The sequence below is a fragment of the Limanda limanda genome, chromosome 9 (assembly GCF_963576545.1).
Source record: "Limanda limanda chromosome 9, fLimLim1.1, whole genome shotgun sequence".
Classification (NCBI taxonomy): Eukaryota; Metazoa; Chordata; class Actinopteri; order Pleuronectiformes; family Pleuronectidae; genus Limanda; species Limanda limanda.
In genome coordinates, this window is record NC_083644.1 from 24,460,296 (window position 1) to 24,569,458 (window position 109,163).

The window sequence follows — 109,163 nt, forward strand, 5'->3', positions numbered from 1 at the left end:
ATATCCAGTATATCACAACTCTCACAGACTGAATGGCACCCAACACTGAATCTGAAATAATCCCCTGATTTCAGGTGACAGTTTTGTTTGGGTGGAAAAACCTGGCAAATGCCATTTAAATGTTTTTGTGTTTACCTCAGTTTCTAATGATGTAGTTTCAGCTGCAACAACATGCAAATAAAAGAATATATTCTTTCAAATACTTCACCATTGGTTTCAAAAGTAAAGTGTACATAAATGTAGGATGACGTCACAGCTCACACCTCAGTCGGGCGGCACAAAGCGCTGCACTGAGGTCACACTCAGTCGAACCCCTGCATGTCATTGCATAAGAAACAGTGGGAGAAGCTGTGGTGAGCCGGGGATGCTGTAGTTGCAGGGGGATCTGCAAACTAATTAAACGAAACGACCAAAACCAATGCCCTCATTAGCCTTGAATGGACAAGGAATGCTCTACACAATTTTTACATAACGGGACCCGGCATCAAAGTGTGCACGCACCAAGTGCATCAGAGGATTCCTGCCCTGACTGGGCTCAATATCAACAGAGACAATGCTCCATTTTTTACCAAAGATTGATGTCATTGAAGACTGAGCTGTGGTATCTGGGCTACACAAAACTGTAGAGGGACTTTACACTCATGAGAGTTCATCCCACCTCACGTACGAGCAGTGTTGGGAAGGATACTTTCAAAACGTATTCCATTACAGAATACAGAATACATGCCCAAAAATGTAATCTGTAACGTATTCCATTACATTAACTAATCTGAGTAACGTATTCTGAATACTTGGAATACTTCCGGTTTGTATTGCATTTTTTAAGTGTATGATTGCGGCGTTGTTATAGTCAGTGGAGCAGCAGCAGTTTAAACTCTCTCTCCACCGATGATGCGGGCCAGCTGGATGTACGGCTCCCATCCACTCCCACCTCTGTGCCGGTCCCACCGGACGCTGAAGGATCCCCTGCGCCAAGGCTGCCTCGCAGCGATCGTTTCGGCGTCGGGTCTATTTTTTGCGCTTGACGCGAGCATATCGCTCCAGGAAACACACTGAAAAATGATTTTAAACGATATTGATGACATATTTTATATGATATAAATGATAAAGCATGCATCCCATAGTTTGTATTCCCCTTCTGTTGTCCTGGAGTTTTAAATTTACCAATTTGACCGATCACATTATTAAATGCCCCCCTCTGACCATCCATACAGACACACAAGCAGTCATAAAGATAAAAAGAGAGGGGGGGGGGGCTCCCCATTGGCTTGAGTGGAGAATACGTAATTTACCCTTGACACCCGACATTGAACGGAGCAAACAGCGGAGAAGTTCTTGAAGATGGATGACATTAAATTGGGACGCTGTTGCAGTAAATGTTGGAGCAACAAGTGACTATATGCTTTTATACTACTGGGTCAACGGGTGATATTATTTTAGCGTCGCTTCAGCGTCCGGTGTGAACCCGGCGTGCCTCGCTGGCCTCCTGCAGAGCCATGACAGCGGAGCTCTGGAAGCGCAGGTCGGTCTTCTCTCACCAGGTGCTGGAAGGGCAGCTTGCGGATCAGCAGCTCCGTAGATTTCTGGTAGCGACGGAACTCTCTCAGAGCCTCGGTCCCGGGCCTGTAACGGTCCCGAGCCGGTAGCGGTGAGGCTTCTTCACGCCACCGGGGCGCTCTTACGGCAGCCCTGGTCTCCAGCTGCTTCCTGGGGGCTTTGCCTCCGGTGGATTTACGAGACATTAAACTCGTGAAACAGAGAAGTACCGTCATGTAATCCACTGATTTCAACAATGTAACTGTATTCTGAATACCATCTATTTAATTTGTAACTGTAACGGAATACAGTTACTCATAATTTGTATTCTAAATACGTAACACCGTTACATGTATTCCGTTACTCCCCAACACTGCGTACGAGTACGATTGATTTCTGAGTTAATTTTGTTACAGCCTCTAATCGCGGCCACAACAAGTATGCAAAGCCATCAGCATTGAACCTACAACTAAACAGTCAGCTGGTACCTACACATAGCTCTCCTCCATCTGCATCCCAAATGTCAATCAATCAATCAAATTTTATTTGTATAGCCCTTATTCACAAATCACAATTTGTCTCATAGGGCTTTAACATTGTGGAAATCCTCTGTCCTTTAAAAGTAAACAAAAAGTAGTTCAAAAATAAAATGCCACATTTCATGTTCTACTATTACATATACAGTATATATATATATATATATATATAAATACATACATACATAAATATCTTACATGTACAAACAATTTTCAGGCCCCAGTAAGAATAAGTGGACCGAAAGTGAGACTGGGATGTTGAAAGAAGGAGTCAAAAAATTGGGAGAGGGGAACTGGAGTAAGATAAAGTCAAAGTACTCCTTCAATGGTTGAACAAACGTCAACCTCAAGGACAGATGGAGAACACCGAAGAAGTTAAATAAGGTCTAAAGTTCAAGAGGACTTGGTGCCACTAAATGGATTGTTATTGTTCAACTAAGTCAAGTATTTGCATCCACAACCTTGTCCAACTGCTCTTCAAAGTTCAAGTCTCAGCCATCGTTTACAGGCTCTGACCTCCATCTGCTGCCTCCCTCCTTCACCAACCAGTGCTCAATACTACAACTCAAAGACCAGTCAGTTAAAACGTCAGCCTCTGCTCAAGCTTCTTCATCCACAAGCTGCAGTTTTCACATACAACCACTCTTCTAAAACCTTGAGCAGCCAGCATCAGCTTCTACCTGTAATTACAGCCTGTAAGCTGACATTCGTCTTTAAAACACAGTCCGAATTTGAAATAACTTATTATTTATTTGTCCTTCTTTAACAGCATGGTCATGTTTTCTGTGTGCAATCATACTCTTCTCAGACCTTCAGCTGTCATCATTCAGCTGCAGCACTTAAAGCAGCTAAAGCCTCATCAACCAGCATCTTAATCACCTCAATGCATTTCAAGCCTTTTGGATTATGAAGAAAGATCTAGGAGGCCAACACACCTGGCAGCAGAGGGCACTGAACACAGACAGCTCTACAGAGGGATCCAGAATTAGCCTTAGTCTTTTCTACATTTGACTCAAATACTAATGACACGAGAAACCAGAGTTTGAAGTTTGACTTACAGTAGTGCAGGGAGCAGCAGGATCAGGAGAAACAAAAGCTGAAACTCAGGTAGAGAACAGAACAGGAGACATCGAATGCACCTAGTTCACAGCAGCCATTTTGACACGAAAAAGGTAAACACAGCTGTTACAAATCACATGGAGTCAGGCTCTATCTTAAATAATGTGATTAGTAGCAGCAGTGTTTACCGACTGTTTCATGTCAAAATGGCTGCCATGAAAAAAGGTCTAAAGCAGGGGTTCCCAAACTTTTCAGCCTGCGACCCCCAAAATAACGGTGCCAGAGACTGGGGACCCCCAACGACACTGGAGGTGGTTTATAATGTTGCGCACAGCCACGCACATGCACTATGCGTGGGTGCGTTCGTGAGTGCGTGCTTGTGCATGTCTGCTCGGGTAGCCTCTCCTTCTCCGCTAGCCTGTCCTGTTCCTGTGGCCTCCTCGATTTGGTTGGTATTAACAAACGTTTTATTGTGACTGTCAATAATTTTCAGCTGCTTTCCAAAAGAGTTTTGGCCAGCTAACGTGTGACTGGTGCTGCTGTAAATTGAACTGTCGCTAACCTGTGTCGTAAGATAAAAAAAGTAAATGTTTTTTTTGTGGAGGAAAAAAGGGGAAAAAAAGAAAAAAACTGATGGGAAATGTGTAAGCTATTTTATTTAGTGACTCTTATTTTAAGGAGGGGTTTTACCGGAAGGATGTGCTGTACTAAACGGCTGCTATGTCTCCTGTGTCTTCCTTAGGCTGAGGCCTTATTCAATACAACAACTAAACGCTCGGCTACAATTGCATCGTTTTATTCAAATATCAACTCATATTTATATATTATACAAAAATTATAAAAAAAATAAATAATTGTATTTTCTTTTTGGAATGCATTTCGCGACCCCGCCTCTGAGTCTCGCGACCCCCACTTTGGGAACCCTTGGTCTAAAGAACCAAACAGAAAAGCTGATTAAAAATATATCGGGTGAATTTGTTATCTGGGATATCGTTTGCAATTTTCCGATATCTGTTTTACATTTATTTACATAATTTATATTGTACCTTGTAACTCTTAAAATGAATTCGAACCACATCAGAAGAAAGAAGGGAGATAGCATGCCGAAAAGACATGCCAAAGCATTTAGTGTAGTTTTTGCATAAATAAGATCATCTGGGACGGTCACATTTGTATCTTGGACACTTGTGTTATAGGCTTTAAAAAAACCTAAATTACTTTGCCTCATGCGGGCCAAGCTCAGTATTACCAATTTTTAAAAAGCATTATGAAAAAAAACAAGGAAATGCATTAATTCACATTAACATCACATCGCAAGTTGTATTTTTTTCATAAAGAACCCATTACCAAATAAAGAAACCTTCAATAAAAGGTGTATCACATTAAAAAAAAAAACAATCAACAGCATGCAACAATAACAGATTATTCATTCTTTAATCCGAACAAACAGTCCTTGAGGGGGAGAGACCATCATCATCATGGATCAGCCCATTGTCTTCTCCACATCTTTACTTAAACCGAAGGGTGCAGACCACAGGACAGACTCATCGGTGCTTTGTGGATCGTCTCTGTCCTACAGAGCAAACTGATAATGTGCTGGTTATCAGGTTAAACAGACAGGGACAGACTGTATTTAACATCAATGCTACATCTCTTTAGCTGTTGTTTATCATTGTCTTACTTCAGTCACTAAATGCATATCTCCCCCATTTAAAGAACTTAAATGACTGTCCCAGATTACCCAAAGCATGTTGTCCCACATTATCAATCAAATTTGATAAAGTGGGACAACTAAGAAAATGTTAGATAAAAAAAAAACTAAAATCCAACTCAATGCATATTTAGTTGCTTGAATACATCCCAAACATAATTTGTTAACAATTAGCAATGTTCTTTTTAATGACAGATTTATAGCCTTAAGTTTCATTTTGTTGGAATCCTTTGTCACTGACCTTGTCCTGCAATCCCAAGGGGGAGCTTCTGAATTACACCTGCCCCCCGCCCCCCTTATTGTGACATCAACACAATGAAGTCATGTGACAGAACAGGAGATACACAGACTGAAACTGAGGTGTCCCACATTACCCAAAGTCCCAGATTATTCACCAGACACAACTGAGCAGGTATACACAGGGAACCACACTAGGACAGTAACAGATAATCACAAGGGGCAAGAAACAGGACAAAGATGGAGCAGGAGATGCACAAGGAAAGAAGTTTCAAAACAGAACAGAAACTCAGGAAAACACAAAGACGAATCTAAATAAACAAAACAGTGTCCAATCACAAGGAGAGTCTGACACATAAAAATCCCCAGTTCAAAAAGTACAAATCAGTCTCCCAAAACAAAAAAAGGAGGCAGAATCATGGCCACTTGAATCATTTTAGACCAGTGTGTATATATAGATCATGTGACAACAACTACATCATCATCATGACAGGTAAGCAAACTCCATGTAGGACGTCTATAGCTGTTGAACTCCTAGAGGCTCTTATATACTACTACGTGTCCGTTTCTCGGAGAGGTCTCAGCGGAGGGCAAAGAGTCTTTTTGATTTTTACTTCTCCGACACTCTACGTCGGAAAAAATTCATCGCCAAACCCATAGGTGGCGCAACGGAAGACGAGCTCAGAGAAGCCTACCCCATTTGGGAAGAAGAAGTCCACGTGTCTCTGTTTACATCTGTTAGCTTGTCTCCCACACACTGAACCATGGCAACTAACAGAACTAAATAAAGTGACACCCAGCGGGTCAAGATGCTGATGTTATCGTTTCTTAGCGCAGCGGTTCTCCGGTCTTGTTTCCGAACTGTGTTGCTGATTCCACAGCTTGAATCTGCTTGAGGCTACATGTAGCTAGCTAGCTCCCCTCCCAGCTAGCTTCAAGCCCAGCTTCCACACACAGTCAGCAGGGACTCCCGACACTAACTACTACCCAGTGTTTGCTTCTAACCTGGCGGTATTATAGAAACAGTGTCATGATAGAAGTGGAATTAAAGTCGTGACGGCGGGGTTATGCACTGTTATCACCGCAGTTAGCATGGTGGCTAGCCTAGCCCGCTAGCCTAGCCTGCTAGCGCCGTTTTGAAAGCTCGTTCTAACCGTCTGTGACCGTGCACACATGTCGTCAGTGCTCGAACGAGCCACCGTCAGCCGGACAACTCCCCTGGCTTAACACACACCTCACATTAATCGTAGAATCGTAGTTGTGTATGTATTTATTGTGAATCAGGAAGTTACAGGTCCGGAAATGACGTTGAACAGAAATTACGTCGTACGGAAATGATGTCGTTCGCGGACCAATCACAGCCAAGAGCTGTCCGCGGGCTCTCCGACACAACACGGTGAAGTTAGAAAAATCAGACCTGTACGAAAAGCTGTCCGAAGCACTCGGAGAGGGCGTTTCACGACGGATAGGGCGGTCTTATCTATCCGTTTTACAAAATACGCTCAAGCATAAATTGGCCTTAAATTGAGTATGAACTGCAGAGGATGTCCACCCAATTGGGTCTGGACTTCATCCTGAGTTTTTCTTTCACACATGAACAAAGCAGCAAGACATTACAACAACACAGAAATCTCCTGTGTTCAGGTGAGGGGCGGAGCAGCAGGCAGGAGGCAGGCGTCACATATTCATTCTGCAGAGAAGATCAAGTGTTGTTAACGTTTGATCTTTAAGATATTTGGGATGTTAGAAGTGTCATCAATACACCCACTCACTGTCGGGGAAGCCTGTGGAGGATCTCCTTCTGTGTTCTCACATCAACTCATTTGGAACTTCTCTGGAGTTTTGACCAGGGGGCTGCCCTGAAGAAATTCCGGAGAAAATCCGGAGCCTCCCATTCGGACATTTGCTTCCTCACATACGACCCCTCTTGAGAATGTTTGTAGATTATCCAGAGATCAGTGCATATCTGAAAGCAGCTTATTATATGTGTCTGAAAGCTTCTGGAACAACTGAAAGGGAAAACTGGCATCGGGACTTGAGACTAATTGTGTCAAGTCGGAGTAAAAGATCTCCACTTTTCTTCCAGCACTAGTTCCATGCTCCAGTACACAAACAGACACACTGGCGTGCATGTAAACAGCTCATTGTGCTGTAGAGGAATGAGTCTCTTCCTCTTGGCCTCGATGGCCCTGCTCCCTTGGCACCGAGCGGGACGGTAAGATTGCGCCCCTCTGCCTCCGCAGCATTCCAAGTATCCTGCAGCGAATGTCCGGAGTTGGACTTCACGGCCGCATCCTGCACCCACTCCCCTCAACCCCACCCGCCCGCAGAACAATGAAACATTCCCAATGAATAATAAGGGACAGGGACGGCGCTGGAAGTGGGACATGGACACATGCGAAGCACGTCAGGCATGTTCTCTGAGGCCCCACGGTGGAATGTGCAAGCAAGAATGTACGCAGGCTGCAACACCTCCGGGAAAAAAATTTCTTATCTTCTTAAGGAAGTTCAGCAAATCTTCATGTCATGTTCATCATGTTGGTCAAGGTGCAACAGCCTATGACGGGAGAAGTTCATCACTGAGGAGCAACGGGAATCTGGAGACACAACTCGCATTCCTTGGAGCACTACGACAACATAGTTCACACACACAAAAACAAATTGTGGGTCTTGAACCACTTTTGTAACACTGGTAAATCATTTTAATCAGTTATCACAGACACTCCGCCCCCATCCCCCAAGTTGACCCGCCTGCTTGAAGAAATCCCTCCCAACCTGCACTTCGTTTGAGCAGTTCAGAGATAAGTTTCTACACAAACAATCCATCTTCATTCTTTATTCCCGTGACGAGTTATGATCTGAGAGATAAGTGGGAACAAATACCTCAGACATCCCTCCCCCCTCCAGATGATAATCTGAACCAACTTTCCCACTGAGATGATGAGAGTTTGCAAGATGCACTCACATATTTGTTCAGTCGGGGTCAGAGCTTGATGAATACTTGGCTTCATGGGCGAATTAAAATGTCTGCGTTGTGACATAAGGTGTTCACTCTGCATTCCTGTTTGATGATAGGAGCAGGGAAGCCATCTCTCAGACCTAGTGCTGAATTACTGACTAACAGAGACGCATCTGATTTGACAGATTAAATGTTTCATTTGACCTTAGTGTGACAGCATGGAGAGCATCAAACAGCTCCCCCTGCTGCTACTATGTGTTAAAAACAAGAGAAGCAATGAAAGACTCAAGTGTCTCAACACATCGGAACTAAAACACACACAACTACTTAGTGTCAACATGATGTTGGCCGATAAAAGTGTTCACGCTTGGATGAGAATGTTATTTAAGGGAAATGCACCACAAAACAAGCACCTAGCTACTTTTTATATGGACTCTTTCATTCCACTAAAGATCTAGAATGGCACTCAGTTGACGACATGACTCCACCAAAGCACAACAATCTCCTTGAATCCAATCAAGCTGCACCAAACTTCTCAAACTCATGGGTATCAGTTTCCTAAAGCTGACAGATTTTTGGGGATTATCTAAATCAACGACATATTCTCTAAAAAAAATGGAGAAAAATTACCCGTCTTCTATTGTTAAAGAAAGTAAAGACAATCTACTTGATCTGCCCCCTGATCCGAAAACACAAACATTATTATGGGTTCATTTTTCGCTGAAATCTATTTGATTATTTTCGTGTAATTATGTTTAAAGCAAACAAACAAACAAACAAACGGGTGAAAACTGGACTGTGGACGTGCTTGGGGTCATTTTTGGTTATTTGCTCTTTCACTGACCTAAAAGCTTCGGTTTCAGTTAAAGGGACTCTTACCTTTGTTGCATTTTTACACTTTTTGTGGATAAGGTTAAATTGGTATTAATAAGGTAATGACACTCTAAAATGCAAGACAGACCCACCAGGAGTTAAAGCAAACAATTATTTCACTCTCGTAATATTTAGTGAAAACTTCAACCAATAAAATTCTTCGGACCGAAGGACCTTATTGGCCGACAGACCTGTCTGTTTGCTGCATGGAAACAGACAGGAAGCCCGTCTGCTTCTTGTGGCGCATTCGGGCCCGCGTCATCAAGGCGCGTCCTCAACTATAGGGTTTGTTTTGATTCCACGGCAGACAGTAGCGAGTAGCGACCGTATCGACCGTAGCGACTGACGATGGCAGACCAAAGTGGTCCAAGGCGTACTGAAACAGCCGCTCCCAGGGGGAAAAACAAAAGAAAAAACACCGCGGATGGGAACGAGGGGGTGGGGCATTGGAGGAAGGCGGGATGATTCGAATGTGCTGTAATTCTCAAATGCAACAAAGGTAAGAGTCCCTTTAACTAAGAAAAAAAAATATTGACTACTCACTTACTTTTGGAGTTTCTTTCCACAATTCTCTTATTGATAAGTTCACCAATCTCAACCTCCATTAATACATTGTCTTTGCCAGTTTTGAAACAACCTGTGAATTCAACACTGACACGTTATCACCTCCAAAAGTTGATTTTGAAAACTTGTTAGCAAACACCTGCATATTTACACACCCAACAGTCAAAGAGCTAAATCAACAAAGTCAAACTGTCCTTTTAGTTCCGTTTATGCTCTCCACATGCAACCTCCATTTCTGCAGAATGCTCCTCTCTGTGTCCACCAGCAAGCTGCTGTTAGTCTCTATGCTGTTTGGTGCCAGGCATGTAGAGTGCAGTGAGCTTTGTTCTGAACACAGTGTACTGTTGCAGCAGGATTCCGCTCTGATCAGAAAGATGCAGGCGCTGAAGCCAAAACAAAGAGCTGAAAGAACATATCATGCTTGGCAGAGGTTGAGGGAAATGACTTGTTAAGTGGAATTTGAGTTACAGATGACACCTTCATATAACACACAGGGATTCAAACTTTGTTTACCTTTATAATGTTGAATGAAACCACCTTACCTGAATGAGAAAATTTAACCTGTGGAGGAAGGCCATTGATAACTCACATGCCCTCTATAAGAAGGGCCAGAGCCGCCTCCACCTGCTGAGGAGGCTGAGGTCCTTCGGAGTGTGCAGGGCTCTCCTCAGGACTTTTTATGACTCTGTGGTGGCTTCAGCAATCTTCTACGCTGTGGTCTGCTGGAGGGGGGGTAGCACGGACAGAGACAGGAGCAGGCTCAACAGACTGATAAGAAGAGCGAGCTCTGTCCTGGACTGTCCTCTGGACTCCATTGAGGAAGTGGGGGACAGAAGGATGTTAGCCAAGCTGGCGTCCATCATGGGCAACACCTCTCACCCCCTACATGACAATGTGGGGTCCCTGAGCAGCTCCTTCAGCAGCAGACTGTTACACCCACGGTGTAAGAAGGAGAGGTTCCGCAGGTCCTTCATCCCGGCTGCAGTCAGGCTCTACAACACCAGCACCACCTGATAATGTTGTAGTCCCTGTCTATTATTTATCTCCACTCAACCTCTCACCATAGCTGTATTTGTATTTTTATTTTTCTTATTTATTTTTTATTTTTTTACTCAGATCACTACTATGCACAATAATATTCAACACTTTACATCTATATTTATATCATGGTCACTTATAATGGTTACATTGCAATATTTATATTTTCCTTTATACTATCTTGTAGTATTATTTATATTATGGTCACTTACTTTTTAATTATTTTTTCTGTATCATGGTCACTACTGTTGCAATATTACTTATAATACTTTTGTTTTCATTACAATAACACTTACATCACTCCACTTTCTCCCCAGTACCTGCTTTTGCACAGTGTCTGTTTTGCAGGTTGTTTTTTGTTTTTGTTTTCTGTATATTTTTACTCTCATTATGTGTAGTTTAGTAGTGTATATATTTTGATCTTTCTTTTTTATTGTTGCTTCGGCACTGTTATTTAAATTCTGTTTTTCTCTTTTTTGCTGTAACAAGTGAATTTCCCCGTTGTGTGGATAAATAAAGAAATCTAATCTAATCTAATGTAGATAATCTTTGTCAAACTGTTATTTTCACGTAAAATCTTTAAGAATTGTAAAGACTTTTAAAGATTTTGTGTATTTTAACATGTTCTTGTGTTTCTTAAAATACGGCGTGAGCTTAGAGAGACAACCGGACACTGACACGACTCCAAAAGAATGATGGATTCTGCTCTGGGAATGGTTCTTAGCAGCGAGTCTGCCTGCATTACAAACTTTGGTGTAGCCTTAGAAATAAATTAATATGGATGGGCTAATGAAAGACACTGATGAGTTGCATTATGGGAAATATAGGATGCAGTGATTTGGAGGCCTTAACCAATACTAGAGGCTTTATCAGAATATCTTGGCCTTTGCTGCATCAATATTGACCCTTTTAAAGAATATTTATACTTATTATATTAAGGTCAGTAAATATTATGGAACTGTGATAGTAAAATTATGAAATGTTCCTTTAAAAAGTCAAAGCCCAAAAATGCATTAGCACTTAATGTCATGCGAGTAAAGAGGCTAATGCTGGCAATTAAATTCATTACACTAATCAATACAGCAATAACTCAATCGTCCGTTAGATTCAAGCCAATTTTACCGGTGAAGCAATATGTAAACACGGGAGTCCGAACTCTCCCAGGGTTTGAATCAGCCTCACTCCTCCTCCCTTTTACAAGGCCCCTTCAAGGAATCTCCACATAAAAAAAACGTTTTCACCTCCAGAGCCACAGGAATGCCTGCTTCGCCAAATTCCTCCGCACTGTTTGTTGGGGCTCACAGTGCACGTAGCGCAGGCTACCAAATACCTGAGTGAGAAGTCACTGGACACGGAGGCAGCAGGACCTTATTGCTGCTCTGTTATTGTAATAGTATAAGGGCAAAAATGAAAAACACATCATTTTTTTAGAACTGTTTTTCCACTTTATTTCCATTCTATCAGTGTGTCCTTCGTTAAAAAAGCAATAAAATATAATGATTCCCCCCCGAGGCCTTTCAGTGTCTCTGGTTCAGCGCCCCACATGGTTGATATTAACATTCCATACAGTGTCTAGTGATGAGGACAAAGCAGGCCGCAGGGGAAGGTTCATGACAGCATTGGCATGGTGCACACATTCCTGCATTAGACTTGCTGCAGGGCCTCTGGCTGCTGGTGCGGGTGGAGGGGGGTGGGGGGGTGGGGAGATGAGTAAACAAGAAAATCAGGAGAGCTACAGTATGAGCTGCCTGCTCTCCCTCCCTGCAGTCTGGACAGACATGTGCATATGTGGTATTTTCCCAGTTATGACAGACGTGCAGGGAGGACAGACACTCCTCGGCTTCACAGCTATATTCTTGCAAAACATATACCAACGCTGCATTTTAGGCAAAGTGAAAAATTGGAATACGCAGTCTCCTACGGGGAGAAAGTGCAAAGGAACGCAGCTTAATGTCAGAAGTCCGACAAGTGGCTCAGATGGAATTCAGCAGCCAAATGTCAGCTATGTGAAGTCTCACAAATATGGCAGAAGACGTCAGGAATGGTCAGACACTTCTTTAGGCCAGTCTAATCTATTAAAAACAGTCCAGAAGAATGTGAAGCATGTATTAATCCCCCAGACAGATATCAGGCATATTCTCGTTTTTTTCCCCCTAACCGCAAAATTCAATCATCAGTGCTCATACAAGCTGGAATGAAATGCAACATAACATGACACATCTTGAGATCAGCCTCATCTGGCATATAACGTGTGTTTACAGATAAATGAGATAAATCAGTGCAGATGTGTGTTTCCTGAATCAACTGGCAAACAATTTGGATCAATTCATAGAAACATCTGAACGAGAGCCATCAGGACCCACAGTTTGTGTCAGTGACCACAAAAGCGTGAAAAAGAGACCCTGAGTCTAAATCTGATTTAGTGCAGTTTTTCCTTTCTTATTTTACTTTTCAACATTTCTTTGTCCTTTTACACAGGATTACAAACTGAGCAAAACTAAGCTATTTGATAAATTGAGTAGAATAGTATTTTGATGAAAGTTATTATTTAATTGTTACTCATAGAAACAAATGCTCATATTTACATGGTCCCAGCACTCAAAACTTTAAAGTTTTGAAGGTTTCCTTTTCCTGTCAAGACTGTTTCAACAGATTGTATAAAGTGGTGTGATTGGTTAAAGTATAAATAAATTACAATTAGATAATCTGAGCTGATCAGCAACACAATACAAACACATTGCAGTAAATGTGACATTTGGAATGCTGGCCTCGTTCAGAACTGGTATTTACAACTGTCCGGAGTGATCGGATCACAAAAGGACAACGTTAAATTTGTGTGTTCACACCTGGTATTACGTCCTGAATGCGTCTCCTGGGACCATTTGTGATCAAATCTCACTTCCTCGCTCTATATGTATATACTCATGTGCATAATTGTTGTTCTTGAAAAAAAAGGGTTGTTTTTACCTAATCTGAGTTTACAGATGTCTCTAATAAAAATATGTGTGTTTGTCTGTGTATGTGTCTGTGTCGGCACAAGCGAGAGAGAGATAAAGAGAGAGCGTGAATGGAGTCAGGAGGAGCTGAGTGAATGAATCTCGTGTGGTTATGAAGAAAAATGTTAACAATCAAAGTTAAGAATCAGTCATTACGTGTTGGTCAGTGTTAATGGACAGTGAGAAGAGTAAAAAAAAGGGTGAAACAGTAGTGGGTCTAGGGACGTCAGCTGAGTTGTTGGTCCATCATATGTGATCCAGGACGCCTTGATGTTTTCAAAGCGTCCCAGAGCACCTCCAAATGGTGATTGGATCTCAGGACTCTGCGTTGGGTGTGTTTAGACCTCAACTTAGGTCTGCCCATGATTGGATGACTCAGGGTGGATGTTAATAAGGTCTGATCAGGGTCTATGTGATCCAGGTCTCACCACCATCTTAAAAAAACACTTGAGTGTGGTCACTGCTTCAAGCTGCCATGCTGAATTTATATGTACAAATACATGTAAAAAAAAATACACATCTTTCTAGAGTTTAATTCTGTGCGACATATTTATAAAAACGCCCAACAATAGTGATTCACGACTGTTCATCTAGGCCCGTTTTGTCACTCACTGATCACTCTGTACAGATGTGTGGGGGGAGTCAGGCTCTGAGCCAGTGGGCAGGTACTTGGAGGCTGTTCTAATGTTGTTCTCTCTCATCCCCTGGATGTGGGTGTCCAGTCTCTGGAACAGCTCGTTGGTCAATAACATTTCCTCTTCCAGGAAATGATTGACCATGCTGTCCGCAGGTGAAGCTGAAGAAGGTTCCTGGGAAGCAGCAAAAACAGAGAGACTATAGAATTGTTTGCTAAGAAGCACAGTAAATGTTGATTAAGAGATTGACTTGTAATGAGTCTCACCAGAGGAGAGGTAGCAGGAGGGACTTTCTGCCTGGACACAAGGTTCAGCGAGTCTTCGGAGCTGGAGCTCTGTTGCTCAGTAGATTCATTTGAACTTGACATTGGCACAGCGTTTATCCTGATCAATCTGCTGTTGCTGGAGGAGGAAGAAGAAGAAGCTGATGACTGAGGCCTATCGTCTTGGGCCTGGCTGCAGGGCTGGTCTGTGTGTGGCTTCGAAAGCGTGTGCAGCTCTCCAAAGAGCCTCTGGATCTTTCCTTCATGGCGAGTGGGGTTCTCCTGCGGCTTAGCCTCCTCCTGGTGTTTGTGATGTCTGGTATCTTCATTCCTACAGATAACACAAGCAGGTACATCAGTTTGTTGACCTGTGGTGCCTGTGTGTCTGTGTCTGTGGCCTTTTGGGAATGGATACAAAAAAACATTCACTCCTGGTTCAAAAGGCTCTGCAGTAGATGTGGGTTTTAATCGGCTGGGGCTCCGAAGGGCAGATTGACACCCAGGTGAATGCGCTAATTTGGCAAGACAGAGCAGCGAGAGAGTCTCCAGCTGTCAATTAATTTGTGATGTTGAACATGATGCACCAGGTAAAAACAGAGAGGCGAGATTCTGTACTGGCAATGGGAAAGGAGATAATTGCCCTTTTTAGCGGGTTTACCTACATTTAAAAAAAACAATTCGTACCCTAAACTAATATTGATTTAGAAGAGGTATCAGACACCTACTTGTCCTGAGCGGGCCATGTTCTGCCGGTTACAACATGGCTGAGCAGGGGACTTTCAGAATTGTCCTTGATGGACATCCCCCCGACTTGGGCTCCCATCTCACTGAGTGCCTGCCTGAGCTTCTGATTCTCTTGCTCCAGGCTGCTCAGCGAGGAACGGTAACTCTCCTTCAGTGATGCAAGCATGGAGTCCCCCCTCTGAGGGGAGAGAGAGAGACAGAGAGAGAGAGAGGTGAGTCACATTTTTTAGACACAAGCACTGAAGCCAAATTAAGAGAACCATTCTGTCTGATGCTGTCTGTAAAAGCCATGCAATGACTGTGTTAACAACTATTTCAAAGCAGAAAAACCTTTGGTGACTGAGAATCCAGTCTGTGCAGCAGATCCTTTAGATGATGGTTCTCAGTTTGTAAAGTCTCCAGCTGTGTCTGAGTCATCTGGGAAAATCAGAAACAAGAAATACACAATACATGTTTTAGTGACACCATGAGCAGATGATACAGATTTACTCAACACATTTAAGACGAACAAAAATACAAAGCTATTCACAGGAATTCAATTTTTGTAAGTACAATTCAGCAAAACACCCACATTCACATAGGGCCCTGGTTAAAAAGTACCGGAACTCTTTTTAAAGCCTCCAGGTCACGTACACAAACGGTAGAATTTATCTTGTGTCATCCACCATCTCAACATATTGAATTAATTAAATAATCAAACCATGTTAAGTAATTTTTAATTTTGTGGAAAGCTAAAGAACACACTATTATTTAAGTCAAATAAATGTAAAGTATTTGTATACATCTATAATACAGGGTCCATGTTTATGATAATGATAAAAGTACATTATTTGCCTTCAGAAGCAGATATAAATAAAAATCATGTTTGCTCCTACTGTCAAACTTAGAAATTAAAACTATTATATAATTCAAGATATGTACAGGATGGAACACTTGACTGCTCTACTACAACTGAAAACAGAGGAATTCATAAACAACTGGTCCCCCATTGCTCTACTCTTCCATTTGATGTGATAAGCAGAATATATAGATATATTTCTTTTCTTTTCTCTTTGTTTTTCCTTTTAAGCAATGGACATTTGCAGGCCATCCTCTTTCTCTTTCGGAATACTGTCTTAATGTAATGTCATGTGTGATGTACTGTGTTTGTGGACAATGTTAATGTGTGATTCAATGCTGATATGCCTGGATCCTGATGGCTTGGGCCCAAGACATCCATGGACATTTAACCCCACTAGCCTAAGACTTGTACCCGTGGCACCTAATTTCATGTTAAAAATGATTGGATGTGATGTACTGTATGACTGCACTTGATAAAAGGAAATAAAAAGAAGTTAAAAAAAGTGCATGTACAATACGTAGGGTCAGTGTATGTCTGTGGTTTGCTGAGAACATGTGATTAAACGGACTTTGGTACTGAGGATACTCTCTTTTATTAATATCATTACTTTTCAACTAACGTCTCACTTCCCTCTCGTTGCACCAAGTGGCAAATATTGCATGAGCATTGTGGCTCTTTTTCTTTAATAACATAACAGCGAAATGTATAATACAAAATAAATCTGTACGTACAAAAATGGCTAATAAACATAAAGGTCACAGCCATTCCTGTGTGTGATAGAACGTGATTCTATAATTCATCATTAAACCATTACAAATATCTCTATATAATAATCTGTTTATACTAACTCACTCTGAGCTCAGCTGCCTTCTGCTGTGCTCGCTTCACCTCGCCACACAGCTGCTGCTGGATGTCGGCCGCGGAGCCGCTCAGTGAGGTGATGGTGAGGTGGCGCTGGTGCAGCTCGCCGGTCAGCTTCGACACCTCCTTCCTCATCCCGTCCAACTCACCACTGTGAGTCTGCTTGGTCGTCTGAAGCTCCTCTCTCAGCTGCAGAATGAAATGATAAGTAAAGGGGGGTGGGGGGGTAAAGGTAAGATGCAGAGAACACAGTGTGTGAGTGAGTGAGAGAAGTTTTCTCACCTTTTTCAGCTCAGTAACAGAAGAGTCATGTTCTGCTTTTATGCTTCTCAGGTCTTGTTCTCTCAGTCGATTTGCTTTATCCAGTCTGAGGAGGTCATGCAGGGGAAAACACAGAATGTTTATATAATATCATTTTCTATCTCAGTAATAATACTACTAAAAATATGATAGATGTATAAAGACTCCAGTGTCCACCTCTCTTTGAGACAGGCCAGTTCAGTCTTGAGATGAACCTCACAGGCCTGAGCACAGTGCAGTTTGGTTGCAGTCCTCTCCAGATCTCGTCTGAGGGTTTCCACACTGGCACAGCCCTGAGCTGTTAAGCAGTCCTCCAGAGAGCTGTTCACACAACAACATCCACGGCACAATTAACAGCTAGCACCCTCTATCATTTATTCTACAGCTAGACAACCACCCCCCCCATGTTGCTTGGTCCTTTAGCCTCCTCTAACCTTTGACTCCTTTTGCCTCCACCACTAACCAAGGCGACTACAAGAGAAAAGTGCATAGGTTCTGTGCCATCCTTCCAGATTCATGATTGTCCAGTTCAGTTCAGACCAAGAACATCCAGGAAACACTCACAACTTGATTCCACCTGTTTGTAACTTTCTCGTAGACTACTCTAAAACGAATGCAGCTACTCCACAGTGCATCATCCACACAGCAACGGTACAGAACGCCCTCTTGTGTAACTTCTGTCGTACTGCATCGTGACAGAGTGAACACACATTATCGACAGACAGAGATTCACCCACCAAATTACTTGATCTTTAGCTTGCAGCTGTTGGTTGAGTCTGGCAGCTTCATTACGAAGCCTTTGCTGTTCAAAACTGGCTCTTTGCACAGATGCATCCTGGGAGTCCAGCTGGGCATGAAGCTGCTCCCGTTCCCCTGAAAACCCCTGCAGAACATCGGAGAACCATTAGCTGATACAATGATATTACAGCACCTTCTGTTGATTGTTCAATTATCAATAGACCAGAGCTGCAATTGTTAGCTAATTATATGACTAACATTTAATAGGCAACTATAAGGACAATTTACATGTCCATGCATAAAAGACATCTCTGGCTCCAACTTTTCAAATAGGAAGATTTGCTGTTTTTCTTTTTCTCATGGGAAAGTAAAATTAATATTTATTAATATTAGACTGCTGGTTAGAAAAATATGTATTTTGAAGATGTAAGTTTGGGTTTAAGGAAACTAAGATTGTGAAAGAAATTATTTTTTCCACATTTCCTATAAATATACTGTGATATAATACACAGCTACATTTTGTGACCCAAATAATTAATTGTAGCTAATAATCATAAGTTGCAGCCAGTTAATAATCATCGGCTCAAACTGTGATAAAGGTTAGGAGGTTTCAGCTGTAGTCTGGGCTGTGCAATATTCACATGAACAGCTGAAGATTTAATTACATCAAACATTATTTCTGTTTATGTTATGTTTTGAAGCAGCATCCTGAAATGTTCTTTTAGGACCAAGATGAACTGATGCATCCAATGTTCTACAAAGTGAAAAGTTCACAGAAAAGCCTGACCCTGTTTACCAGGGAATTGCTTTAAATAGCTCACTGAATTCCTTGTTTAATTCTTTTTTTCTTTATATGACATGGAAAGAGCCGGGTCATCACCCCCCCTAACCTGCCGCTGCTTGTACATGTTCCTATCATTGTGCTGACCTGCTGCTCTCTCTGGTTCTGTCCCAGCCACAGCTCGAGTGGCCGGAGTCTCTCCAGTTCAAGCTCCTGTGAGTGCAGGCTGCTCTGAGTCTTCTCCAGCTGAGTCCTCAGATTCTTCACCTCCACACACTCCCTGTGCTCTTTCTCTGTCTGCCATGATGCCCACTGAGTCTGGAAATGAACGTGGTAAAATAACCTGACTCCATTTTGCCTCGGCATCAAATCGTCTGACTTGACATCACATGTTGAAGTTAATGTTCTGCTTTTACCTTCACATGCGTGAGCTCATCAGTCAGGCTCCGATTCTGGGCCTCCAGTGCCGTCAGCTGTTTCTGGGATTGGACGTGTTGCTGTTCCCACTCTGCAGCCCGCTGACGATATTCCTGCAGGGAGAGGCAGGGATAATTAAGCACAACCAGTAGATGGCAGTAAAAGGCAATTTGTAGATGAGATTATGTCAAGAAAAGCTGTAAAGGGAACAGTTGTACCTCAATCTTGTTATGCAGTTGGTTCACCTCTGAAAGGTTCTTCTCCTTCACTCCTCCACTGGTTTCCTTTACATGTTTGCGCTGGAGCTTGTGGTAACTTCGCTTTAATTTATCCAACTGCAGGTAAAGAAAGTTCATAATGCAAACTAAGGAGGGAGGATTATTACCAGACTATTTGACATCATGAAAGCTTAGATTAATTGTTCATTGTGTATCTTATAAATTAAGTTGTCTCACCTCTTCCCGAACATTCTGTAGTTGTTGTTCGTACTTGGCATCTAACTCTTGTCGATCAGTCTGGACATCTTCTAGCTGCTTGTGGAGCAGTCCGATCTGTGATCAGAGTGCAGAAGGAGATGATATCATAGAAATATGGATAAAACATTAACAAACACAGAGGAAAATTATGCTGCCGGAGAAATAAATCTTCTCGTTTGAAGATTACTGAATTGTGATCTGTTTCTCCTGAACCCCGGTTAAGAGAAATAAGCCCTACAAGTTCAAATATATGATCCGGACCAGGAGTTCTTCTACTGTGCCCACTGGATTCTCAAGAGTTTTCTTTAGACTTGAATTTGGTCACTGAGACAAATTTCAGATTTCAGTTTTTGGGGCATTTTAATCGTATTCCAAGAATATCTTTATTTAACACAAATAACGATGAGTGGAGAAAGAAAGAAATAGGTGCGTTTTAAGATCTTAAATAAGAGGACGACTGGTTCTCAGGGGCTGAATTTAAGAACAATAAGAAAATACTCTCAATGTCATATTGATCATAAATTTACCTTTTGTGTGTAGGAGAAAAGGCAAAACAAAAAATAATTTAGAAATGTCCCTTTCCTATAATAACTTTATTTAGAAACAAACATGTCACGTAACAGTTCAAGTGACTCCTTCTACATATTTGCACAACTAATGAAACTGTTAACCCCCAGTTCAGAATAAGAGTGCATCAGTGATCTACACTCATCAGCATTGGTGTGAAAATCCACATTAACTGACAGACCAAACTGAGTAGCATCAGTTAAGTGACTGTAGTAAGGATCTTGTACTTCACCTCCAAATCCCTCCGTTTTATAAGGTTCCTGGAAGTCAGCAGCTCGTCCTCTCCTCCCTTCAGCCGGAGCCTCATGGTCTGGATCTCAGCCTCCCAGCCCTTCCTCTGCTGGTTGATCATGATGTCAATCTGTCGCATCAGCTCCTGCAGCTCTGGCTCACACGACGACAGGACAGAGCTGCAATACAAAAACAAAACATCAGAAATATGTTGTGTTTGTTGGATCAACTGGAAAGTTAAGAGAGTTGAATCAAGTGAATGAGGCTCTACACAGTTCACGTTACCTTAGATGTGGATTTTGCAGGGATCCCAAGTTAGCCTCCATCTTGTTAGTAACTCCCTCACAGTGGTGTAGGGACTCTGAAGCTAGCTAACAGCTAAACTGACTAACCTAGCAACCTGTGAGGCAGCTCCGACACTGCTGACTGTCCACAGACCCACTGCTCGGTTCAGTCACGTGTAGCAGACACATGGATTATGTGTCATTAACATAGCTAGCCAATACTAAAAGCTCAAACGAACCAGTTTCAGCATGTACGCTACTTTTGTTTACATCGTCAACTGACCCACTTGAATGGATTTCCCGGTGTAAGGCGGTAACTCCACCTCCAGTATGCGACGTCAGCACGTCGTGCGACACGCCGGCCTGCTGCAGATGTTCTCTGTGCTGCAGTTCCAGATGTTCTCTCTGTAAAATGTTAACATCGAGTATTCAAGTCAAAGTGCACAATTAACCCCTGTCCACGTCCTAAAGTCACACAATGGGTCGAAGGTTACGTATTTGTTTCTGAAGCGTGTCTCCATAACAGCTGTTTCCCTCGCGTTCCTTATGGATCCATACTTTGCTAATAGTGCATTTTGTATAACATCCTGACAGTATTAGGCCGTTATACTTGCTATTAATAGGTAGTTGTCTTGGCTGAATTGCACACGTGGCTCGTTGGTCTAGGGGTATGATTCTCGCTTCGGGTGCGAGAGGTCCCGGGTTCAAATCCCGGACGAGCCCATTATTTTTGAATTTTCAGTGAATGAACAGCGCCAGTATCCGGTCCGAGCTGGATCTGTGATGTCATACTGCCTCTTCTGCTGCTTATTTTCGTAGTATGTGTGCAGTATTACAATGAATGCGCGTATATTATCATTATACGTCTTACTCTTCTCAGTTCTTCTGCCATAAATGTCGTCTCACTGCACACATTAAAGGTGTAGGGATGATTTTTCTAGGGAAACTCCAGCTCGGTACAAACCAGCTGCAGCTTCTTCTGCCCATGAAGCAGCTGATCTCTGAGCAGATGTGACCAGAGAAACTCTGTGTTTTCACTGTTTCCACTGTTTTACAAAGTCACTCAGCGGCTGCTTCACGGTGACGAGCTCAAGTCAGTGCTTCTGTCTCTCAGCGAGTGTGTTGCGCTGTGAGGGGCGGAGCCCCGGGGCCTGTGTGTGAGTGTGTGTGTATAGCTCAGTTGACCAATCCTGCTCAAGACTGAGTTTTGGACCGCCTACCTCATTTACATATGGACAATTAAATGTTGAAATATATAAATGTTGAAATAAATAAAAGTTGGAATAAATGTGGGAATAAGTTTAACACACTGATTAATTTACTTATCTATTTATGTCCATATGTATTTATTTATCTATTTCCACATTTATTTATTTCAACATTTATACATTTCAACATTTAATTGTCCATATGCAGTGTTGGGAAGGATACTTTTCAAAACGTATTTCGTTACAGAATACAGAATACATGCCCAAAAATGTAATCTGTAACGTATTCCATTACATTAACTAATCTGATTAACGTATTCTGAATACTTGGAATACTTCCACATTGTATTGCATTTTTTAAGTGTAGGATTGCGGCGTTGTTATAGTCAGTGGAGCAGCAGCAGTTTAAACTCTCTCTCCGCAAGATGCGGCGGGCCAGCTGGATGTCCGGCTCGCATCCACTGCCACCTCTGTGCCGGTCCCACCGGAGGCTGAAGCGCCGCGCTGCGCCAAGGCTGCCTTGCGTCGTGCTGTGATCGTTTTGGCGTTGAGTCTATTTTTTTTTGCGCTTGACGCGAGCGTATCGCTCCAGGAAACACACTGAAAATGATTTTAAATGATATTGATGACATATTTTATATGATATAAATGATAAAGTATGCATCCCATAGTTTGTATTCCCCTTCTGTTGTCCTGGAGTTTTAATTTACCAATCACATTATTAAATGCCCCCCTCTGCCCATCCACTACAGACACACCGGCAAACAGCGGAGAAGTTCTTGAAGATGGATGACATTAAATTAAAAATAAGTGGAGAAGTATAGTGAGCTGTATGATCCTCGGCACATGATGTATAAAGACATCTAAAAGGACACATGTTGGGACGCTGTTGCAGTTAATGTTGGAGCAACAAGTGACTATATGCTTTGATACTACTGGGTCAATGGGTGATATTATTAGCGCTGTCCGGTGTGAACACGGCGCAGGTCGGTCTTATCTCACCAGGCGCTGGAAGGACATTTATTTAGACATTTCTGTTGTTATTAACGTATTTATGTATTTATTTCTGCATTAATTAATTAATTTCCTTTTTTATTTATTTCTGTATTTATTTCTACATTTATTTATACTTAAGCATGTATGTTTTATGTATGTATGTATGTATGTATGTATGTATGTATGTATGTATGTATGTATGTATGTATGTATGTATGTATGTATGTATGTATGTATGTATGTATGTATGTATGTATGTATGTATGTATGTATGTATGTATGTATGTATGTATGTATGTATGTATGTATGTATGTATGTATGTATGTATGTATGTATGTATGTATGTATGTATGTATGTATGTATGTATGTATGTATGTATGTATGTATGTATGTATGTATGTATGTATGTAGTATGGTCCTCCATACCCGGCGATGTGTTGACGTGTTACACATTAAACGGAATAAAATGCGTCACTATGATTCTGTCGGTTAGCATCAGCTAACAGCAGCTGCAGTCTTAAACAGGTACTAGTTAACTGTCTCTGGAATCTAGAAGATACTCGGTGTGGAGTCTTCCACCAAACAAAGTAACCAGGAATAGAAACCAGGAGGAAGTAATTTAAACTTGAGTAAGTATATTTTACTAATAGAACATGGTACCAGCATGGCTCGTTGGTCTAGGGGTATGATTCTCGCTTTGGGTGCGAGAGGTCCCGGGTTCAAATCCCGGACGAGCCCTCTCTTTTTCTTGTTGAACTTAATCGTCCATTATTTATACCTATTGCTACGTATAAGACACGTTTTAGTATACATTATAAAATGATAATAATAATGCTCTTCCTTTGGTTTACATTTTGAATAAGAAGAGTTCACTGGCTGCATCATCACTGTTTGTCTTCATCCTCCCTTCGTCCCCCCACCTGCCAGTGAACACACTGAACAAAGAGAGAGAGGCTGCCTCCACAGCTGTTGTGTCATGGGGGTTTGGGGCATCACACACACAATCACACACACACACACACACACACACACACATACACACACACACACACACACACACAAACACGCTCTGTTCCGCCCCCAAACACAGTCAGACCCTCCCAGCAGGCGACAGATGAGCCGGTTCCTCTGCCTTCACCACAGTGAACAGCTCAGCGGGAAGGAGAGGTCTCTAACACTGTCTGAGGACCAAGTCTAAACTGTAAGTACACTTCTATTCATAAAAACTATCCAAGCTTCTATCATCATGTGTATTAATGAGAGTTTCTGGTTTGTCTTGTATTTCACTGTATTCAAATGATTAAACCTTGTGTGGTAATAATGGATGATGGTTAACTCTGGGGACTCGTTTATTCATTTTTAGGTTTTTGAACTTTCCAGTTCAGTTTTGTCTCTACTCAAAATTTCACCTCATTTTTTATTCTAAATAAATATGTTTATACATGTTTTCTGCAATCAACCTCGTTGCAATACGTCAATAAACTCAGTGTCCTCGTGTGCAATAGATTAACAGTGTTGTGTGAGCAATTGTTCTATTTTCTACCTATTAATGTTACGTTTTAGTATTTATCTCCACCCGCTGCACTGTGGGAAATGCAACAACATTTGTTTTCTGGTGTAGAGTTTGTGAATGACAGTAAACGACTTTTGAAGTTGTATTCTTCTATTGTTAGTTCCAATTAAAAAAAAGAAAAAATTAACTACATTAAAAAGAAAAGTCTGTTTCAAATGTTACTAGTGTGAAAGTACTTGATCCAACGGCACATGTGAATCTAATTTCAACCACATTGTAATTTAACAGTGGGAAGAAACCTGTGAATCCTCCTCCTCATCATCATCATCATCATCATCATCATCATCATCATCATCATCATCATCATCATCATCATCATCATCATCATCATCATCATCATCATCATCATCATCATCATCACCATCACCATCATCATCATCATCATCATCATCATCATCATCATCATCATCATCACAGTGTGTTTCCAAACACTGGAGGTCTCATCAGGATTTTTTTTTCTTCAGCCTCTTCCCCCTCTGGTCCACCCGTGCAGCTCGACCATGGTTCTGTGTGAGGACGGCGAGTGCAGCGTGTGCCTCTCGGCGTACTCGCGGGCAGACCGGGTCCCCCGGGTGCTCCACTGCAGGCACACCTTCTGCGAGCTGTGCCTGGAGACCATGTCGCAGACCAGGAGCGGCCTGCTCACCGTGGCCTGCCCTCTGTGTCGCCGGGTGACCTGCATCGGCCGCGGCCTCAGCCTGCAGGAAGCTCTGTGGGTCAACAGCAGGCTGTGGGAGCAGATAGAGGAGGTGGAGGAGGAAGTGGAGGAGGAAGAGGACGGCCTGAGGCAGGAAGCTGAGGGGGAGCGGATAGAGGCCAAACAAGAACCCTCGTTACAAGCAGAATGGTGGGTATGACTGTAAACACACACACACACACACACACACACACACACAGGTTTTGATATCATTGGTTCTGTTTCCCTCGTTATTTTGTTACTATTCTCCTGTTACTATTTCGCACATGAGCAGAGACAACAAACAGAGAATGTGTGACCTTTGACCTCCCGCTTGTTTCCTATTACTTTCTTATTATTAGCTTCACTGTAGAGAGAAGAGTAATGCGACCGTGTTGTGACCATATATCTTTAAAATCAGTGTTGAATTTGAAGAATCTTTAGCCCGATTTCAAAAAGAAAACAATTCCACTCATACCGAGTCATTCACACATCCACGTGAATCAGTGCATTTGTCCACAAAGCTTCTCATTAGCACCTCAGCTCGGCAGTGCCACATTCATCCTGACACACAAACTCTTACTTTCCAGCGTTTCCTCAAGCAGCACGAGAGCAAAGCTGAAATTACCGGCATTCTTCAAAAAGTTCAGTTTGATGAAGCAGCACAGAGAGAGGATCGTGCCCAGCAGCAACGTGTAAGTAACAACTTGGTGCGAAATGGCTGCGATGGCAAAGGCATCGTCTCCAACTGTGGGCTGATGTATTTCTGTTTCTCTTTTTTCTTAAAAGGGAAATTAAATCCTGGCGCAGACTGTCCACTGAAGAGACACTTTAAAGAAGAAGAGCTGGATCGAGAGTGACCCTACACATTCTCACGATATCAAATGCAACTTGAAGACCTGACTCAGCCTCGTCAGTGGAAGGAAAGTTGTGGCCATGAGGAACAGGATCCATTTGTGTTCCTGTCAACACGTTGTTTTGTCCTCAGCCAAAGGCGCCCCTGTCTCCGCATTATTTATTCTAGGCTTGATTCTCCCAGCTGGAGCTGTGGGATTTGGTTCAGCTGTCCCCGAGGGGCTGACACCCCGAGACCCCTGAGACCCCTCGTCACAGCAGATGGTCTCCTGAGGACGTTCCCTTTTACATCGGAGCATAACTCATCATTTTCTTTTATTTATGATAGCAAGTAGCAAAAGTATTTAATAAAACTATTTTTTGAAAGAACACTTTTTATCAGCATTCTTATTTACTAATTAATGCAGATGGTCCCACGTGTCTCTGGGAGATGATTTAAAAGAATCATGAGCTCAAAGCAGAGACACAACACTTTACCACTTTAGACTGTACATCATTTATGACACATTACCAATTTAAATGAGTCAAAATAAGGGACGCCAGTTGTAGATTTGCGAATAGATTAATGTGACGATTAATTTTTGCAGGGCCGATACACAACAGAAAAACGTGTCACAAAAGAATCAGTGAAGCATGAAAGTGGATTATAATCTGCATTCATCGAGCATCTGGCAGGTTTTCCACGTTCGTAGATGTTTGAAAACTGGATCACTTTCATGCCTTTAATTGCATGTGGCACCGTATGTGAAAAAGAGGGTTAGTCGCCATGTGTGAGGAGCAGATTAAAATCTCAGTGTAAGGTCAGTATTAAGTCTCATTGTGTCGAGCGTCTCAGTCATATTCAGGTCATTGTTATTTGCCTGTGGCAGGAGAGAGAAGTCCGTTAGCTGTCAGGCTGGTTTGGTGGAGAACTAGTCTCAACAGGCGGTTTTAACTGTCAGATTCACAGAGTCTTACTTTGCCTTTCAGTGCTCTCTGTGTACTCCCCTGTTTTATCCCAGTGACTGAGCATGGAGCTGAGTCCAGCCTCTAAATGATCTGGCACCATTAGCAGCAGCGGCAGCGTTTGGCAGCAGCTGCCGTCTGAACGCCAGCAGGGAGCATACAAACAGAAACAGGGCTGGGGACTCAGGATGTCACAGGACCAGTTTCAGTTTCGCAATGTTTTTACTGACTCCTCATGTTGTCGTGGTGGTGTTGATCTCTGGGATCTGGGCGGAACAGAACAGGAAACAACTCCCGGTTGCAGTTGCCGTTGGTAGAGGACATGTTTAGATCATTAAAGCAAGTACAATTAGAAAATCTAAAATACTCAACAACAAATACGATGACACTCAAAAAGGAAAATGTTACTGAGCAGACTGACGTGCTCTTTTGTGTTGATGGAGACTTCAGAAAATCCTGCTGCCATTAAATAAAATTTGTGGTCAATATGTTTGTGATCAGTCTATTAACTGCCTAGTTAGTCACCAGAGCAGCCTGCAGTGGTGACATATAACTAAGTACATTTACTCAAGTAATACACTTTAAGTACAGCTTTGAGATACATGTACTTGATTGAGTATTCCTATATAATGCTACTTGATTCTAGAGTTGAAAAAATAGAGTTTCCCTTAGGAATGAAGTGAGGGAGAAGAATCAAGTAGCATCAAATAGGAATACTCACACTCAAGTACAATTATTCCAGGATTGTATATCAAGTATTTTTCTTGAATAACTGTCCTTAGTTACATTCCCCCACTGCAGACTGCCCATGGTGACTAATGAGGCAGTTATTAGACTGAGACACAAACTTATTTAATGTCAGCATCAAAACATTGGTGCAACTGTTTACTCAGCACTGCCCATTACAACAAGCTGTACATTCCTTTTAGAGTTGGTGTAATACTCTGACTGAGTGTCTGGAGGAAAATATAAATACTTGAAGTACTTGTGGGTTCTTACAAAACAGGCAGTCTGAAGACTAAAAGTGCAACATAGTGAAAACAAACTCTAACTGAGAAGTCCCAGCGTTCACCTCCTGATGGTTCATTTTAAGGAAAATATATTTTTAAATTGTGAACTAAAGAAACAGTTGAACAGATTTGAAAATGTAATTGTTTTTATTCCTAGCAAAATGCTGGATGACAGAGATTAGATCCACTCTGACGTCTGTTACTCAGACGAAAACATGGAGGTTTTGACCACAACCAGTTTCCAGGTTACAATTAGAGACTCCAGTTCCCTTATGTCCAAATCTTGCATCTGTCACAGGACGGAGAGAAGTGCAAGAGATGTCACTCCTCCATATGTGGGTTAACCCAGGATTGGTCAATACAGCCGGTAACCGTCATCAACAGAAACTTGGTGAGTCAAACTAGAAGCCATGCATGCTACAACATGTATAAATACATGTTCAATACCTGTTGGACACAGTTGGTGTGTCATTGTTATTAACCAACATAAACATCAGACTGCAAATTACTTTAATTCATGACAATTAATTACTCGTAGTTGTACTTGAGGGGTAGAAGACAGTTAGAAGAAAGAAAAGCCTGATGCAGGACTTTGGTAATCAGACATCTTTATTAATCGTTTGGAAGAGTCATGCTAGTTCTCTGTACAGTGAGTGGAGCGTCGTCTCTGGACTGTGACAGAACATACACACCCTCAGGGAATGGCCATGGCCTCCATTCCCCCCCAACCCCTCCCACACATCACTTGGTCCATTTTGAAAGGGAATGTTAAAATGGGCCTTCAGGAAACAAGCTGTACTCTGGCGGTGAAGCATACATACAAACGTCTACAGCTACGGATCAATCAATTTGTCCACATTGAAAATAAATACCCATGGAGTGGTTTCTGAGAGAGTGCTCTCCTCACAAGGCTGTGTGGTCACTCATGAGAGCCGTACATTCCTGGTGCAATAAAATAAATAGGCAGCAACACAAAGGGTTCACACATTATTAGACTTTTCTCATGTTGAGGGATTTAAACTGGAAGTGAACCTCAGTGAAGAAGACTTTCTCTGAGTCTCATTCGTTCACAGTTCTCGTTCACTCTCCCTGCCTCTTCTCATTGGCTGACCGGTGTTACAGTCATCCAATCAGATATAGCCATGACCTCAATCAGCCAAATCAGTTTGTTGATGTCAACCTTTTAATCTGTTCTCTGTCATTCTAGTGATTCTGAATCACCTCTTGTCTCCATATCGTCATCACCACTCATCTCATTAACCGCCACCAGTGTCTACAACCTGGGGGGTGGGTTCCCTATAGTATGCAACCACGACCCCTTTTAACCTTGATGACATCACAAGGGGCCAAATAGACTCATTTATATCACATCACTTTCATTTCTTAATGTGCACGGCAATACGTTTTGTTCATTCTTCAAATGAAGTCTCTCCTGATTGAAATGCAACCTTTGATCATTCCATGCCTCCCCCAGCAGTGTGTTCCAGTCATGGTCTGCCTTGAAATCCCAGCCTCTTATTATTATTATCATTAATATTTGGCTCATTATGAGGGTTAGAGAAAAAAACAGTGCTCCCCTTTAATGAACATGTGTGAACAATTCACAACTGATTTACTCTACTCTAACACACAGCACCTCAAATGTTCTGGAGATAAAGATTTTTTTTTCACTCTAGTTCTAAAACATGTTGTGAAAAAGTGCAGTAAGATCTCACTTCAAAGACGGGTCAAAGTAGTGTTCTCAACGCCGGCTGACGTCACCACCAGTACGTTACGATACCAGGCTCTGGTAATAATCAAAAAAGAAAACAACAACATTGCATAATGCCAACAAGGGATCAGTAGTCAGTTACAACTCAAGCAGCAAAGAAATCGTCATCAGTCTGACTGATTGTCATACAGTTTCTATGACAATCAGTCAGGTCTTTTAAATTAAGTGACTGTACATTTACAAACTTCAAATGAACCTGAATGAGCTACATGTGCAAATTAGTCTTTTTTTGTTGTTGACAGGACTATAACTGGTTTACAATGTTAAAGGTCTGATCACAGAACCTGATTTAAGTCTACAGATCAGCACGCAGAGGACTTCCTGTTCCTCTGTGACACAAGGCGACGCCTCGGCTTCTCTGCCGCTCAGCGACACGTGCACACGATCATCATCACTACCACCAAGATATCACACAACTGCTGTGAGTGGGGGAATCTATGACGTCCTGCAAACAAACGGTGACCTATGTACACGGTGCCGCAATGTGACGACTTGGCAGTGGCCCTCTATATATATCTGCATTCTAACGTTGCCTATACAGAATGCACGTTTAAACACACACACACACACACACACGACAAAAACTATTTTCAGAAGTCAAGTATACAAATCCAAACAAAAAGACTTGGACTATCAGAGTGCGTTAAGTCACTGGTGTAATGTTACATATTCAAACCTGTTTACATTGGTAGACAGTACCTATGCTCAAAAACTAGGCATGCATTAGATACTCAAGATGTCCGTGTTCATTTTGACCAAGTAACACATCGCTACCTATGGATCACACTGAGGTTACGGGTGCTGTGATTGGTCCACCAAACTGCAAGGCTGGCCTGAGCCGCAAGATTCAAAATGGTTACGTTTAGGTAAAGCGCCTTCACAAGGTCAAGTGTAGGCTTTCAATCACAAGGGTTATGGGGAACGGTTTGGTGTTTGTGAAGAGGACCTCCATCTTTGCCTATAACAACAGTGACATCCATAAGAATACATCTACAACCACCTGATCTTTCCGGCTCCTAAATTCAGAGCTGTGTTTGTTTGCATCTTTAAAAAAAAAAAAAAAAACTTTTCCAGAGAGATTTCCCTGAATATACAAAAATAGAAAAAAAGAAAGTGGGGAAACTTGCATTTCTACCTTAAAAAAATTGTATACACACAAAATGCAACTTCTTCTTTTCCACAAGTCTCTTTTTTTCCACTATTTTTTGTTTGCAAGTTGAAGACTGTTTTGGCAGTTTCATAAACAAAGTAGGTGACGCTACTTTAGAATCTAATTCACGTATTGCTAGTTCAAACTCATGACAAATTGTCGGGTGAGGACGCCAGATTCTCAACATGCAAAGTCAACTGCAGGTTAACCAATAGGAAGCAACATAACAAGCATGTGGTGTAGATGATGTTCTCGTTTTCCAGGGGAGATGCGGAGTATTAACAGGAGCAGCCTCCTTCAGTCGTCTGCGGCTCCTGCGGTTTGTCCAGTTTGATGTCGATCACTGGAAAACATTAAGGAAGCTTTGGAAACATTTGGAATTGATCAGTCACATTCACCTGAATTCATCAGTTTGTATATAATTCATTTAAAAAACAACAGTGGTGGGTTCATGTCTGATCACCTCCACTGAAGAGGTTAATGTTTCATCGATGTCCATTTGTTTGTTGGCTGATTTATGTTCGGTTGTAAGAAGAATCACATAAACTACTGCACAGATTTTCACGGAACTTGGTTAAAAGGATGTGGTATCCGTCAGGAAACAACAAATTCAATTTTGATTCAGATCAAGATCAGGTACCAAATCCAGGATTTCTTTTCACTTTCAAAATCAGGCACATTTAGACCAGCAGCCCAACACTGCCGATGTCAGATCATTTAGAGGTTGGACTCTGACTCTTGAACCACATACTAAAAAACTCCCAAAAAAAAACACAAACAAGATTGGCCCGAAACTTGGCGGAGAACTGTGACGGCCGAGCTGAAAGAGATGGGCAGGAGCCCAACACGTAGCCCTGAACAGGCCTAGATGGAGGAAGATCGTTGATGCCATATGCACCTAATGGGAAAGAAATCATATTTAGAGGTCTGATATCTGTGATTGTGTACAATTTAGTGTAGATGCTTGAATTTCAGGGGACTGTTGGGCCTTGGTGAAGGTATGAGCTCTAGTGAGGGATTTTTTGTTCTCAAAGACAAAATATTTGAATGCAGGGATCGTAATATAACTTTACTAACACTAGATGGTGCTACATCCTACCTCAATAAATTTTGCAGCTCAGACATCAGCAATTCTAACATCCAAAAGATTTCAAATGGGAGTCGACAAGGAAATACTGTATAAATCACCAGAGAGATGCAATTAAAAGCGTTACTCCTAATATATTAATTTCTAACCAGTGTATTCCAGCGGATTGTGGACATGGTGGCCGATTTGTTTCTGGAACTAAATATCCTAAAATCCTCCTCTGACAACATGTACAAATTATTCAGCTCAACAGGGAATCCACTCTATTGTTGGTGTTGTAATAAACTGAGAATGGATGCTGCCTGCAGTCTCTGGCACTGCTGTGCATGTCTAAGGAGAGGGCAAAGAAGAACTGTGGCCTACATATTGTATGCTAAGTTAGTCTGCAAACAGCCCCACTGTGGCTTTCAAACGCTCGTCCTACAATGGGACGCTGGCTGGTGCTAACAGCAGCAGTTAATGTGTGTGTGTGTGTGTATGTAAGCGAATGTGTTTTCCCATTTTATACAATAATAATACAATAATAACTTTATTGGTAAACATGTCATCATGTCATGGTTTCATATGACGGAGCGTCACATATACTTGATATTCCCGTTTGGATCGTTTCCCATCTGGGATGTGGAGGCTTTATCTCAGCAGCCGACATTACCAAACCAAATGAGGAGCTGCCGCCCTGAATATTTTACTCCTCTTATACCTGCATGTGTGTGTGTGTGTCTCCTGAACAATGAATAGACTCATTAATCTGCCACCAGTAGAGGTATTTTGAAAGAAAACCACATTTGCTTCATGTTATAGGGTCGTACAAACATGGATTCATAAAGCATGGAATAGCTGTTTAAACAATAGCTCCATGGATTAAAGCTGCACGAAGCAATGCCTGTCAATTATCGTTATTCTTCAGAGTACAGCACAGGAACAGGAATATGCCTGAACACAGACGGCATGATGACACTTCTGAGTGGGTCTAATGGGACTCAGTTTGGGGAAAACCGCACTGTTCTCTCTTGAAGCCACTGTATATTTTATGACTTGTAGTGAAAACACGCTGACTCGTCAAGTGTAGCTTCAACCGCTCCACCACAACACAACAGATCGACAATCACAGTGTCAATCTCACTTTAGACGACATAAACAAAACCATATAGGTTTGCATGGAAGAGATCTAGATTGAATCAGCATGGCAAACAAATTAAAGATGAATTTAAAACCTAATTCAATAAAACCATCATGGAGCGCTGCCTTTTCTAGTGTGATTTGTTTGACTTTCTGTCGCTCTCTTATTAACATGACTGAAGCCAGCACATGATCTGGCTGAAACACCCTCTTCCCTCTCTCCGGCTGCAGAGCTGCAGTGGTGATAATGTACAGTGACCAAGCTGAAAATGGTTCTCCGACAGAGGGCAGAGGACTCTCCCATTGGCCCTGACACCCACCATAAATCAATGAGACCCGTCCATCTCTAATTAAACCTGCCAATTAAAAAACACAGAACAAAGTGTTCATCATGAATGGTGTTCAAATGTATTTTTGAATTCACAAACCTAGCACTTATTCTCTGAAGGAAACACAGGGTACTTGTGCTGTCAAATGTTCTTGTTTTATAAGCGTTCCCTTTTTAAAACTCTGTTGGTTATGTGTTGAATTTCCTCAACTTTTATAAACGTTGTGTCTTCAAATGCTTTTCTATCACAGTGTGTGAATAAATACTGAATTTAAATAAGCATGTACATAAATCTAGTGCATGCTTTTAAAACTTTAGGTTAAAGGTTCAGTGTGTAAACTTACTCGGCCATATAACATGGACGTTTATTCCTTCTCCCAGTGAGATCAATACTGTTCACAGTTCAATAACGACAGAGGAGTTTCTCCATTAGGTGACAGCAGAGGCACAGAGCTGCTGAGGAATCATCAGCTGCCATCCACAGCCTCACACCGTTAACTCCCACCTCCATTTCACCTCGTTAGGATAAATACAAAATAAAAGATGAGAGATAAAGGTAACTGGCCCAGCGTGAGTGCCGCATAAAAAACAGGAAATGTGGCTCAACAATAAAATAATTACAAGGTTCATGTAAACAGCTCAGAGGGATGTGAGGTGACTGAGTTTGTTATTGAGGCCGTACAAAGGATGGACGCAGAGATGATGAGTAACGTATAAACGGTAACTTCACCACACCAAGCTCAGCATGTGATTAATGTTGAAGGTAGAGCAGTTAAAGGCTGCAGTGTTAATCAGGAAGCCCTGTGAGGCGGCAACACGTGGCAGGAGAAGTGACAGTGCTGTAAGCACACGGTTAAACTCAAACGCAATTTCATAATTTACCCACAGTTACCATAGAGATGGCACCGTGCTTTGTGTATTGAGGATAGGAACGACTGCTGCTGTCAGAGGAGAAACAGTTACAACATTAAATGCTGCTGATTTATTGCATCTGCAAAACACAAGAGAATTATTCATAGACTATGTTTGAGTTGCAGCAGGCAACATGTCTAAGACTAGAATAATGTTGTATTAGACAGTTGCACAATTATTAGATAAAGCTCAATGTGATGTTGAAAGGAGAGGATGATGTTAAAGGTGAGGGACACTGACAACAGAACCTCCTCCGCTCTGTCTGTCGGTGACACGTCTTGAGATCTTTATTTCTGCTGCTGGTTCATACTTTGTAAATGGAAACGTCAACCAAGATCTGAAGATATAAAACAGGTCTTCATATAAAAACTTGGACAGGTTTTGCTGGTTTTGGTTGCTGTAATCAGTCCTCTTTATCCTGGACACACAGTTTGTCAATTTCTGCCACTAGGGATCTCTCAATCAAACAAACACAGAGTTTGGCGACATTGTGATAAAGCGTATGCATCGTCTGCACCATTGCTCTTACTTCAGTCCTTTCTTTCATTGTCCATTATTCATTATTCCCAGAGGCTCGCTTCTCTTTAAATGGACCAAAGTCCAGTGAAAACTCTGAATAAAACAGCAAAGACAAGTACACTTTGACTGTTCTGGCAGACAATCACAATGCTGAAACTTCTGGGACAATGTAAGTATTCATAGAAACAAAACATATAACATTAGTCTTGTCATTGTTAGACAGAGTAATGAGGAAAAGTTACATATAATACCTCTAAGCTTTCTCTTCCTAAGGTGAATTCAATGTAAGTAAAATATCTAGTCCCTGTTCTGTGCATGGAACAATCTACTTCAGCTCTTTTCACAGACAAAACCGGTGGATGAAAGTCCTTCTGTGTTTCTATTTCTCCAGCAATGCTCAACTCAAAAACACTTTCTATGGAAATACATATAGAGAGTGTCACACTAAAAAGATCAATTTCCATTTCTTCTGCTTGATATGATTAACTCAAGCTTCAGGTGAGCTTTAACACCATGAAGACTGTGTAAGAGAGGGGCCTGTTAGAACAGGAGGGCCAGCAAGTATTGTTAAAAAACAAAAAAACACACCAATCCATTAATGAGACTGCATCAGTTGAACTAATGGCTGCCAGCTTGTATAACTTTAAGGCATCGTATCTGATTGGCTGCAATGCTTTTTTGGGCCAGTATCAAAGAAGAAAACGGCAGTGATATAGTGGCGTCGTAAATATTTCTTGGTTGAGTCACTCAGCGGTGAGGTGATGTGATAAACATGATCAGTGGTTATGCTTTTATCTGGGTTGGTCATTGAAAGAATCTTAAATCAACTAAATTGTTTTAAATGCACGGTTTACAAACAATGACTTGTGGTCTGCAAGACTGAGAGAAGAATATAGGCTTTTTTTGTTGCATTCCCAATTTACTTTGTTAATGTGTATATCAGGACCATTTGTTATCTAAGTCTTTACCAGTCTGAGAATAGAATGCAGGCTTATTGTGACCCAGATTGAATATATTATCAGATGTAGAAATCAACAGAGGAGTGTGAGGAGTCCAGACAGCCTGACGGCTCTGAAGTTAATGATGGAAATTACAGATTAAATCGGCCTCAGCAGCTGCATTCATCTCCTTCGACATCACACTTAAACACATGCATTTCTGCATTGTGAATGACTCCATAGAGAATGTAGAGCAGATTCACTCCTTAGATACAGCAATAAATAAATACTGCACTTTGTGGTGACGCATTGGACTTTGAAAGGTATCTTAGCTGCTCTCTACGACTACATTTACATGGACAAAAATATTCAGAATATTGACCTGATTCTGATTAGGACATTATTTTGACTACTGCAGTGGCTGATCTAAACCTGCATGTTGGTAATGGGCTGTTTGATTGGCCTGGGAAGATGCTGGTTGCAGCTTTCACTCTGAAACTGTAAATGTGACCTGCAGTTATTAAGCTACAGCAAGTACAGATCTGCTGCAGGAGCCCTGATGCTGCAGCACGGCTGCTGCACAAAGTGTTCTTCACCTGTTTATTCAAAGTTCAGTGAAGCTCGACTCAGAACGTAGAACTCCACTTCCTGGTCCCGACTACAGAGCACTGGTCGCCTGTTTATTCTACGTTTGTTATTATTGAACATATTGCTTGCCCAAATCGCACCAAACTCAAAACTGCACTTCCTTAACACGACACACGGCGAGTGAGAAGTCGATGAGAGAAACGTTTCTCGAGACAGGCCACAGACAGACAGAGATTTCTGGAATTAGCAGATATCTTATGATTTACTGCTTATTCCGAGTATGACCTTGTTAGATAATCAGAAGAACCTGTTTACAAGGTGGTGTCTTCAGACTATTGTCTTATTTGGGTTTACATTAGAATGTTACTATCCAAGTAAATTAAGTTAGTAACAGTGTGATATTTGAATTATTCTGCAGTACTGAACACTACTTCCTAAAAGAGTAATTAGGACTTTGTTTTGTATAAGTGAAAAAGTGCTGCAGCCCCCAACACATTCTCCACAGGGGTAGCGGTGACAGCAGCAGCAGGTACGAGGTGCCAGTGAGGAGAGTTCTACCAGCTGACTGATGCTGAGTCACCTGTCACTGGTTACAATGAGCCAATGTGCCGACACACCACAGACAACTGCAGCCACCTACTGTCTCACTAACCCCCCCACCCTGCACTCGTCAAGCTGAAAAACAGATGTGGTATTGTCACACTGAAAAACTTAATTGGACAGGTAGGTGACTCATATTTAAATAGGTGTCACTATACAGACTTCAGCGCTGGAAATGTCTAATTGAGAAGCTGGAAGTGAATGATGTTATTGTGCCAGGATGGAAATAAAGTTTCCACGGAGTTTAGAAGATTTGCATATCATTTTCATGATTGCATTTTCATGATAAGCAAACTGGTCAAAGGATACTGCCTTCTTTGCCCGTCTCCTGCATACTTTCCATCCCTGGAAGAGCAGCTGCCACGCGACGAAACAGCTGCAGACAAAGAAACACAAGGACACTTCATTAATTTAAATCAGGAAAACACAAGATGAACACTTACTTCGTCTTAGTTGTCTAATAACCAGCCAACAAGTTACTGCTGAACATTTAATAATTTATAAACAAGTCCGTATAGTTCAGTTCATGGTATGGTGGTTTGAGATACTCCTATCATCAAATGAAAATGATGATTTCGGAAACAAGCGTCTCAGCAGATGAGTCAGTGAGACATCTATAGACCATTCAAATCAGACATTCTCATTATGTCCTTGCTCTGCTCCACAGTATTACACAAACCACTTGTGACTAAAGATGTCTCGAGGACTGACAGGTCAGATTTATCAGGGACATTTTAAACCAAACCATGGCTTAAGCAAACATGTAACTTAAAATTCAGTTTTTATAAATAAATAGATACAAACATAATAGCAAAAAATAAATGATCATTGAGTTGGAGCATTTAAGCTCGATTTTGCTGATACAGTATCTCAGTGGGCAGAGATGACAAAAACAGTAACCATTGGTTGAGGACTGTGTCCTTTGTTTTGGATGTTTCACACTCGCAGCACCATGTTTGTCTCTGTCCTGAACAAAGGTGAAGAATAGCCTCCTCTGTCTCTGCCGTGATGGGGTGAGAAGGAGAGACGACTGCCAGCAACGCCATTCACTGACAGACACAATACAGTTCGCCTTCGTCGCAGTGTACTTTCTATTAACTGAACAGACAGACGTTGTTTTTAACAACAAACATCTGTTTAGAGACAAATCAGTGTAGCTGAACCAACCCCCACTTCGCTCTAATCATTACTGAGACTGAATTATTACAGGCACAGCTCAGTCTTGGTGATATGCTGGTTGTCTCAGCAGGAAGCAGTAATGAGGACAATGCTGCACTCCCTGTTTTATTTCCCTGCACATTTAATAGTCATATTTAGTATGAAAAACAAGAGGCACTTAAAGGTTTCCTGTGGAGTTTTGACCGCTCGGAGTGATGTGGAGCAACATTCCCATGAGAGACTGTTTGTATCTCCAACACACACATACACACGAGAACTTAGATAAGGTACATATCACTGCTGCCGGCTTCATGCTGCACGGCTAATCCACAGCTGGTGGTGGTAATGTGCCAAAACCACAAGCACTGATTCAACCTATTTGCTTAAGTATGCGAGTACAGTCTCCGAAATGTACTAAAAGTAAAAAGTTTCCCTCTAGAGGCCATTTCTACCAGCTGTACCTGTGTGAAGCAAACTGAGACTCATGTCACAGTAATGTAGTTTGAAAAATATTAAATCACTCTTACATCAAATCAAATATAAAACAATAAACTAAACACAGGTGTGAAGCCATTGACGTGGTCAGCGCTGTCACATATGTTGTGAATGATATGCACCAATATGTTTATACAACAAGGAATTGTCTTTTCTATCCATTTTAATTGGAATCATTCTTGATTTATGGAAGGTGGTGCTTCAAATGCACTAAAATGAAAGTTTACAAGCTTGTTTTAAAAACGTAAGTAGTAGAAATGTAGGGAGTAGAAGTAGGTACCTGTATTTCTTTATTAGGCAACAAACCTCTGAACTCACTCACCTGTTTGACGTTGTAACCCGTCTTGGCGCTCGTCTCTATGAACATGACGCTCAGCTCTTTAGCTCTCTGTTCACCTTCCTCAATTGTGATTTGCCTGTGAATAGAGGAGAGTCATAATTAAGTCCCAGCATATTAATGTACACTGTTTACTATATGAGGGCACAAAACAGAGGCTTATTTCCTCATATTAATATTCAACAAAAACAAGCGAGTGCTTCACAGGACTCGCACTATTTGTAGCTAAAGCTCCTCTTATTCTAGTCTTTAGTGTGAACACACCAGAGCTAATTAGCTAATGAATGAGAGTGATTAATAACATTGTCCTGCGGGAAATTAATAACAGCCAATTTGCATTACATTTTAATGAAAGAGAGTGTTTGTTTGGCTCAGGCTGTGAAACGGGACTGCGTCAGGTGTCCAATAATACAAGTCCTGCTGACTCCAGGGCCCACAGAGCCGGCAGGTTCATTAACACCACAGACTCAAATCCAGCCGCCACTGGTCTTCTGGAGAAAACATGACGTAACCGCTCTTGTCTTAGTTTCTTTCAACACAAAAGGAATCTCAGCGCTACACTAATGCAAAAATACCACTTCTTTACACATTAACTTTGACTAGTTACGCATGCTGCTTCAATGCAAACACAGAAACGTTGTATTTAGATTGTCCTCCTCGTCTTAAATAACTCGCCCTTTGTATCAAAGCAAAGAAGAGAGAAATCCAGTTTTTCTGAGACAGGAGGAGAAGTTTGTTTTGTGAGAAGAGGAAACACTGCACAGGAGATGTATTTACATAATAACACCGCATGACAGACTTCCACCAGTGCCTCTGTGGCTATTTCTGGATGCAAAGCGTCTGTGTCCCGACATAAAACAACACCGAGGCTTATTCATCATCAGTTGGTAAGAAAATTGCCTAATGAGTGTGCAGTATGTGGCATCCTAGTAACATTCATGGTCGCATGCAAAACATTTGTAGTTTCAGAGAAGCCCAGTTCCTTTTAATCCAATTAAGGAGCACCACATTTGACAAACTTATAGATATAAATTCCCTAAATGTGTCTGCTTTTTTCCATCTTGATCCATGAGTTATTCCTGAGGTCATCTATGAAAATATCAAAAAACACCTCATCTCACAATGTTAAAGAAAGTGTAATGCTGCTAACAGACAAATAACCAACCGCAGATGAAAATATAACCTTGCAGAGGTAATGAAGAAGCATTATGGATTTTTTTTCTGCTCACTCTACTAAAACAACCTTGACTACAATTTTTTAAATGCACGAACTGTTCATTAAAGGTTTATTAAATTATGTCTTATTATATTTTATAACAACAATACATAAAATGACTAAATGTAGTGTGAATGATGGTGTCGCTCTTCACTACGAGTCGAGATATATACGCATTCGCCTACGTGTGGCCCTTATGGTAAATGGACTGAATTTATATGGTGCTTTTCCAGTCTTATTGACCACTCAGAGTCACATTCACACACATGTTCATACAGCACTTCTATATGCAGCGCAATTTTGGTATATAGTATCTTGCCCAAGGACACTTCGGAATGCAGACTGGAGGAGCAATCGAACCACTGACCTTCTGGTTAGTGGACAAACCCCTCCCATTTTATTCATAACCTGACTCTGCAGTTCCCCTCAGCTCTATGGGGCATTTCAGCATCTCTCAGCTTATTGTTTTGGTTTTGCAGCCTGCAAACTGACTGTTCTGGTTCACTCCCACTGCTCGGAGGACAATCTTCTCCAGAGGCAGCTAGCAGCATTAAAAAACCCGTGCACGACTGACGTAGCACCAAACAGCTGACAGACACAGTTAGCAAGTAGCTGGTGATTATTGTGCAGCTTAAGAGCTGGGAATGTCCCTCAGTAATTATTGTAGAGCAAAAAAAAAAGCTAAGAAGAAAGTGAGTATTGGACTAACATTTGCCAGGTGAAAACTAGGATGAAAACCAGAGAAAACAGTGAGCTCATATTCATTCTCTCTCACAGAAGCGTCTGGCCTCCCTCCCTTTCACACAGATCTCCATGTGTCCTGAAACCAGTCGAGCCAATCAAAACCATTTATCCAAACAATGATACAATGACTGACAGAGGAGCGCTGCTGAAACATTTTCGCTTACAACCAAGAGGTGGCTGCTGATGCGGAGACGTCTATTGAATCTGATACTGTGACAGTGTCACACAAACGTGTCTGTATATTTTCTCTAAAAGAACCAACAACTGCAGGTGAAGGTCTACCAGACATTTTTCTGTAGCTCTGTGCTTCGTCACATGCTTCTTTGCCCTGAGTGCATGTGTAGGTCAATCTAATTGCCTCCAGAGGCATTTTGGTCTGGAACCTTTGATAACGGCCCTTTGAAAATCGAAAATGATCAGAGAGGTTACAGAGCCATAAACAAATGCACCCTGGTCCGGTGATGTCATCCTATCTATACACGCAATTTCAAATAAGCATTAATGTTGCTCTGGGTCTGCAGGGGGTGTAAATATGCAACTGCCTGCATATGTCAGTGTTGTGATTACAAATTTTTTCGCTGCCCCCAGGTGGCCCAAAATCCCTTTATGCAGGTTTGACAAAAGCCTCATCAGAGCAGTATTTATTACATGGATACTGCATTATTATTAGCGTTGAAGCAGTGACGTCTGAACTGAAGAACCTGAACTGTGCATATTTTATTTCCCATTAGCATGGAGCATTGTGAAAAGCTGCACCACACATGACTGAACAAACTATCAAACACAAAGGAAACTCTGATCTCATAGACTCCTCAAGAGCAACTGAAAAGTAATGAAATACACGTGAATATTAACCTCATAAGGTAAAATGTTGGGTGATGGTTCCACACAGGAATCCCCCCCCCCCCTCGCAAACTCATGTGCCCTTGTTTCGTCTTTTTATCTTTTATGTTTTATTGCTTTAGTGTATTTATTTGCTTTTATTTAATGTGATCTTCTTTTATTGTTCCTATTATTTTTGGGTAAATACTGGTTTTAAGTGATGCTGTCGTCTTCTTGCTTTTATTTCTTGTTTTTATCTGTGTGAATCAACTTGACTATGACCCTGTGTCTGCTTTGTCCGTAAAAGGACTTTGTAAACTCTGTTTTTAAAAGACGATGAAAATTAAGCTATCATTGTTATTATTATTGTCATTATTAATTACTTTTACTCAGATGTCAGCAACAGTAACCTCACATTGAACCACTACTAAACATGTCCTCCTCCACAAATTTCTTACAAGTTCATGTGGTTCTTTCTTTGGAATAGACAGTTTCCTCGCACAAAACAATAATGTTAGTGTTAAGTATAACTTACCCTAACCCTAACCCTAATTTAACAGAAGCAACAGGTTGATCTTCTGATATTCACCATCCAAAAATACAAGTAGCCTAAAATTATGAATTATTCATGTAATCTCAGATTTTCTTCCCTTTAGGTTTCCAGAATACTCTTGTACCTTCACATACAAAAACACACATGCATGGACTTATTCTCTTCCATTTGGTGAGTATTTCTATTCAGTTAGTGCACTCAAAACAGAACCAACGGTCTAACTTTCATCATTCCTGTGAGACATTACCTGTCCGGTCTGATCACATCTGCATGAGGGTGTCACTATGATTAACTTCCATTTCTTTAAAATAAATGGAAAAAAAGGTCGAACAAATTATTTATTAGATTCAGAATAATTGCTCACTATAATGCAGCATGAAAATGGAGCACTGCAAAGCTGTGAGGAACTGTCATTTAAAAAGCAGTAAAATGCCTATTTAATTTGTCTGCACTGATTTGAACAGCAGTAAGACTGATTTACTTTTTGTGAGAAGCAGTTTAGGAGATGATGCTGAGCTTAATGCAGGAATTTGCTTCTTCATCATAGAACATTCACTGGCCTTTAACTTCCAGTTTCTTATTAAGACCCAACTAAATGGCAGTAAAAATAAATTAACCATAAATTAAAGGGGAAAGGTTGAGATATTTTCATAACTTTTGCGGATGGTGCCCCTGACTGTAGCCATAATTAAAATTGGCACACCACTCTCTTCTGTAGTGTATTAACAATAATACTAATGTAAAATGTATTTTAAAAATACTTACCTTCAAGCTTTTTTTAAGCATTCAGTTTATTGTTTAGTTTTCATTCTGTATCTGCATATCTTTGCATTACCATGTCCAGTTTGTACTGTATGTATAGGATCTGTCTGTTGTCTGAAACTGGAGCTCTGGTCTTCTGTCTGCTGCTGAGGCAGTTGTGAATTTTATTTTGACAGTTCCAGTGAGATGTACCCTGGAAACTGCCATCACCAGCAGTTTTCCTGTTTTCCCTTCACTCAGTCACATGTTGGATCATTGTGTCTTCCAATGGGAATTTCTTCAGTATAGTTTCTACAGGCTAACAATGCTGATGCCCAAATATGTGTTTATAATTTATGTTACATAAATATTATGAGCAAATAACTCAAATAATGAGCTAATAAAGTGGAGAATGTATGAAAAGGACGTTTTTTGATTCTACTCTGAAGGAAACTTCTTCATTAACTTAAGAGACAATACTCCAGGGTGTCGGAGGAAAAATGAAACATAGATTTACATAGAGTAGGAACAGCATGCATCTGTACACAGTCTGCATAATTCATTCATTTTGGCATCAGGAGACAAGGGATTTTATGATTTGATTCTGCCTTTAATTTTACACTGTTCCTCCACGACTGCGTATTCATCATAAACATTTCTTAGACCTTTCGAGATTTACTTAACGCTCTGTCTCATCAGTAGCTTGTCACCTCTTCCTTAAAAAAAATGGAAATTACTGAATAATTTCCTCAAGTTGCTGCATATTTCACCATAATCACCACAATACTGCTAAACAAAAGTAGTTATGCTAAAGAGTTGAAAATACTAATTTCTCATACCTGTCTTGGAACTTGATTGAGGTGGTATTCATAATAAAAATATAATTATTTATCAAGGAGTTATAGCTGTCAGAAGACAATTAGTTTTGAAATGAGAGAAGCTCCGGCTCCTTAACAAACCTCCATCTCTGCAGGGACAGGCTGTTTTATCATGCTTGGTGTTGTTTGCTGCTACAGACATTTTGCTCATCATGGTTGCCATGGTGTCAAGACATCAAATGAAATGCTGACTAAAAGACAAAACATGATATAATTACTGATGAAACAGGATCAGTAGCAACCAGTAACCACACACCTCTTATCCGCCAGATCTGTTTTGTTGCCAACCAGCATAATGATGACATCACTTCCTCTCTCTGTCCTGACATCGTCGATCCATTTTGACGTCTGCTGGAATGAGTTCACATCTGTTGATAAAGGCAAGAAACAAAACACAGTCACATTAAAAACATTCAATACTGAAAGGGAAAACATTGACATTTCATACAGATTTGTAATCAGTGCTTGGTGTTTTTAAATCAGCTGCAGAGAAATAATGTGAAATCCAGTGACAGATATAAAATCATTTGAACTCATATAGTACAAAAAAATGAATGCAAGATGAAGATACAGCAGAAATATCTCTGCACATGTCATGATCTTAAGGTAATAACTCATGGACAGATGGGACTGTGTGAAGCAGGCAGTACTGCTATTACACAATCAATCCACAAACTGCAGCTCTGTAGCATGTTGAAGTTCTTAATAAACCCTATGACCTTGTGATGAAGACTGGGGTTGTATCCATTTCTTAGACTGGTCATTTGTAGAGACAGAGCCCACGTTTTAAGGTGAAAAGAGAAATGGTTGTGGTGGATGGTAACCCATGCTGTTTTTCTTTAACTTTGAATTAAATCAATCTCCTGTGAGCAGACATATTACAGTAAGTGTCTTAGTCTTTGCTTTTCATTATCTTTTGCACGGAAGTAACTGACACATTTTTGAAATGTGTTATTTATGTAATTTATACTGATGATTGCTACATGATTTATTCAGGATGGATTAACAACTGTTTTATGTGGAAATAGCGCAATGAACAGAGTCATTCAATTTCAGACTACAAGCAAACTACACCAAAACAAGGCCGAAATAGATGAGAAGTAAGTTGCAGAGCAATGACCCTTCAAATGTCCTTGGTCCAAAGCTGTTCTTCCTCTCGGTGGACGGAGAGAAGAATTTAAAATAGGATTTGAACTACCACAATTTTGTTATCTATATTCCACTTCAGTCATGGTAACTGTTTCTAAGGAGGGTGGGAGGTTAATGTAATGCATCTAATTTCATTGCTCAGCGGATGTAATCTGGGAAACATTAAAATTATATTTGATATTTGTGAAATCTCAGCACAGATCTCTTATCTCAGGGGACTCCATCTGTCACTCTGTTTCACAATTATTATCTGTGAAGTTTTTGTTTTCCCCCAAAGAATAATTCCAGTGAGCGAGAGATTAGCTCTGTCCATCCATGTTGGCAGTAAAATATAATATGAAACAAGACTATTTAAAGGTATAACAGAGTGTGTAGTTTGAGCGGACTTCTTGAGGGACACTGACTTGTGATGTCGTAGACCACAACAGCCACAGTGGAGTCCCGTATATAACTGGGAATGAGGCTCCTGAAGCGCTCTTGTCCTGCTGTGTCCCAGAGCTGCAACCTCACCTGGGGTTCAGAGAGAGAAAGCTGAGGAGGCTGAGATTATTCAGATAGTCAAGAGAGCCTGGGAACAGTCGGCTCCCTCCACACAGACACAAAGACTTACACAGCACATATACACAGAACGAGATATATAAACATGCATTATTCATACAAGTGTGGACACCTCATGGTGACCGATTCAAGGTCGCACTGCTATAGGTAAAGATTCTTCAAGATAAAGAGACAGGTGTGACCATGTTCATCTACATGTCTGAGGCTATAAATATGTCATGCTGATGTCATCAGTACTGCTGGGTACAGTTAGAATGCAAACACTGTATTACTGTGGACATGGACAATGCTACAGTATGTGCTTGAGTTATTGCAGTGATGACATACACACATTATTTGTCATGAGGTGGTACAGCTGAGGTTCTTACCGTTCGATCTTCCAAGTACATGGTTTTCGATAGGAAGTCAATTCCAATTGTGGCCTGGTTTAGAGAGAGAAGATAATAATGGATCACTATCACTGTAAACACCACATGAGGCAAACAATTGTATATACAAGGTCAACAAATATTTGAAAGTAATGATAGAAAGGTTAGAGGACAGGTTACTGTAAGATCAGGCTACAGTTCATTGCCATCTCTTATTTGTGGGGGTAATACATATCATAAAATGAATGCAACACAACGGAACCCAGCGCAACAACATTACCGAAGCCTAATGTGAACTGTTGATTGAACTAGAAAGAGTGTGTGCGTGTATTATTTGATCACAAATAATACTGGAAAATCCACATCAATAAAAAGGGTGAATCTGTGGAACCATGTTGAGAATTGGAGCGTGTGATATAATTTACAGTTTTAAAAGATCGCTTTGAAATAGAACTATATATAAACAAAGGACACTTGAAAAATATAATTACGATTCATGCGATTGTGGTTAGAAGACTGTAGTAAGGTAATATGCCTTCATATGTATCTGTAGTTACTATTTGGACTGTGGAGTTTGGGGGAGTTTAGTGTGTTACGGGTAGGTGGAATGGGTTTGGCTTCATCTTTCAGCTTTGATTGTATTCACAAATACACTTGGACCAAATATCTATTCATCTAATATATTTGAGGCTATTGATCAATCTTCAGGTAGTCAGATTTTAATCTGGAGTGGGTTGGAGTGTGTCAGTGATATTGTTTTTAGTTATTAGAACAACTATATTGTTTAAATATGTAGTTTGTGTGTTTGGTTTGGTTTTTACACTGAAATCATTTGCTTAAAATCATGGCTTATTTATTATAGGATCATTTCCTTATTGTGCCACAAGGCAGACAGCACTGTGTTCCCTCTTTTAAGGATGTTTACTTTCTGCTGACAAGCCCACAGCTTTTACTGCCATGATAATATCAGAGGAAGTTGGATTGGGAGACTTTCAATGACAGCTGGCTAAGATGTGGTTTGTGACCCTTTCATGTGGTCATGTGGTGCATTCAGATGCTTGGTGTGTGTGTGTGTGTGTGTGTGTGTGTGTGTGTGTGTGTGTGTGTGTGTGTGTGTGTGTGTGTGTGTGTGTGTGTGTGAGGAGGATGACACAGCTTGTGTAAGAGTAACCTGGGATTGTGCTCCGCTCCCCAGCTGTATATTTACACCTATGTGACCCCTGCTTGCAGACTCCATCACTACCCAGCTGGATCCCACACTGATAGGTCTGCCGGGCTGACAGGTTACGACCTGTCTGTAGACTACAGGCCTCCCACTACCACTCATTCTAAGACCTTTCAGAGAATTACTTGTACCGAGACACATATTATATGTTTGCAACAGTTTTTTTTTCTGCAAAATCTTGTTCGTGTTTTTTTGTCTATATTAAGCAGTCCAGCAGGGTGTCCGCTGCCCACAGAGCTGGGCATTAGCAACTTGATCACGCACTTGTTTCCTTGGCGATGACAGCTACCAGAGTGGACTAACATAGAAAGTCTGGCATGGAGACAGGATGTCATTTATACTCTTCCATTCCACTCAGTCAGATCAAGCACAGAGGAGCTGTAAATACATGCTCAAATAAATCACATTATAGTGCTGCACATGAGATTATAGGATTAGAAATAAAAATATACTTTGCACTTGTATCAGCCTGAAAACGGACAGGTAGATTACGTGAAATTCTAAAATAAATCCGAGAAGTTATTCTGCCTTGCTGTAAAAGTATTTAACTTGGCTGACTTTACTGGAAAAAACGAAAACCACTGTGTGCTTAAAATTGACACACAACAGCCCATCAAATAACGGTTACATTAAATAAATGTGTGTCAGCTGAGAAAACATCAAAACCCGCTGATTTACAGTTGGATTATTGATACAAAATCATGAAAGACGTTAAAAGCATAGAGATGTTGCAGACTAAGCTTGGGGCTTACGTGCTGTGGGTTCTCGCTCTCTTTCTCTCTTGCCACAGTTTTAAATATAGAATCCCACACAGATGCTATACATGAACAAATTAGATCAGCAGAAATTATTAATGTTTCTTTTAAATTTTTAACTAGCACACATCGTCAAAGGACAGACTGTGACTCATTCTTCCAGTGACAAGGGCAAAGAAAGCTTTGAGACAAATTTGAGTTTGTTTTACTGATTTTACATCCAAATGTATGTTTACTTGAATGTAGCTGTTTTTAGGTATTTATTCACGTATAAAGTTATCATTAAATAAGATGTAATAAAAATAGTTATTTTTATTAGTTCATTCAAATGGGAACACATCGATTTACCAGTTACAACCTACAGTATGTGTAAATACATACAATGATACCAAAAACAAAGTAAGATAATTAGAGACAGTATTTGGGAGGCTGCTGGTGAGAATTAACACTATTACTGGGATTCACAGATGGTAAGGTATGTCGAGGAAAACTCTTAATAAGGCCCCAGAAGTCATATTTAACAAACATCATGTTTATTAACCTTTAGACTTTAAATATATTTTACTATTACCCCATGAGCCCAAACAAACAATATTACCAGGCAATTCAGAAATTATGTTGTGGAATGATTTGTGTTCACCAGCTAGTTACTAACTGTCTGTCTGCCATCAGGTATTATTTGGGAACTTAGCAGACAGTGTTTTTTTTTTTGAGCTAATCCAGTATAAACGGATGATAACAGTGGGACCGCTGGGTGATGAATCTCTGTGGGTTTGTCTCCACGAGCAACTTCTTGATCCTTTGGCCGATGCATTTGTCCGAAAGAACAAACTATGAATTACAATCAAGCTAGCGTAGCTCAAGGAGAAATCTGCTAGGAAAAATTGTCTGAAAAATGAATCCTCCTTTCTAGGCTAACAGCTGCTAATCTTCAATGTGCTAGTACACACAATACTGTTGTAACACATTTCTTCAATAACCAACATTACAATTGTGTTTACACTGACTCAAGTCACCAACCTCACAAGATTTCCTGTTTCAGCAATGGAAACCTGAAGAGATCATAAAACATAACGCAGGAGGATTCGTGAAGCGTTGGCACACACAAAATGTTTATCTTGATATCAAATGTAACTTAAATAATGAACACATGCCTTTATCTTGTAATGTTTTTGACTATTTTTCCATTGGGGTACTTCAGCTTTCATGTAAGCAGTGAGGAGGAATGTTTCTTCCACCCCCACTGCTCCCACTAGGACTTTCAAGGTCCTCCATCTGGAAGGGACGCCGTTAAACCAACAGACCTTGAGGCACAGCGAGCATACTGGCGTTTGCTCACAGTTTGTGAACACACCAAATCTGATTAATTTGAAGTCAATCGCCAGCGCAACAAGAAATAGATCAGAGTATGATCACGCCTCCTCCCTCAGACAGCCGGCAGTTATAGAATGCTGGATAACCAATGTAATAGGGAGTGTCAGTGCATTTTTAATTAGTCTATTTAACTCACATTATTCGTGTCACAAAGCAGTATGGGCAGATTTATTTAATACAACAATCATTCACAATTAAACTAATTTTCCAACCCTTTTGCAGATTGGGTCACCGAAACAATTAAGTCTTTTTGATAAATCATTTAGCCTATTAAACAAAAACAAAAACAAAAAAAAGACCTTTCAATTACCAATGACAAAAAGAGTCAAACAGCTACAACCAGTGAATGGTATCTGAGCTACAAAAAACACTTATACTAATAAATTATCAAAATAGTTGTTGATTAATTTTCCAGTGAAGTAATAATTTCAGCTCTACTCTCTTTGCTTAAATATGGTTATGAATATCAGATCAAATTATGTCTAAACTAGTATGGTAATAAGCATTGTTTTACACATTTAATGGGTTATCCTCGTCTTCAAATTGTCACAGAGTGATATTTTTATATATTTGGTAAATCACATTCACCAGTAGCTAAACTAAATATCTGAGTTTTCTGGTGGAGCAGACAGATGCAGTCACAGCCTGGTGGCCAGGCCTGACTGACAGCCCCACCACAGCTGACAGAAGCACTCAGCCTCTGGAGGCCTCTGATCCCTTTAGCATGTGCTGCCAGGCAGAGAGGCCGCCTGCCTGTGTCTCCTTCGGCTGGGTGGCTGCTTGATGGGAGTCTGCAGCTTTAGTGGCAGCAAACCAGGCTGGCCTCGCTCGCCTCCTCCTGCAGACTAAAGCCACCAGCATGCTCCGTTTCATCTTTCTGATGAACCTCTGCTTCTGAATACACTGCTTGTCTTCGCAGGAGTGAACTGCTCAGATCTGAAAGCTGCACTTAGATGAAAACAGAACAATATGATACGTAAGCCTGAACGACTTCATAAATCCTCTCAAAGACGCATTTCCCGTGAAGACTCAAATATATAACATCCTTCCACCCTCGCTGGGAAAATCCAGCCTCCCCCCTCTGAGCAGTAGCATTAACACACAGACCGAGCTAATGCACGCAGCATTTTAATTAATTCTCAAAGGTCTGTGATGGGAATTTTGTATTTAGACATGTTCAAATGTAACAGATTACATTTATATAGAAAGAAGTTTACTGAAAGATGTATTTCTGTGTTTAAGACTCATAGTCAGAGTTTAGGTCAAGTTAACACTATGCATAATGCTCTTGAAGGACCTTATAGACGTGGCTTTCTCAGTCTAGTGTGAACAAAAGGTTTCTCAACAGGGGCCAATAGGTCTTCTGCAGCAGGGAGCTTCAAAGGCTAATAGGTGTGACCTGCAGAGACAGGAGATCTCTGAGAAACTCAACGGGTCTGGAACAAGATGCGTTTAGCATCTTGTTCAAACTTCAAAGAGACCGCCAGAGACCAATGTCTGGTCTTGCTGTAACGACATGGAGAGAAGCTGATTGGACAAATGTATTTTACTGTGGAGAGGAGGGATCTGATTGTATAAATGGAGTGTACTTTTGAGAGCTCATCGCCATTGCCCTCATATCTGTCACCGTGATGTTTGAGCTCTGTGCCATTAAGGTCAAGTCTGTTGTCGTGACTTGACCTTTGTAAACCGTCCGCAGACGGTTTGAATTAAACATCCAGAATTGATAATTGCTTGTTGTGTCATGATATGTAATAATTTTCCATTACATTTGGCTGTTGTTGGCAGTGACATCCACGTGAGCGACTCTGGCTCTCGGTGCTGAGGGTAGGTAATTGCGCCGGGGCAGTACGTTTGGAACTAAACCTTTATTATTTCAGTGGGCCTGATGTTCTGAGAATCCGGAGTGCTCACTGAGGTGGGCTAAAGAACCGACTGGGACAGGCAAGCAGTTTCATTCTGGTAAAGTATAATTCTTGTTTTTAGATCTTTTAAGGAAAAAGGTCCAAAGAAATTCACTCATTCAGGGAAGTGAGTTACAGACGTGTATATACTAAGGAGGTCTTAGAGACCGGTATAGGATTCACAATAAGCTTAATAGGTTAAGATTCTTTTCAAAAAAAGATCAAAATGTTAAACAGGGTTTAGCGAAAGAGTTTAATGCTAAATTACTTTAATATTGGGCGCTGCGGCATGCTCATAGTTATTGTAAACAAGCAGAAGAGTAGAATATAAATATATAATAGTATTATTATTTTGAAATGGAGGAAAAGCTGTGACAGAGAGACCTAGGCCAGGTCTGTATCGTCTCAGCATAATAATCTGTTTGAAAATCTGATAAATTCCTGACATTTTATACCTGCATGTGTCTTGTTTAAGAGAAATGTGAAATTAAGTTTTCTCTAAGGCGATTTGATTCATGCAGAGTTTTAGAATTGTATTAGAGGAATTAAAATTAAAACTTAGTAATTACAAGAGGTGATTACAGTGGCAATATTATAACTGAAGGGGTTTTTCTCATTGTCTCTTAAAAAGTGTTTTGAAGGTGAAAGGTTACTATCAACGTTACACAAATGTTGATGATTTGATACAAGTAACATGCATGATTTGATGAGACTAATCTGAGAATTACAGCTGAAAAAGAAAAAGTGAGGAGTGAGTGAGAGAGGATTTCTTGGAATTCTCAACACTGGAATAAGGTGAGTATAATTTCAATCATATTTGGGATATATGTGTAAGTTTTAAAGGCTTATATCAAAAGAAAAAGAAAAAGATTCAGATCAATCTTAAAACGAATTTGAAAATAGACGGTTTTAAGAATTAGGAAATAATTGGCTTTAGGAAAAAAAATCTCTGAAACATTAGGGTCTTTTCCATATCAGTAGAACTTAAATTCCCAAAAGATTCGTATTCTACTGAATAAATCAGAGTTTAAATTGATAAACAACCATTACAGAGATGAATTTACCACAGATTTCTTCTCCTACAGTTCAAGATATGGTTCTGAAGTATGGTCATTATAGTGTTACACAGTTTGGCTTGTGGGTAAAAAACTATGATTTTCCAAACACAGGGAACATAACTTTAAATCAGTTGAAGCAACTTAAGATCAAATTGCTCATTGAACAAGAACGAAGCAAAGAAGACACAGGGAGAGATGTGGAGCTATTTGTGCCAGACTGGAGAGCATTTGAGTGTTGGTTGACTGAAGTCAACATAAGAGCAGACCATGATGGAGAGAGAGAAGTTCAACAAAACTTCATATAAGTAAGAACACAGCTGCAGACACCATGTGAATTAATGTTACACATAAAGCATATGGTTAACATTATTATAGTTAAATTAGAAATCAATAAAACTAATTGCTAAAAACACACAAATTAAATCTATTTTTAGGTTCAGGAACTAAAAGCACCAGTAAATATGTGTGAATAGTGTGATATTACTTTTAGAATGAATGTTATATAGCTCATAATGATAGAAAAACATATGCAAAAGTTGTAGATAGATCCATTTTTATCATTGGGGTTTAATAATGTGGTTAGAGGCTAAATGCAAGACAAACATTTATCTCTGTTGTCACTTTACTGCTGGGTAAAATTTAGGGGGAAGATAGAATAGTATGCTAAATTTTAAAACAGCAGGGCAGTAGTGGAAGACAGAGTTGAATAACATCTGCATTTATTTAAACGAGAAAGGGGGATCTGACACAAGCGTATCAATGGATGATCCGAGACAAATTTCTCACCTCTAAATTAACATCCTCTTGCAAAGAGCAAGGGGAGAGATCAAATTAGAGCACAAATGGTATTTACTTAGATTTATCTAAACACTTGGTCAGACAAATTTAGTTTTAAAGGTTATATAGTAAGTAAATTAAGGATAAAATAAGTTTGGTTGCATTTACAATAGTAAATACGGTGTTGTCTCAGTAGTTTTTGATAGATACATTGGCTATAAGAAAAGAAAATACATTTAATCAAATTAAAAGATTTTAAAAAGGAAGGTTTAAAGTTAATCGCAAACGATTTTCTTTCATGCTAAATCACATTGGGGTTTCTGAACACATTTCTGCATGAAAATGTATTTCTTTGATGTAATTGAATGACATTTTTAGTTTTGTTGTAAACATTATTGATTTTTCTGAGTTGATAACAGGTACTATCATGTTTGTGAAACGGACACATATATGATTTTGGTCTGATCAGAAGAGCAGACGCAATAGAAAAGAATATCTGAAATCTTCTTGTGGAATATGAGTAATCTTTTGTTTAAACAGAAAAACTTTTTCCTTTAGGGGAAAAGCAACAGATGCAAAGTTTCAAGCAAGTCTCAGAGCAATGGCAGCTTCTGAGAGAACAGAATAATGTGATATGTGTGATACTTTGAAATAAGACTTTACTAGTGTCATATGCTGTAACAATGATATTTGCTGGAGAAAATAACGTTCACTTTTCAACAGCTAGGAGGTTCAGCTATGATACAGTATTGTTTTGGATGATAGACATTACTATTTACAAATAGAAAGTTTTTAACTAGGAAATTCTTAACTTTATCAGTAGAGCAGATTTAAATGGTTAACAGCTGATTACTGTGAAACTGAAGTGTTTGATGACAGGTTTTCAGCATCACAGTGTGATAACGAATGACAGAGGGGTTTTACGACTCTGTTTGAAACAAAGGAAAACCGTCCCCATCATCACATGCATGGACCAAAGAGATGCAAATATGCTAGTGGCGAGAGTGTCAAGATTTACACTGATAGCTTGTTTGCATGGGGGTTCTGCATGTGATTTGGGCTGAAGAAGAAATTCATGAGATTGACTTCACACCATTGTCTTGCCTTGACTGTGTTACTGGTTGCAAACAGTATGCAGTCTGTAGAGGACATGGAAGGCATTTGAATGATTCTTAACACTGACATTTAATGTGGGTTACAGGAGCGGTTAGCAAGACTACATCAAACTAAATTTTTTTTTTAGAATGTAGATTTTAGGTTTATTAGTTTAGGAATTACGTAGTCTTGATAGACTGTGTTTTGTTTGGTGGTCGATGGACTTTTGATGTGGGATATGGATGATTTTGTTCAACCTGTGTATGTTTTCTCATTAGGTTGGATTGACACATGACTGGAGTCAGTGTGTCAAGAGAGAGGAGTAACATATGCTGGATATAGATGAATTGGGTTATTGGGTGTAGACAAGAAACACTCTAAATAATATTCAATAAAACTTTTTTAACAGAGTTATGTAATTTGAGTTACAAATAAAATAGAGACATCCAGATTCTACAAGATTGACATCCACCTCAAAACAAACGGTTTAATCATTTATAGAGATGTTTAATAAAGATTAAGTTAAATAAAGTAGGTTAGGGAAATAAATAAATACTGTTTTGTTTTATGACATGATTTCTATGCAAGCAGAAGTGTTTCCCAAACATCTAAACAGGATTCTCCAGCGGTGAAACAGATACTGTTCGGAGAACTCATTCCATGATGGAAGATTTCAAAAGGATGTCCGCTGACAAGGGTAACATATTCATAAGTATAGCTTTATGGATACTGGTGAGTATGAGTATCAACACAAGGCAACATCATGCCACATCCCGCCAGGGATGGGACAGTGGAGAGAGAAGGAAGTAAAAAACAAACATAACAAACACATTGAAAAACACATTGAAAAACAAACTGGTAGATATTGTTTTAAACTGTTTCCTGTACTCTTTAAAATCCACAGGCAGACGAGGAGATTCTATCTAAATCCATGGAGAGAGGACTGCGTGACCTGAAACCAGGAGACTGGATTGTGCTTAAGGACGTGCGGATGGAAGAAGAAGACGACGTCGATGGAACGAGTGCAAGCCAAATGCCTCTCAACACAGATGACAGGAAGGTCGCAGAGGTCAACCTGGAGATGAGGGCCAACGCAGGAGGATTTCCAGAGCCAGGGGTGGATCTACAGGACGGGAAGTGCTTTGTGCCAGTGTGTGAGCTTCAGTCTGAAATTTTTAGGTGTTGCAAGGAGAGTCAACACATTTGAAGAGCTACACGCTGAACACAACCGCACCAACAGGAGATCAGCAACACATGATTATACGACTGAGAAGCATTCAAGGGAAAAGAGATGGTTTCCCTGCTCACGAATGCTTGGCAGGAACAACAACAAATTTCTGATCATCAAAGTCAGAGCATACAAGATGTCTCTGAAACAAGATGTTCTTCAACAAGGAGGTGTTCGACACACGATCAGGACGAAGTGTGGCACCAACACAGTGAACATTTTGATAATATGATGCACATCATTTTAATAATTGTAAAATATGTTATTGAAGTTTGTAGAAACTGATCATTTTCAATTGTGTAACTCTGTTGTATTGTTTTTGCGCTAAGACTAGTGTTACTTCTTTAATTAAGATCAATTTTTGAAATTCACATATCCTGGAAAATTCCCAATCTAAATGATGAGATGTTATAAAGATGTTGATCCCAGATGGATAAAAAGGGAGGAATTGTGATGGGAATTTTGTATTTAGACATGTTCAAATGTAACAGATTACATTTATATAGAAAGAAGTTTACTGAAAGATGTATTTCTGTGTTTAAGACTCATAGTCAGAGTTTAGGTCAAGTTAACACTATGCATAATGCTCTTGAAGGACCTTATAGACGTGGCTTTCTCAGTCTAGTGTGAACAAAAGGTTTCTCAACAGGGGCCAATAGGTCTTCTGCAGCAGGGAGCTTCAAAGGCTAATAGGTGTGACCTGCAGAGACAGGAGATCTCTGAGAAACTCAACGGGTCTGGAACAAGATGCGTTTAGCATCTTGTTCAAACTTCAAAGAGACCGCCAGAGACCAATGTCTGGTCTTGCTGTAACGACATGGAGAGAAGCTGATTGGACAAATGTATTTTACTGTGGAGAGGAGGGATCTGATTGTATAAATGGAGTGTACTTTTGAGAGCTCATCGCCATTGCCCTCATATCTGTCACCGTGATGTTTGAGCTCTGTGCCATTGAGGTCAAGTCTGTTGTCGTGACTTGACCTTTGTAAACCGTCCGCAGACGGTTTGAATTAAACATCCAGAATTGATAATTGCTTGTTGTGTCATGATATGTAATTTTCCATTACAGGTCTCAGGAGTCGAGCTAGGAAAAGACTGCAACGTCATTTGCAGCCCTACCTGTCACTGATAAGACACAGAGAAAATGGGCACAGCAGAGACACACACACACACACACACACACACACACACACACACACACACACACACACACACACACACACACACACACACACACACACACACACACACACACACACACACACACACACACACACACACACACACACACACACACACACACACACACACACACACACACACACACACGAGCCGGAGCTCTGGCAAGAAAGTAGAGAATATGGCACCTATCAAAAAATCAGGATCCACTATAAAAAACAAGGTGACTGTAAGTACGGATTGGAGAGGCTATATTGTGGACTCAGAGTTAAATTGAGGCTTTAAAGTATTTTGTTTTACACAAACAAAATAACCATCTGATTTTAATTTTACTCCCTGGCTGCTGTAATTATTTGAGGTACAGGCCATTACAATAGTGTGGGGCAGTGACATTAAACAGCATATGTGGATATTATTCAATAAGCAGATGCTCTCTGTCTGGCTTCTGTCTGCCAAAGATGCTGCCTGCCCACTTATAATTGGAGGACAGGGCCTCACCACTATGAGGACAGTGCAGACGGCCATTTGTCTGGCAAACCATGTTCCCCAAATGCTCCTCAGAATGGCTGCACTTAGTGCCTTCTTGATGGCTGCTGGATTTCACAGCTGTAATTTACCCAACTGCAATCAGGTTGGGAGTTTGAGCAGTGGCCTTGGGGCGAGACACACGGGATAGACAGGCAACAGCAGAAGGCCACGTTCACTCCAGCTAATGGTAGTTGCTAGTGTGCAATTTCTGAAAATGATGCTCGAGACATCTAGGTCTCATCTATAATTGTAGAAATATCGTGAATACTGGAATGAAATATATCAGTGGTTTGTCTGACACTGTGGCCCCCCCCCCTCAGATAAAAAATACTGTTTGGGTGTAGAGACAACTATCCCTGGATTATCAAGTTATCAGGATCATCTTTTTAAAATGTGTTAAATCCACTGATTTATGACCATTTATCCACAATGGGTATTGTCCATAATGACATTCTAGGAAAGGGTCAAATTGAACCTGAATTATGGTAACAGCTATGTTTAGAATTGATTAAGTCATAGCCTGAAGAAAGAGTGTATGATTTTCTATGAAAATGTCCAGCCTTGGGTATTTTAAGCATCTTTACTGCCTGCATGATGCGTGGGTCACAGCCAGTTCTGTATCTGGAACCGTTAGTGAGCAGACCAAAACTACAATAACCTTGGCCTCATGCCTCGCCACTCTGCATCCCACCTTCAACTCTCCAATGCCCCCTGCGAAGTCTCAACTTACATGGGAAAAACCTCTGAAGATGAGCAATGAATTCAAAACAATTCTTATTTCATAACTACAGCATCAGGGACAATTTGTGTCCAGAAATTGTTTAATGGAATTTGAAAGAAATGAGACACCTCTTCACTCTATTAGCTGCCAAACATTTAGTAAACAAATGTCCACGAATTCCATATCCACCATTTAGATTCTGATAGGTCAAGATATTGAGTGAACAGCCGACCCTGCCCAAATATGAAGCTGTTCAACAGCAACTTGTGAGGGTGATACTGATAAAAAACTTATTTTTATTATGGAGATTCAAGAATAAGACAAAAGACATAAGTCCCATTTGTCAATGTGAGATGTGTGGCTCTGTAGTCTTACATGACTTATGAATATAGGGACATAAGACGAAGGAGCAGCAACTGCACTGCATCACAGCGGTAACACAGAAAATGTAATCCACACACAATGTTCCTTCCAAATCTCATTACAACACAGCCCAGTACTTACTGTGTGAACACTGAACAAAGGAGACGTGTGGCACGATGTTGTGAGGCCAATGAAAATAGGTCTTTGTAGAAACACTGTTAATATAATAAGAACTAACTGAATGCAAGCCGAATCATATTTCTAAAAACGTCCATCAAGTTCAATAAGGTCTTAAAAAGAAAACTTAAACTGAGGGTTATTAAATGAAAACATGATAGTTGATGCAGTATTCAATTCAAACACTTTGATATGATATTTATTTAAAATTTTAAAAGAATACATTTGTTTTATCAGCTGTTTTTAAATCCAGTTAAGGACTTTGTGCATTTAAAGATTTTCTAGATATAGTTGACTAGTGATTGACCAACATTGCCCCATTAAACTGAGGGGTCGCGTTAGATGGTAAAGACTAGAAATTGCAAAAGTTATTGCAAAATCTTAGAAAAAATAAGTATTTTGTTTTATTCAAATATTTGGTTGCAAATGTTTGATGCAGTAATCGTGGAGTGTGATTATAATGACACAGCTAATGTTGAGATAATCTTGAGGGGTGTTGTTTTATTTAAGATCTTGTGTATATATTGAATATGATGCAAATTGTATCACTGAATGACAAATAATTATCAGAATCAAATTAATATGTACTTCTTACCTAAAGTTTAGCAAAACAAAAGTTAGGTTTTGTTCGCCTCTTCTTGTTACGTGCTGTTGGAATTACAGTGTTTCCAAAGATAATCTTCTTACATTTTTTCCCAAATTACAGAGGCTCATAACACTGTGCATATACACTCCCTGGATACAGAGCCCGGGTGAACTGAAAGACACACATTTACACACTCTACACACTATGAGAAGGAGGGTAGAATAGATATGCGAGATTTTGTTTTTAATTCATTTTTATCACTACAGAACTTTTTGCTTATAAAGCAATAATGCCACAGGTTATATTCAAGGGTCCTTTGCGTGTCTGCAGATGCTTGCAAAGAGCACCGCTGCAGCTGCATAAGCAATATTCTGTTTTTAGGATGACAAGTGCGATTCAGCTGCTTTGGAGTACAGGCTTAGAAACAGGGATCGCCTGAGGGCCCACTGTGCTCCTGATGTGGTTCAGTTCAAACGTGTCTGTTTTCATCTCCATGTTGCCTTTCACTGCCTTGTTTCACACACACAGGCATGCACACTAGCACACAATATGTTTGTTGTGCATTTATCGCCTTTATTAGGATGAGCCTTATTTGTGTTGGTTGATTTATTTATTTATTTTATGTATGAAAAAAGAAAGGCAAACAGTACACTGCAATGTTTGATACTGATCACTAGAAACGTCGCTATGTGCCTGTAGTAGCACTTACCTGATATGTGTTGTCAAAGCTGTCGTACATGAACCGCGTGATCAGAGACGTCTTTCCAACTGCAAGACAGGAAAAAAGGCAGAATGTAACAAATGATAGACAAGAGCCCTCGTGGTACTGCATGCAGAATCTCAATAGATGCACCAGCGGGATTGGTTGTTATAGTTTCTGCAACGGCTGTCACTGCTCCCCATGGAGCTCATTAGTGTGTATGGGGGTGACCAGGGGTCAGCAGTAGCATCAGCTTTAGATGTAATTACTGAGCTGCCGCTGGAGTAAACATTATTTTTCCCAAAACACTTTTGTGTCCCATTTAACACATTATATGTAGATAATTCAGAGCTGAGATATAAAGAACAGCACAATTGAAAATGTGAGGGTAAACTCGACCTCTCCATTTGAAGGACTGTCATCTTAGAGTTGTTAACAGGCTTACTGACATTTATAGTTCATCCAACCTTTGTCAAAACAAGACGCTAGGCCAATAGACTGATTAATCAGGTTGATGCCAAAACCAATTATCTCATCTTCTTACTAGTGGTGGTGATGTGGTCTTACATGGAAATAAACAGTTTTGGTTAATTCACAAGGGATTTCTGTGTTTTTGTTTCTGTCCATGCTTTTCTCACTGCTCAAGGTGGATGAGGCTCCATTGGAAAAAAGTTAATGACATCATACACTTCTGTAAACCTATCACAGTGGAGCAACGATTATTAAAATAACTAAAATGTGTTAACTGTTGTTGATAGGGATGTTAAGTGAACTGATACCCAGGTACCCGCTCAATGCCAAAATTTTGAGAGTATTCCATTTTCTAAAGAGGAACCAAAGGTACAAGATTGATTTGGGCAGCATAATAAACCTAAGTGTTCCAGTCTGACGTCAAACTCAAAGAGAAGAAGAAGAAGAAGAAAGCAGGCACGGTAAACACTAACAACAACATGTTGAATGTTGATGCTAAGTGCGGATGGAGCAACAGGTCCACTGAACAAATGGAAGAAGCTCTTAAAATATATCTAAGTACCTCAAAGACATACAGATCAAAAAATAAATAAATTCCTGAAATATTAGGGTTCGGTTTATCCGTTGTAGCATCTCTCCTCACATAACATTCACAAATGCTAACATTACTTTGTTTAGGCTAATGTAGCTATTAACGTCAACAGGGTGTTCACAACATTAGTAGGCTGCATCCAGTCAATAAACACTGACTTTTTTAAATTAATAATTGCACAGATTTTGTGTTTTTTCGTTAGTTTTGAGTGGTAAACTCTTGATGAAACTGTTTAATTATTGATTTATACAAATGTTTACCTTTTAGTTTTGAATATCTAACATTGTGGCGTAGTATGGTTTGAAATCAGGTTTTCAGGGGGTTTGTTATTTGCTTGTGTTTGTCTTTGTACGTACAAGATAATACACATCATATGTCTAAACATGGCACCTGTATGACTGTTAAGTTATATCATATTGAAAGAGTTGCAGCCTGGTGCAATTAGTGACATGAATCAACAGTCCATGCTTATATAGACACATTTCCAGAAACAATTTTGAGTATTGTTTAGCCCCAACAATATGGATTACCATAACCAATATCTATTCTTTAAAAAAAACGCAGGAAAATGTGTTCCTGTTCAAACAATGTTGTTATAGTGGATACTTAATGAGAAGAGAACAAGTAATTTACATAAGTAATGAAATAAACTTAAAAAGGGACATAAAAGTGTTTACAGAAAAAGCATGCACCAACTAATGAGTTACAAAAGTGCCTTATTACCCTGAAGAAAATAAACAATTGTAGTTTTTGGTTCCTTCATTTTTGCTAAGAAAATCCATTGATTTGGTAACTAGTAGCTACAGTGTTAGATCCTGTAAATGTATCAAGCCATTAGAGCTGATGCTTTTCTCTTTGGAAAAAATTATACTCAGATGCCAGGAATCATTATGGAGGCGTGTTACGGTGTGTGACTGACAAATGACTGGAAAACAGCCACCTAATTTCATATCCATTCAATAATCAATTCATCATTTTAGAAGCATGAGCCATATTATACCAGAATTAATCACTTATAAAGAAGAAGACTGGTTAGACATGGTTTACTTGGTTGATAGATGGTGTGAATGTTTTTAAGATTAATTTTTTGCCTAGTAATTTTATTAATGAGGAGGATTGAAGCAAAGCAAATCGGGAGGCCAGCAAGAATCAATCACATCCTCTTTTATATCCATTTAGCAGCAGTGCAGATGCTTGGCTGAGAGCTGGTCTCTTATATCCCTCTAACTGCAGGGGAGCACGTCCAAAGTGCTACAGACCAATCAGTCCACACTGGACAGACTCCGTACTTTGCTGACTGCCACATTTGATTTTATTGACAATAGACTAATAGATCTAAATGATCTAAACCTCAGGTGCAGATCTTTTTGTGCTGCTGCCATTACAGGTTTGTTTTTTTTACATATCTGTGAAATTCTACTTCATTATTTATGTGAAAGCAATTTAGTGCTGTAGGAGCACTAAAGATCGGAGACTCACAAATTCTTAAATTCACAGTTCATCAATGGGCGCACAGTTTAATTAGGCAGAGTAATTTCATGTATCTGTGCTCTCACTTGGTTTCTATATCTGCGAGGCAGGATCTCATACACAGGCACTGAATATGCTAATAACCTCATACTAATTTATCAATAAATCATCTAGCATACTTTTCTCCAGAGGTGCCCTACTTTTTACTGGTATATTCAATGTTTTACTAATTGATTCACTGTCTATTTGTAATCAAAAGTCTTTTATGACTTATTATACATATTTTCTCAAACAAAAGTAGGACTATGTAGTTATGTAGATACTAAGACTCTACGGTACGAAGTAGTGCATCTTCTGGTCCTGTAATAAACTACAAAAGTGTTTTGTGGACTTAAACACTTCATCCACCCCTCCATCGGCATGGGGGTGAGTAGATAAGTTAATTTAAATGTTTCAGTGAACTATCCCTGTAAGGTAACATCGCCTCATAAACCTCCATTAATCAATTTGGCACGGCTGGAGTAGAAAAATTAATGGTAAATCATTCATTTCGAAGACATAAACAGTGATTTAATTAGATGTTTTAAAATGGTATATGATTTGCAATACCCTACACTTCCATGTGTGCGAGTATGTGACGCCGGAGCAGCTTTAATCTGTTCTATTTGTGTTTATTATAAAAACCTCCACATTTTGAACGGTTGTAAATCCGAAGACTTTGCCTTGTTAACTGTAATGTTATTTTTTCACAAATCTTTGACATTTTTAAAGAGAATAATCAATGAAAACCATCAATAGCTGCAGCCATGCATACTGAAAAACAATATTGACTCTACGGCAGGGGTGTCCAAACTACGGCCCGAGGGCCAACTGCGGCCCGCCATCCACTTTTAATTGGCCCGCATCAATGTCTAAAAATATAATGTATAAAAAAAAAAAAAATTAATTATTATTATTTTTTTTTTTTTTGAAACTCAAAATTTAGTAGCGCTCAAATGGCACTTACTTAAAGCACTTTGTTTTGTTTATGGGGCCAGGCTTCTTCGACAGGGGAGAGGCCGATGCATGCTTCTGCGTTATCAGAGACACTTCTTTCGTGCTTGTGTGCATTCACCAATTTTTGTAACTATACGACAAAGCTATGCAGCGTGCAAGGCTGTGATTGGTCCGCTAACTACATCCTTTCCAGAGTCATATATCCGGTTTCATGCCCCTTAATACCGGCAGAAACCAAGGAAGATTTATTAGAACGGATATGGACCAAATAGAAGAGCACTTGGCAGAAGAGATCTGAAAGTATGACCACTTGTATAACACGTCACTGACTAAATACAAGGACACACAGATGACCTGCAATTCCTGGAAGATCTCGGATGACGTCGGTTTGCAGGTCGACGAGTGTACGAAGCTGTGTATAAAGATCAGGGACAAATTTGTCCTCCAGAAAAAGTAATAAACAGTCGACAAAGACTGCCACACACAAAGATGTTGTCTCTAAGGTTGTCTTCGACAAAAAACGTTACTACACCTAGTGGTCTGGCGGTGAATTGCTTTGCTGACTTGCTAGCTGTCCCTCAGAACGCCGCCACGCCCCCCCGCCCTGAGCAACGCGACTGTCAGGGCAGGGGGGCGTGGCGGCGTGAGTGGCCCAGTCCTTGGTATTTTTTTCTGTATGTGGCCCTCGGGACAAAAAGTTTGGACACCCCTGCTCTACGGTCTCAGATCCAGTTTCTGTTTATCACCCTGAATGTGTGTCAGACTCAGAATGCCTTCACATCAGTAGTTATGGGAGAGCAGAACATTAGAGTGGAGAGTCTGATCCAACATCCTCAGTGCTGACTCATCGTTCTCAACCACTAAAGAAACATGACACAGCATCTTCTGTGCTCTGTCACTGCTCAAAGTTTCAAAACTCTGGGAGAAACACCACATCCCATATCGTTCTCCAACTCAGTAGTATTTGGGAATGTGCAGTATAAAGGCCAAGGTAAGGAAGGTGTACACACACCAGTTTGGTTTTGCTCGGATGTATGTTCAGAACAGCATAATGACCCGCATTTAAGTACATGATTGAAATGATATACCAAAGCACTACAGGGAAACGAGACCTGTCCTTATCCATCCTTCAGTCTCCAAATCTTCAATGGCTGAACAGAGAGTGTAATTACATTTTTGTACGTATCCTCAGATATAACTCAGGTCTGTTTTTGTGAATTTAATCATTGGGGTGGAAGCAGGAAGCTTACTTACATGGCTGCAATAATTTAGTGAATTTTCTGAAAGGCTAAAAAGAAGTGATTTACAAGGCAGATTTTTGATTACATTTCAGAATTAGCTCTGCATCTCTGAGCATTTCCTCCTCATAAGCTTTTCATCCTCTTTGCCGTTAACACTCGCGCTATTTTAGGGATTATGATGGGATTCAAATGATTAGTAGTTTTAGTCAAACATAAAAGCAAAATCCAAGTCAGCGCTGGAGATATCACAGCAATAACCTCTTTTCTTTAAAGTCATATCGCAGGTGTGTTCTCCCAGAGCATTGGGTTTACAGAGAAAACTGCAGCTTATTAAATTTCTAAAGGAAGGGTAACATTGAACTGTCAGACGTTTAGCTATTAATTGAACTGCCTGGCTACAGGCCAATAATGAACTTTCAACAGTTTTAATCACGTAATGAGAAACAAGTCATTTAATGAGATTGTTTAGATATATCCTTGATATGACTTATATGTTCTGTATGAGTTAGGGCTAAATACAAAACAGGTCGGTAGAACCTCTGGTTTCTGTGTATTGGTGTGTACATGTACAACAGAAATGATGACATCACAGCCTTCTTTGCGCATGTCCATTGTTGTTTGCACCAAAAAAACAATAAAAACAATAGGCTACCTGTATGTCCTAGTTGACGGGTCAATACTCTCACAGAGCCTGCTCACAATATTCCTCTCTGGTATTTGACAGATTATAGACTTTGTAGACTTGTTTGAGCTTTTGTAGTCATTTTTCTGTTCTTGTCTGGACGGAGATATTTCGTGAAAATAAAGGGCATGTGGTGGGAGTTTTGTTTTTACTTGGAGGGGGTAAAATCTGTTTAAAATAATATATGCAGTATTGTAGACAAGGCCTTAATGTCAGAGCCCTGATAGTGTTTGATGAAACACTATTAGGTAACTTGCAAGCCTATATTTTAGTCTTTTGGAATTATTGAAACATTTTGCTGTGATTTCATATCTCCACTGAAATGGCTGCGGTAATGCTAGAGTTAATCTGCACTGTTTCATAGCTGCAGAGGTTATGAGAGGAATTCATGGTTACATAAGCCATGTACATCTTTAACGTTGTTGTGCCTCATACCGGTGTAGAAACAGACAGCACCATCTGATGGGACTGTCTAATGTGAGCAATCCACCTTGACAGGGTTTACCTTTGAAGGGAAGGAGAGGTCAACATGGTTCATAGCTCATTACCTGCAATGAACAAATCTACTTTTTATTTGTTGGAGTAAAAACTGCTCCACAAAAGAGCAACTTTTGACTGACATGAGTCGTAGATTTTACATATACATCTTTTAAATACACTGTATTGTTACTATACCCATTAGGGACTGAGCTAGCCTTGAGAGTAGTCACATTACGAAGCTTGGAGCTCCACACACATTTCATCAATGAGCAAATGTCCCTTTGTGGTGTTACCACTCCTCTATTCAAGACGACGTCATCAGAGTTACGTCCTGACATTTCATAGTTTCCTCCAGAGCCACAGAAGATGGTATGACTGTTTCACACACTGAGTAGTTCTCTGAAAGATGACTAAAATGACCTTTATAAATAAAATCTAAGTTTAAAGTAAAATTCTGAATAGATTCCAGGTTATCACATTACTAAGATTAATTTACTTTACTCTATTCTTCACTACACTGCTCACTGTGCAAAACCGTCTATATTAGTAACACCCTCAGTGCACATGTCTCTACTAGAGGTTGGCTTGGGCACCAATTTGCTGTCTGAACCCCTCCAAGACTAACTAAGCATTACCCTAACCCGACCGTGTGTTTATTTTGTCTGCATCTGATGAAGGTGATGTTTTCCCCGATTACAGGCATGTGCTATGTAACAAATTTAGTAGAGATAGCCTGAACCAACAGGACCGAACCTTACCCAAAATATTTTTTTACTTTAGAAGTTGGCCCGAAGTATCCCGACAGGCTCAGGTCAGGTATCCACACTAGTAAGGCTATCCCTGTTGATCATGTACTTCCACACTGAGTAACATCTCAATTATGTAGCCAACATATGGACACCTCAATAAACAGTAACTAGGATTATTGCTTAGTGGGTCTCCAATTACAGACTTGGTTTAAATGAAGTCTCCACAGTGGAGTGGAGACTCCATTCCATGCATGTGATGCTTCAAAGACTTTGTGGAGTGAGTTAACATCGTGGGGAGCCAATTAACGGAAAGAACTGAGCACCTGCTGCTACACAACCTGCACCACCAGGACTCCGCTGAGCACAGTGAGCAGACAGCTCATCAAGGCATCCTTTAAGAGCTCAAAATACAATTTTACAGCACATTAAAGGTCCCACACAGCTGGGTTCACATTAGGCTCTGGCTCCTCCTGCCATTTGCGAAGTATGCAACAATGAAATGAGTTAGTTAAGGAGCATCTCATCTCGACACCTACTCCAGTTACGAAAAAACGAATGCCTAACAAAAATGCTGGAATGAAAACAATACAAACCTATGAGACACCATAAGAACTGAAGATGATTGTATTTAACGGATGTGACAGAAACTATTCTCTTAAAATAATAAATATTCCCACTCATTTAATGACAAAATCAATCATTGTCTGGTTCAGCATTGGCAGAATATTTACAAAGCATAATAATAAACACAATTGACTATCTCGCCCTGACTATGTGTACCAAGGACACAGGTAAATCCACTGCTGGTCACTTGGTGGCAGCCATCATGGAAAACCCTTGAGGACTTGGCAGCCAATCAGAGCATGGCAGTGCATTCTGCATAGGCCCGGCTCCCACTCACAGAGAGATGGATAAAAATAAAACAGTGGGTTTAATGCCTTGCCTTTGCACGACACACTCAGATGGGATCTCAGCACGCTGGAGAGAGGCAGATATCTAATATTTATCAATGAATGGAGGAACGGAGGAAAATAAGTGGTTATTTATGTCTGTCCTTGCAGAAGAAGAAGAGTACAGCGATCTGGAGGAGATCGGAGGAGATACAGACCAGTGGGAGAGATATTGACTCTTGATTCTGTGTGCACAGTCATAGCAGCTGGCATAACGAATACAACAAGAGAATGGCAAACAGCAGATGGCCTTCAAATCTTTCTTTCAGTCTAAGTTAACGAATTACATGCACTAACAAATCAAAAGAAAGAGCGCTGAAAAATCTTTTAGAGATAAAACTTGAATCAATCTTACTTTGATTAATTGTTTGGATTCATGATTGTTTCCTGATGTTGCACAATTAGTGACTAATCTGAATATTGTATGAATTGACCAAACATTGAGTTAAAAAAGAGATTCTAGTTGAGAAAAATCTACCATGAAGTAAATCCCCCTATCTTCTGAGGGTGGAAATTAAGTAACAGGAGACTCTGATGGTCAGATGCCTTGTTACAGCTCTCATTTGAAACAAACAGTTGTGTAACAGGATGGACTGTTTCTTCCATAAGAGTACAACGAGTCTAGTTCCCAAGTGAGATGAAGATGGAGATAGACAGGAACATTAATGCAGCGTCAGCCGTAATGTACCAGACCATTGTGTTCAAGAGGGAGCTGAGCCGGAAGGCAAGCTTTCGATTTACCAGTCAATCAACATTCAAACCCTCACCAATGGACATAAGCTCTGGGTATTCACAAAAATAATCAGATTACAGATACAAGACGCCAATGACCATCCTGCATAGATTGGCTGGGGTTAGCCTTTGGGATCTGGATAGAGCCACTGCTCATTCACGTCTAAATGAGCCATAAGAGGTTGTTCGGGGGAGACATCCCATCTGGCCGGAGAACACCTCAGAATCCACAAGAGGAGCTGAAAAGCATTGCTGGAAAGAGGGACGCCCTTGAAAACCTTGCTTAGCCTGCTGCCCCTGTGACTCAACCTCAGATAAACAGAAGAAAAGAGCTAACCAGCCATGTTTTTTTCTTTCTGGTAAGTAAATTATAACACCCAGCTTTGTGTTTTGTAAACTATCCAATTTACATGACATTGAAAGCTGCTGGAATGGTACAGCTTTGGAAATATATGGAAGTACACATTTTAGTCGAGTAAGACTAGCTGTTTCCTTCCAGTGTGTAAATTATACCATGCTTAGTATACTTTAAAAAGTAAGATCTGCATGATAAAACACTGCTTAACTTTTGAGTCTGCTGGTCTTGCACACTCTTGATAAAAAATGCAATGCACAAAGGTACTAGAGGAAGTACTCATACATTTGAAATGGTGGTTAGAGAGCATAGAATATACAAAAAACACCAAACTTGCTTTAAACAGCATATTTGACTTATGTCAAGCTGAATATGGGTAGTTACTCCTCATTAAGATCAGGCTAGTCCTCCAACACAAGTGTTTTCACCTATTTTATATCTAATTGGACCTCTCAGGACTGTGTGGGTGTAGACTGGGCTTGATTGACATCTCCCTACGCCTGTTAAAACATAACTAGTGAGTGCAGAGGTTGTGGTGATTTTAGATGATTTCTAACCCTCACCCTCAACCTTAGCTGAGATTCTTTACAGACAATTGATGACATCTGTGTGACTGACAGTTATATGTGCTGATATATAACATGTCAGTTAAATTTAGACAAGATAAAATCGACTTTATTCAAATCAATAACAGTCTAATCATGTAACTTCTTGAAAGCTAGCTGTGCAAATGTCGAGACATAGATTCTTCAAGGTTAAAGGTCATTGCTGGTTGATTTACCAAGACATTGGCAGTCAGGATCACCAGAGGATAAGTCTTAGTGACCTTGGTAATTCCTTCAACTTTTCCTACAGTTTCACCAGCAAAGCTTTTACTAATCCTGACTTATAGCTCAGCATCTACACAATGATTTGGTTTAAACGTACATGTAATGTACAATGTAGATTCAATGTTCCCTGAAGATGACTCCTAATGACTTTGTTTATAAGTGACTTTTCCACTAGCACCATTATAAATGGCATGTGGTTGTCTGTGAAATGTCTCAACAACTGTTCCTCAAAATGGATTCTAATAACTTGGGTGAGTCCCTGACTTTTCCTTTACAAACATAACCATTTATTCCAATACCTCGGATCAGCCTCAGCCATATTTTGCGTTAAATGCGACAGATTCTGTCGGTTACTACCACGTGGCCTCATCAGAATCAGATAGCAACAAAAATAAACAAAAATGAGAGAGTTATTGTGATAGCATTACCATTGACTATTTTAACAATGAGTCTCATGGACGGTTGAGAAATTGGAAAATGAAATCTTACGAGGATGCGTCCATTTACCAATGCCTCTGAATAATGGATGAACATGCTTTCAAACTCAACAAAGGCCCAGTTTCCAGGCACACATAAAGCACTCAGGAAGCCATTTCAGCCCTCATGCAGTCTAATGAGGCATTTGACATTACTAAAAGCCACTGCCATACCCACACAAACACACAGTAAGGGCACAGTGACACCCACCAATGTGTGCCACCAGTTTTGAAATGCACAGTATGACCCTTGTGGTGTCTGTGATTGCCCTAGGAAAAGAGATAGAAGTCATATGTCTGCTGTTTGAGGCCAGAGGGCTCGAGAGGGACCAACTTGACGTTTTAATGTTTAAATTAGATTCCATTCTCACAAGGCAAAGGGCAGCTGGAGGCTCGAGAAATGAAAACAGCATCCTCTCAGACAAAAAAACAGGACACACGCTTTAATTTATTTCTTCTTCCAGACATACAGTATGTTGTAGTACTTCAGATATTATCAGATCTACTCATGTTCTTGTGTTTTCACTTAAAAGTTATGGAGTTAACAAAGTAAATCTTGTGAAACTGACTGTAAATGCACACGGCCTATGAGATAATCTCATGACTGGAATCACAAACAGGTGTTCGAAGTGTCCAGAAGAGACGGTTACACCAATCTTTCATCATCCCCGGCCTCAGAGAACAAGCGCAGAAGCACTTTTTAACACAGCAAATATAAAATATGTAGGTGTGACTATGTAGGATTACATATAGAAATCGACATTTATATCCTCTCATCCACTTAATGTTGCTCATGTCGAATAATTCGGTAAATACTTTCCCCAATGGGTGCATTCTCAAACTATCGGGTTTTGCTGACTGCTTCGTTCAATTTGCAGAGGTGGACCTGACCTGCTGCTTCATGATCAGGGCAGAAACACATTACAAGTTCAGTATCCTTGTACTGTGCTGTATTACCTTGCCACATGTTCCCCCTCCTCTCCCCCCCACTGACCTGTGCTCACTTAAAACATTTACAATTAACACCAACACTGATCAAAAATGAAGTAAAGTCCAACATTTTGCGCGCACACAGTTCACCTGCTCTACACAACTCGAGACATGATGTGACACGGACAGACAGGACATCTTGGTTAAAGTGACCGGAACGATCCAGATTCTTGATCCAACATCATTGGTTAAAAACTAAATAAATGCGATCGTCAGTTTGTGCGAAGAGCGACATAGACGAGCCGACCCACACTCCTGAAGAGAGGAGAGAAGTTCTTCCCCTGATTATGTCGCAACACAGTGTTTTAACTTCATTGTTGCAGAAGAAGCGACAAGATTTAACATTGGATGGGACAACATATTACAATAACGCTTATCTTGCTGTATTCTTCATGTGTTAAAGGCAAAGTCCAGAGAAAGTCTTGACCTCATTGTCACGAGTTTTCCTGAGTTCATGTCTGATAACGGCTATAAAGAATGGGGGGATATTCATTGGGCGATATCTGTGGTCACACATGCAGGCACACAGGCAGTGAGGGGTTAACATATGACAGCTGAAGAGTGTTCGGCTGAACCTAAACTTACTTATGTTTTCCATTTATCCTAAAGCAGACGTTCTGGAGATCTGAGTCCATCTCTGCACGCTGCTTGAATTAAATTAGAGATGATTCATCACTAGTCTTTTTGGATTATTCAGGGAACAAGCAACTCTCAAACATACATGACAAATTTCCACAACACTCTGAACCGTCTAATCAATTTATCTCTGGAATAATTTCTTTGTTTAAAAGCAGTGCTGGCAGTGCCAGTAAATGGTTATAATGAGTCAGTGTGTGGCACAGTAAGCCGTTTGATCCTCTTGTAGGAATCCTGTGTACGTCTGCTTTTAATGATGTTTGTATGACACACTTTCCACCCAGATGAATCTGAAATTGCCATATAAAATATACATATGCATCATAGGAGTAAATGTACTTGGTCACAGACCCACTGACTAAGCTAAGTTGCATTAGGCCATGTTTTTAAACTGGGGCAGAAAAAAACTGCAGCAACATGGGCCGCATGCTGGACACTCCAAGCTCATTCTTTTGACCCTGGCAAACAGCCAGACCCAATAAATATGATTCTCTCAAGTGCACTGGGAAATCAGTGGGTCAGAGCGACTTGGCATCTGCTGTTGCTCAAACGCACCATATGGGTAGAAATAATTATTATGAGTAAGAAAAAAACAACTTTATCATATTGAAGGGGCCGCAGACCAAAATCATGAGACAGTTTGTGCTCCATGGTGACAAATGGATCCACCCAATAATACAGACCTTAATCTGCTTGACTCACTCAACAACAGACCAGTGTTTTTAATTATGACTTGTTGAAAAATACACAAAATGCTGAAAGATAGGGACTTTAAGAATGTAGTTTGTCCTAATCTAGTTTTGAAGATAAACTACAACAAATGTGTTCATTGGTATCAGAACCAGTTGTGTAAATAAAATATAGTTTTGAGCATTTGGATTGAACAGGAAAGAAATGCTGACTCAGGGCTGTTGTCACATTATGAAATCCTTGCTTGTTTACCTTTAGATCTTTGTTCTGCAGCAGGAACAAAACAAGCATTGTTACCATTGTGTTTCGGATCAAGGCTTGCTTTGGCTCCAAGGCTAAACTCTCCCATAGCCTCCGCAATGTGTGGGACAAAGTACTTATCAGCTTCTAAAGAGTTATCTGGATTCCAGAGAAGTAGAAAATGAATAAAAGGACTAAAACCAAGGCCTGGAGATGCTTCCCTGTCCATCAATGGATGCTGACAGGATGAGTGTCAAAAAAGGCCTGGAGAAAGAAATATTTTGCATCTGTCAAAAAAAGGTTTTCATTTTTATATCGCTGTCCCTGAATATGTTGACATTGGGAGTAGAAGCGTTTGAAGCATTAGAGTTGTTTTACATTGCTGTGGCCGCACAGAATCTTCTTACGGCTGTTAAACTTGAGTTTAACATAGAATGCTTGCACACCCTGCACAACCATCTGCATGGTTCTTACACTGGCATCTAAATACTACATTATACTGTATTTACACAGCCACGTCTATTGGTTGGAACAGCATAATGATTAAAAACATTACCTGTAGGGCTGGTAGTTTTTTTCTGAAACACTGTTGAAATCCTGTTCATGTCCTGATAGTCAGCAGAGTTTAGATCAGAGAACATTATTTACAAAGACTGTGATAGCCTGCCATATTCTAATTTGTCCTGTCAGTTATGTCATAATGAACCCAAAGTTTTTTCCTATAATACCATATGTGATCTCTGACTTGGAGTGTGGGGAGCTATTTGCTGCATGCTCACTCGCACTGTTACGCTAGCGCTTGCTGGAATGGTCCATAAGATGTTTACCATCCATGCAGACAGTTAGACCTCATGGCTGCAGTTGTGGCATGCAATGCAGTTCTTTTTCTCAAGCGAGACGTTATCTTTCACTCTTTAGTCTTTGCACTATTGCTGTAATGACAGCCATGATATGTGCGTGTCTCCCACAGTCTCAACGGCTAGAGTTCAATCCATATACATAGTCCACAGTTCAGCTCTTTCCAGTTCAAACAACGAAAAACAGATGCAACGAAAATAAGCTGTTCCGGGTTTTACTGCAGATCTTTATAAACCAGCAACTCAGGAAAGTAAACAGAAAGAGAGACATCTGTGTCACTTCAATAACAACAGCGTTCGTATATACAATATGTTCAGGGCGCTCACGGTACCATTGATGGTCAAGTGAGTCAGTCAGTCTGGCATACGCCGTATGGCAGCTCCAGGGAAACTCCACAGGGGAATAAACAATCCACCAGATGATTTCCTCCTGACTAGGACTGTAGGGACGAGGCGTCTGCTCCCAAGTGGCGACAACACGCAGACTCTACAACGCACTTTGTTAAAGGTAAAACAAACGTTACACGCCGACCCACACTCTCAATGTTCTGAAGATACTAGTCACTTTTGTGTTGGTTCAGATAACGCGGGTTGTGGTCTTGGGGTTGTGATTGGATTGGAGTGTGATTGGATACTTTGGAGGTGGTTCAGAGAGAACATCCACCTGTACCAGGGGAGTAATCAGTGAAGGTGATGGCTGGTGGCTGATTACTCCTCAAGTTTGAAAGACAGCAGGGGAGATGCCACAAAAGGAGAGACACACATGGCAGAGAGACAGAGACTGGGAAGAAAGATGAGCTGCCAAGAAGCCATCAGAAACTGCTGGACACCTTAAGTTTAGTTATTTAGATGCATGCTGCGCCTGTGTTAAAGAAATAAAGATGATGAAGAGAGAGGGGTTCTCTGGCTGCTGTTGGAAGACCCCGGGCCATCGACAATTGCCAAAGTGGCGGTCAACGGGGGGCTCAACACAGCCAGAGACGCTGACCTGCAGGCTGAGATGGTGCTGGTTGGAATGGCAGATGAGTAATGGCAGATGTACCGGGAGCAGGCAGCAAAGGGCATACAGCAGCTAGAGGCTCTCAAGAGGCAGGCAGAGAGGCGAGCGACGCTGCAGGAGTGTCTCCTGGCCCAGTCGGGGCCCGCTCCTGTTCCTGCCCGCCCGCACAGCACTGAAGCCGGCAGGGCGTGCTCCGGTTCCAGGTCCCTGCACAGCTCTGAAGCGTTTTTGGTTCATGAATCATTACAGCCCTACTGTGTACCTGACACTTGGAATCTGTATAAAATGAGAGTGACCTTTGTGCATGTGCGTCAATAAATAAAGTTGTCTGGGAAAAAATAATAAAAATACAAATAGCTAGTGTCTGTAGCCAGGACTCCAATAAGAACTATTGTGATTTTCTGGCATACCTGTCTGTCACTAACCAACCTGCCTGCCTGCATGCAACCTGCCAGTTTTTTCCCTGCACATGACCAGAGTTTTCACAAGCCAGAGAGCCAGATGGTGCTCAAACAAAGACGATAGTCAGAAGTTAGCAAGCGAGTCACAGACAAATCTGCTTCCTGCATGTCCGGCAGTGCACTTTCATGAGTTTCCGGGCGCATGACTTCAACGAGACAGCCTATGGGAGGGATTGGGATGTATCTGCTGCATATTTTCAAAGTGCTGCATATTTTCAAAGTGTAGCCAGCTCTAGCTAGCTTTTCCAGGATTACCAACCCTAACTTTAAAGGTTCAGTGTGTAGAATTTAATGACATCTAATGGTGAAGTTGCATGTTGCAGCTGAATACCCTTCACCTCACCCTCCTTTTCCAAACCTGTGGCAGCCTTTAGTTGTCATAAGAACTCAAAAGGTGTTTAGTTTGTTCAGTCTGGGCTACTGTAAATAGATGTATATAGATAATCCCGATGTAAATATAAAGGGCCCATTCAAGGATAAAGAAAACTAAATTTTGTATAATATAGTTTGATCACACACTAGTGAAAACATCACAAAGGATATTTAATATTAAATTCCTGCCAATAGAGCCCTTTAACCTAAATCTACACACTGAACCTTTAACTAATTTTTTTTTTTTAAGACAGACAATCATTACAAAGACAATCATTTCAAGGCAGGTTAGGTGAAGGCTGTCACAGGGTGCATTGAGGCATCCCGGTGATGAGGGCTCATCTGGGGAGCTGGTGAAAGGGTAAACACCGATGGAGACCTGCTGAACTCAGTGGAGTGTCACATCCCATGCTGGGTAAATGACAGCCTTCCTCCACAGTGGGAGTCTTATTCACAGACCTGTTCTGGTTGAGAAACTGGGATTATGTTTAAATGGAATTCTTGGTCTCTCTCACTCTCTTTCTGCTTCGAAAGATTCTCACATTAAACGAGAGCACAATCTATTTCTAAGACATACAATTTAGAGAGAGTAGTGTGCACAGTCTCTCCAGCTGAATGATGTGGCACTTAAAAGTTCCTGGATCCTTATTAAAGTTGTTCTTTAGAATAACAAGGTAAGACTTCACATTTGTAATAAAAGCGACACCAACCCTCGCTATTTTTATTCCTGCTCTTTGTAAATCTGTGTCATAGGATATTGCTTCCAAACTCTTTTCACTGGCACATAGGAGAGCGGAACTGAATCAGACAGTTTCCCTACATCACTTCATTGCCAGCAGATACATTTGAAATCCTACTTTATTATGAGCAAAGTTTGAAGTGAGGCTGTGCTTTCCCGTGGGCCTTTGGGAACACACCCACTCAGCTGCATATAGTTGTTATTTGTTTGTTAAACCCTTGCTGCAGACCAGCTCCTGCAGCAAGTCAGAAAATGTGAGTTTGTTTAAAAACAATAAAGCCATAGTCATTAATATCAAAATGCCCGTATTGTTGTCTTAGAATGTTGAGTTGGAAGTAGAAAAACAGGTAAGGAGGATCTTTGTTTAAAGATGGAAAAAGTGAAAAGTACACACATGCTTTAGGACATTTGTTCCTGCCCTAAATAAATGAACAGAGGGACTACACGTCACTGGGATTGATGCCTTTTGATCAATTACCCCCGCTAATAGGCAGCTGAGCCAATCAATAGCAGATCAAAGCTGTCAGGGACTTGTTTCCCGCCATCCATCACAGACGAAGAACATGCTGGGAAGATGCAATGAGATGTGAAATGAAAGTGATGATCAGTTATCTTTAGACACAGCCAGATTAACAAATGTCGCAGCAAACAGAGATGCCGCTCAGGAATGTAGCCTGGACTCCCACAGACTTCAATCTTCCTGCTGCAACATCGGGATTCTGTCAAGTCCACAGCTTGTAGACTGTGCTACCCTTGAGCATCCAGTCTCTGTTGTCAGATCCTTCAAGAGAGAAGATCTTTTGAAGGTGTGGTTAAGATTCAAGACTAATATCCTTTAATTGAATGACTGTTTCAAAGAGCAACAGATGAGTTGTCAGCCGTTTGATCAGCTACAACCTGCAGAGCTCAGTCAACTGGACTCACCTCCTCCACCCTTCACACACCTGGGCTCTCTGCAGAGCACGTCATGCTCTTGCACAAGAAAGACTATAAAGGCATACAATTTATAGCTTGACACATATGGATTTTTGGGGGCTGATGTCAATATAAGGGAGTCAAAAATGTATGATATTGATAGATTGATCAATATAAATATATAGAGAGAAAATAAATAAAGATGTCATTATCAAACCCTTACGATAAAAAACTAAAATGCAACTAAATATATATAAGATGAATATTTAAACATAAATACTTTACAATCTTGTTGCATTGTTTATAATGTAAAATAAAAGTTTCTATATTGGCTCATATCGTCACATAAATGCCGACACTGATACAGTTGCAAAAGGCTCATATTAGCCGAATGATAAATCAGTTGGGCTCTAATAAATGTCCCCCAAAATGTCCATAAAAGAAAAAGATGATAGAAACTAGTTAATATCTGGGGACATTGTCTACATCAGGGGTGTCCAAACTTTTTGTCCCGAGGGCCACATACAGAAAAAAATACGAAGGACTGGGCCACTCACGCCGCCCGACCCCCTGCCCTGGAGTGGACTGTTGACAGTCGCGTCGCTCAGGGCGGGGGGGCGTGGCAGCTTTCTGAGGGACAGCTAGCAAGTCAGCAAAGCAATTCACCGCCAGACCACTAGGTGGAGTAACGTTTTTTGTCGAAGAAAACCTTAGAGACACCTTCTTTGTCGGCTGTTTTTTTACTTTTTTCAGGACAAATTTGTCCCTGATCTTTCTACACAGCTTCGTACACTCGTCGACCTGCAAATCGACGTCAGCCGAGATAAAAAATGACATGTAATCTCCTTCCAGGAATTGCAGGTCATCTGCGTGTCCTTGTATTTAGTCAGTGACGGGTTATACAAGTGGACAAACTTTCAGATCTCTTCTGCCAAGTGCTCTTCTATTAGGTCCATATCTGTTCTTCTAAATCTTCCTTGGTTTCTGCCGGTATTATGGGGCATGAAACCGGAAATATGACTCTGGAAAGGATGTAGTTAGCGGACCAATCACAGCCTTGCGGGCTGCGTGAGGCTTGCGTAGCTTTGACGTATAGTTACAAAAATTGGTGAACGCCCCAGGCACGAAAGAAGGAGCACGCAAGGGGCTCTTGCGTGCCCCTTTTTGCATGTCTCTGAAAACGCAGAAGCATGCACCGGGCGTTTAATGCGGGCCAATTAAAAATGGATGGCGGGCCGCAGTTGGCCCGCGGGCCGTAGTTTGGACACCCCTGGTCTACATTCATAGAGTAGTATTGTATAAAATACTGTATCCTACATATTTAAAGTAAACTACTGCTTGAAGTTCAACTTTTTACACTAAGATCTGTAAGTATACATTTTATGGACATCTATTGCATAGGTGTTTAGCTTTGGCAGGAACATTTATGGAAGGTGAACTCTGATTATTACACACTGAGTGAGGTGTTTTCCAATAATATTTTATATTTTGAAATATATATTCAGTATATTTAAATATAGATTATTATTTCAATACTTATGCTAGAATTATATAAGTAGCAGGCAGCATTTGAGACAAAGCCATCACAGCACACAAATCCACATGAAAAGCACAGCCGTGTTCTCAACACATTTCCTCTCCAACCTCCTCTTGTTTCACACAGATAGATTCACAAGATATTCCCATCACTGAATGTTTGTCTCAGCTTCCGTGGCGAGGTAAGTGCACATACAGGCTCCACATACATTATCTATATGCATCCAGTCCCAGAAGTTTAAAAATCAAACTTGACAGGTTCTTTCCTATAATGAGCCATAGACCTTCCATATTAATGAACTGAAATGTGAGATATCCTTATAAGATTACTTCTCCAACAACTTACACAAAGCAAAAATGGATTAAAAACACATATAGTCCGCCGTAGTGTTTACTTTTGTTATAATTCCAGAGGGAGTTGAGAGGCTACTAATTTTAAATGCTTGCACTTATCCTTCACTTATCATTGCACATATTTCTATGCATGTTGTTATTGCATGTCTGTGAAAATATCTATATCTGCATCTGTGGTTTCAGGTCTCAATTACTGAGAAATCTGTTTCCTGGAAACATGGTGATTGCTGCATTAGGCAAGCAACTGAACCCTACTTTCAAGCACACTGGTCCAGTGACTCAGCAGTATTTTTGTTTTACAATCTGCAGCCAGAGATGGAAGATGGCATTTTGATCTAGCGAGCAACAATCTCATGGCAGCCATGCAGATGCATCTACCAAACGTATTCCCATCTGTTTGTCAACTGTGAAATGAAGCATACAAAGGGGATTACCTCCAAACAATTGGCTTTAACAAAAGTACCATGCAGTATTGCTCCTTTGAAAACTTGCCTATGGCAAAAATCACTATGACCAAATAAATGCAGAACATTGCATACAAAATGCTTGCTTCACCAGGACAGTGGGCACACAGGCTTTGAAACAACTGAGTGGTCTGCTTACAGCCTTCAGCTTTGTCAAGGAAATCTTTAGTCAGCCTCTTTTGAACCGGCGGTGTGGAAAACACCAGGAGAAGTATGAAGGAGGAGAGACTTCCTGACAGCTCATTTAACATTCTGCCTGCTTCCACCCACTTAATCTGGAGCCCCCACCTCTCTGACGTTAGCCGGTTCTTTTGTGAAAAACAGAACATCATGCCATCTTTCCTTTTATAGCACATTGTTTCAGACACTATTCCTACAATTATGGGCCTTCACTGTACACAGGCACCATCAACCCAGAAAGGAGAAGTGGCCTTTTTTCACTGCAGCCTCTGTAAAGGATGACTCTTCACACCGGCCTGCGCTCCATCTGCAATTATAGACAGACAAGTCAGAGAGAAGCAGCTCCACCGGAGATGGCCAATCAAACACGGGGTCTGGCTGAGCAGTGAGTTGACAAATAAAGTCCACTCACACTGATAACAGACTCCACTCCTCCCTGACTGGGACCCTCACTACAGACCTGTGGAATCTCCGGAGACATTGAGCGTTCAGCAGCCCAGACTAGTTGATAAAAGACACTACAGAATGAGGTCAACAACAGCATCTTGCTTTTTAAACTCTACGAACCTCCAGGATTTTATCGGGCCAAAGGTTTATCTTGCTGCTAAAATGTTACAGCAGTGACTACAATTAACATACTGTGGTGAGAAATACTGTAATTACAGGAAATGCAAATTCTGCCTTTCAGGGGGAGGAATCGATTTTAGCGGATTGTGTCTTATTCCAACATTAGGACAGATATAAATATACACACTGATAGATGCCCTCCTATCTGTATTTGTCAGGGAAGTAACACACCTCACAAAGGAATCATTTAAGACCAGATGTTGATCACGATGAGTTCTAGGTCTAACAAAGACAAAAGGACATGTGCCACATGAGAAGTGATTAATAATTCTTTATCAATAATTGAGCTGTTCAGTCCGTAACAGCCAGTTTATGCTCACATCTCACACACAAACATTTCTGACACTTTAACATATTTAGGACTGCACCACATTGCCTGTATTACACATTACAGAGAAAAACAAGCTGAACACAAAAGACTTTCACCGAGAGGAGCAAAAGAGACGGAAGCAGCTCGGAGTTAAACAGTCTCACAGAGCTTTGTCTGTTTCCAAAAGCCTGTGTCACTCTACGTACATCCACATCCTACTGTATGTCAACACCTGCAGTCTCTGCCTCTGCAGATCAGATACTGACTCTGTATCTAAAAGACAATATAGATGAGCAATGACTGAAATTAAGTTTACACTAACACACACACATACACACACACAGAGCAACAACAAAATAAGTGTACTCTTGTCTGCCTCAGATTGCATTCTTGCTGTTTAATTCTAAAACCTATAACTTATTTTGAATGCTTTATCTTTCACTGAATAGGAAATGATGTGTCTTTATCTCCACAGTTGGACTATAATAATGCTTGGTGCTCTGGTGAATACACTGTATGATATTATGTTTGTGCAGCCAAATCTCCTTTGGATTGTTACTGGCCACTTCCTATCATGACATTGTCTGAGTAAAACCTAACAACAGTGACCTGAGGTTTGTTTTTATATACAAACAAAAATAATAATTGCTAACTTAGTCATTCTTCATGTAAATGTGCTAAAACTCAGCTTTTCTCAGTTGTATGTAATTGTAAACCGAATCTTAGTTGGTTGCGAGACCTTCAGCAAATGCTTGGTTGTACAGCTAAGAGTGCATTTTTTTGTACTATTATTTAGATAATTGAGTATGCCACACCGTGGTAAACTGAACAATAAACCATGTAATGCATGACCCCACTATAGTGGATGATCAATGGGACCCAGGGAAAGACTGAACCATGACTAATGTGGTTCATTTCGCTGCTCAAGACCTGTGAATTAGCACAGAGCTGCCCTGACAAAGACAACATCAACCTAAAGATTCACGTCAGGTCTCAGTTCAGCTTAGTCCGATCTTGTGGAAGACAATTTTGTTGCCATTGAAAACATCAGAGAAGGAGCAGCTTTAGACTGTCTGAGGGTTTGGGTGAGGGATGCTGGGGATGGAGATTACAATAACAGATAATTCATATTCCATGAAATGAGGCAGTAATGTCTGATTCTCACGTTGACATTTCATACAAAAACAGTAATTCATGTATGTAAAATAACAAAGTTAGTCATCCTATCCAGAGGAACATGTTGTGCACAATTGTTTTTTCTTTGACTTTCATTTTCATTTTCAATTCTGATCTCTTTCTCTTAAACCCTCCTTTGGAGGAATAAGGAGCACAAGATAAATGATCCATACCAGTTCTGCAGTGATCATTAGACTCTTCTTTGGACTTGATCACTGAGACAAATGTCTGATATTGTGTGTCATGTGAACCCCAATCAAGTTTTCTGCTAGATCTTAATTCAATATTAAGAATCTCCTCATTTTAGACAAAGATAAGTGAAGGGAGACAGAAACATCTCCATCCACTAATCTGAATCTCATATTGACGTTATTGCACAGTAGGACAGGGGATAGGATGCGTGAATGCTTGTTTGCTTTTTTTAATCTGCTCTTAATGTTGCTGTTTATGATGAAAGCTGGAATATTGCAGCATTTCCCAGAATATTTTTGATGAAATATGAAAAAAGGGGGAATGACTATTGAATTAACTCCTTTTTTGGGACAAGATTTGCTTATTTTGAACATTTGCTGTTAGAGTCCACTTTTTCTTATTTGCTTATATAGATTTTTTATTTTTGTTTTACATGTTTGAACTAAAAAAACCTAACCTTGATCCTAAATCGAGCTCAGCTACGTCTAGAAGAGAAGGGCAAGACAAAGAGGAGATCTCCTTTTTGAAAGCTCCTCTCCTCAGCGGGCACACTGACTGGAACAATACCGCAGCCAAACAACTTATCTCATCGCCACTGACAACTTGGGTGTGTCCCATCACACACACACACAGGAATATTTACCAAGTTGTGTCATCCCCAGCATCAGGCTGCACATTCAGTTGCATTTACACAGCACTGCTCGTTTACAGCTGATAAACGATTATAAGAGGGCGTTTCAAAATAAAAGCCTAATTACACGCTTTCCAAGGTTATAATTAGCATCATTATTAAAGCCTCTGTTATATTAATGATGCACTTAAGGAGGTTTCATGTCACACACTCCAATCTATTGTGTGAAGCATTACGCTGGTAATTTGATTAAAGGACCCCCCCACCCTCGTCTTCCTCCTCCTCCTCTTCCTCCTCACTCTCACTAACAGAGATGAAGCAGCTCTCTTCTTCACTTTAAAGCTGGGAGAAGCAGCGCAGCCCCGACAGTAGCAGCAGCTAAAGCTAACTCCATGTTGTGGGAGTTGCTGACTGAGCAGCAGCAGGTGCAGCGGGTTCAACTTGACTCGCCAGAACTTCTCCTCCAGGAGGAACAAACATGTCTTCTCTCACTCACCGCTCTGCTCCCCCAGGAAGACCAGCTTGAATTTTCTCAACGGGTTCCCGAAGTCACTGGACACGGACATTGCGAGGAGGAGGAAGAGGAGGAAGAGGAGGTAGGTGGAGGAAGAGGAGGGGAACTCTAGACGCAGGGAGGACGAGTTGTTACTGAGCTCCCACTCGACTTGGCTGCCGGCGGGTGAAGATGCTGGATGGAAAAAAGGCGGTGATGCTGCTTCACTTTCACTCCCTCCCTCTGTCTCTCTGTCTCTCTCTCTCTCTCTCTCTCTCTCTCTCTCTCTCTCTCTCTCTCTCTCTCTCTCTCTCACTTCCTCTATGCTTCCTCTCTCTCTCACTTCCTATCTCTCTATCTCTCTCGCTCTCTCTCTCTCTCTCTCTCTTCCTCTATGCTTCCTCTCTCTTACTTCCTATCTCTCTATCTCTCTCGCTCTCTCTCTCTTTCTAGTTCTCTCTTTTCCTCTCTCTCTGTAGCTCTCTTCTTCTCCTCAGGACCGTGACGCTCCGGGTGTTTCTGGTTTTTTTTTTACCCGAGGGCTTGTGCGCATGCGCGGCCTCTCCTTGTTCTCCACTGACCTGCCAGTCGTGATATAAAATTACGTCATATGTGTTGGAGCTGACAGGGGGTTCGACAATAATTATAAAGATAAAAGTCACACATACAGGTGTGTGGTAAAAACCTATAGGTAGCATATCAGGGGGATAGAAAATGGCAGCAATATAACAAATGAAACTAGGAAACTAGATACTATAATGACACTCAGAGTGGACACAACATCCATGAATTCTTCTCTGAACATCTATCTAACAATGTTATAAAAGTGAAAAAAATATATCATGGACCCACACCAAAATGTAAAGGGTACTTCCTTGGTTGACGTCCCACCCCTCCACAAAACTTTGTGGAAACTGGATTTTGCATAATGTCGTTGTTTGTTTTTTTTTGCATAAAAAACAAACAACTTCAGAATCAAACAAGGTATTACCTTGGCGGAGGTTATACTTCTGATGCATTCTGTGAGCACAGTGAGGTATAACACATCATTGATCCACCTCAGATTAGTAATCTGATCTGTTTATCAAGTGTTGGGAAGAAGAGTTTAAAACCACAACCTTCAGTGGGGGTCAAAAATCGATCTTTTAACCTAAAATAAGCATTATAATAATATAATCATATATTGTGATGATTATCATTATCGATCGATATGAACATTTTAATCTCAATATAATTCTTGGCCTCATCGCCAAGTAATTTCCGTTCCAAGTTCGTGGTTTGTTATGGGAGACATTTTACTTGATTGCTGCAGCAGAGAAGATGCAGAGGAGGCTGACATATTCTGAATGGCAACTCGTTTGACCTTCTCCGTGCCAGTTTGCATCACAGCCCAAGCTCAGATCACCTGGCAGGGCTCTTATCTTAGACTTCAGGCAGCTCCTCTAAAGCCAAAGAAGACATCCATGGGCAGAGTTGCACTTCCCGTACAGATGCACAGAGTGATATTTAATTTAAATTTCTACAAAATGTCAAGTTGTGAGGCCCTGTCTGCTCCAAGTCTGCATTAAATGCATCCACGATCATTTGATGAAATACTGTTAAAGTTTTTGAATTAGAGTGAGAACAAAAATGTTAAAATAGGACTTTGACACTGGTTTACTTTTCAAGCCAGAGTCACAAGATAATATAAAAAAACAGGTCTCATTTTAACTGATATCAGTAATTAGTGGAACAAATTCCTGAACTCATTTGAAATGGATAAAAACATAAAATCTAACTGAAAAGCAGTTAGCCTGAGTGAATTGGGGTTGCTCACTTAGCTGGGTCCATTCTCCAGCCTGAAAGATGAAAAAAATAAATAATCACACATACCTGATTAATTATAGTGTATATTGTTTTTATTAGCCAGCAATTCTTACACGTCTATGCACTCCACTGTAATAACATCCATATGACTACACCAGTAGATAATGTGCATGGTTAATTCAATTTTATGAGTAACAGCATATTTAATTAATATCATGTCATTAGTATTGGATTAAAATTGAGCGTTATATATGAGGTTACATGAAATGACTATTGAAGTTATCACAGATGTCTCTAAGTTTGAGACAAACATCTTAAAAAATAAACTTAAATATTAAGCTTTACAGGTAATTAGTTACAGAGTATGTTCCCATCGCAAAGAGGAACCTGCATAGAGTCCGACCTCATAGGAACAAGTAATATACAAAGATTATCTGCTGTTTTATCATTGGTCAGACTGTTACATGTCCCAAATCCTTGTCAAATGTTGTGAGGTACCATACAAGAGAGGGGATTGAGTTCCTCTGTGTTCTCGTGTAATGAGTGGGTCATATTGACAAAGCAATTCCTATCAGACGCTTTAAAGCATCCATTAAAATGATCCTGTTTTTAAAAAATTTACATTTTCTTCAAACAGTGACGCACCACGTAGGGGCCTACAGATATCGAGATAAGTGTAGGCCTCTCTTGGCTTGTGGCTTTCTCCCGCTGACACAGCTTTTCTCAGCACTTCTCCCTGTTCTCCAACACGTTCAACACCACAGCCAAGCTTTAAGAAACAGGGAGGCTTCCGTCAACACGCAGGCTCAGCGGCGTCACAGGAGTCCTTCGGGCCTCTTCTCCAGACTGTACTCCTGGGTCCGATGCACCTTCCAGCCCAGCATCATCAGAAGCACGATGCCCATCACCTTATAACCCACCTGCAGGCCCAGGTATCTGCAGGAGTCCGACAAAGGGGAGTGAGTGTCAGCAGTGATGCACCTCTACTGCATATGTATCTGTGTGATTGTACGATAAGTGATAAGCTTTCATACCGATTCCTCAAGATGTTGTTGTCATAGTAACCACAGCTAAACCTCTTTCCGCACACATGCTTCCACCAGATACAGGACGAATCAATGGCCATCCCGAAGAGAGCGGGGGCAGGCAGCCAGGCTGAGGGAGAAGGGAAGAGAGTGCAAACATATTCATTCTCCTACAAGAGGGCAATCTAAAGAATCTTTGTTAAAATGCATTATTATACAATTAGGATGTAATAGTATTGATGAATAATGCAATTCAAAGTCAGAGCTTTCATAACATCAGCCACACATCCCAGTGACCAAAGAAGTTTACCAAAAATTATCTAATAATTTGTTACATGATTTAGAAAATCAGCAAAACTCAATGTTTATTATGAACTGTCATCTGAATAAAAACCTAGTTTTTTTTAGAGTTTATTTATATTTAATTAAAATATATTTTTGAAACATGTAATTTTTCTTATTTTATGATAATTTTGATAATGTAATATTTAATTATATAAGTAAATAAAATAAAAAACAACAATAATTAAATAACATGACAGTGAGTTCAGTTTTAAAAGATTTTGCAAATTATTGCAAAATGTAGTGATTTATACATTTCATACAATTTATTCATAGTTTTAAAAAAATAATATTTTATATTGGATACTTTATATCCTTAATACAATTTTAAGATATTGATTTGATAATTTCAACAAATAGAATACTGGCATCCTGACTTACCTAATACCCTCATGAGTAAAAACTGGATTCCTATAGCAAATGACTTCTCTTCAGAGGGAACAGATCTGAAATGAACATGAAAATAAATGAAAAAGTCAATACCAGCATCTTCTACTATTTTCTACTCACTGGACATATATGCCAGTGATGTGTGGGCACTTCTGTCAGTCTTGAATTAAAAACCCACTGTTGCACATAATTTGTTTAAAATCACAGAAAGAATCTGTCGGAGCAACTTTCTAAACTTTTCTGGAATTAATCTTCCAAGCTTGTGTGACAGTCTGTTTGTTTTCTATTCATTCTTAATTCTCCTACATTGAGGGCCTATAATATGTTGATTTACTTGAACCATTACATTTGTTTATTGGATGGTTTGTTTATGCCAAAACGGCAAGGCCTTGGAGGAGCGTCGTTCTATTTAACTTTGGCTGTTGACTTTTTAGGGTTGCCTGACGGAAAAGAGAAGCTCATGGTTTCCCCGAATCTTTTTAAGAATCTGAATATAAAACATGTCCGAAGGCCGGGGAGAAAGATGGGACGTCAGATTTGGATAAATTTAACAGAAAGACGATTAAAAGCAAAAGAAGATAATACATCTTTGTTGTCACATACTGTATTTGTAGGCAACTAGATTGAAATAGGAAGTCCATAAAATTACTCGTAAAAGTCTGAACAGGAAGGAAGCAGATTGTATTTTGACATCTGTTAAATCAATACTAGGAACTTTCAACTTATTTTTGAACATATCGTATATTTACCAGATGTTCATGTGTGTACAGTAAAGTGTTATAAATGTTTCTTACCTAAGCAGCATCATGTACATGGGGTTATGAGTGAAGCAGGCGACGAGTGATGCCAGAGAGATGACGAGGATGACGGGTAGAAGTAAATGAGGGCAGCTGTTCGAGCAGGCAGCCGGACGGGCCTGACCCTCGCTCCCAGATACACACCTGCAGTCGGTGTACAGCTGCATCACAAAGGAAAGCAAAGACAACATTCATCTTCGTATCTGTACAAAGGAAACCATTACATATACTGTAAAACTCTTCCCTCCCATTACGAATGAATAAAGTGTATCTGCTTGATTTGAAACTGTTAAATAAATGGGCTCTCTGTGTTAATGTGCAGATTACTTAAAACAGCTACTCCACAATATGAATGAATGCTAATTATATAACCTTTAAAACTTTATATACAAATATATATTCCCCCACAAAAGGTGACTGTCCAAAGTTTATAACCATACAAAATTAAGTACTTTAAAAAAGACGTGCTGGCGCTTTTAAGGGAAGCTGCACAAATTTGGGCTTCTCAATTTTGTATTTTATGTATTTATTATTTATTAAATATAATAAAATGTTTTTTCTTTGTTTATTATGAGGAGCTCTGCTATTTCATTATTATATTATATCATGACCTACTAGTTTTGACACAATTTTTGATTTACGGCTAAAACGTTTTTTTCCTGTTTTCCATGTTAAATTGTAATAAATGAACTCTGACACTTTTAGTGTAAACTACATTTTTTCCCTTCATTCAAACCTAACCCGAACATTCATACATTACCATTTACTTTTATGCCATTTCATATATTTAACAGAAATCACTATTGAAAATGTCCTCAGTCCTTATGACTGGTGCATCTGCCCACGTGTGGACATCTGCGTCCACAGGGAAGGGAACATAATTATCCTGTGATTTCTGTGGATGAGTCCACTAGCAGTGTTCATCACTATCTGTGTTACATGGAGGTTTACATTCTCAGTCAAACTGACTAATACTCTATTAGCAGTCACAGAAATCCACCCACAGGAAGACTACTCACAAGCTGTGATGTTTAAATACTGACATAGTATCCTTCTTAAAACACATCCTATACGCTCTGGGACTTAGAAGCATTTATGAAACATAGATCGTAAGCCACTGGCGTCCTGTTAGCATCAGGACTGGCTGAAGAGACAAACAATGACGGTCTCACACTTCATATCACTGCTGCTGTGATCGATTATCTAAGGCCTGTTCCGACTATCAACTTGAAAATAGAAAAATAGTGATTTAACAGAAAAGTCTAATCCCAACAAAGAGTCTGTCTGTCTTAATGGCATTTTCTGTGTTCTCTCCCTGCACCAGCACACAGTTAAAGGTTAATTACAACCTTACAGGCTAATTCACAGATCCTGTGCTGGGACAGGAACCAAATGCTTGTGCCTTCATCACACACTGAGAAAATTATGGACGTTTATAGAAGTCAATTATACGAGTTTTGTGCACCCTGCTGTAAAAACAAATTCTCTCCTCTTGGACCTTCAGTTTTTTCCTGGGAATATACATACTTTATCTAACATTCCAATCTAACATGATTACTCTGTGCGTCACATGATTTAACAGACGATTTGGCCTGTTGTATGATCTCATTTAAGGGCTATACACATTTTCCCAAGTTTAAACTAAAGCCGTAATTTTATTTTACAGCACAAACATCTGATCATCGTGCGCTGATGTTCCATATATCAATGTACCAGAGCCTAACCTGCAGGTATTTACTGAGGGAGAAAACCATGAGCAGGTGTTCAAAGGAGGCACTGACCTGAACCCTGAGGCTGTTGCCGGGCTCTTTTGTGAAGTTGGTGCAGCCTGCGTGACAAGGAGAGCGGTACTCGATACCATCAGACCCACACACAGGGTTGAATGCGTTGTCAGGACAGGAGCAGTTGGAGTAACACGTGGAGAGTGTCCTGAGGAGGGCAGAGAGAGACTGTCAAAATAAATCAGGTACTTGGGACTGACGTTAAGAGCTAACGACCGAGTACTTAGAAACTTTAATGTCCTCTGGCAGGCAAGTTGTCAAATAAACAATGAAGATCATCTGTTGCAGCCAATATAAATGTCAGCCCCGGTTCAAATAGACTATTAAGTTTTGAGGTTTGAATCTGAATATTGATTGTGCTGCACATTCCCCATCTATCCACGTATTTCACATCCCCATTTTTTTTGTTTGCTAGTCGAGTAGAGCCAAAAAAGACATGTCATGTTAATAAAAGACATATCACCATAACATGCTGACATCAACATCTCAGAGGATTAAATGCTTTGATTTTTAATCAATTTGAATTTACACACACACACATTAAACTGAGTTCAGGCAGTTTGCTTACGGAGGAAAAACAACTTTTTTATGCGTTTTCTAGTAGAGGATGTTGGTGACCTACTTTCACTTTCTAGGATTCAATAGGTTTGTTCGGCATCAAGGACACAAGTTGCATTTTGGCAATAAAATGTATTAATGTTCAATGTAAGAATTGTCTGATTATTTAGATTAGGATTTGTGTTCTGAACATTACACTCCCTGTTTCTGTCCCACCAGTGAAAATATAATACAAAATAAAAACATCCTCTCATCGGATAATTGTATTGACTTTTCTAGCATCGCAAGCAAGCAGGGATTTAATTATAGAACTTGAGCTCTTCTGGGGTAAAAACAATCGAAAATCTAACCAAAACAGATTAACCAAACCTTGGAGAAACAATGTTCACACCCACCCGGACTGTTCGTTCTGAGGGGGATTGATCTCGTAGACGTTCTGGGTGGGACAGCCCATGAAGAACAGCGGGATACAGATGAGGGTGGACGTGGTCAGCATGACCACAGAGAAGCGTGGGATCGTCTTCAGAGAAAGACCCGCCTTCTTCATGATGAGTCCGCCAATCAGCATTCCCACTGCTACTGCTGGCAGATTCACAGCACCTGGGAACCATGAACAGCCGAGTTACAGTATCTCCAAGGAAAGAACAAGAATTTATTGTCTGCTAAAGAGTTCCAGAGGAGATTTGCAACCATCATGTGATATTTCACTTCATTTGTAAGCTGAAACATGACACAATAGTAGCCTGGAAATAAATGAATGGCTGCAACACACAAACTCAAATAAAAATGTAATGTTAGAGAAGATGACAGCCTAATATACTCTTTAGAAAGAAGCCATAGAGCAAGTGGGCTGATACACTCCAGAGCCCCCATTAAATTATTTTAACCGACTGTTTCATTTCTCCTCCAGACAGTTCATAAGAAAGGTTTAATATGTACACTGACGTACATTATGACTTGAATTATTTAGCAGCCAGCTGACGATTGTGATCTATTGTGCGCTCTGCTCCTGGAGCCCCACCGGTACAGTACCTACCTACGAGCAAGCTGCCGTAGGAGGCCGACGTGCTGTACTGCCGCTCCAGAAATTTGTTGAGGAACGTAGAGAGACCCGCAATCACTGAGGAGAAGCAGCACTGGGCCAGGACCAGCATCAGGAAGAGGGGACTCAACAGGAGGTGGATGAACATTCTGGGAAACACTGATGAGACATAATCACACACAGACACACTGATCAGCAAAACGTCTATGCCTGTGTATTTATTACAGAACACGTTGACAAAAGAAAATGATGTTAAGTTATCATATGAATCTAATTTGAAACTTTTTCCTCTGCAAATATAATAATAAACTTACTTTTCAGGAAATCAAATAAAGAGACATCTGGCTTCTTGAAGTCACCATTTATGTCATTTTCATTTCCAATCACCTGGAAAATGATATTAAGGATTTGTTACATGAAGCATGTGTGTGTGCATAATTACAACATTAAGTGTTTATTGTTCTTCATTTAGTTGGAATTTAATGAACATGGAGTATTATACATTACCAAATCATTTCAGACCTTGTTACTTTCCCCTACCTTTTTTCCCTTCATGCCATATTCTCATACAATATAGGCCTCTGTCTCTTTTTTGCTGCTTTAATGTAATATGGAACTGATAGACTGAACTGACAGTTCTGAGTAAAGGCCCCACGGTGTCACGGCTTTCAAAATCATCCAAAACATAATGAAAGATTTCTGCAGAGATTTCCTCTCCCTGGAGATTTCTTTCGTGGCTCATCCTACCGAATAGTCATGCTCCTTTATTAAATGGCTTTCAATGTAAGCTTGAAAGGAAGGTAAACATTTAGATTTTACAAAAAAACTTTTTATCAGATGCACGGGACCTCAAGTAGCCTTTGATCGGCGCCACCAAACAGCTTCAGTAGAATTAGGGTGAATGTTATAAGACTGTATCGTAATACTTTACTTTTAAAAATGTAATTTGTTCACATCCATACTACTTCTGGTAGAGTGACAGCAACTGAACATTTTTACTTTTAGCTGTTTGGCCAAAACATAAAATTAATTATTTTATATCTATTAGTTTGTTACAGCTATCAAAGCTTTTTACACTTAATCTAATTTAAGGTTGTTAAATCAATTTAAATGCATTTAAACCAATTTAAAGTTTGTTTAACTAACTATCTGTACCAATTATTTAGGTTTTGCTGAAATTATCAAGTGTTTATTCATTACTTTTAGCCAACTATTTGCACCTTATATTTAACTGTTGCATTTAACCATTTTACCTTTAATCCATTCATTTTAGCTAGTTAATTATTTAATCTGTTCGTTTTTAGTAAACTATTTGTGATGTACACAATGGACTAACATGTGTACATCACCCTGAATAAACACATGTTTATTCAGGGTGATGTACACATGTTAGTGTGGTGGATTATTCTACAGGTATTATAGTCAACAACCTGTTTTATGTATATTCCAAACCCACCATCACTTACATTGTAGGTTCTATGGAAAGTGTGGTGCATGTTCTTGCTTATGAAGTCATAATGTTCACATGCTGATAATGAGATTTCTTAAACGGGGGAAATTAGACTCTTATCTTTTAAACATTTTTAACAGGTCAAGTCCTGGACAGGGCTGGAATGTGGTTTCAAACATGAGGAAGATAAAATCCCTGTAGAGCAACAGACGTATCTTATCTTAATGCTATTTTTAGAAAGGCCTGATACACACAGAAATAATTCACTAGTCATAAATAAATAAATACAAAAATAAATTCTGAGAGTTAAATTGTTTCATGATATTACTACTAGTACAATACTGAGTTACATGTTGTATCTTCAAGATGGTCCAGAAAGATAGAGGTAAAGTCAACTTGCAATACTGATGCTCAGCCAGTAGGTGTCAGTAAAACATGAGGGTCTTAGATATGGAGTATTATCACACCGAATCTTACAATTTTACATTGAATAGCGGCAGGAGAGGCTAATACCTTTATTTAAACCAAAGATAAATCCTTTTAATATTTTCTTCATAAAACATGAATTGAACTCAAGACCTATGTATGACTTACATTATCCTCTGTAGGCATTCTACGAGGGAAGAAGAAGTAGGGGATGGATGTGAGAACAAGGCAGCCGGCGGTGATGAGCAGGCCAATCCACCAGGCCCCGACCCAGCGAGGGTCACCGTGTGTCAGCTCGTGTTCGGCCCCTGCAGGACACACCAGACACAAAAGTGAAGCATCTATGCTGCTTTAACCTGTCTGTAAAATAACATGAGGCCTTTAAAGACAGCATCATTACCGAAACCCAGTCTGTCCACATCCACATAGATCCGCAGGATGACGGAGCCCAGCAGGTAGCCAAGGGCAGGCCCGAACACAGATACAGAAAACAGGATGGCTGTGAATGATAGGAAGGACTGTGAGTTTCTTTAATACTGCCAAGGAATTTTATGACCAAATATTGGTTTATTAAGGCTTTTATGTTATCGAATATAGAATAAAAAAAAATTGAACTGAATTTAATTATTTTGTCTCTCTCTCTTAAACTTGATTTTACAATTTCTACTGGCAGACCACTGAGCGCACAGCACTCAGTGTCTCAGCATTTTTTCAAAAAACCAATTGTTTTACTTTTGCATAGAAAATAGAACAAAAAATACCCCAATTCAAAAGTCTATTTGCATTTTAATTTCATCTACTTCAAAACAAAAGACTTAAGTATCTATCAGTTTTGCTATATTTATATTTATACCGCTTGGATTTCAAATAAAACTTTAAAATTCGAATAGTCTAAACTAAAAAACATTTACACTTCAGATTACAGAGCTTATAAACCTGCAGAATTCCCCAGTACAACAGCTGTCAGATTGTGTCGTTATCATATAAAACAACTACAGGCCATTCACCTATGTAAAGAGGGGAGTTGCCAGGCCCTGCAAAATCATCGATGTAAGAAATCCCAAAGGGCTGGATGGGCACCGAGCCAACACCAAATAGCAGCTGAGCAGTGGCCATGAGCAGCCACAGGTTGTTGGTGTCGGTCAGACGCTGGGTCTCGTCACGGCCGCAAGTATCTGTGGCGCTCGAATTCTGCTGCAGGTTGCAAATGTCGTGGCGATCTGGATCCCGGCAGGTGGTCACACAGGGACAGGGGGGAAACAAAATACAGAGATAGTTAGTGACACAGTAGATGCAGATGTCCAGCTATTTTAATTTCCTGAAGCTTCTCTGACTCCTCAGTAAAACATTCTGCGATGCCAAAGTACTGGGGGCAAAATGAATAAAGGAAGAGGGAGATTGTTATTACAAATGAAAATGCGGGGGTAATTCTAATCTCTTTAGTTTGCAGCGGGTGCATAGAGATTATGAATTTCCTTGAGATTTATGCTGAAGTTCAGCTGCAGACCAGCAGCATGATTTTTAAATACACCAGCGGGCCAAACGCCAGAAACTTTTCCGACCCCTGCTGACTACTTTCCTGAGAAGTGCTGTAGCGTTCTAGACAAACCCTTAAGTAAAGTCTCATAAATTGCCCTGACATATTTGTACATTTATGAGTCTGGACTGAGTCACATTAGCTGTCATAGCAGTGCCAGAGGAAACAGAGAAGCACTGTGGGTTTGCATGGGGGCTGTGTCTTACTGTTTAAAACGGAGTCATATTCGTAGGGCTGGGACACGAAGTGAGGTAAGGTCAGGATCATGGCACTGACGGCCATCAGTAATCCTCCCACTCCAATGACACGAGGACGGTGAACCCGATTTCCGAAGTAGCTCACGAACACGATCAGCACACTGTTGCTGATCTAAGAGACAGACACAGGTTTCAAACAGGATCGATGATTCTAAATTCACACTTTGAATAAACTTTCACACCAAATATGGAAAGGACCAGTTGCACAGTAATCCAAACCTAGTGCAGTGGCTGTTCCCCTCAGTCCATACTAGCCACTCAATACATGTATTCTCATGAAGAAAACAAACTGTATTATTCCCTCTGAGTTTTACCATTTCCTTTTTTTATCAAAACATTCCATTGTTCAATTTTCGTCTTAAGCTGATGAAGTGAGTGCATGGTGCACCGCAATGTGCCGTTAATGTGTGGTAAATGATGATGTGCTGAAAGACCATTGTTGCTTAAAGGGATTTAAGACAGCTTCGCCTGGCTTTTCTTGAAGAAAAAAAGTTGTGGTTCAGATTGAGGCCAGTTTTGACTGAGCTCGAACCTGAAGGAACAATCATCCATAAAAAGGAGACTTCTCACCAATCAAATGTCTATTATCATCATAAAAACACAGCCTGCACTGATCTCCGTCCAGCTTGCCAAGTACACGCAGCATTGGCTGGCAAGTAGTTAGCAGAGCAGATGGAGATGAGTTTCTTGTAAAATATGACTTGACTGATCCTGCTTTTGAGCTGTAGCTGAAGATCAAACTGAATGGAAGTCTTACCCTTAATCTGGACTCAGGGGAGAGCAAAAGGAAAAGCTATTTTTTGCGGTAGGAACTGAGCTGGAACTGAAAGGATAACAGGAAGCGTGCCGCCTGACCAGTCAACAACTCATTGAACACAAAAGGATTTTTCGATCTGACGAACCTCTCAGGGCCAAAGAGGTGCAAATGAGAATCTAACCTGGTAACAGCACTCTATCATACTGATTTGTAAAAGCAAATAACTACCATATCGTCCTGTGAGCATAAGTAGATTTAATTTAGATATAATTGCATATGGCAAATATTAGCCCTGAAATAATATTAGGCTGGTTTAAGTCGTACTTATCAGATAGATTGCAATCTGATAATGTTGACTGTTCCATGCTCACAAAAGTTAGTCATGGAGTTCCATAAGGTTCTGTACTAGGACAAATAATGTATCTTCTATCACTTCGTCCTTTGGGTAATATTATCAGAAAAGCACCACATATATTTCCATTGTTACACTGAGGACAATCAGCTGTACTTATTTTATGAAATTAATCAGGCAGGTAACACTTCGATAACTTTCTCTGTTTGCGTCTTAGTGTTGGTCCAGCACACTTGCTGAAACCTGTGAAACAAAAACAGATGCCTGCTATGGTTGGAAACCATGCTCATGAGATGAGTCACAAGAGTGAATAAAAAAAGCTTAGTTGTGAGCAATAAAACCTAAATATTAGATGCTAATAAGCTATATATTGCTACAAGGAATTCAGACAGGTTTGTCACTATTAGTAAAATATTGGTTTTATATTTTTTCAATATGTAAATATTAATTGTATGAGTAAAAACAGAAATAAACAGTCCTTGTTTGGTCTGAGTTTTGATACATTATCATACAATCAGTCATTCAAATTTGATGAATGACCCAGAAAGTCTGAGTGCAGCCAAATCCTGGCAGGTTCTGAGCTGCAAAGGACCTATGAATGGCTAACTGTAAACATAGTGATTTAGGTAGTGACTAGCGACCTGTGGCTATGGATACTTGAAACCTAAAAAAAACTGGAAAACATTAAAATCCCACTTGAGCACCAAAAATTCCGTATGCTTTACGACAAGCACGTACAGAACATTCTTTCATTACTCCTGACCCCAGTATCTGCAATAAAAATGTTCCAAAATACTTCCTTCGGTGTGTCCTGCTTGAATTGTGGGAAGTATAATTTTGACATGTCGCTTATTCTGCAATTCCTCCTTTGTCATCCGTATCCTTGAAATAAAGCTATCGTGATCTCAAACTGTGTGAGGGTATGTTTTTGTTGGCTCCTACCTCGTGAAGAGAGGAAATGGTTCCAGAGGAGTAGCTGCTGAGGCCATAGCGTCTCTCGATAGTGGTGATGGTGCTCTTGAAGTACGAGCTGTACAGCAGCTGAGAGAATTGCAGGAGGCCGTGGCACAGGACAAACAGCTGGGAAAGACACAGAACAGAAATCTGATAGTGGCTTCTTGTAGTCGAGCATACAGTCAATAAGTCTAATAACAGACGACCCTATGAAAGATACTAGGGGCCGCAAAGATGTTCCTGCATGCTCTGACTAAACCCTCTAATAGTGATGGAATAAGAGCTAAAATAGGTTATGGTCATAAATGTCAAGTGTATGTTTTGTTTTTCAGCTGCAGGAGACATCTGGCTGGACTCACTTGGAAACCCAACCGACTCAAACATAAAACCTAAACTAAAACATAACCTAAAGCATATTCCTCCTAAGAGGTTTAAATGGTTTTAAGACACATCGATCAATTCAGAGAAACCGCACCAGCATCCCACATGTGGCCGGTGCTTTACAAACCCTGGCAAACATCCAGATGACATTTAATTCACCCAATCCAGCGGCTACCTTAACATTAGAGAAGCAACATTGTCTGCACTGTAAATGGCAGTGAGGAGATCTGTAAAGTGGAGAAAACAAACAGCTCTAACAAACAGGCAAGGACGTGAATAATGAAGATAATGTTGTACATAAATGTTCAAGACATTGAAGACATCTTCCCTTGACAGAAACGCAGCGGACAACCTTTAGTTCACAGTCATCACGCACATTATCATTCTAAATTTACACTTTGAAATTTAAAATTTGTTATTAACCACACTGGCCAATAAGTGAACTGCCGTCAACATCTTATTGCGACTAAGTTTGATAATGGTTGAGAGCTCTGTGTGACAGCATTATCACCGTTTTCAGAACTTTTAGAAAGAATAAAATCATTTAATCGAGAAAATAATAAGCAGATTTATCAATCATGAAAATTATCAGAAGAGGTTCACGTCAACCAACAACAGAAAAATCTTGGGTTTACATTCATGAAAATATTTAATGTTTATACTTTATTTAAAAACTTTTACAGCTTGGTACTTCTACATAAGTAGAGGATTTGAATACTTCCTTAATTTGTAATGAAAATTACAAATAAAATATAAAGTTTTACATGTGCTGGTTTGCAGATTTTGTCATCTTTGAGTAAAGGCTTCATGTTTGGGTGAGTAGTATCAATCTTCTCCTCTAACTCTCAGAAGGAAACCATTTCTTCATTATTAAAGAGCAACAGATGTTGTTGTTGTATTTACGTTGAATACTTGAGTAAATGGAATGGTCCCAGGAGCGATTTCTCCAAAACAGTAATGAAACAAACAATTCAGTGATTATTTTTGGAACCGATCACAACCAATTACTGTTTGAACTGATAGTGTAACGTGTCTCCAACTGGCTGTGCGATGTGGTCTCATGGTCTCGTCTCTTCACACACGGAGATGTGGAAAGATCGGAGTCACCCGCTGGATGAACTCCCAGTCATCCGACAGAGCCACTCGCCTGTCTTTGTGTCAGGAGGCTTTCACAGACACTCATATGACTCCTCTGTACATGGCTCTATTCGCTTGGGGGGGCATGAATGGCAAGTGACGCTAAAGATACGCGTTAAGATTAGGAGTGAATTTGTTATGAAAACAGTGATAAATTCAAGCTTTCAGTTTGTTTACTGCCTGACAGGTTCGCTGAGGGGGAATAAACTATGAGTTCAACTCAGAACAGTTAATACTCCTATTAAAGCTTGGCTTTACGGTTTGTTAGCAAACACAAAAGACGCTTTTATGCTTTCATCCTCATTTTTTATCAAATAGTCTTAAATTATGTGAAAGATTTGTCAGGAGCTCTTTGCTTGGCCAAGCAAAAGTCTTATTTTGTTTGTAATTTATATAGATTAAAACTAAATGATACCAGCCTTGACTGTTACTTTATAAGGAATTAACCTCGGGTCAAGTTAAAATCCAGGTTAGGCTTCAACAAAGTTGGATTGATAGTTATATTGCTGACAAGGCCTTGGTTAAGACACAACTTTGGCTTTCAGACAATTTGCCTTCAACTCTGTAAAGTCAACACATCATCCGTCACACATTAAACATTCACCTCTAAGCCTATGAAAAGATAAAAAAAACTTTTCTTGCAGCCCATCATTATTTATAGACTATTACAAGCTGTAAGAAAAGAGACCGAGATAAACATGGTGCTGAATGCTGCGATGTGTCATCACCGTGTCACACTGAAAAAACAGGATTTATCCACAGCGCTCATACACGTGATTTATGTCTATTTGATGTTCGAAAGCAGGAAACGTGCTTGTTGGATTCTTCCTGGTTTATGTACATATTTATCCTTTCTGAACACTGTTCTCTCCGTCTGTCTGGCGGTTATTGTCCAAGCCCTCGACCCTGCTGAGAGAGGAAGAATTGAGGGAAGTTCACACTTGATTCTCAAATGCTTTTATTTCAGGGGCACGTGTTGTGGCTTTGGCGCTACATATCCACGGATTTCAGTGAGGACGTTTTTCTTTTTTCTTTTATTGTTTTGTTAAAAATGTCTGACCCTTTCGGTTAAAGAAGTGAAATAAAAGGAAAAGCTACTTGAATGAAGTCTGGTAGGATAGTTGAGAGAGACGAAAGCCGCAGAAGCGCCTCCCTTCATTGTGAAACAGACATTAAACAGTTTTGCTGCACAATAGCCTCATGAACAAAGGAGGGCTTCTGTCGATGTTCAGCAATAGTAAGTTCATATTCACTTTCATGCAGCGATTTAGGATGTCCCGTTTCTGAAGCCATGATGGCAATTGCGACACAAACATGTTCCATAATCTCATATTGTGATACAGGATTAGAGAATTGTGAAACTCCACCACTCTTTTACCGCTGCAGGTGAATCAAAATCATTGTTTATTACATAATTAGCACTACAACACAACTAGTTTAATAATTATACATTCTACTGTACATTAGGGCAAACTGTACATTGTTCACTGTTCATCGTCTTCCAACTGCATATATCTCGTGATTGTTGTTTTGGCTAGGCCCAAGGTGAGGCTAGGTGAATTAGCCCCGGAAGAGGTTGACCAATCACAACAGAGCAGACTGGGATATATCGGTGGGGGGGCCTTAAAGAGACATGCGCTAATGCCACGTGTTTCGGACAGGGGCTGAAAAGAACAGCTGCAGCAATGGACGGTATGAGAACAGTGAAATATTATCTCAATATTAGAGTACGTGAACCTTTTCAAGTAATGACCCAAATAAATTTATGAGCCAGAGTATAACATGTCTCCCTTAACTCTATGAGACACCCACGGTCCTGAGACACATGTCCAGTGGCACTGAGGTGTGGAGGGAAGTGTCCAGGATGTGGATAGTATGTGCCCCTGAGCAGAAACTTGGCTCGGACTTTGACAGATATCCTTAAAGAGAATTTGATGGGGTACAGCGGGTGCAGGCCAGACTAGGTGTAGTCCACAGTAGATAAGTTCAAAGTTGTGAAATAAACAAACCCAATGTCCTGGTGAACCTGAGCAAATAGCGGTAAGCGCTGTACAACATGTACTGGTGTCAGGAAAAGATGGAGGGATAGGATTTCTCCCCGTGAAACCATTGTTGAGGAGCTGGCTCTGATGAGTGCAAAGTGATTTGGTTTTGTGTGAAGTGGAACTCTGCCAATTTTGTACCTCTTGTTGCAACTGCGAGACACGAGGGCAGGAGCTCCGGCATTAGCTTGACTCGGCGCTGCAGCAGGGAACACTTGCAGAAATACCTCAGTGACACATTACCTGCTGCTCGCTCTGCTTATTCTGAACTACTCCCTTTACCATAACTGAGAAGGGCTAAAGTTCACAGAGTTCTCTAAGTGAATGATGTGATGATGCCTATGGGATGAACCATAGTGTATCACTGTCCTCCGCCCTCAGCTTTATTTGTACATCTTGGTTTCAGCAAAGAGGGGGGGGTGGTTAAACTCGAAATGATAAACACAAGGAGATTTGCAGTAGCCGGACCCACCACAGTCGTGGAACGCAGAAGGTAAACACGCTAAATATTTTTCAAATAAACCTCGACCCTCTAGAAACGTAGAAGTTGCTTAAGATGTTATTTCATTCACGGCCTCCCCCGGACTGGCAGAGCGTAGGTGTATTAGTCACACTTCATTCACACAAAGAAGAAGACAAGTCATTTCTCACAGAGTTTTGAAAGCAACCAACTTGCGTGCGTCGGGGAGTTTTTTCTCATTATTACTCACACGTCTGGAACAAACTGTTTCTCTCCCATTATTGCCACTGAGGTACAACTGCTCCTCTTGGCACAGAGCGCGGCTGCATTTCTCTTTTCCCTCTGCTCAGCGAGACGTCTCATTTTAGAACGGGAAGAGCAGGAAGTTGAGCTAAATTGAATTAAGTATTTAATCATAGAAGAACCAAACTGTCTTCGTTTTCCATTATTCTGCAGAAAATTATATCAGCAACGATAAGGCGATCAGTAGGACATTTATGAACTACTCTAATGAAAAATATTATTATTTTTTAATCAAAAAAGCAACAATTTAAAAAAAAAAAAATTTTGTTAAAAAAAAAAAATTGATAATGTCCCCTGGCTTCAACAGTGCTGATGGTTTTATTTTTCTTCTCCCTGTTTTTTAATCATAATAATAAATAATCAGATTTTTTATTGTGAAAATTATAATCACAGGCCTGTAAATGCGACGGTGATATTTAAACATAAATGTACATTTGAAAGTTTAGTTTAATGAGTTAAGCACCTTCAAACCTTAGAGTAGTAAAATAACTAAACTGCCGTGAGCGGTTTGAGGTAAAAGCAACATTCCTTCATTCTGAAGGCAAAGATAAAACTTTGTTTTACAGTCACTACGGGTGACCCACAATTCATGGAAACTTTATGAAAATTAAAGTGAATTAAAACTACTTTTAAATTTGATTTAGATGAGTTATGAGTGGGCTTCTTTAACTCTTGCAGCCTCAACTTCTTGCCTGACTGTTTGTTGAAGGTGTAGCTCTGGACAACATTACACAGCAGGAAATACCCTCAGGTTCTCTGAGCGGGTAAAGAAAAACACAGACTGTAATCACTTGTCTTTGTGTCACTCCACAGGTATCATTAGTGAAAAGCTGTGCAACAAAAATCTAAAATTAAATCGACTTGCATAAACAATATTTAAAAGGTGGAGCAGGTTAAAATAAGACATGTCACGGGAGTGAAGAGTGAAGCTCTGGACAACATCACACAGGAGACAATAGTAAAAACACTTGTCTTTGTCTCACGCTGCTGTTATCCTCAGTGAGAAGTTATGCAACTAATCATTTTAGAATAAACCATAGTTACAACTTTCTAAAATTAAATCTAGTCGCATTAACAATGGTAGAAAAAGTGTTGCAGGTAAAAGAAGACATGTCCCAGGAGTAAAGAGTAAAGTTAGTGAAGCTCTGGACAACATGAACAGCAATACAACTACAAATACAATAGTTTCAGGTTTCGTCTCAAGATGAAAAAATAACTGAAAACAATGTTTTTGTTACTCCACTGTCATCATCAGTGAAAAGTTACGAGAACATCTCTAAAATGTTATCTTGTGTCTTGATCGATGGAAGAAAAAGTGTTGTGGGTTAAAAGCAGTCATGTCCCAGGAGAGAAAAGGGAAGTTAGGGAAGCTCTGGACAACATTACACAGGAGACAACGGTGAAAACACTTGTCTTTATCTCACTCTGCTGTTCTCATCAGTGGAAAGTTAAGCCATTAGTATCTCAACAATCTAAAAATAAACCAGTTGCATGATCAATGGAAGAAAAAGTGTGTTGGGTTCAAAAAAGACATGTCCCGGGAGTGAGGAGAAAAGACATCAACGCTCTGGACAACATTTGTCTCAGGAGGGAAAAAAAAGGACTAAAAACACTTGTCTGTTTCTTACTCCACTGTTATCATCAGTGAAAAGTTACAAATCATTTAGGAATAAACCAGGGTTTCGTGACCAAAGGTAGGAAAGTGTTGTGGGTTAGGGAAGATCTGGACAACATTACACAGGAGACAACAGGGAAAACACTTGTCTGTCTTGTTATGGAACAAACCCAGCTGAAAGAGGAGCAGGTCAGAAGAAGTGAAGAGTGGAGTGAGTCTCCTGCTGCACCGGCGCTACCTTAATGCTGCCGCGCCGGGTCCGCGGCTGCTGCAGGATCTTCGGGGAGAGTAGGTCCATGAGGTCGGCTGGTGTCCACTGGGGTCCACTGGTGTCCGCTGGAGTCCACTGGTGTCCACTCGTTTCCAGTGCCGAGCAGAGTGTGGAGGTGTGTGTGAGTGTGTGTGTGTGTGTGTCCCCTGCTGATGTGCACGGCTCTTAATGACGCTCGCTCCTGACTCTGCACTGGACTCAGCCCACTCTGTCCCGCACGCGCCCCCATGTTTAGTTGAATTGGGATCACGCAGCCCGCGCGCTGATTGGCTGAGGCGGCCGCGCGCGCGGACCGGTGCTGTAGAGAGATAACCTGCGCGAGCGAGACGGGACGTGTTTGTTGTGACGTCGGAAGTGACTCACGGGTTTACCGTCAGGTTTATAACTCAGGTTTACATATCAGGTTAACTCTCAGGTTGACTCACAAGTTTATATGTCCGGTTTACTCTCAGGTTTTTATCTCAGATTTACTCTGTAGTTTACTTTCAGGTTTATTCTCAGGTTTATATCTCAGGTTTATTCTCTAGTTTACTTTCAGGTTTATTCTCAGGTTTATATCTCAGGTTTATATGTCCGGTTTACTCACAGGTTTATATTTCCGGTTTTTATCACAGGTTCTTATCTCAGATTTATTCTCAAGTTTACTTTCAGTTTAACTCCCATGTGTATTCTCAGGTTTATTTACAGGTTTATTCTCAGGTTTATTTACAGATTTATTCTCAGGTTTACTCACAGGTTTTTATCTCAGATTTACTCTCTAGTTTACTTTCAGGTTTATTCTCAGGTTTATTTACAGGTTTATTCTCTAGTTTACTTTCAGGTTTATTCACGGTATATCTCTCAGGTTTATATTTCCGGTTTAATCACAGGTTCTTATCTCAGATTTATTCTCAAGTTTACTTTCAGTTTAACTCCCATGTGTATTCTCAGGTTTATTTACAGGTTTATTCTCAGGTTTATTTACAGATTTATTCTCAGGTTTACTCACAAGTTTTTATCTCAGATTTACTCTCTAGTTTACTTTCAGGTTTATTCTCAGGTTTATATCTCAAGTTTATTCTCTAGTTTATTTTCAGGTTTATCTCTCAGATTTATTCTCAGGTTGACTCACAGGTTTTTATCTCAGATTTACTCTCTAGTTTACTTTCAGGTTTATTTACAGGTTTATTTACAGGTTTATTCTCAGGTTTATTTACAGGTTTATTCTCAGGTTTACTCACAGGTTTTTATCTCAGATTTACTCTCTAGTTTACTTTCAGGTTTATTCTCCGGTTTATATCTCAGGTTTATTCTCTAGTGTACTTTCAGGTTTATTCACGGTTTATCTCTCAGGTTTATATTTCCGGTTTAATCACAGGTTCTTATCTCAGATTTATTCTCAAGTTTACTTTCAGTTTAACTCCCATGTTTATTCTCAGGTTTATTTACAGGTTTATTCTCAGGTTTATTCTCAGGTTTATTCTCAGGTTTATTTACAGGTTTATTCTCAGGTTTACTCACAGGTTTTTATCTCAGATTTACTCTCTAGTTTACTTTCAGGTTTATTCTCAGGTTTATATCTCAAGTTTATTCTCTAGTTTATTTTCAGGTTTATCTCTCAGGTTTATATGTCCGGTTTACTCACAGGTTTATATTTCCGGTTTAATCACAGGTTCTTATCTCAGATTTATTCTCAAGTTTACTTTCAGTTTAACTCCCATGTTTATTCTCAGGTTTATTTACAGGTTTATTCTCAGGTTTAGTCTCAGGTTTATTTACAGGTTTATTCTCAGGTTTATTCACAGGTTCTTATCTCAGATTAACCCTCAGGTTTACTTTCAGGTTTATTCCCATGTTTATTCTCAGGTTTATCAAGGTTTATTAAGAGGTTTACTGTCAGGTTTATATGTCCGGTTTACTCACAGGTTCTTATCTCAGATTTACTCTCAAGTTTACTCCCATGTTTACGCTGAGGTTTACTCTAAGGTTAATTCACAGGTTTATATCTGAGGTTTAGTCTCAGGTTTACTCACAGGCTTTTAATTCAGGTTTACTGTCATGTTTGTATCTCAGATTTACTCACAGGTTTATTGTCAGGTTTACTCTCAAGTTTACTTTCAGGTTTACTCCCATGTTTACTCTCAGGTTTACGCTCAGGTTTACGTCAACACATAAACAGCATGGTGTGTTGTCAGGTTTTCGGAGCTGTCAGCCTCCAGCAGCTCTGTTCTCCTGCTCCTCACACACACTGAACGCCTCATTAATCGTGGAATGTGGCATTTTGAGCTGTTTCCGCCTCCAGCTAATGAGAAGAGGTCCCTCTGATGAATGTGTCCTTTACACTGCTGCTCATCTCATCTACATGTCAACACACACAGAGGCACTTTATTTTAAACATTTTAATGTAACAGCAGACTGGCCAAAAGTGTATATTTATTTCCCCACTCTTGTTGAACATTTTCCTTTATTTGTCATAGAAAAATAAATTAATCTTGTTGAGGAAATTAAGGCATGAGGGGGCTGATACGTGTTTGAAGTTAGGCTCCAAACAAAATCCCAGATCTACTGAATTGTGGTTTCATGTGGGGATTGTTGGGCCCTTCTGCCATTCTAGTTCATTTTTGTTGGGGTGTTAAACAAAATCAACAACAAAGTAGTGTATAGTTCATAAAACAATAGATATAAATATATAGAATATTTATCAACATTTCTCATTTAGACTTACACTCCCAATTTGTGCACACTCATAAACATCAGTCCCCTAAACCCATCAGCTTTTTGTTTCAAGAACCATTCATTATTCTCTGAGAAATCAATGAAAATGTTGAAAAACACCCCAACTCACAATGTGAAAGAAAGTGTAAAAGACTTCCTGTATTAGCCCCCTGATCCGCACCTGAACCAAAATTGAATGGGTTCTTCCCTGGGTCATCCTTGACCAATTCACAAATATCGAATGAAAATCCGTGGAGCAGTTTGTGTGTTCTCCTGCGGACTCACAAACAAACACAGATGAAAACACGTCATTGTTGGAAGAAAAACATGGTGTTGTCCAGGTTTCACCGCTCCTCTCGCCCAATGTCAGCTGGGATTGGCTCCAGCCCGGCCGCCATCCTTAAAACAGATACGCAGTGTAGATAATGGACAGATGGATGGAAATTAAAACATGTCACCCATAATGTATGAAGTGTTGTGGTTTACATGACAGCCTAGTGTCTGCCTCAAATAAAGTGGGGCTGTGCTGACTTTCCGTGGCTCAGGGTTTTTTTCTCAATTGAGTTTAAAAACCAAACACTTGTGGCATCAAATGTATAAAACAAACTCTGTGGAGCTGGAGACGTGTGTATGTTGAGCCCAGAGGCAGACAGGAAGCAGTTAACGCGATTCACAGAGGTCTCATGCTTCTCGTTATTCCTCTGATGTCATGTATAGGATGATCAGAGATCGTGTTGGCCGGTCTGGTCGGGCCAGCATTCCCGCTCAGATCACTCAAGGCCCTGCTTCTGTTTCCACTCCGAGTCCCTGACACGGGCTGGAAAGGTTTGGACAAAGGCCTTCAGTATATCTGAACAATATCAGGACAAACTCAAGTCATAACCACACTTTTCACTGCAGTCACAGAAGAGAGCTTGACGTAGGAACACTGTGCAAAATGGATTTAGTTATCGAAATAGCTTACACTGCCTTGTTACTACTCTCATTAGACCCATAATGCATTTTGAAGGATTGCTCTTAATGTCTAATTTAGCCTCTGCGACGATGACATTATCTCATTTTATGATGTTGTTTCTTTGCCTCTGAATAAGTAATCCTTCAATATAATTCCTGAGCTGCTCTTTGGTCAAATAAACGGGTTCCTAAGCAACACAGCTATTGGAATTGATCTTTGGCAGCGTAATGTTTACATTCCCTAGTGGGTGTGTTCAGCTGTAGTACCATGGCATTATGATTCAGCATCAAATCCGAGCACGGAAGGTGTCCGTTCCAAAGTGGAATCACTACTATTCATTAGAAAAGAAAACAATGTAATTGAAACAACAGAGGATATTGTACTACGAGGCCAGGCCGTCTGGTATGAGGATCCACTCAACACATCTTGTGGTTGCATTGCATTATGGTCTATTGTGACTGCTGCTGGTGAGGAAATGGTAGAGCTTTGCAGAACTGACGTCCTCTCTTCCGCCGTGCTGAGTGGAAACTTGCTGATGACGGATGTTTTGAAAGGATGTCATCTTCAGCTGCTGCCGTACCTGTGTGGAAATATCTTGACGTGACCTCTCGACACTGAAAATTCAAGGGTTACCCAAACAAAACAATTACAACACTGTACCAAGGGAAACAAAAAACAGAAAAAAACAAAAATCTGATTTTTTTTTCTCCCCAAGGTGAAATTTCCCTTAAACGTTCTGCATCAGACTTCGCTGGAAGGACTCGGCCCAAATTCGATTTTACACAACTTTCCATTACGACATTGTGAAGAAGTGCAGTATCCATGTGACAGTCAACCCAGCCTAAAGCTAAACAGCCAAAATGAAAGCAACTTAAGTAAAACACGAAAGTAAAAAAAGGAAGAGTCCATATCCAGTGTTCTTGTATTACATACACATGGCGACACGATCTGTGAGCAGAGCTGTAGCTCAGCTCCTTTACTCAATTGACTTTTTTTTTTACCAGTAAGTGAACAGTTGGCATCACTGAACAGTGAAGGCATCATGGTGGTTTTAAGCTTCGCAGGCTAAATAGAAAAAACATATTTTTGTGCCACAACACCTTCTTTCACTGTGGCTTTTGTGGCGCTATGTAAACAAAGTGTTATCGAGTATTCTGGCTAAAACAAGCACGTGCGTTTGTTTAAAAGACCCCTCCAATGGAATTCAAGAAACTTCTGAACATGTCCATATGGTGGTTTTATCATATCATGAGTGAAATAAACAGTGCACCACACCATGGCTGAGTGGTTCCACCTTGGAATGGCGGTCTCAAACTAGAATGGCACTCAGCACATTTCACCTCCAAGCCCAACAGACCCCTTGAATTCAAAAAAGCTGCATTAAATTGCACAAACTTAACATGTGTCATTTATTTCATTAAGATACATAAATTATTCCCTGGAAATCTGGTTAAAATGTCGAATAACGGCTATTTCACCAAAATTCCTTTTTCCAGATCCCTCCACTAAGTTTTGTGAAATCTGTTAAGTAGTTTTTGCATAATCCTGCTAACTAACAAACAAATACATAAATGCAGACTAACACATACCACTTTTGAGTGTTTGCACCTTGGAATGGCAATGAACCAATGGCAGTTTCAAACAAACACATTGAGAACATAGACCAGGGGTGGGCAAACATTTTGACTCGCGGGCCACAATGGGTTCTAAAATTTGACAGAGGGGCCGGGCCAGGAACAGATGGATGGAGTGTTTTTGTGAACTAATATAAATGACATTGAAAAATCATTACATGAAAGGATTTGGCCTTTACCAAGTAGCAAAGCACTTATCTGCAAGGCCATTTAACAAAAACTCGCCTTCAGAGAAAGGCTTGCTAGCCTTGGCTATTTCGAATGCAACTCAAAAAATATGCCTTGGTAAGTGACTCTTTAATTGCAGTTTGTCTGTGAGAAAAAATGTTGCTGAGTCTGTAAATTAGTCGCCAACCTCTGAGCTGAAGCCACCCGTTCTTGCGTTGACTGCTTGCTAGCGTAGTTAGCATGCTTTGTAGCAAAGTGACGGCTGGTGTTGTACTCCATGAAAACTGCGACAGTTTCTCGGCATATCAGGCATACAGCCTTCGATTGGACTTCAGTGAAAAAGTATTTTGTTGTCGACTCCGTGTTAAACACTCGGCACTCATTGTCCACTTTTCGTTTCCTTGATCCTCTCATTTTACAGAAGGGCTCACAGGGCAAAGGGAAAAAGTGAAGGAAGATCATGTGCCCTTTCGAGCCCTATACACCACACTCCCGGGCAAATTTCATTTAGCTGACCCAGGACAAACCCAGGACAACAAGAATCAAAAAGTACAATTTCTTAAAAAATAAAGCAAAACTACAAAGTGCTATAAGTACGTACCATTTAAGTGTTACTAAATTGTTAGTTTAAAAGTTTTTTTTTTTTTTTTTATTATTTGGACAAGTTCGGCGGGCTGTACTTTGCCCATGTCTGACATAGACCCTAAATAAAGATGGACGATGCGTCTTCTCTTCCTCCTGCTGCAGTACCAAAGTCAGGCACATACGCATGCTCAACCAATCGGGAGTCAGTAGCAAATGATGACGTTTCATCTGCAGCTGTAGTCAAATAACAAATTGAAAACAAAGTAAATGGGAAAATGAGCTCTTCAACCTACAATGAGATTAGAAGCACCTGAGAAACAATATTTGAGCAGAAATAATTGAACAGATTTTTGTTTGTTTGGCCCATCTCCCATCTCATAACATGGAGGAGGCTTGATTTACTTACTGATATTGCAGTCAGCCACCAGGGGGAGATCAAGATGTCGTCTTTCTTTATTTACAGTATATGATCGAGACAAGCCAGGTTTTAATGCATCACAAGTAGGGATGGGGGGAAAAATCGATTCAGTTACAAATCGCGATTCTTGTGAATGACGATTTTAAATCGCCATTCTGCCTCCCAAATCGATTTTAAATTATTATTTTTTAAACATATTTATTGGTTTATACGGGGGGAATATATGGGGGGAGCAACATCACCCCAGAGCATGTTGACCAGCTCTTGTTTTTGCACAAGAATCTAAACATACCCAAGCACTAGCTTTGCATCGCCTACATGCAAAGAACAATAGCCTACTTTTTGTTTATTTCAAAGTTTATATTTTAAGTAAACTTTTATTCATTCTATTTAATTTACCTTTTATTTATTGTTTAAAAGTAGCCTAGGTGGCTTACATTTCTTAATCTGTCAGTTTGTGTGCAGTTTACAGGGGCTATACAATAATAGGGAACATTTTTATTTATTTTCTCTATTGGCTGCCCAG

At 40.2% G+C, this 109,163-nt stretch overlaps 4 protein-coding genes and 2 non-coding genes across 7 annotated transcripts; 3 read left to right on the plus strand and 3 right to left on the minus strand.

The window, feature by feature from the left end:
* Nucleotides 1-14,112: 14,112 nt before the first annotated feature.
* On the minus strand, nucleotides 14,113-20,689 carry cep63 (centrosomal protein 63). Its single transcript, XM_061078493.1, has 14 exons — nucleotides 20,649-20,689; nucleotides 20,365-20,542; nucleotides 19,545-19,640; nucleotides 19,308-19,424; nucleotides 19,089-19,202; nucleotides 18,820-18,990; nucleotides 17,891-18,036; nucleotides 17,331-17,474; nucleotides 17,136-17,220; nucleotides 16,845-17,042; nucleotides 15,482-15,568; nucleotides 15,133-15,329; nucleotides 14,411-14,738; nucleotides 14,113-14,318 (listed from the first exon to the last, which is right to left on the minus strand). The coding sequence occupies exons 1-14, from the start codon at nucleotides 20,687-20,689 to the stop codon at nucleotides 14,118-14,120; spliced, it is 2,103 nt and encodes a 700-aa protein (XP_060934476.1). The 3' UTR covers nucleotides 14,113-14,117.
* Nucleotides 20,690-21,298: 609 nt separating this feature from the next.
* On the plus strand, nucleotides 21,299-21,370 carry trnap-cgg (transfer RNA proline (anticodon CGG)). The gene has a single exon. It is a non-coding gene; the product is annotated as a tRNA-Pro (tRNA).
* A 2,149-nt stretch (nucleotides 21,371-23,519) lies between these two features.
* Nucleotides 23,520-23,591, plus strand: trnap-ugg (transfer RNA proline (anticodon UGG)). Its single transcript has one exon. It is a non-coding gene; the product is annotated as a tRNA-Pro (tRNA).
* A 394-nt stretch (nucleotides 23,592-23,985) lies between these two features.
* im:7152348 (uncharacterized protein LOC559250 homolog) lies at nucleotides 23,986-26,251 on the plus strand. Of its 2 annotated transcripts, none has more exons than XM_061078801.1 (4): nucleotides 23,986-24,054; nucleotides 24,891-25,273; nucleotides 25,693-25,797; nucleotides 25,892-26,251. In XM_061078801.1, the coding sequence occupies exons 2-4, from the start codon at nucleotides 24,927-24,929 to the stop codon at nucleotides 25,935-25,937; spliced, it is 498 nt and encodes a 165-aa protein (XP_060934784.1). In that variant the 5' UTR covers nucleotides 23,986-24,054; nucleotides 24,891-24,926; the 3' UTR covers nucleotides 25,938-26,251. The 2 variants fall into 2 exon arrangements, with proteins under 2 accessions (XP_060934784.1, XP_060934785.1); XM_061078802.1 differs by having other exon boundaries at nucleotides 25,913-26,251.
* Nucleotides 26,252-30,867: 4,616 nt separating this feature from the next.
* Nucleotides 30,868-82,623, minus strand: rab6ba (RAB6B, member RAS oncogene family a). Its single transcript, XM_061078312.1, has 8 exons — nucleotides 82,504-82,623; nucleotides 59,623-59,681; nucleotides 45,944-45,997; nucleotides 45,422-45,527; nucleotides 44,125-44,236; nucleotides 38,900-38,993; nucleotides 37,234-37,300; nucleotides 30,868-31,176 (listed from the first exon to the last, which is right to left on the minus strand). The coding sequence occupies exons 1-8, from the start codon at nucleotides 82,571-82,573 to the stop codon at nucleotides 31,112-31,114; spliced, it is 627 nt and encodes a 208-aa protein (XP_060934295.1). The 5' UTR covers nucleotides 82,574-82,623; the 3' UTR covers nucleotides 30,868-31,111.
* A 2,340-nt stretch (nucleotides 82,624-84,963) lies between these two features.
* slco2a1 (solute carrier organic anion transporter family, member 2A1) lies at nucleotides 84,964-102,352 on the minus strand. Its single transcript, XM_061077641.1, has 14 exons — nucleotides 102,151-102,352; nucleotides 95,963-96,100; nucleotides 93,861-94,023; nucleotides 93,125-93,337; nucleotides 92,518-92,616; nucleotides 92,286-92,425; nucleotides 90,556-90,628; nucleotides 90,236-90,400; nucleotides 89,595-89,799; nucleotides 88,642-88,789; nucleotides 86,858-87,021; nucleotides 86,055-86,119; nucleotides 85,341-85,461; nucleotides 84,964-85,242 (listed from the first exon to the last, which is right to left on the minus strand). The coding sequence occupies exons 1-14, from the start codon at nucleotides 102,208-102,210 to the stop codon at nucleotides 85,122-85,124; spliced, it is 1,875 nt and encodes a 624-aa protein (XP_060933624.1). The 5' UTR covers nucleotides 102,211-102,352; the 3' UTR covers nucleotides 84,964-85,121.
* Between the last annotated feature and the right edge of the window lie 6,811 nt (nucleotides 102,353-109,163).

What these genes read in the sequence shown, in the direction of transcription:
- cep63 (XM_061078493.1), bottom strand. Translation starts at nt 20,689, where the DNA reads ATGGAGGCTAACTTGGGATCCCTGCAAAATCCACATCTAAG. An exon ending in CTGTTACTGAGCTGAAAAAG is followed by an intron (nt 17,043 to 17,135) that starts GTGAGAAAACTT and finishes TTCATTCTGCAG; the next exon opens with CTGAGAGAGGAGCTTCAGAC. An exon ending in ACATGGCCCGCTCAGGACAA is followed by an intron (nt 14,739 to 15,132) that starts GTAGGTGTCTGA and finishes TGTTATCTGTAG; the next exon opens with GAATGAAGATACCAGACATC.
- im:7152348 (XM_061078801.1), top strand. Translation starts at nt 24,927, where the DNA reads ATGGTTCTGTGTGAGGACGGCGAGTGCAGCGTGTGCCTCTCGGCGTAC. An exon ending in CCCTCGTTACAAGCAGAATG is followed by an intron (nt 25,274 to 25,692) that starts GTGGGTATGACT and finishes CTTACTTTCCAG; the next exon opens with CGTTTCCTCAAGCAGCACGA. An exon ending in ATCGTGCCCAGCAGCAACGT is followed by an intron (nt 25,798 to 25,891) that starts GTAAGTAACAAC and finishes TTTTCTTAAAAG; the next exon opens with GGAAATTAAATCCTGGCGCA.
- rab6ba (XM_061078312.1), bottom strand. Translation starts at nt 82,573, where the DNA reads ATGTCCGTGTCCAGTGACTTCGGGAACCCGTTGAGAAAATTCAAGCTG. An exon ending in TGTACTTGGAAGATCGAACG is followed by an intron (nt 45,528 to 45,943) that starts GTAAGAACCTCA and finishes TCTGAACCCCAG; the next exon opens with GTGAGGTTGCAGCTCTGGGA. An exon ending in TGTGGTCTACGACATCACAA is followed by an intron (nt 44,237 to 45,421) that starts GTCAGTGTCCCT and finishes CTTTATCAACAG; the next exon opens with ATGTGAACTCATTCCAGCAG.
- slco2a1 (XM_061077641.1), bottom strand. Translation starts at nt 102,210, where the DNA reads ATGGACCTACTCTCCCCGAAGATCCTGCAGCAGCCGCGGACCCGGCGC. An exon ending in TTTATTTGATTTCCTGAAAA is followed by an intron (nt 90,401 to 90,555) that starts GTAAGTTTATTA and finishes ATGTCTCATCAG; the next exon opens with TGTTTCCCAGAATGTTCATC. An exon ending in CCTCAGAACGAACAGTCCGG is followed by an intron (nt 88,790 to 89,594) that starts GTGGGTGTGAAC and finishes TGCCCTCCTCAG; the next exon opens with GACACTCTCCACGTGTTACT.